Here is a 144179-nt window from a genome sequence, read left to right on the forward strand (position 1 = left end):
CATCCCAAATTGCCATGAACCTCTAACCTTTGACACCCTTCCTAGCAAACCGTTGCTTGGCTATATTACCGCTTTTGCTCAGCCCTCTTATAGCGTTGCTAGTTGCAGGTGAAGTTAAAGATTGCTCCATGGTGGACAGGATTATGTTTGGGATATCACAATATCTCTTATTTAATTAATGCATCTATATACTTGGTAAAGGGTGGAAGACTCGGCCTTATGCCTGGTGTTTTGTTCCACTCTTGCCGCCCTAGTTTTCGTCATACCGGTGTTATGTTCCCGGATTTTGCGTTCCTTACGCGGTTGGGTGATTTATGGGACCCCCTTGACAGTTCGCTTTGAATAAAACTCCTCCAGCAAGGCCCAACCTTGGTTTTATCATTTGCCTCACCACCACCTATACCCTTCCCTTGGGTCGGCAAACCCAAGGGTCATCTTTATTTTAGCCCCCCCCGGGCCAGTGCTTCTCTAAGTGTTGGTCTGAACTGAGCTTCCTGTAGGGCCACCTCAGGGCAACTTGAGGGTTGGTTTTACTTGTAGCTAGTCTCATCCGGTGTTGCCCTGAGAATGAGATATGTGCAGCTCCTATCGGGATTTGTCGATGCATCGGGCGGCTTTGCTGGTCTTGTTTTACCATTGTCGAAATGTCTTGTAAACCGGGATTCCGAGTCTGATCGGGTCATCCTGGGAGAAGGTATATCCTTCGTTGATCGCGAGAGGTTATCATGGGCTAAGTTGGGACACCCCTGCAGGGTATTAATCTTTCGAAAGCCACGCCCGCGGTTATGCGGCAGATGGGAATTTGTTAATGTCCGGTTGTAGATAACTTGACACCAGATCCGAATTAAAACGCATCAACCGCGTGTGTAGCCGTGATGGTCTCTTTTCGGTGGAGTCCGGGAAGTGAACATGGTTTTGGGTTATGTTTGACGTAAGTAGGAGTTCAGGATCACTTCTTGATCATTGCTAGCTTCACGACCGTTCCATTTGCTCTCTTCTCGATCTTATTTGCGTATGTTAGCCACCATATATGCTTAGTCACTGCTGCAACCTCACCACTTTACCCTTTCCTTTCCCATTAAGCTTTGCTAGTCTTGATACCCATGGTAATGAGATTGCTGAGTCCTCGTGGCTCACAGATTACTACAACAACAGTTGCAGGTACAGGTTGTGCGATGATCATGATGCGAGAGCGATGCTTGCTTGCGTTGAGTTCTTCTTTTGCTTCTTCTTTGATCAGGGGATAGGTTCCAGGTCGGCATCCTGGGCTAGCAGGGTGGATGTCGTTTGAGTTTCAGTTTGTGTTTCATCCGTAGTCGGATGTTGCTCTTATGTATTGTGATGTTGTATTGGGTGGCTTTGTATGCCTTCTGTATGTATCCCCATCTATTATGTAATGTTGATGTAATGATATCCACCTTGCAAAAGCGTTTCAATATGCGGTTCTATCCTTGGTGGGACCTTCGAGTCTCCTTAGGATAGTATCGCATATTGGGCGTGACACCGAGGCACCCACAGATAATATTCAAATAAGTAGCAAGCAACTAAGCTTGGGGATGCCCCCGAGTGGCATCCCCGCTTTCTTCTAACAACCATCGGTATTTTACTTGAAACTATATTTTTATTCGTCACATAACATGAGTTTTGCTTGGAGCATCTTGTATGACATGAGTCTTTGCATGTTTTTCTTTGTTTTTTAAGTGTAGAATCCTTGCTGGACACACCCTTTTGAGAGAGCCAAAAATTATGTTATGCTTTCTCCTATGCTTCACTTAAATTTTTAGAGCCATGGATTTGCTCTAGTGCTTCACTTATATCTTTTTGAGCATGGTGTGTTTTACTATTTTTGAAGAAATGCTCTCATGTTCACTCAGATTTATTTTGGAGTTAGTAAAATTTTCAGAAATTCTCTCTCGCTTCACTTAGATTATTTTGAGAGAAAGAAAAAAAAATTATGCTCATGTTCTTCACTTATATTTGTTTGAGCTTATCAAAAGCAACATATGAAAATAGTCCCAAAGTGATAGATATGCAAGGAGGATATAATAAAAACTTTCATGAAGATCATTGGACAAAATAAACTTGATTCTTAGTAATGGTTTTTAGATATGACGATATGATATGTGAGTCATGTTGATGAGTAATTGTGCTTTAGTAAGAATATTGATGTTAAGGTTTGTGATTCCTTATGCAAGCACGAAAGTCAATAGTTATGTAATGAAATTTATATCCTAGTTACGGTGCATTATTCGGTGTTACTTATGCTTAATGCTTGGGTACAAGATTTTTTGCTTTTTGGTTGGTCGCTTCCCAATCTTTTTGCTAGCCTTCATTTTGCACTAAGTATGATCACTACTTGTGCATCCAAAACCCTTTAAACCAGTTTTGCCTTATGAGTCCACTGTACCTACCTATATGCGGTATTTCCATGCCATTCTAAGCAAACTTGCATGTGCCATCTCTAATTTTCAAAATAAATTTCTCTTTTGTGTGTTCTACCGCTTGCGAGGCAGTGAAGGGTGACCAATATTTTCCATGCTAGATGTGTTATTCTCACGATGATTTTTTATTCACTTGTCATTGCACAAGAGTACGACAAAGGTATTAGGGATGCCCAGTCCCAAAATGGAAAATGAATTTACTTTATGTTGTCAAATAATAAATTCCTTGGAAAGTGTTGGTATGGAGGGCAACCGTGGATTCGGCTAGTCATGGAAAGTGAAAGTAATGGTGGAAAAAGGAATAAACTTTATTTTCTTTTTGGGAACCGCCTATGATGTATCTAGCATGGAAAGTATTGAGATCTCTAAGTCGTTTTCATTGGTGGGAAGTATGCCTCTCAAAAATATTTTTATCTCTCAATTTAAGCTTTGAGCGCTGGCACCTCTACAAATCCCTACTTCCCTCTGCGAAGGGCCTTTCTTTTACTGATGAAAATTTTATTTTGAACTTGAGTCTCCATCTTCTCTTATAAAGCACCAACTCAGGGGCACTATGATCATATTTGAGCATTGGGTATAGCTAATATTCGAGTGTGTTTCATGAATGGATCAATGATTGAGCATAATGGGCTAGGGTTAACTTGCTTTAGTGTTGATATTTTGAAAGACATGGTAGCTTGTTGGTATGCTAGAGTATTAAAGTCTTCATGTCAAAACTAGACTATTGCTTTCAATCATATAAAAGTCCATATGTCCATGCTACAAAGAAAATAAATGTGATGAACATGTTAGGAAGCATTCCACATCAAAAATTCTGTTTTTTATCATTTACCTACTTGAGGACGAGCAGGAATTAAGCTTGGGGATGCTGATATGTCTCCAACGTACCTATAATTTTTTATTGTTCCATGTTGTTATATTATCATTCTTGGATGTTTTACAATTATTTTATAGTCATTTTATATCATTTTTTGGTATTAACCTATTGAGATAGTGCCCAGTGCCAGTTGTTGTTTTCTGCATGTTTTTAAATCACAGGAAATCAATATCAAACGGAGTCCAAACGCAGCAAAACTTCTTGAGGATTTTTATGGGCCAGAAGACATCAAGTGGGCGAAGGCTGCACCTAGGGGTACCTCGAGGAGGGCAGCACCTAGGGGTACCTCGAGGAGGGCGCGCCCAGGTGGGTTGTGCCCACCTCGGGTGCCCCCTGAACCGTCTCTTTACTCTATAAATACCCCAATATTCCTGAAACCATAGGGGAGTCGACGAAAATCAATTCCAGCCGCCACAGAGTCCAAAACCACCATATCCAATCTAGAAACCATCACGAAGGGGTTTACCACTTCCATAGGTGCCTCTCCGAGGATGTGTGAGTAGTTCTTTGTAGACCTACGAGTTTGTAGTTAGTAGCTAGATCTCTCTTTTGATTATCAATACAATGGTCTCTTGGAGATCCATATGATGTAAGCCTTTTGCGGTGTGTTTGTTGGGATCCGATGAACTTTGAGTTTATGATCAGATCTATGTTTTTATCCATGAAAGTTATTTGAGTCTTCTTTGATCTCTTATATGCATGGTTTCTTATAGCCTCGTATTTCTTCTTCGATATTTGGGTTTTGTTTGGCCAACTTAATCTATTTATCTTGCAATAGGAAGAGGTGCTTTGTAGTGGGTTCCATCCTACGGTGCTTGATGCCAGTGACAGAAGGGGAACCGACACGTATGTATCATTGCTACTAAGGATAAAACAATGGGGTCTATCTCTACATAGATAGATCTTGTCTACACCATGTCATCATTCTTATTGCATTACTCCGTTTCTCCATGAACTTAATACACTAGATGCATGCTGGATAGTAGTAGATGCAGGCATAAGTCGGTCTACTAATCTTGGGCGTGATGCCTATATAATGATCATTGCCTGGATATCATCATGATTATTTGAAGTTCTATCAATTGCCCAACAGTAATTGTTTTCCCACCGTTTGCTATTTTTCTCGACAGAAGCCACTAGTGAAACCTACACCCCCCGGGTCTCTTTTCATCATATTTGCCTTTGTGATCTACTTTCGTTTGCATTTATTTTCAGATATATTAAACCAAAAATACAAAAATACCTTATATTTATTTGTTCTGCGATCTATTTATCCTATCTACCACTTTGACCTCACATTATTTGCCTATCTTGAGGCGCCGTACCCGAAAGGGATGACAACCCCTTTAACATGCCGGGTTGTGAGTATTTTTTATTTGTGTGCAGGTGTTGTTTACATGATGTGAGGATGTTCTCCTACTGATTTGATAACCTTGGTCTCATCACTGAGGGAAATACCAACCATCGATATACTACATCATCCCTTCCTCTTTGGGGAAATACCAACGTAGTTCTAGCACACATCAATAAATCATACGTGAAATGTTTTTTCCATGTTGAATAACCTTTGTGTTGTTTGTTCATGTAATCAATCAAACCATTTGTTTTTGGAGATCATGTAATAATTGTTTTTTTGTTTTTTGGTTTGTATTTTTTTAGCACGAGTCTGTATTAATTGAGAAGACTCTGAGACATTTCATTTTGATTGTTGTGCCAGACCTACATATATGCCAATCGGGCTGAATGTGCATTCAGAAATAATAGTAGTATAGATGGTCCTTAAGGGGCACGCATCTGAAAGGGCCAAGATGATGTACTAGCTTCGCTAAAAAAATGATGCTCTTCTAGCAAAAAAAGTACAGCAGCCTGGCTTATGTATGTTAGTTGATATTATTGATCCATATACTCTATAAGTGTTTATATGTCTGTTAGTTTTGTACATTATTGGTTGATTGACACGATATTTTGAATCTTGAGACATCGCTTGTGTACATATCTAAATGGGAGTACACATTATGCTTCATGGGACACTTGAGTTGGACATAAAGTGGTTTCAAATATTTGAATTCATCTTAAACTGGATTCTAGCTTCTGAATACGAGTATCGGCATTTGTAAATCATATTCATATATCAAAGTGCAATACATCTTTGTTGTGCTTTTGAAGATATATAAGAACACATAGAATGATTTATAAGGATTCGTATAATAATACAAAATGGATTCAAAATTAGTTGCCAGGGTAAACATGGATGCTTATTATCCCAAAATTCGAAAGAGGCGGCAAATAATCCACTCCCACATCGGCTGCCCGGAGCTAGTGTCTGTGAGATGGAAATTACTGTCTACCCCTTACACGGACAATCCATCAGCCTGATTTCTACTGCTCTCAATAGGGGTAGGCTAGTAACTTCAATTAAACGTGACACGGCCGCCTCTGAGCCCATTCAGACACGGTGCGCGCCAAACGTGGGTGGCAAAACAAATTTGATTCAAGCTCGTCCGAAAGACCTCTATCTCTCCCTCCATTTACCCATTCATACACGGTGGGCGGTAAAACAAGCTCGACTCGGCCGAAATCGATGAAGGCAAATATTTTCAATAGGGGCACGTTTGTAACTTCACTCAGACGTGACACAACCTCCCTACCTGTCAGCCCCGTTCATACACCATGGGAGCCAACCGTGGGCGCCAAAACACCCTCTCCTCGCCCGAAATCGCTCTGGGAAAATATTGGGGAGATGCGAGATTACGGTCCTATCCCAACTAACGAGATGTCCAAATTTTAGATGGGGGCTAAGTTCATAACTTTGCCATATTTTAGACAGGCGCGTCCCAAAAACTTGATTCCCCATACCATCTCCCTCCATTTTCCCATTCATACACCGTCCGTGCTAGAACACCAGCCTCCTCCGTCCGCCACCCCATCCATCGCCGCCGTCCTGTACCCCATCCATCGTCGCCGTCCTCCACCATGTCGGAGCACCTACCAAGACCACGTTGTCCACTACTAGAGATTGACATTTCTCATCCATGGCGACAGACCAGGAGCCTTGCATCACGTCCTCTCGCTTCATCGGCGCTGTCGTCCTCCTTGCCAGGGCAGTTCCCATGACCTTCTCATCCACCACAACAGGACTTATCCCCCGATGCACCCATCTACCATCGCAGATCTGCTTCAATGCCACCGACAGCCCTCGCACCCCCGATGCCTACACGGTGCCGCAAGAGAGGTGGTACTTCATATCTGCTCAACTTTTTTATCTCAACCAGAAAATAGATCGTAACCTGGTTACTGTACTTTCTTTTCAGCTCTTAGAATTTAGTTCTTAGTTCGAAGCAAACGATGGTTGCCAAAGAGCATTTCTGCGGTTTGCAGCATCAAATCTGCCATGGCATAGTCATAAAAGGGTTTAACTGATCATGCTTAGGGTTTCCCCTCTTTTATGATCACTACACAATCAACATATGTGCTTCGTGTCATAATAGCACTGCAGGGTGCCAAAGGTGGGTCGCGACCCACCCTGGGATTTTGGGTCGAACCAGGCTCCGATTTCCCTCTGTTCTACTGAGCTTCGGATCTCTACTCGCCCCCAGCCGCCTACCTCGCCAGTGACTTGCCATCTCCGGATGGCATGCCTCTAGGAGGAGACGCTGGACTAGCAGGAGTCCAGGAGACGCTTGACCAACAGCGTCACTACTACCAGGGCGCGTCGCCGTGCCTACCTTCCCTGCCCGTTCAGGGCTCAGGCGTGCAGGAGCCACTAAGCCAACCCAATTTATCCTAAGATACATCGTCAACACTCAGTAGCCACTCCTCATCACCCAGTTTCTAATTGACACATTACTCATTAGGCAGGACTGTCATTAGGGTTTGTTGTGTACTAATTCTACCTACACTTAATGGTTCCGATGTATTTCAGTAACCTTGTGTACCTATAGAGTTCACATGTTTTCAAAATTCCGGCCCTAGGAACAGACACTAGTCATTTTGGATTGTTGGTTATAGTGACATTGACGCATATTACTACTGCAAGCCAGTTTTGTTTTACTTGTCTTTCTTACTCATTCAATATGATATCCAATTATTCACGTCGATTAGTTGCAAACAATAAGTGCAAGACCAACTTCTTGATTCAGATTTTGGATTGTCTCGTACTGGAGTTACAATTCTGCATACATGTCCTAGTAAGCTCACAAGTAATGATTGATTCACTACCTCTATGCTTGCCTTGTCATATTTGTTGTCAATATTCTTTTAGGGTAGACCACCCCATTTCAAAATACTGGAACCGCAGATAGGAGTGAATAGTATTTCTCTATGTGATCTCGTCCATCATGTGTGGGCAACGAACACTGCATTGTATAGAAAGAAAGTGGCATATCCAACTTTTACATAGACTAGGATCTTTTACATGGAATACAATCTGCGTACTTGCTTTGTGTCGCACTACCAGCAATCCACCCTTGAAGATAAACATTATGCCACTCATAATTCCTTAGTTTATTTAATCAAAAAGGAATTTGATATGATTCTAATGTTCCTACTTCATTTTTGAAATGTGTGTCTGCCTGTTATAGAGACATAAGAGGTTTTTATTTCTGTGTGTGGTCTGGTCAGCACGGTTGGGCGGTGAACATTGTATACGCTAGGGTTTATAGGGAGACACTCTTCGAGTTGAATCTGCAATGCATTCCATAGATAAACTGACTACTTTTTATGTTTTCATGAATCTCAGATACTGAACAACATCATAATGATTATGAGCTTGCGTGCATGAAAAGAATAAAGCAGAACAATGCCATGGCTGTCAAACTTGGCATTAAGGGACTGAAATCAAGTCTGGATGCAATGCAATGCAAACGCTATCCACCTATAGATTCATGCTCAGAATATGATCCTAACAGTGATTCTAAGCTAGAGGGAGACCTAAGTCAATGTAGCTCCCAAGTGGAGGAGTGAGATGCATATGCCCTATCTTATTCACCCATCCAGGTGCTTGCTCTAACTTTCCAAGGTTATATTGGTCGCACATATGTTGGAACTGATGCTTTGCATTTCTTCTACTTTGTTGCACAGCCATTAGCTTAGTTTACACATCGTGTTTGTGAATACGCCCTGCCTATCCATTTTCAATACATATTCCATCTGTCATCATACCATATTTATCCATTCAAATGTAGTTCTTCTATATCAGACGTTCAAAATGAAGAGGGCGATTGCTAATCGCGGAGGAGCACGAACAAGGTATTTGGAAAAGGTAGTGACACCTGATAAAAATAGCCCATTAGGTGTAGTTGCAATATCACCAGACCCAGAAAACACGACCACAACTCTAGCGGAATCTAGCCCTACTACACTGGCCATCTCTGATACACCAACTCAGCACACCCCAACTGCCGCAAATAGTATGATGATGCTAGTTGACATAGCACCAGCTCTATGATGCAAAACCTCAATTCCAGCAAAGAGTACACCTAATCTAGTTGCCAAATCCCTTTTCGAAAGGGAGAGAGCCCCAATTGCAGCAAATAGGACTCCTGTTCCACTTCTTCCAAGTTTAGAAGACGAATCTTATATTGTTGTCAGGAACTTTGTGCGCATCTTTCCTTCATGAAAAGATTATACCACAGACAAAGAACAATTTCCTGTCTTCTTCTGCTACTTACGCGTAAGTAATGTACTAATGTTATTCATGGTAATTACTGCATATGTTTCTGCTGACAGAAGACACAAGATTTCATTCTTTTTAAATAGGCGAGGACAAAACTGGATTGTCAAGGCGAGCAAGGGTTGGTTGCGCTTTTCAAGGACTCGTTGATGAAGTATCGTTCCTACATAAGGCAAGCACACTTCAATGGCAAGCCTCTAAATGAAATTTCTGTAAAGTCTCCGGTGCTACATTTATCAGACAATGACTGTAATAATCTTGTTACACATTGGTCTTGTCTGCAGCGTAAGGTATTGTCTATGATATCACATCAAAATTTGAACTACATTTCTGCTTATGCCTTAACGTCTCACTTGTATGAAAACTTTTTGCAGAAGAATAGTCATTCTCAAGGGAACATAGAATCTCACTATTACACTGCACACTAATTGCTCTTGTCAGTACCTCTTGCCCTGTATGACCATACTTACTTTCATAGCTGGTTGATTATGTAGCATCACTGCACATGTTAGCCTTGTTATCCACCATTTGGTGGACATTATAAGATCCTTATTGACTCTTACATAGATTTAGAATCAACCCAATGCTTTTGAAGAGGTTTAGCTCTGCAGGCCTCTTGTAAGGATTGAACATCGTCTATCAATGTACTTACATTAACAACTACTCCCTCCGTCCCATAATATAAGAGCATTTTTTACAATACACCAGTATTCAAAACACTCTTATATTATGGGAAGAGGGATTGGTTGATTGTGTAGCATTCTGCATCTTATCTCCCTCGCCCACCAGTTACTAAAAAATATCACATCTATATTTAATCTTACCAAAAAGTTGAATACACAAACAATGCCAGTGCAGAAGTGTAGCCCATTGCTCTTGTCAGTACATTTTGTCATGTAACGCTTGTACATCCAGCGATTGGTAGTTGATTATGTAGCATCAATCTGCATCTTATTTTCATTATCCTCTATCCCTTCTAGTATTATCATGTCTATAATTACTCTCTACAAAATGTAGAGTACAGGCAATGCTTATGAAGAAGATTTTGTGCTGAAATTTTTGAGTTATCCTTCCCTTGATATGGAGAAGGGCATTATAACACCAGTGTTAACTGTTAATGTAAGTCAGTCCTTCTAAAGACTTTATCCTCAACTGTTGTTTAATTTTCTCATACTCCCTATCCTCAACTGCTGTTTAGTTTGTTGTTTCTATCAAAATGCATGTTCGCAACAATTGTAGGTTCCAAGTTTTACTTGTAAAACCAAATTCCTTATTCATACCGTGCACATTACTCAATACTCCCTATATGTATGCTTGTTTTTGTGGATCTATAATCCAGTGTGTGGTGAAGCAACCCATGTTTGCACCTTCTCATCTCCTGTTTTATCTTACTAATGTGGATGATGATAAGAACATCATGCCTTGCACATTAACCAAAATAGATACAATGATTCTCTTTTCCCTTCATCTATGCTTTTTTGTTTACATGGTAATACTTTAGTGTGGTGAAGCTCCTCACAATATGAACAATGCGAAATTATGCTATTGATATTTTGAAGTTACTCTTTATTTTCTAATTTGAAATTGGATGGAATTGACATCACAATTACCATCTTTGTTTATACACGTGCAGAACCTGTCATATCTCTGTTTGTTTCAGGGTGACATGCCTAATGCCATCCACAAGTCTTCTCAAGGCTATGAGACAAACACAACATATATTGCGGCAAAGAAGGCAAAACAACTTGAAGATAGTGAGACAACCCCAAATTCTTGTCTTGATGCAGTGTTCAAGTTATTTGAGACTAGCAGTCAGACAAGCTCACAGAATTCACTGTCTGAATCGCTTTGACTTCTTTAGTCCCAAGTTCTAGCAGAAAGGAATTTTGCAACTCAACTTCGACTTGAAGTCCTATATCTAAGAAAGATTGTGGAGAACACCAATGAGAACCTCATTGCTAAACAGCTACACCTGGAAGCTATGACCGACATGCTAGGCCGGTCTCACAGCCTTGCTGAGCAGCCTGCGCAGCAGTTCCCACGCAAGGCTAACCTTTCTTGAACTGTCTTGGAAGTGGTCTTGGTTCACTATTATTTTGTTACACTGCAATGGCGCCCAGTTTTTGTAATATGCTTCTTCGTTGCGCTTTGTGATCACTGGTGGCGAACTTCGATGCCCAATGGATGTAATATACCATAAATCCTTTATTGTATAGTGTAGGTTTATTCTAAGTTACTATGCAGTAATTGATTTATTGTATACAGTAGGTTAGTTCTTAATTCTTACTAGTTACCGTATATGCCATCATTCGCTATCTGAAAAAATGGCGAAAATCTTATGTAGTCGACCGAGCTGAAACATTCGCCTCTAACGAGCCTGCACTTGAGCGGGCCACAATTGGGCCGGGCTGCAACTTTCTTTGGCATGAATGACCATTGGGGACTTCACACTTTGCGCTAGGCCCACAACTTACACGGGCCTATATTCGGCCCAAAGTTTAGTTGGGCCTTTAATGGACCCAACGCTTAGTTGGGCCCATGTAGCTTCAGGCCATCAACATGCTGAATATTCTGCTGGCCTGTTACGGCCCAGAAGAAACAATGGGCCTTTAGCAGGGCGAAATGCTTGTTGGGCCTCAATTTTCACTAGTCATCGATGGGCCTTCAGCAGGCTGAAATGTAGACCGGGCCATTATTGGCCCAGTTATATGATGAGCCATTACTAGGCCGAAACATATCTCATGCCTTAGTTGGCCCGCTGATATCATGGGCCTTTAAGAGGCCAAAAGCTTAATAGAGCATCAACGGACTGAACTATACGTCATGCCTTTAACAGGCCCAAAGTCACATTGGGCTGAAATGTTGCCACCTTAATCACTACCGTTAGAGGGGTGGATGTCGTGTCGGACCATATATGACCCATGGGAAGCACGGGCCATTCCCAGGCCGAAAGACACACCGGGCTGAAATGGGCCCATGTCTACATCGGGCCTCTAATAGGCTGAAATGTCACTGGGCCGTAATTGGACCCAAATATTCGGCAAATAATAAATGGGCCAGATCTGGCTTCGGGCCATAAATGGGCCATGTTTAAATAGGGAGTTAGTGGGCTGGCCCACTACTACCTGAGGTAATACTACGGGCCTTTGACCGGGTCGACCTTTTTAACCTATATGGGCCTCTGTTGGGCCCTACCATGTGTCGACGTATCATAGGCACGTCTCCGCCATTGGACGGACGACATCTAGCCCACCGAGGAGCCGACATGTGTTTCCTCCAGCCAATAATAATTTTACACATGGAGAATCCCCATTGGTCCGGGCTGTTAACGGGTTATTGGATCCAAACTGCAACCCGATAGCTTAACGGTGACCCGTTATGGTGGATGCCACATGTAGGTTACCCTTGACGAAAGCACTTCCATGATGTGCTATTTATCGTCATGGAAGTGGACACTTCCGTGATGATAATTTTGGTATTGTCATGGAAAACTTCTATGACAACACGGGTATGACTATCTTAGTTCGCTCATAAAATCGTCTTGGATGTACATGCATGACAAAAAAGGGACCTACTATGACAAACACGTATCATCATGGTTTTTTTTGTAGTGCTGAGTCCTCGCGAGGCAGCTCACACATTGTACTAGTTCATCCTCAGCCTCCTCGTGAGGCCAATCCACCACAAATCAGGAGTAGGGTTTTACACCGCAAAGTGGCCCGAACCTGTGTAAACTATTGTGTTCATCTTCTTGCCCATTTGCGCGAGCTCGATGAGGCTAGGTTGTGGGGTGGTGAGCTTGAGACTTGAGCTGGTTGAGGTTTTCATATAGGCCCCAGACTTTGATCCATCTTGGGGTCTATGGAGCCTCGAATCCGACAATTGGCATGCCAGGTAGGGGCGTGTGGAAATTCTCCTTCCACTTTGTCTCTCCTTCGCCACTCCCATGTACGATGCATGCCGAGCGCCGGGCTGCTCGCGTCACCCAGATGATGCCCGTGGGACGCGAGGACCCTTGCCGTTCGGCCTCTCCCGCAGCCAACGCTGCCACTGACATTGCTGCTCATGAGCAGCATGATTCGTCGCTGCACCCCTTCATGCGGCGCGATGGCCGCACCGCCACTCCGTCGCCCACTACTGCCATGGCGTCGTCTTCCCACGTCCGTCGCGGGCTCGCGAACACGTAGGCTGCGCTGCTCATGGCGTGCGAGCTGCTGTGCTACCATCCCGCCAACTACCGCTATGACAACTGGCTTGGCCGCATTGCCGAGCTTGTCAACGCCATTGGCGAGGTCCGTGTGCCGTCCCGCTCGCTCCGTGCCCCGCCATCCTAGGCGGGTGACATAGCCTGTGGTGCAATCCCTCCCCCTCCTCTACGTGGCACCAACCAAGAGCCCAGGCATGATGTGACCCTATGCAACCCGCCACGCGGAGCGCCAGCACGGGATGAGGCAAGCTGCCAGGTGGTGCAGCGGCCACAAGGTGACGCGTGCGCTCCCAGTGCCACCACGCCAGCATCAATACTGCGTGCCACAAGAGGCGCCAGTGCGTGGGCGTGGAGCTAGGGTCTCCCCTGTGCGGGCTGCGCCCGTTTGTGCGGCAAGCTGCCGCGCCTTCACCCTGGAGTTGCGTCGCACCGTCTGGCCCGACAAGTTCAAGCCAGACTTGCCTGTACGCTACGACGCACCCCCAAACCCGCGGAGTTCCTCCAGCTCTACTCGCTAAGCATCAACGCGGCCAACAGTGACGAGAATGTCATGGCGAACTGGTTCCCCATGGCTCTCGAACATAGCGCACGCTCCTAACTCCTGCACCTCCTGGAGGGATCAATCTCCTCTTGGGACGAGCTCTGCAAGCGTTTCATCACCAACTTCCAGGGTACTTGTGATCGCGCCCTTGTGGTGGGCAACCTGCGGCGTGTGAAGCAGGTGTCGGGCGAGACCCTACACAAGTACATACAGCGCTTCACGAATGTTCGCCTCAAGATCCCCAAGGCGTCAGAGGAGGGCATCATCTCGGTGTTCACCGATGGCGTCCGAGATGTCAAGATGAAAGAGGAGCTCGCTATCCACAAGGACTTGTGCTCAGCCTTGGAGATGTTCAACCTGGCGAACAAGTGTGCAAGGGTTGAAGAAGACCACATCTCCCTCCTAGAGCTTCTGGAGGCTGACCCTGAAGACAAGAAGGCCAAGGCTAAGGAGGCAAAGCGCAAGGGACCCGCCATGCTCGCAGCTGAGCCTGGGATGAAGCGTGGCCATGACCATGATGAACCTCCCAGGGGCAACAACCCGTTCTGCATCTTCCACAACGTTCACAGCCATAACACCAACGACTACCAGGAGCTCAGCGCACTCCGTGACGAGCGTCTTGGCTGCCGCCCCCAGCGCGGCGACCTTGACTACGGCCGTGGAGGAGGCCACTGGGACAACCACGACCCTCATCAGGACTGGCGTGATTAGCCTCATGAGAACCGCTAACAGGATTAGCCTCACGACGGCCCTTGGCATGACCTGCCTCATGAGGGCCATTCTTAGGGAGATGCTGGCCTCCCTCCGTTGCCGCCGCCAAGTAGAAATGATGATAATCGGTAGGATGATGTGGCTGGGGGCTTCCAAGAACATCGCCCGATCATTTGCATCCTAGGTGGTGCCCAGGACCCTACCTGACATTGCATCTTCAAAAAAAAATCGTGAGGTGAACACGGCCCTCCCGAAGCTTGAGGCCGCTCATCCTCATAGGTGGTCGCAGTATGCCATCACCTTCTACTCCAAGGACCACCTCAAGTGTTCAGCCACCGCCTGCACGCTCCCCATGCTCTGCACGCCCACCATCGGCAACGTCCTCATCACAAAGACCCTCATCGACGGTGGCACTGGGCTCAATGTTCTTTCTGTCGAGATGTTCGAGACGCTTCAGGTGCCCTATGATCAACTCATGCTAACAAAGTTGTTCTCTCGGGTGACCAACAGCTCCACCATCCCCTGGGGCAGATACGTCTCCCAGTCACCTTCGGCAAGTGAGACAACTACCATGCCGAGCTCATCAACTTCGACGTCACCCACATCAGCCTCCCGTACAGGAAGGCATGCCTAGCGCCTCCCTCAGGACAGGCTCGGAGGCTCCCACCTGGTTAGCCTCTGACCTGACAGGTGCTACGAGGGAGGTCCTCGAGCACCACTTGAAGGCGTGCTTTGACGTGCGCCTGCACAAGCAAGAAGCAAGGCGCGAGGTGTCGGGCGCACGAGAATTCATCACCAAGGCAATTGAGTGCTTCAGGAGGTGTGGGCCATGTGTGGCAGTAGCAATGGAGCGTCGGCTCTGGCATCATGGCGCCTAGTCGGTGTCCTCCTCCTTGACCCAGGCATGTCGGCATGGTGGCTCGTCGTAGTCTTCATCGCTTGAGCTCGTCATGGGGGAAGTGCCGACGCTGCTAGAGGTGCCGCGGGCGTGGCCAAGGGCATGTATACCACCGAGGGCCTCACCGCAGTTGTGGTCGCCCACTGGGCAGCACTCCAGGCGCCCGTCGTCTTCCCTGAAGACCTTGAAGAAGAGAGTTGCTGCACCATCATACTTGAAGTGGAGGGCGTGCCTCCCCTTCGAGTCGCAGATACAGGAAATTGCTCCTGAGGGAGTCCTGGACTAGGGGGTGTCCGAATAGCCGAACTATCATCATCGGCCGGACTCCAAGACTATGAAGATACAAGATTGAAGAATCCGTCCCGTGTCCGGATGGGACTTTCCTTGGCGTGGAAGGCAAGCTTGGCGATACGGATATGTAGATCTCCTACCATTTGTAACCGACTCTGTGTAACCCTAGCCCTCTCCGGTGTCTATATAAACCAGATGGCTTTAGTCCATAGGACGAACAACAATCATACCATAGGCTAGCTTCTAGGGTTTAGCCTCCTTGATCTCGTGGTAGATCTACTCTTGTAACACACATCATCAATATTAATCAAGCAGGACGTAGGGTTTTACCTCCATCAAGAGGGCCCGAACCTGGGTAAAACATCGTGTCCCTTGTCTCCTGTTACCATCCGCCTAGACGCACAGTTCGGGACCCCCTACCCGAGATCCGCCGGTTTTGACACCGACATTGGTGCTTTCATTGAGAGTTCCTCTATGTCGTCACCGATAGGCTCGATGGCTTCTTCGATCATCATCAACGACGCAGCCCAGGGTGAGACCTTTCTCCCCGGACAGACCTTCGTATTCAGCGGCTTTGCACTGCGGGCCAATTCGCTTGGCCATCTGGAGCAGATCGAAAGCTACGCCCCTGGCCGTCAGGTCAGATTTGGAAGTTTGAACACGGCTGACATCCGCGGGGACTTGATCTTCGATGGATTCGAGCCACAGCCAAGCGCGCCGCACTGTCACGATGGGCATGATTTAGCTCTGCAGCTGGACAGTACCCTGGAGGCCGCACTCGAGCTCGCTCTGATCTTCAATTCGGATCCGGCTGCGCAGATCGAGGACGGATGGCTAGACGCCGCCTCGGGGGCTGCAACCTCTACGGCGATAGAGCCGAACACTAACCTTGTCCCTTATGAATCTCGTGACTCCAAGGTGCCGGACTCCTTGCCGGACTCCGAACCTCCCGCGCCCCTCCATTCGAATCCAATTGGGCGCCAGTCATGGAGTTCACCGTAGCGGACATCTTTCAACACTCACCTTTCGGCGACATCTTGAGTTCGCTAAAGTGTCTCTCGTTATCATGAGAGCCCTGGCTGGACTGCGGTCAGGATGGTTGGGATGCGGACGATGAAGAAATTCAAAGCCCACCCACCACCCACTTAGTAGCCACTGTCGATGATCTAACCGACATGCTAGACTACGACTCCGAAGACATCGACGGTATGGACGACGATGCCGGAGACGACCAAGAACCAGCGCCTATCGGGCACTGGAAAGCCACCTCATCATATGACATATACATGGTGGATATCCCAAAGGATGGGAATGGCGAAGGAACAGCGGAGGATGACCCCTCCAAGAAACAGCCCAAGCGCCGGCGTCAGCGGCGCCGCTCTAAATCCCGCCACAGCAAGAATGAAGATTCCGGCACCGGAGATAATAACACACCAGACAGTGCCGAAGACAACCCACTCCAGCAAGATTCAGCGCAGGAGGACGGAGACGCCAGCCCTCATGAGAGAGCGGCAGAAGAAGAGGTAGAGGATTATATGCCTCCCTCCGGAGACGAGGCAAGCCTCGACGATGACGAATTCGTCGTGCCTGAGGATCCCGTCGAACAAGAGCGTTTTAAACGCAGGCTTATGGCCACGGCAAACAGCCTCAAGAAAAAGCAGCAACATCTTAGAGCTGATCAAGATCTGCTAGCCGATAGATGGACTGAAGTCCTCGCGGCCGAAGAGCATGAGCTCGAACGCCCCTCCAAAAGCTACCCTAAACGCAAGCTGCTCCCTCGATTAGAGGAGGAGGCGTATGAACCTGCATCACCAGCAGACAATACGGCTGATCGACCACCCCGTGGTCGCGACAAAGAGGACCCTAGGCCCTTCACTAGAACCGTACCCCGGCATCGCTCGAAAAGCACAAGGCCACAGGGGAATGCTCCGGACTTGCGAGATATATTGGAGGATAAGGTAATACAATCAAGATTGATCTATAGATTGCGTGGGCGCCCCATGATACGTGACGATAACCGTCGCGCCGGACACAGTAAGTCTGGTCGGGCCAAACAAAATAGACAAAGCTCTTTTGAGCTCCGTCGTGATATCGCCTAGTACAGAGGCGCCGCACACCCACTATGCTTCACAGATGAAGTAATGGATCATCAAATCCCCGAAGGGTTTAAACCCGTGAATATTGAATCTTACGATGGCACAACAGACCCCACGGTTTGGATCGAAGACTATCTCCTTCACATCCACATGGCCCGCGGTGACGATCTTCATGCCATCAAATATCTCCCCCTCAAGCTTAAAGGACCAGCCCGGCATTGGCTTAACAGCTTGCCAGCAGAGTCAATTGAGAGTTGGGAAGACCTGGAAGCCGCATTCCTCGATAACTTCCAAGGCACGTATGTGCGACCACCAGACACCGATGACCTAAGCCACATAATTCAACAGCCAGACGAATCGGCCAGACAATTCTAGACACGGTTCTTAACCAAGAAAAACCAAATCGTCGACTGTCCGGATGCGGATGCCCTCGCGGCCTTCAAGCATAACATCTGCGACGAGTGGCTTGCCCGGCACCTGGGACAGGAAAAGCCGAAATCCATGGCAGCCCTCACATCACTCATGACCCGCTTCTGCGCGGGTGAGGACAGCTGGCTAGCACACAGCAACAACCTCAGCAAAAATTATGGCAGTCCGGATATCAAGGACTGTAATGGCAGGTCGCGTCGCAACAAAAAGAAACGCCGCATTAACGGTGATAATAGTGAAGATACGGCAGTCAATGCCAGATTCAGAGGCTCTAAACCCGGTCAGCGGAAAAAGCCATTCAAAAGAACTACTCCGGGTCCGTCCAATTTGGACCGAATACTCGACCGCTCGTGCCAGATACACGGCACCCCCGAAAAGCCAGCCAACCAGACCAACAGGGACTGTTGGGTATTCAAGCAGGCAGGCAAGTTAATTGCCGAAAACAATGACAAGAGGCTACATAGCGATGACGAGGAAGAGACCCGACCGCCGAACAATAGAGGACAGAAGGGTTTCCCCCCCACAGGTACGGACGGTGAACATGATATACGCAACACACATACCCAAAAGGGAGCGGAAGCGTACACTCAGGGATGTATACGCGATGGAGCCAGTTGCCCCGAAGTTCAATCCATGGTCCTCCTGCCCGATCACTTTTGATCGCAGGGACCACCCCACTAGCATCCGCCACGGCGGATTCGCCGCATTGGTTTTAGACCCAATCATCGATGGATTTCACCTCACAAGATCCTGATGGACAGCGGCAATAGCCTGAATCTACTTTATCAGGATACAGTGCGCAATATGGGCATAGACCCCTCAAGGATTAAACCTACCAAGACGACCTTTAAAGGCGTCATACCAGGTGTAGAAGCCAATTGTACAGGCTCCGTTAAACTGGACGTGGTCTTCGGATCCCTGGATAACTTCCGAAGCGAGGAGTTAATCTTCGACATAGTTTCGTTCCGCAGCGGCTATCATGCGCTGCTCGGACGTACCGCATTCGCAAAGTTCAACGCGGTGCCGCACTACGCATACCTCAAGCTCGAGATGCCAGGCCCTCGAGGAGTCATCACGGTCAACGGAAACACTGAACGCTCTCTCCGAACGGAGGAACACACAGCGGCTCTCGCGGCAGAAGTACAGTGCAGCCTCTTAAGGCAATTCTCGAGTCCGGCCGTTAAGCGACCGGACATGGCTAAACGCGCCCGGAGTAACCTACAACAAGACCACCTGGCACGTTCCGAGCACGCGTAGCAGTGCGGCCCCAACCCCAGCCCCTGTAAAACGTCAAGACAGGTCCTTCACGTACACCATTACGCTCTGAAGATACCATGGGCATGGGGAGAGGGGCACGACCACGATAGGCCCAGAATGCGGCTCAACCACACCAGGGTCTCTCAAGTGTGTCGTTCTTTTTTTTCTTTTTCCTTTTTTTTACCCATAGGACTCCGTTCGTCAAAGGCCCTGTCCGGCAGCAAACCTGCCGAACTCACGATGCAACAACCAGGGAAGGAGAAAGGCTACAACGAATATCCAGGTGGTCTCCATTACGAGCATTAAATCTGTTTCATGCACCATTCCGTAGCCTACCCCTGGAGGGGGACATGTTTAATAGTCCCATCCATTGCTTATCGCACCATTTGTATCGTTCTGCACTTACATCAGTTTTTCTTGAATAAGTAATGCAGCACCTTTTTGCTTCCAATTGCATTTCTTTCTTATACATATGTTCATTTATGACATGTTGCATCCGTACATTTTGGTACGGGCTAAATACACCAGGGGCTTATGTTTCCCGCATCATGGTGTGATAAGTTCGAACACTTTCACAAGTGCGGCACCCCGAACTTATAGCATTATATGCATCGGCTCCGAATCATGTCTTGGGTCAATAGTTGGGTTTGCCCGGCTCCCATGTTTTGGTACCTTACGTTCCGTTGTATCGGCTAAGGTAGCACTGGGAGAACCACTGCGATTGCGCCCTAGTTGAGCTGGGCGAGCGCCTCAGTGGAGAAAGCTAAAACTGACCGTCATGATGAGGCGAGAGATGGTCGCTGTTCGAGAGGTTTTTTGCGAGTCCCTAAAGACTTATGCCACTCAGAGCGAGGAGCCGGCTTTTGTCCGGCCCAGGCGTGGATAGCGCCCCAAATTCGTCCTTCCGAAGACTAGGGGCTTCGCCGAAATTTAAAATTATAGAATTCTATGGCTAAGTGAGAGTGTTCAAGCATTATAAGTCCAGTTGCCTTGTTCGTTGTGTTGAGCGCCTCCCTAGATGGACCCAAAAATGGGAACAAGAGTGCTCAAGTTTATGCCGAACACCCCAGCACTCGTGGCATGGGGGCTGAAGCCGACGACTTGCCATCTCTCAGATTTGATAAACAGCCGCACAGAAGGTAATATTTTAAATTAACAAGCGTTGCTTAGCGCATATGAACTAAGTTTTCAGCGCACAGGATAACAAAATGCGAGTCTACTCAAATATTACATCTTTGGAGCACTCACCCGCAATAGTGCGGGCACCCTTCAGCATAGTCTTACAATACATCTCGGGAGTATGATACTCCTTGCCCTGCGGTGGCGCGTCTGTCACAAGCTTCTGAGCATCCATCTTGCCCTAGTGCACCTTTGCGCGGGCAAGGGCCCGACGGGCACCTTCAATACAGGCGGAGTGCTTGACGACTTCAACCCATGGACACGCGTCCACCAACCGCCGCACTAGGCCGAAGTAGCTCCCAGGCATGGCCTCCTTTGGCCACAGCCGAACAATGAGGCCCTTCATGGCCTGTTCGGCCGCCTTGTGGAGCTCGACCAGCTGCTTCAGCTGGTCGCTAAGGGGCACCGGATGTCCGGCCTCAGCATACTGAGACCAGAAGACCTTCTCCGTCAAGCTCCCCTCCTCGGCCCGGTAGAACGTGGCAGCATCGGACACGCTACAAGGAAGATCTGCGAACGCTCCTGGAGAGCTCCGAATTCGGGTAAGTAACAGGTAATTAACACTCACATGCTTACTTTGCATGAAAAATGCCTTACCCGCCGCTATTTTCTTCAACTCCTTGATTTCTTGGAGGGCTTTGTAGGCTTCGGCCTTAGCGGCATTGGCACTCTCAAGAGCCGATGCAAGCTCAGACTCTTGAGTCTTCGAGTCACGCTCCAGGCTCTCATGTTTTTCACGAGATCCTGGAGCTCTTGCTGTACCTCCGCCACCCGCGCCTCCTGCTTCTCTCGCTCGGTGCGCTCCACGGCCGCATTACGTTCAGCCGCGGCCACCGCCTCCTTCAGGGTCGCCACCTCGTTAGTGGCCCCTGCAATACCCACGTTATCCTTGTCATTCTTCTTGCAACCAAAATCCTTTTCTGTAAGGTACAATTTTAATAAGGTGTTACTCACCTTCCTTGTCCTCGAGCTGCTTCTTGGCACGGCCGAGCTTGTTCTCGGACCGCTCGAGGCTTTGCTTCAAAGCATTAACCTTGCAGTCAATGCGGCAGAGGTCAGCAGCGTAGCCTGCAATCCCATATTGACATATTTTTTATGACTCCTGCGTATATATTTTTAGATCCTCAGTCCGGCTTTTCTTTCCGAACACCGAACCGAGCATCAGGGGCTACTGTCTATGCGGTACTATTTTACATATATCAAAATTCTTACCTCAAAGCCTGTTAGAAGGCTGCTGCAGGCTTCGGTCAGCCCGCTATTGGCGAGCTGAACCTTCTGAATCACCGCACTCATAACGGTGCGGTGTTCCTCTTCGATGGAGGCGCCATTGAGCGCCTCCAGCAAGCTATCCGGCGCCTCTGGTTGGACGGAGGCTGCCGGCATCACGGTCTTGCCCTTCTTACAAAGGGGCCTCCCGCCGGACTCTGGAGCCACTATGGGCTCCGGGGCCGAGTCCGGTGCAAAGTCCGGGAGGTTGTTCTGCGACACCTCCGGGGCCTCCTCCTCCTAGTGGGTCCCTTCTCAGGATCCCACCTCGGCATCGTCTGCGTCACGGGGGGTGGAGGCGGTCGGAAGAGAATCCATATCCGACGCACCTAAGGACCCGCTCGACGAAGCGGGAAGATCATCCTTGGGCGGACTGCAGGGTTGTATGCGGCATTAGAAAGACATTGCATGGCAAAAAAGAAAAACCATGAAGTTATTCGGGAGTCCAGATACTTACGATCTCGCCAGGGGCTTGGCCCTTGGAGGCCAGTCCTTGTCGTCGTCACTGGCATTGGCAGAGCAGTCCGAGGAAAGAGTTTTTCCCTTCTCGGACCCTTCGGCCTCCCTCGTTGGGGAGGCCTTCCTTTTCCTCCCTCCCCCCGCTGGGGGAGAGGCTTTCTTCTTATCCTCCTCACCTTTGTGAGAGGAGTCGGCCTTGGAGTCGTCATCTGATAGCACCTGAAAACGAGAACTCTTCCGAGTGCCCGTGGCCTTCTTCTTGGCCTTCTTCTCTGGCACCACGTGGGGTGCCGGAGCCAGCAGCCCCGTTAGGCGGGCGTCCCCTGGGTCCTCTGGCAATGGGGCCGGACAGATAGTCTGTTCGGCCTTTGTCAGCCAGCCCTGTCAAAGGAAAGGGAGTTTAGATCCCGCATAGAGCCAAACTATGGAAAACAAGCGTCCCGTAAAGGACAAAATCGCTTACCTCGTCAGCCGGACGCTGCGAGCTGAATCCGCGATCTTCGGTAGCGGATGCGGGAGCCTCGGCGCCCTTGAACAGCACCTTCCAGACATCTTCGTACGTAGTGTTGAAGAGCCCGCTCAAAGTCTGGTGCTGCGCCGGATCGAACTCCTACATGTTGAAGCCCCGTCGTTGGCACGGGAGAATCTAGCGAATGAGCATGACCTGGACTATGTTGACGAGCTTGAGCTTCTTGTCCACTAGCTTTTGGATACAGGCTTGGAGTCTGGTCAGCTCCTCCGAATCACCCCAAGTCCGGCCGCTCTCTTTCTAGGAGGTGAGCCGTGTGGGGATGCCAGATCTGAATTCGGGGGCTGCTGCCCATTCAGGGTCACGCGGCTCGGTGATGTAGAACCACCCCGATTGCCACCCCTTGATGGTTTCCACGAAAGTGCCCTCAAGCCAAGTAACGTGGGACATCCTTCCCACCATGGTGCCTCCGCACTCCGCTTGGCTTCCCTTCACAACCTTCGGCTTGACACTGAAGGTCTTGAGCCACAAGCCGAAGTGGGGCTGGATGCAGAGGAAGGCCTCACACATGATGATAAACGCCGAGATGTTGAGGATGAAATTCGGGGCCAGATCATGGAAATCCAGGCCATAGTAGAACATGAGCCCCCGGACAAAGGGATGGAGTGGGAAGCCCAGTCCGCGGAGGAAATGGGGAAGCAATACTACCCTCTCATGGGGCCTGGGGGTGGTGATGAGCTCTCCCTCGTCGGGGAGCCGGTGCGCGATGTTGCTGGACAAATATCTGGCGCTGCGCAACTTCTGGATCTGTCCCTCCGTGACGGAGGAGGCCATCCACTTGCCTCCCACTCCGGACATAGTTGGAGGAGGTTGAGGTGAGATGTGCGGACTTGGGCGCTGGATCTCGAGTTCGCGGAGATGGATAAGCCAAGGAGGAAGAAGGCGCAGGTAAAAGGGTTGGATCTTTATCCCCTTATATGGGCGGACACAAACATGCGTCCCCACCGGCCTAATAAAACTCGCTTATCCCCCAAGCGCCGCAATCAATGGCGCGGTTGGGTTACCCACGTCCGTATTGATGGGAATCCCGGAATAAGGGGAACACGATCTCTGCTTCGACAAGACGTGCCAAGGAAACCGCTTCGCTAAACGCGCTGAGGTGGTACAAGAAAAACAATTCGAATAAAGGCTTGGTAGTGGTGTGACGTCACGCCACGAGATACGTCAGCAGATTGAACTTATGTAAATGTTATTATCTCTACGGTGGTATGTGGAATTTATTTTGCAGAGCCGGACACTATCCTGGTGTTCACAATTTTCTATAAATTATTTGGAGGAGGAACCCGCCTTGCAATGCCGAAGACTGTATGCGCGCCAGACTCGTCGTCATTGAAGCCTGGTTCAGGGGCTACTAAGGGAGTCCTGGACTAGGGGGTGTCCGGATAGCCGAACTATCATCATCGGCCGGACTCCAAGACTATGAAGATACAAGATTGAAGACTTCGTCCCGTGTCCGGATGGGACTTTCCTTGGCGTGGAAGGCAAGCTTGGCGATACGGATATGTAGATCTCCTACCATTGTAACCGACTTTGTGTAACCCTAGCCCTCTCCGGTGTCTATATAAACCGGATGGCTTTAGTCTGTAGGACGAACAACAATCATACCATAGGCTAGCTTCTAGGGTTTAGCCTCCTTGATCTCGTGGTAGATCTACTCTTGTAACACACATCATCAATATTAATCAAGCAGGACATAGGGTTTTACCTCCATCAAGAGGGCCCGAACCTGGGTAAAACATCGTGTCCCTTGTCTCCTATTACCATCCGCCTAGACGCACAGTTCGGGACCCCCTACCCGAGATCCGCCGGTTTTGACACGGACAGCTCCCCTTCCCCAGGTCATGAAGACATTGCCGGAGAAGGTGAGCTCGATATCCGCCTGTGAGGACTGGCCACAGCAGCCATTATGCTGCAGCCACAATTTGATGGGCCTCATCGTACTGCAGGAGTTGGATCCAGGTGTGCGGTGGCATCACCACACACACCACAAACTCGCGGGCTATGCCGTCAGCATGGGCTCGCGGATGAGGTGGTCGGATGGCCGCCACCTACCTCTCTCCACAGCCTTGTTCTTCGCAGCTTCGACGGCCGCCCCCACGGGAAGGAACCCTGTGCGCGAACGCTTGAGACGACATGGATTCCTGGCGGGGCGTGCTCGCATTGGAGAGGGACCGCCGCGGACATTGCGGTGATCTTGCGGGGGCGGTCGCGCCCTCTCTTCGGCGAGGGCAACTCTGAATCCCCCCGAGGAGCTTTCCTCTTCTCGGCAACCTTCTCACCGACGAAATGGATGCTACTGCAAGAATGCGGTGTGGGGGAGAAAGATGAAGATGGCCTAGGGGCTCCATCTCCCTCGCCTTCTTATAGGCAGTCGGTGGCCAACTAGAGTCCCTTCACATCCGGGCAATGATGGCTCTGTGGTGTGCGCCAGCCTTTTGTCAGCCTGGGCACTTGCCGAGGCGATGTGGCAGAGTGGACGCGTGCGTGTCTCATCGAGTGCCACGCATCAAGACTGGCCCGCAGGTGACTGGGGCTCACTGCGCTTATGCCTTCCCTCTTTGGCTTCACCTCAAAGCCGTCTCGAGCGTGCCTTGGGCCCGGGGGCTACTGTTGGCATTCTGGGATCAAGGGTACCCAGATCTATCTATCCTATGGCCCACTGTGTGGCTCCCTCGATGGCTTGGTATGGCCCAGCAGCGAGGCCTCTAAGTCAAGACCCTTGCGAGGGCCCTGGCCTCACGAGGAGAACGACATCAAGACCTCCTGAGGGCAGCCTCCTGAGGCTTCCTCCCGAGGAGTGGAGATTTCTATGCTGGTACCCAACCTCACGAGGTTGTGATGACGTTAGCCATGATGACCAATACCAGGCGGGCGCCAGCGGGCGTATAGGAGGCAGTTTCCCTTTCAGTGCTAAGGGAGCAAGGACAGGCATGGGTTCCCAAGGAATCCCCCAAGGCTTTCCATTCTGGTGCAACAAGACCAAGACTATAGGCACAATAGGACGAAGCTCATCATCGAGCCCACAGTTGCGTCACAACCAAAAGCTTTGCAGGCGAAGACCACCTTTCATCAGGATTAGATGTATTTCTTGTCCCCTTTTGAGTTGGCCTTTGTGGGATCCCTTCCCACGTAAGTTTTGAGGGAAGAGGACCAAGGCCACTATAAATATAGGTTAGCCACCACCGTAGAGAGAGAGTTTGACCCACATTGCCAAAGCCCTCGCCAGGCAGCTCATACACTGTATGAGTTCATCCTTAGCCTCCTCATGAGGGCAATCCACCACAAAGTAGGAGTAGGGTTTTACACTGCAATGTGGCTCGAACCTGGGTAAACTGGTGTGTTCATCTTCTTCCCTGTTTGTGTGAGATCGATGAGGCTAGGATGTGGGGTGGGAAGCTTGAGACTTGAGCTAGTTGAGGTTTTCGCACACGCCCCAGAGTTCGAACCTTCTTCGGTCTGCGGAGCCCTGAATCCTACAAGGGGCGGTAGCTGCACTAGTGGGACGTGCGGGGTGGCACTCACTTTGCAGGGCTTGTGCTTCCTGAAGTTCCTCGATCGCCTTGGTGATGAGCTCTCGTGCTCCTAGCGCCTCACGCCGTGTTCCTTGCTTGTGGGGGCACATCTCGTGGCACACCAAGTGGTACCCAAGCACCTCCCTCATCGCACTTGTCAGGTCAGAGGCTCTCCATATGGAAGCCCCCGAGCCTGCCCTGAGGGAGACGCTAGGCGCGGCTTCCTATGTGGGAGGAAGAGGCAGCTAGGCGGCGGGCGCGACGCCTAAGGCATCTCCAACAGGTGCTTTCTGAGCCTCTGGATGGCTTTTCGGCAGGAGCCGCTTCTTCTTTCCAGGGCTGCCTTGGCCGCTGCAGCACGGTAGGCATGCTCAAGGGAGTAGACCGCATCATTCTCATCACAAGCGACAGTGATGATGCCGCTGCACCCTGGCATCTTGAGGATGTTGTAGCCATGATGAGCGATCACCATGAATTTTGCGAGGGCAGGGTACCCAAGGATGGCATTGTACGGGAGGCCGATGTGGGCCACGTCGAGGTCGATCAGCTCGGTGTGGTAGTTGTAGTGCTTGCCGAAGGTGATAGGGAGGCGCACTTGTCCTAGTGGAATGGTGGAGCCGTCGGTCACCCCAGAGAACGGCCTGGTGGGCATGAGCTAATCATAGGGCACTTGAAGTGTCTCAAAGGTCTCGACAGAGAGCAAATTAAGGACGGCACCGCCATCGATGAGGGTCTTGGTGACTGAGACATTGCTGATAGAGGGCATGCACAACATGGGGAGCGCGCTGGCGGTGGCTGAGCACCTGAGGTGGTCCTTGGAGTAAAAAGTGATGGCGTACTGCGACCACCTGAGGGGACACACATCCTCAAGCCTCGGGAGGGCTGTGTTCACCTCACAATAAAATTGCTTGAAGATGCGGTTGGATGCCGGGGTCTAAGCCCCGCCGAGGATGCAGGCAATCGCGCGAGAATCCTAATAGCCCTCAGCCCCCTCGTCTTGATGGTTGTCGTCATTCCTTCTGGGCGGTGGCAGCGGAGGGAGGCCAGCGTTGCCCTGAGGACGGGCCTCGAGAGGCTGATCACGCCAGGCGCCATCACGAGGCTGATCGCGCTAGCCACCCTCGCGAGGCTAGTCGCGCCAGCCTTGACGGGGGTTGCGATTGTCCCAGTGGCCTCCTACACAACCTCCACCGCGGCCAAAGCCATAGTCACTATGCTCAGGGTGGCGGCCTAGGTGCTCGTTCTGGAGTGCCCTGAGCTCCTGACAGACGTCGGTGTTGTGAGTGTGCACATTTTGGAAGACAAAAAATGGGCGACCATCCTTGCCGGGCTCGTCGCGGTCACGGGCGCGCTTTAGCTTAGGCTTCGCCGCCAGCACGGCGGGGCCCTTGCACTTCACTTCCTTAGTCTTTGCCTTCTTGTCTTTGGGATAGTCGTTGAAAGTGCAAGTAATCCCTGGGTGGTTTTGGTAATTCTTAACAACATATAGCTCATTGAACTAAGGCTCTTTCAAGATGACCATTTTAGAAAGTTCAATGATTGGCATGGCATGGACTAGAGATGTGGACCCCTCAAAATGCTAAGGAAACATATTGGCAACAAGCTCAAGACTCTACATTTTCTTTCTAGTGATCCAAGATCACATTGAGTACATAGGAAAGCCAATACTATCAAAAGAGGATGGGGTGTTGCTTAATGGCTTAATTGCTCAAAATGCTTAGTGATATGCTCCAATACCCTCAACCACTTTCTCATTTCCACATATGTCCTAAACCTAAAAGTCAAACTCGGCCCCACTATTTGATCTATCCGGCGCCACTGAGTTCATCTAACATAGCCACTGCCACAAACCCTAATCAATTCGGTTTCACCGATAGGGATCTCGGTCCCACCGATATAGGATTGCAAACTCCCTGTTTCCCTTCGTAACATTTCGGTCTCACTGAAATGAGCGATCGGTCCCACCGAGTTCTTAATGCAGACTCCCTGTTTCCTTTTCATAACGTTTTGGTCTTACCAAAATGAGCGAATCGGTCCCGCCGAGTTTGCCTGACCAACTCCCTATGTGCCTATTACTAAAATTTGTCCCATCGAGTTCATGTGATCGGTCTCACCGAGATTAAGTTATGCCCTAACCCTAGCGCATCGGTCCCACCGAGTAGATCATATTGCTCCCACCGAAAAGCCTAACGTTCATATTTTGACCTAAATCAGTCTGACCGAGTTTCACCATTCGGTCTCACTGAGTTTGGGAATCTGTGTGTAACGGTTAGATTTTGTGTGGAGGCTAAATATACACTTCCACCCATTCTTCATTCATGGTGAGAGCTATTAGAACGTGCCTACACTTCCGCTACTCATTTTCTAAGAGAGAACCACCTACTCATGTGTTGAGACCAAGATATTCCATTCCAACCGCAAGAATCCTGATCTCTAGCCTTCCCCAAGTTTCTTTCCACTCAAATCATCTTTCCACCATAGCCAAATCTATGAGAGAGAGTTGAGTGTTGGGGGGACTATCATTTGAAGCACAAGAGCAAGTAGTTCATCATCAACACACCATCTATTACGTTTTGGAGAGTGGTGTCTCCTAGATTGGTTATGTGTCACATGCGAGCCTCCGTCAAGATTGTGGAGTTGAGCCAAGGAGTTTGTAAGGGCAAGGAGATCGCCTAATTCATGAAGATGTACCCAAGTGAGGCAAGTCCTTCGTGGTCGATGGCCATGGTGAGATAGACAAGGTTGCTTCTTCGTGGACCCTTCATGGGTGGAGCCCTCCGTGGACCCGCGCAGTCGTTACCCTCCGTGAGTTGAAGTCTCCATCAATGTGGATGCACGATAGCACCACCTATCGGAACCATGCCAAAAATATCTGTGTCAACATTGTGGTTGCTCCCTCCAAACTCCTCTCCATTACCTTCATATGCAATAATTTACATTCCACTGCTATACTCTTAGAATTGCATGTGTAGGTTGATTGCTTGACTAGTGCTAAGTTGCTAACATCTGCCAAGAATTAAAATTGGGAAAAGGCTAGGTTTTTTGGGGTCAAGTAGTCTAATCACCCCCCCCTCTAGACAAACTTTCGATCCTACAAGTGATATCAGAGCTTTGGTCTCCATTTGCCTTGATTTCCATAGCTTTGGTGATCATAGCCTTGGTTTCACAACCTAGGAGAGTATGGTGTCCAGCGAGGGAAATTACCACCGTAGAGGTCCTTACTTTGATGGTACTAATTTTTCTAGTTGGAAACATAAGATGAAAATGCATATTCTTGAACATAACCCCGCCGTTTGGGCTATTATGTGTATTGGTTTGCAAGGTGAATTCTTCGATGGGAGAGAACCGAATCATTAAGCTACCGCGGAAGAATTGAGGATGTTGCAATACAATGCTCAAGCTTGCGATATCCTCTTCAACGGATTGTGCCCCGAAGAATTCAATAAAATCAGACATCTTGAGAATGCAAAGGAAATTTGGGGTACTTTGATTGATATGCATGAAGGTACCGACTCTGTCAAGGAATCCAAGTTGGATGTGCTTTAAAGTCACCTTGACAAGTTCAAAATGAAGGATGGTGAAGGTGTCGTTGAAATGTACTCTAGACTTGCTCTCATCACAAATGAGATTGCTGGCTTAGGAAGTGAAGAGATGACCGAAAATATGATATCATGTGCACTTTGATCCAAATGATTCCAAACTACAAAGATCTCAAGCCAACCGAAGTCATTGGAAGAATTCTTGCTCATGAGATGCCACTCAAGGATAAAGAAGAGCTTCACAACGAGTCTAGTGGTGCTTACAAAGCCTCATGTGATGCTCCTACATCATCAAATGGGAAACAAGCCTTCAATGAAGAATTGATCTTAATGGTGAAGAACTTCAACAAATTCTACAATAGTAGAAGCAAGGAAAGAAGTTCCAAGTCAAGGTCCTACAATGACAAAAGATCTTCTAGTCGCGAGCAAAATTGCTACACTTGTGGAAGATCCAGACACTACTCTAATGAGTGTATGGCTCCCTACAAAAGAAGAGAAGACTCACCTAAAAGGAGAAGCAAAAGGGAAGAATCACCTCCAAGAGATAGAAGGAGTAGATATGATCGCTATGAACGAAGAACCTCTCGAAGAAGCAAGGATTCGGAAAGGAAGGACAAGTCATCAAGGAGCTACACAAAACGAAGACATCAAGCTCATATTGGTAAATGGGTATCTAGCTCCGACTCCGACCACCACTCCGAGAGAAGTCATCACTCCGACTCCGAATATACTCAAGATGAAGGTGTTGCCGGTCTAGCACTTGTATCAACCAACTCCTATGACATATTTGATTCACCAAATGAAGGAATTGTAAGATGCTTCATGGCTAAAGGCCCCAAGGTATCACACCCCGAGTATGTTTATTTCAATAGTGATGAAGATGATTTGCTAGGTGATGATTATTTACTTGTTGAAAACTCTAGTGATGAATACTATGATGAAAATGCTATTAATCATGCTAATCTAGATGAAACGAATGATAATGATAAGAAGGAGATTGAGCGTCTAACTAAAGAACTAAACACTCTTAAGTTAGCTCATTAAACTACTTTAGAAGATCATCGAGAAATTTTAAAAACTCATGAGAAGCTACACTTCGAGAAGCTCAATCTTGAGCAAGAACATGGGTTCTTAAAAGCCGTCAATGATGATCTTCAGAAGAAAAGTTCTCCTTACATCGCCAAGCATTTACTCTTTTCTACTTACATGCCACAAGTAAAATCTAGCAACAAGAGTAAGAAAGATTCTTCTTCTAGTAGTAACAATAATCATGCTAAATCCAATATTATTGCTTCTAGTAGTTCTCTTGATTCCACTAATGATTCTCTTAGCCAAGTTACACTTGAGCAATAAAATAGCTTATTGAAGGGAATTATAGAGAAAGGTGTTTACAAGAGCCTTACCGGAAGTAAACAATTTGAAGAAATTGTACTCAAGCAAGGAAGGCACCAAAAGAATGAAGGAGTTGGTTTTGAACGAAAGTTCAACACCAATGGAGTTGAGTGGGAATAAGATTAATACCCCAGGACGAAGTTTGTTCCTCAACAAGAGAAGTATGATCCTACTTCCTTCAAAGAACAAAAGCTCAAGATGATCTTCCACCACAAGGCCATAAGATAAAAAGCAAGGACAAGCTTCAAGAGGAGATTGATGCATTTGAAGATGCTCCAAAGGCCTTGGTCAAGTGGGTTCCCAAGACTACATCAAGTTCTACTTCATCAAGTACAGCTACAACCCCAAGGATTCCCATCAAGATGACATGGATCCCGAAGAAGAAGAACTAGGGAGTTTCTAAGGGTGACTCCACCAACATTCTTCACTCATATTCATTTTGGCAAAGGACAAGTGCAAACAACTTCCACATCTTGCACTAGTTCAAGGAGTCACAAACCCTCTTGTTGGTAAGACAAGGGACAATGTAATCTAATGCTTTCATGGACATCATCATGTGTGTGCTTCACTCTATGTCTATGGATATCATTGTTTGTTCCTTGTGGGACTAACCCATGTAGGTATTAAAAGTGCAACTCACTACAATGGATTGCTCCAAATGATCTACATCAACAATGAGCGTCCACATCTTCAACACCTACATGAAGTCATCATTGACAAAACCCAAGGTTAGTTCATCCATCTTAGAGGGGATATCACATCTAGGGGGAGCTTTACTCTAAGAATTGGGCTAAAGAAACTCTAATGGTGTGAACACAACAATGCTTTATGTAAAAGTGGTAACCCCACTTGTGCTTAAACAATGAGTATGACCTGTGATCAAATGTTCTCATTTGACTCCTAAGTCAATATACTCATATATATATGACATAGTCATCGCCAATTGCTTGATAGATGCTAGAGTGATTGTGCATGCTTTGCCACATATTTCATTTGCCATTTTATTGTGTGAGCATGTTGAATGCATACTTTTCTCATTCAAGGATATCCATTTGTTGTTTTGATTGTCTGGCTCTTATTCTTTTGCCAAATGGATGGAAAAGAATGCCTAAGAACTTCCTCAAGCTATCTATGATTTTCTCATCTCAAACTCTGTTCATGCTACATCACAAAATTTGAACAAGTCAAATTCAAACCCTCTGGGTGAGGAGCACTCGGAGTCACCAATTCGTCATAGACTTAAACTTCCAAAACCTCTTTGTGCATTTCGGTCTGACCGATTCATCCTTTTCGGACATAACGAGTTCACTGAGTTGATCTAGTCTTTCAATCTCGGTGCAACAAATTAGAACCTTTCATTCACATCGAGTTGCAGTAACCACTTGCGGTTCTGCATCTCGGTGCCACCGAGTTGTTCCACTCGGTCACACCGACAGGGTCGGGATATATATACCGACGGGTAAAATTTTGGAAATTTCTCCGAAACCTTTTCACCCGCGCGTGTCCTGCTCTACCGACTCGGGTCTCCAGATAATCCTCTCATCGCCAGCGACCTCCCACCGCTGGTCTCCGTCACCGTCTACGGAAATCTTCACCTCCGTTGTCGCCTTAGCAAGCTCATCGCCAAGTTAGGGTATGAGTTCTACTCTTTGTGCAATTCTTTACTTCTGATTCTTAGCACAAAGACAATGCCATGTTTCTTTCCAAGTATAAGATCAATCTATCCAGAGAAGACTTCCTTTAGATTAGTTTTAACTCAAAATTTAGGGTTAGGTTTCTGCCGAACTCATCTCAGACTGACCGAGTTGTAGAAATCGGTCTCACCGATTTGGCTTAGGCTATTGCACTTGTAATTGCCGGTCTGGCCGAAACTTGCAAATCGGTGTGACCGAGTTCAGGACTTCGTGAAACCCTAGCAATCTCGGAGTCACGAAACTGTGTCTCGGTCTAACTGATTCCACTAGTTTAGACTCCAAAGTTGCTTCGGTGTCACCGAGTTTAACAAATCGGTAGCTCAGAAATGCTTTCTGTGGAAAAGTAAAACTAAGTTTTTGACTCATTTGCTTTGAAAAACTCTGCACTTTGTTATGCTCATCCACTCTATCTCATCAATAACTATTCACAGGGTCAACTCACAGTTTGCGGTGGCAGTATGTCTGATCAAAGTGACAGCCAGAACAATTCTGAGGAGTAGATGAATATGAGTGAGAGCACTAGTCCCTCTGGCAGCTATGATGAGGGGAGCAGGAGCACTCCCAGTAACCTTCCTAAGGCAACAACTAGGCAGATAAAGAAGAAAACCTCAGATTCAGAGGATGAGGATTTTGAAGTTGAGGAAGTGCCTTCAAAGAAGAAGGTGCTCAAGAAAGAATATGGTGTTGCTGCTACCACCAAGCCAGGTCAGCACAAGAAAGCACCTGCCAAGAGAGTGCCCATGTCTAAGGCTAGAGCATCAACACAAGAGACAATGGAATTTACTCTTGAGCTAGAGAAGATGCTAATGGAAGGAAAAGAAAAGAAAGGCTCAGGAAAACTATTGCAAGAGTGATTGGAAATCCTCAATGAGGAGAGATTCTGCAGGAGAGGAAAAAGAAAAGGATGTTGTAAGTGCATCTAGTGCCACCCCTAGTTGGTTTTGGAGGATTGACGACAAACCTGGTTGAGGGACTAATGTGTTTGTGAGAATTGCAGGATAACACAGGTAGTAGTCCCTCATTGATTCGGTTTACCTATCGGAGATGACCCCTAAAAATGTGTGAAGACATTGAAGACAATGGTGGTCTGTGAAGCTATTCACCTTGAAGACTATGACATGAGAAGACATTGCATGAAGACTATGGAGCGCGAAGACTTAGTTATTTCGTTGTTTCCTTTTCTTCTTTGTTGAGTCATAGGAACCACCACACTGTTAAGTGGGGTCGAAGTGAACAAAGCCAGAGTGACTGAAGTGATGCTCAACCTAAACTTATGTCTTCGAGCGAAGACAATGAGAGTAAATCTTATCCAGAGTCAGATGAGTCAGCTTTACTTGTAGCCCAAGTCAAGTTGCCGCGTGTTTTTGAAATCTGACCGTTGGGACACGTGTCAGTTCCTTAGTGACCTAGGGTCATTTTGGACATATCAAGTCGGGTTGCCCAGTTGCTATAAATAGCCCACCCCCTACACCATAAATTGGTGGCTGCTCCGAGTTAGTGCACGGCTTTTGTCGTTTGAGAGCAACCCACGTCTGAAGCATTTGAGAGAGAATCCTTGCGAGGACAAAGCCCAAACCACCCTGATCCCAAAGAGTGTGTGGCATCACTGAAGTCTTTCTGTCCACGTGATCTGAAGACTTGTTACACTTGAGGACTGTGAATCCTCCAGCCAGTTAAGCGCCGCGTTTTGAGCATCCAAGAGTCATTGTGGATTGCCGGTGAACGAAGTCTGTGAAGGTTTGGAAGTCTACCTTGAAGACTTACCAGAGTGATTCGGCGGGGACTAGGTGTCCTTAGCTCAAGGGTAATAAGGTGAAGACGCGGTCTTCTGAGTTGAATCTCAGCCTCCCTAACCAGACGTACAGTTGTCTCAGCAACTGGAAGTGGTCGAACAAATCTCTGTCCTCCCGAAGCTACTGGTTCTATCTCTCACTTCTCTTTACTTACAGTTTGTCTTCATGAAGTCATCGCCTGCTAGCATTATCTGTTTGACTTCACTGTGTGACTACATGTCCTGATTGGCTTCATACTATCTTCCATCTTGATCCTTACTATCTATATGCTGATAGTCTTCATGCTTTCACTTCATTGAATACTTGACTATGGCCTGTCTAGTGTAGTCTACCTTCCGCTGCATACGAATAGTGTCATTTCTATTGTTTGTCTTCGAAACTCCCATATTTTGAAGACTTTTATAAAAACCGCCTATTCACCTCCCTCTAGTCAATAACTAGCTCTTTCAATTGGTATCAGAGAAAGGTACTCCCTTGTTCTGTGTGATTCGGTTTAACCACCTGGAGTTTTAGCTATGTCGACTACAGGGATAATCAAAGTCTCCGCTGCGTGCCCCATCTTCGATGGCACTGAGTATCCCTACTGGAAGAATAAGATGCGCATGCATCTTGAAGCCATTGATGTCGATCTGTGGTATGTCGTCAAGAATGGCGTTCCCAAGACTGGTGAAGGTGTCACCCCTGCTGATGTCAAGAAGTTCATTCAACTGGACTCTACTGCCAAGAACATCATCTATGGTTATCTGACCAAAGGACAGTATGGCCGTGTGAGTGCTCTGGAAACATTGAAGCTAGTCTGGGACTGGCTCTCCAAGGTCAATGAAGGCATCTCAACTTAGCAAGATCAAAGGATCAGTGTTCTCGCAACCTCTTCAACCGCTTCAAGAGACACGACAACGAGAACGTCCAACTCACATTTGATCGCCTCACTGATATCACAAATGAGGTCCAAGTACTCGGCGCCACTGACATCACAAAGCATGAAATAGTCAAGACACTACTGAGATCACTTGATAGCTCATTTGACATCTTAGCCCTGATGATTCAAGAACGCCCTGACTTCAAGACTCTCGATCCGTCTGACATACTTGAGAGGCTCAACACACATGAGTTTTAGCTATCTGAGAAACGAGATATCTATGGCCCCAACTATGGCCGAACTCGCGCTTTGAAGGCAAAGGCTGTTTCCTCATCTGAAGAAGAATCTAACTGCAGTTCTGGTGATCCTTAAGACATTGGAAAGGAGCTTGCTATGCTTGTGAAGAAGTTCCAGAAATTCACCAAGAAGAAAGGCTTCAGAAAATCTTCACGATCCACCTCAAGAAATGATGAAGCTTCCACACATGACCACAAGAAGAGAACCTGCCACAAGTGCAAGAAACCTGGTCACTACATCTCTGAGTGTCCACAGTGGGACAATGAGAAGAAGAAGAAGAAGAGCAAAGAATATGATTCTGATGACAAGGAGAAGAAGAAATCCTCAAAGTCTCCTTCCAAGTCTTCTTCCAAGTCTTCATCACACAAGAAGAGCTCATCTGGCAAGGCTCGTGCTTTTGTTGGCAAGGAGATGGATTCAGAGGAGGAGTCTGCTTCTGAGGAGGCGGAGGTGGAGTCTGAGGAGGAGTCCGACTCTGGTGTTGCGAGTCTGGCTCTAGCTACAGCCTACGTTGCCAAGTCCATATTCAACACTAAATACAATGGCTCCGTCACCAATGCTGATGATAATGATAAGGACGACTCGGCTCCCACCTACTGCTTCATGGCACGTGATGCCACTACTAGGAAAACCCTTATTAGTAGTGCTGGTTATTTGGCTATTAGTAGCATGGGTGGGCGCGCTACTGCTACAACGCGGGAGGGAGGGCTCTAATGGAGGGGTGGTGGTGGGGGAGCATTGAAAGGAACAAGCAAGGTGCAAGGAAAGGGGGAGAAAGGAAGGGGGAAGAAGAGAGGGGAGGAAGAAGGGGAAAGGTGGTAGGTGGCTGGCGGGCATAGCAGTAGCGCGGGTCACCAACAGGCGCTACTGCTATGGCAGCTTGCAAAATATCTACAGCTAGGGTTGCACTACTTATAGCGCTGGCCAGAAACACACGCTACTGGTAAAATGTTATACATAGAAAAATTACCAGTAGCATGCTTAGTAGAACAGGCGCTATAGATACTACACTAGCAGTAGCGCTGGTCGGAGGACAGGCGCTGCTGCTATTTTTGGACCAGGGGGTGTGGTGTGTTACACTTAGTAGTAGCGTGGGCCCAGGTAACAAGCGCTGCTGCTAACATATACCAATAGCGCTGTTTGCAGCCAGCGCTACTACTAACTACTAGTAGCGTTGGGTTGCAAACAAACGCTACTGGTAAACTTCTATCTATAGGCATTTTCCTAGTAGTGTGCCTAGGTAAAATCACGCGATGCCTACTTTGAAACATCAAGTGAAGATGACTCTGATGGTGAATCCAAACCTAGTTACAAAACACTTGCTAAAATTGCAACTAAACAACAGAAAGCTATGGAACATATTCAAAAACTGTTATACAAAAGCGATGACCTGTTGGACGCGGAAATGACCCGTTCTCAGTCCTTAATTGAAGACATAAAAAATCTTCATGTTAAGTACGAAGAACTTGAAAGTCATCATGAAATGCTCACAACAACTCATGAAAAGCTTTCCTACGATTATCATCAAAGGAAGCAAGATCTTGAGAAATTGAGAGCGATTTGTGAAGATCTTCAAAAAGAGAACGAGTCGCTTCGCGCTCAACAGATCAGTTCCGCTCAGGAAGGATTTGAACCACCATGTCTAAAATGCATTGAGCATGATAACGTTGCCTCTATTGCTGAATGTTCTACTGCTACTCCTGTTGCAATATCTTCAACTGCCAATGTGGTAACTAACCCCTCTGCTGAGGATACCACTACTATTGCTGATGAGAATGCTAGGTTGAAGACACTGCTTGAGACAGGGATGTACAAAAGTCTCAAAGGGCATCAGACATTATGTGATGTCCTCAAAAAGCAGATTCTAAACCGAAACCCTAGGAAAGAGGGTGTTGGGTTCGAGAGGAAAATGAATGTTGATGGGTCGTACTCGAAGCCTGAGCAGTACCCCAAAACCACATGGGTTGCTGCAAAGGAACCTTCAGTAGATCCATCCACCTTATTTGGTTTCACTTGCAAACTATAAACTGTTTAAGAATCAGAATGGCGAAGTGTTTGCCAGGTATATTGGTACTAACTGCAGTAATGGGCCACCTATGAAGAAGATATGGGTACCCAAAAGTTGTCTTGAGAATCTTCCAGTGGAAGTCATCATGACACCACCTGTGAAGAAGACAAACCCCATAGCAAAGGCTTCATATGTTCCAAAAGCTTCATACAGACCGAGGACTCATCTGAGTCACCCTAACGTCAATGTTTTGCAGGGAAATCATACTCAGACACATGAATATGAGCGTGTTTCTTCAGACTGCTATGTTCATTGAACTAAGAACTTCTCTGCTTATTCCTATGAGTATTATTCACCTCCTGCAAGGCTATTTACTAGGGCTCCAAAGCCGAAGTTCTCAGATGCTGCACTTAGACTCATTGCTTCTAAGCCACCCCTGAAAATGTGGGTGGTTAAGAAAACTTAACTCTCTTTTGCAGGGAAAGGTCTCCAGCCGGAAATCAAAGGCGTCCAATGCTAATCTGGGGACCTTAAACATCTTGTGGGGCGCAAGATAAAATGCCTAAATGGTCTTACTATGTATTTCATTCTGGGATTCCTTGACACTCATCCTATCTATCCTAACCAAGATCTGAATTTCCATGTTCCACTTGTACGTCAAATGTTTATGCTTCACAACTCGCTTGGTGAAGCCTATCCCCCAAACTGCACTGTAGGCTATGACACCTCATACTTCAAAATGGATTATGGACAGTGGATGCACTAACCACATGACTGGTGATCGAAGTCTTCTGATGGATTCAATGCTACGTCCATTAGAGAAGAGTCACATCACATTTGCTGACACTGGTAAAAGCAAGGTATTGGGTCTAGGTAGAGTTGCAATATCAAGGGATCAGCACATGGATAAAGTGATGCTTGTTGAATCCCTTGGTTTCAACTTAATGTCTGTCTCAATGCTTTGTGACTTAAACATGATTGTGCTATTTGGAAAGTATCGTTGCCTTGTACTAATGGAATCTGGCAAGTCTCTAGTCTTTGAAGGGTATCAGAAAGATGATCTGTACATGGTAGATTTCTCAGCAGGACCACAGATGGCCGTATGTCTTCTAGCAAAAGCTTCCGAGTGCTGGCTTTGGCATCGAAGGCTAGGGCATGTTGGCATGAGGAACTTGCACGCTCTTGCAAAGAAGAAGCATGTCGTGGGCATCGAAGGCGTAAAGTTCAGGAAGGATCATCTATGTGGTGCCTACGAAGCTAGAAAGATGACTAGGGCCAAGCATCCCTCGAAGACAATCATGACTACATCTCAACCCTTCGAGCTGCTACACATGGACTTATTTGGCCCTACTCACTACTCTACTCTCACTACCACTGCCTGCCTCTATAGCTTTGTCATTGTTGATGATTACTCTAGATATACTTGGGTGCATATAATCCTCTACAAGAATGAAGTACAGGATGTCTTCAGACGCTTTGCCAATCGTGCCATGACGAACTATGGCGTCAAGATCAAGCATATCAGAAGTGACAACGACACTCAGTTCAAGAACACAGGCCTCGACCTTCATCTGGATACTATGGGCATCACTCATGAGTTCTCTGCTCCGTACACACCACAGCAGAATGGCATCGTGGAGCGCAAGAACAGAACCCTTATTGAGATGGCCTAAACGATGCTCGATGAGTACAAGACTCCACGGAAGTTCTGGCCTGAAGCCATTGATACTGCATGCCACATTATCAACCGTGTTTATCTTCACGAGCTTCTGAAGAAAACATCCTATGAACTCCTAACTGGTAAGAAGCCAAATGTAAGCTATTTAAGAGTATTTGGTGCTAGGTGTTGTATCAAGGATCCACATCACACTTCAAAATTTGCACCGAAAGCACATGAAGGTTTTATGCTTAGTTATGGAAAGGATTCACACTCATACAGAGTCTTCAACCTCTTTCACTATAAAGTGGTTGAGACTGTGGATGTGCGGTTCGATGAGACTAACAGCTCGCAAAGAGAGCACCTGCCAAATGTGCTAGATGAAGTACCTCCAAGTGAATCAATCAAGTAGATGGGAATTGGAGAGATCATACCGTCTAAGGCTCAGACTGAAGAGGAACTTATCATTTCTGCACCTAATCAACCTAAAGATAATGCTCAGCCTGAAGACAATCCCCCAAATGATGACATTGATCAGCAAGAGCAAAATCTTCGTCCTGTTCATCCTCGTGTTGCAAATGAAGTACAGATTGAGAAGATAATTGACAACATCAATGCACCTGGTCCACTCACTCATTCAAGAGCTACTCAAAGAGCAACATAGCTAACCAATTTTTGTGGGCATTTTGCATTCGTCTCAATCTCAGAACCCAAGAAAGTTGCTAAAGCCTTCATGAAACCCGATTGGATTCAAGCCATGCAAGAGGAGCTTCAATAGTTCGAGCTAAACAATGTGTGGGAATTGGTCAAGTGTCCCGATCCTCGTAAGCACAATATCATTGGCACCAAATGGATATATCGCAACAAGCAAGATGAGCATGGTCAAGTTGTCAGAAACAAGGCTCATCTCGTTTCTCAAGGATACACTCAAGTGGAAGGGATTGACTTCGATGAAACATTTGCTCCGGTGGCTAGGCTTGAAGCTATTTGCATACTTCTAGCGTATGCAAATCATCACAACATCCTTCTGTATCAAATGGATGTGAAGAGTGCCTTTCTAAATGGAAAGATTGAAGAAGAAGTATATGTTGCACAACCTCCTGGCTTTGAAGATACAGAACATCCTGATATGGTATACAAGCTCAACAAGGCATTGTATGGCCTCAAACAAGCCCCTCGTGCTTGGTATGACACACTCAAAGACTTCCTGAAGAGCAAAGGCTTCAAACCTGGTTCACTAGATCCTACACTCTTCACAAAGACATATGATGGTGAACTGTTCGTGTGCCAAATCTATGTGGATGACATTATCTTCGGCTGCACTAACAAGAAATACAGTGATGAGTTTGGTCACATGATGAAAGAGAAATATCAGATGTCCATGATGGGTGAGCTAAAGTTCTTTCTGGGTCTCCAAATCCGATAGCAACGCAACGACATCTTCATATCTCAAGAAAAATACCTCAAAGATTGCCTGAAGAAGTTTGGAATGCAAGACTGCAAACGATACACGACGCCAATGCCAACCAAAAGTCATCTGAGTCCCGATGCCGATGGTAAAGAGTTCGATCAAAAGGTATACCGCTCCATGATTGGTTCTTTACTTTATTTATGTGCATCTAGGCCAGATATAATGCTTAGTGTTTGCATGTGTGCCCGATTCCAAGCGGCACCAAAGGAATCGCATCACTTAGCTGTGAAGCGAATTCTTCGATATTTGGCTTACACCCCAACACTAGGATTATGGTATCCAAAGGGCTCGGAGTTTGATCTAGTTGGATTCTCAGATGCTGATTATGCTGGTGACAAGGTTGATCGCAAGTCCACATCAGGTACATGTCACTTTCTGGGACGATCTATTGTCTGTTGGTCTTCAAAGAAGCAGAACTGTGTATCTCTCTCCATTGCTCAATCCGAATACATTGCTGCTGGATCATGTTGTGCTCAGCTTCTCTGGATGAAGCAAACTCTCAAGGACTATGGTATGCACCTGAAGAATGTGCCACTCTAATGTGACAATGAGAGCGCCATCAAGATTGCCAACAACCCAGTTCAGCACTCGAAGACAAAGCACATTGAAATTCGTCATCACTTTCTCAGAGATCATGTCATGAAGGAAGATATTGATATCATTCACGTCAAAACTGAAGAGCAATTGGCTGATATCTTCACAAAGCCCTTGGATGAGAAAAGGTTTTGCAAGTTGTGGTGTGAGCTAAATATCTTGGAATCCTCAAATGTCATGTGATTGGACACACATCCTAACACTTATGCATTTTGATGACTTAGATGTGCAACACACGAAGTAATGTATATCTTCAATCAATGAAGACGTACACTCTAAGTGTGAATACATTAATGTGGAATTTGACTTAGGAGCGCCACGATAATTGTGCACCGTGTCTGGGTCTAATACTTCCAATATGGTGGGTAACACCACCACCAAACTTTTGTTTGAAGTGTTTCCCTTGGTGTTATGATTGCAAAGTCTTTGCATGTCATTTGTCTTCATCCTTGACTTCGTTCAAGTTTATCTTCATCTTGTTGATTTGGTCTTATACTTGTTATATACATATTTATGTTCTGTCCTATACAACATTCACTTATAGCTATGACTTCTTGCTAAATCTTTTGATCAAAGTGAATGTGATCGGACCCTAACCTATCTATGCTTCTACCTCAACTCTATCTGTCCAAATCATATGCATTCTATTGAAAACTGTCGATTGTCTTCACTGAGACCTTGTCAGCTGAAGTCAATCTGACAAACATTTATATCTGTTTTTAATGCTATATCCTTATTGCCTGAAAGCCGAAGAATTCAGAACGACCACCCCGACAATCCAGGCATGTGTGGGAACATGGAACAACTTCCAAGGTGTTGCATGCTTGCCACGTGCCCTTCATATGTGAACCGCCAGGGGTACCTGCGTAATTGCGCTGTGCCGTCCCTTTCCTTATAAATACCCATCACATTGTAGTCAAAATCCTTCTTCCACCTCGCCACCTCTCACAAACCCTAGCGCCACCGCTAGCTCTTGATGACGCCGGCGACGAAGCGCTTAGCTGCCACGACCTCACCGACGTCGTCCTCACGCCGGCCGTGGACCTCGTCTTCTCCGCCGCCGCCGTAGGTGTCTTCCATCACCAAGTTAGGGCACGAGAGAATGAACTGCTCGGCGTCCAACTTCGCTCTGTCTAGTAGTTCATCGTGTGGTAATTAAAATTTACTTTTTACCATCTTTTTGATCTGAAAGATTCATCCTTCTTTACCAAAAGTTGTTTCTATTCTTCCAAAATTGAATCTATCCCGTTCTGCATCTCATATTATGCCTAGTCTGTTCACTTATGCTTCTCTACAAGTTAGATTCCTCACTTGTACTTATACTTGGACTCGTACAAATCTAGAACCAACTCACAACAAATAAGTGAATGTCTTCGCATTATGAGGTCAATGTCTTCAAACTGATTTATCTTCAAAATCTTCTGAGAATGCATATGACCTCTTCCCCTTCCCTCGCACCTCTAATGCTGTCACAGGTACATGTCTGTGGGAGAATCCCTTGGTTCTCATAGTCTGCATTCATTTGCAGAATTCTTACAGAGTCACATAAATTCTCCTGAAGCCAATTCTTGTTTGACCAGCAGTCGGAAGCCTTTGCTAGTTCTGAAGCCTTTGATGTTAAGCTTCATGGCTATTGAGAAGTCAGCCAGAAAGGGTGGCAGACAGTGCCGAGGAAATACATCCAAAGATTTGCCACCAGATCTGCACGAACTGTACAAGACAGACCCCGAAGAAACCTATGGTGAACGTGAGAATCGAATCCAATGGATTCGAAGATATTGGGTAGAGGAATGGTTCAAATACAGATTTGTCACTGCTATGTATGCCGAGAAGAATGCCATCAAGCAGCCCTGGGGAGATATCCTATAAAAAAATCTCCCTCCCAGGTCCAAGACTGAAGCTATTGATCAAGGCTTCTATCCGTGCATGGTTCGCGGACTACAGCCAGAGAATGCTAACCCTTCTTCTCTGCTGTGGTGTAGCGAAGACAATCTGTTCAAGCGCAACTTCAAGTTCGCCAAAGACTCTGCTGTGAAGAACAAGAAGGCGTTTGGACTTGACTTCAACCCAGGTCCATTTGCTCCTTGGGAAGATGGCACCCGTGAAGCCAATGAAAACAAAATCGGCCCCTTCTACAACCTCGAAGGCCTCATCACTCACATTGTCGTCCAAGGTGCAAATGTGGATCACTCTACTGATGATACTGATTCTGATGATGTGACAGCTGCTCCTCCTAAGGCGCAAAAGCAGAAGAAAACTAAGGTTTCAAAATCTTCTGCTGCTTCAAAAGCTTCACGAGTGAAGCCATTGGCAACTGCCCCTCCTGCTCCAAGTTTCAATTCTGAAGATCTCTCTCGCATCTCCAAGAAGAAAGAGAAGCCCCAGAGAAAGATGTCCAAAGTTCTGGTCAAGCCCTGACACCTGCTACCATTCTGAGGTACGAAACTGAAGCCATTGATCTGTCATCGGATGATGAGTGTGCTGATGATGCTCTTGAGAAGCTGATAAAGAGCAAGCAAGAGGCAGAGATCTTCAATGATCTTCCCCTCTTCGATGTGAGCATTCTGGAAAACTTCATTGATGAGTGGTTTGACAATCCCAATCTCAGCTTTGATGATCTACAACTCACAATTGGCATCATCATTGCCTTTCAAGGCGCCATTGGTCCTGAGCTGGCTCTGGCTCAGCGGATAGTTGAACTGAAGAACAAAATTGACTTTGAGAAAGACCAGTTCAAGAAGCATGTGGCCAAGCTCAGTGTGGTTGATGTTCCAAACTTCAAGCTGATGCTACATGACCTCAAGGAGGCATTTCACAAGAAGCGCGAAGAAGCCAAAGGTTCACGCGAGTGAATGAAGAATCTAGCTGCTAAGTGTGTTCAAGCTTACAATGATGCTGAGAAGTGCAAGGCACTTGGGCATCCTGGCATAGACCCTAAGCTGGCTGCCAAGAAGAAGAAGCCTGCTGTGGCCCAAACTAAAGTACCAAGGTGGGAAGAACCTCGCATTGTCTTCCCTGCCAGTATAACAGGCTCGAAGCCTAAGGTCCCCACAGTGGCTTCAGAAAAGAAGAAAACCAGGGCAGCTGAAGCCGATGGCAGAAAGCGCAAACTCAAGAACACCACTGACGATGCCCCACCCACCAAGAAAAGAAAGACCAAGAAGAAAGATCGCGCTAATCCCACAGAGCCCCTCGTTATCGAGCCCATCGCTTTCGCTCGTCCTGCATCCGAACACCAAGAGCGTCAGTTGATAGTTCATGAGCCTGCTTCCATAGAGGCTCCTGAAGCTAAAGAAGTTCCAGCCGTTGACCCCATCACGGCTGGAGACATTGGTCCCCAAGACAATGTAGTTGATGATGAAGTCCTTCCTCAGATCGAGCGCCCAACGGTATCATCGCCTGTTCTCACGAACAGTGAACTCATCAGTATTGGTTGTCCTTTGACACCAATATCTCAGGATGCCTCATGGGCTGATCGCCCCCAACCAGCTACACCAAGTCAAGACTCGCCGCGAACTCCCCCACCTCAAGTCACCAATCCGGTGCTTGATGATAATGACGACTATGTGGTCCATCCCACTCTTACTCCAAAGGCACCGCCGGCATTTCGCAGGCTTCGCAAAGGACCAAGGCCACAAGTCGCTCCATCGAGCATTCCAGAAGGAGAAGTGCAACTCAACATGGCAGCACAGCTAGAGTTTCCTGAAGCCACTCCTACTGCGAATGTCTGTGTGTCTGAAGCGAATGCTGCTAAAGACATACCGACTGCATCAGCAGATGAAAATCAAGAACCCCGTCAAGAAGAAGAACGTGTTGCCACACCTCCTACCAACCAAGAAGATGTTCTTGAGGAGAACGTGTTTGTGCCCGACCCTCCAGCTACTCAATTGGAGGTTGAAAATCCTGAGGCGGCCACCAACAACACTACTGACACCAATGACGTTGCCATGGCTGAAGATAATGTGGCACCTACAATGAACACCATGCATGAAGCCAATGATGCACCTGCAACAAATGTGTAGCCTGACGCCCTTGCTAATGCCACTGCTCCTGTTCCACCACCAAGGCCACACACTATTGAGCAAACATTTTATCAAGGCGAGCTTGTTACTGTTAGATGGCCAATTCTGGTTCCTCCGCCTGCTCCCGGGCCTCAGTTTGATTATTATGTGGAGCACAGGCCACAGCTTCATAAGCCAAAACTGAGGCTGCCAAGGTTTCCAGGTACTGCATCTGCACCAGGATCATTCAATGTCAATGGCTTCATTGCACACAACACTTTCTTTGATAGAGCCAAGAACCCATATTCCAAGCCAATAATATCATCTGATCGGTTCCGGAGTTATCAACAGCGTAGCTATTACTCTTGTGTTCTATACAACCGAGGGCGCATATTTCCACATATGCGTCTGGACTGCGAAGCCATTGCTGGCCTGCCCTGCTTAGAAGAAGCCCTCGACTGTTTTAGAGATGCCAGCCTTCTCCTGTTTGTCACTGATAAGGAGAATTGGAGTGAAGAGCTTCTGCTGCAATTCTGTGCAACTCTCCACATTCACGGCTACAACAGGGATCCAAAGACATGGGTCCTTGAGTGGATGACAGGCAACATACACCATGAAGCCAAAGCTCTTGATCTCATTGAGCTTACTGGCTTGTCCACTCCAGGTGAACTATATGAGCCTGGTTGTCAGCATCACTGCAATGCATTGGAAAGCATCTTCCAGAAGCTTGAGCCCAATATGAGCCAAATGCTGAGTATGATGAAGCCACTGCCGCAGGATGCTGAATATCCCAAGGAATTCTTTGTTGAAGACCTAGAGTATCTGCCTGCACCATCTATCACATTATCAGGTGAACTCTATGGCCCATCAAAGGACATTCTTCCTCAGCAAAGCTTGAAGGCACAATGAAGACATTGGTTTTCTATATTGTCAATGGCATCAGCTTCAATGCTTAGGATCTCTTCATTCGCCAATTTGCTGCATCTGGCTCCAACATATTTGGTCTGAAATTCTATGCTCCATGGGTTATGCGTCTGATCAAGCTTCATTCTACTGTTGACTATCAGCCCTCTGCTCGCAACCATCTCATATTATTGCCAGAGGTTGATATGTCCGTCGAAGCCATATACCCAGAGCCTACCAAGGAGGCAATTTATCTTCACAATGTCGATCGTCAGAGTTTCTGTCAGCATGTTGAAGGAGTTCAGGCTGCTTCTTGTGTTTATCCGCTGGCTGGCAATACTCGCCGTGCATGTATTGAAGCCACTGAAAGCACTATTGCTCCAAGACCTCGGAAGCGATCTCGTGTGCTCAATGACCGAGAGCTTCTCGTGTCCTTGCACCAGAAACACAACAAGCATCATTACTGGCTCAAGCGTCAGATGCAAAGCCTCTTGGTGGATATTAATCGCATTCGCAACCTTGCCACCAAGAACGCCTTTGTCACTCACGAAACCTATTGGCGGTCTTGGAAGAGTTTGACATTGCTCAGTGCTGAAGCTGATCTTCAAGACGATGGCTTCACAAAGAGATTCAAGTTCGACACCACTCCTCCCAGGAATGCTGTCTTGCGTCAGACTCCATCACTCGAAGATTCTGAGTACTCCTCCTCTGCGACAACTGTTAATGCCAGAGTTCTTTATGCCGTTGATGATGCTACTTCAGCACCTCCAACTTTAGCGCGCATTGACACTGCACCAAGTTTGTCTGCACCACCAAACCTCAACAATGACCCTGCTTCCTCACCTACTCCTCATGGGAATGACTAGAGACTATGTCTTCAAACCTTTTTGGTCCTTACTGACAAAAGGGGGAGAAGCATATGTTGATAGTCTTCAAGCGGGTCCATGTGGGTGGTTGCTATACTTTTGCCTAGTGTTTACAACTCTCGCTTTTGATACATTTGGTTCTTTGAGTTGTAACACTTAAACTTAATGGTCGTCTGCTTAAACTGGATGGTCATCTGCTACTTCTTCTGTCATTTTGTGATGTGACGATAAATTCCGCATGAGCGATGATAAATCTCGCATGAAGTCATTCTGCAGACATCCATTTTCCATTATGCATGTCATTATTATTGTTATATCTATTCATGCATGATGTATTGTCATCGTAAGGTGAAGAGGGTCTCCACAAGTACAACCTGCCATGTGCATTTGCATTCCAACGCAAAACAGTTATATGCACATCTTCAACGGGAGCCTTTTTGCCACCTATGAAGACAATATCTTAATCCTTTACAATTTCACATACTTTTATCCCTGTGGAAAACTTCAACCAGTTTGTCATCAATCACCAAAAAGGGGGAGATTGTAAGTGCATCTAGTGCCACCCCTAGTTGGTTTTGGAGTATTAACGACAAACCTAGTTGAGAGACTAATGTGTTTGTGAGAATTGCAGGATAACACAGGTAGTAGTCCCTCATTGATTCGGTTTACCTACTGGAGATGACCCCAAAAAATGTGTGAAGACATTGAAGACAATGGTGGTCTTTGAAGCTATTCACGTTGAAGACTATGACATGAGAAGACATTGCATGAAGACTATGGAGCGCGAAGACTTAGTTGTTTCGTTGTTTCCCTTTCTTCTTTGTTGAGTCATACGAACCACCGCACTGTTAAGTGGGGTCCAAGTGAACAAAGTCAGAGTGACTGAAGTGATGCTCAACATAATCCTATGTCTTCGAGCGAAGACAATGAGAGCAAATCTTATCCAGAGTCGGATGAGTCAGCTTTACTTGTAGCCCAAGTCAAGCTGCCGCGTGTGTTTGAAATCTAACCGTTGGGACACGTGTCAGTTCCTTAGTGACTCAGGGTCATTTCGGACATATCAGGTCGGGTTGCCCAGTGGCTATAAATAGCCCACCCCCTACACTATAAATTGGTGGCTTCTCCGAGTTAGTGCACGACTTTTGTCGTCTGAGAGCAACCCACCTCTGAAGCATTTGAGAGAGAATCCTTGCGAGGACAAAGCCCAAACCACCCTGAGCCGAAAGAGTGTTTGGCATCACTGAAGTCTTTCTGTCCGCGTGATCTGAAGACTTGTTACACTTGAGGACTGTGAATCCTCCAGCCGGTTAGGCATCACGTTCTGAGCATCCAAGAGTCATTGTGGATTGCCGGTGAACGAAGTCTGTGAAGGTTTGGAAGTCTACCTTGAAGACTTACCAGAGTGATTGGGCGGGGACTAGGTGTCCTTAGCTCAAGTGGAATAAGGTGAAGACGCGGTCTTCCAAGTTGAATCTCAGCCTCCCTAACCAGACGTATAGTTGTCTCAGCAACTGGAACTGGTCGAACAAATCTCTGTCCTCCCGAAGCTACTCGTTCTATCTCGCACTTCTCTTTACTTACAGTTTGTCTCCGTGAAGTCATTGCCTGCTAGCATTATCTGTTTGACTTCACTGTGTGACTACTTGTCCTGATTGGCTTCATACTATCTTCCATCTTGATCCTTACTACCTAGCTGCTCATAGTCTTCGTCCTTTCACTTCATTGAATACTTGACTATGGCATGTCTAGTGTAGTCTACCTTCCGCTGCGTACGAATAGTGTCATTTCTATTGTTTGTCTTCGAAACTCCCATGTTTTGAAGACTTTCAGAAAAATCTCCTATTCATCCCCTCTAGTCGATAACTAGCTCTTTCAGATGCTGCACCAACACCCAAGTCACAAAAGCTAATGGTAGTCTGGGGCTGCACCTTGAAAGCCTAAGACTTCCCCCAAAGCTCCAGCTCAAGCTTCCAAGCCCAAAGAGAAGAACAAGTAACATTCCTGCCGCAGAGAAGAACAAGGCCCCAGTGCCTGAGGTTGAAGAAGAAAAAGGAGCACAACTCCATGGCCAACATGTACAAGGAGATACCTGACAAAGCCTTGGAGACACACAAGCTAGGCTCAATGTACTACTTGATGTCAGGATTGGCCACCCTGAACACCATTCTGAGGCACACCTTGTTGCCCAAATCAGGAGATCACAGGATGACCATAGGCCACTCCATCAACTTGCTTTAGCTCTTTGATTTGCCCCAGAAGTTCAAAGTCACAAGTTTGATTGTTGAGAGCATCAAGAGAACCGCTGCTGACCAGAAGAGGTCATGTGGGTATGCTCCACACATACAGATGTTGATAAATTCCAAGATGAGCAAAGGTGTCTACTTGTTGGACAAATAGCACCTTCCCTTGAGGCCTGAATTTGAGGCTCAAGAGAAGAGGTAGAAAGCAGAAACTGAGAAGGCAGCAAAGATGCCAAGTGCTGAAGAAGCTTCACAGGTTTTCATCAAGTCAAAGGAAGACCAACTTGGATATCTTATTCAAGCTACTTTGAGGATTGAGAAAGGATTGGCCACCCTAACTCAGAATCAAGAGAGCCTGGAGAGGATCATTGAAACAAAGTTCTATGTTCTTAACTTGAAGGTGACACAAATTCAAACAGCAGTTGAGAAGCTCCAAGAAGAACTTGTGGAGAGGAAAGGGAAAGCAACCATTCAGGTGTTTCAGAGAGTGCCTAGGGCACAGAGATCTGCAATAGTGCCAGTGTCAGACACCAGAGCTAGTGCATCAGTTCCCCTCCAGTGGCAACTCCACCAGCTCCATCAACTTCAACAGATGCATTCATCCTTGGAGTCCTCTCAACGCCACCTCCTGAAGATCAAGCTTAGAGAGCCGCATAGCACTATGCATTTTCAAGCTTTTTTAGGCTGAGAGAGAGAGAGAGGGAGAGAGAGAGAGAGCTTTGCTTCTTTTGCTACTTATTTGCTTGCTTGTTTGGTTGATACTTTATGATTGTGTGTGAGATACTTTGTATGCTCATGTGTCTGATAATATCATACTTAATGCTTGTGCTTGGATGATGGTATTCTCTATCTTTTATGTATGATCATTCACTTTGCCTTGGTGATGAGTGCTTGTTCCTATTTCTATCATCTTGAGCGCTCCACCAAGATGTATGTGATATGGAAGAGTAACCCACGATCCTAATTGGTTGTGCATCTGCATTCAAAAGCAAATCTCAAATAATGCACAAATTTAGGGGGAGCTCTTGCTTATCACATACTTCTCAATGCGACGATTTTTTCATTCTTATTATCATTTGTCGAAGCTTTGATCTATATGTTGTCATCAATTATCAAAAAGGGGGAGATTGAAAGTCCAACTAATCCCTGGGTGGTTTTGGTAATTCTTAACAACATATAGCTCATTGAACTAATGCTCTTTCAAGATGATGATTTCAGAAAGTTCAATGATTTGCATGGCATGGACTAGAGGTGTGGACCCCTAAAAATGCTAAGGACACATATTGGCAACAAGCTCAAGACTCTACATTTTCTTCTAGTGATCCAAGATCACATTGAGTCCATATGAAATCCAATACTATTAAAAGGGGATGAGGTGTTTCTTAATGGCTTACTTGCTCAAAATTCTTAGTGATATGCCCCAAAACCCTCAACCACTTTCTCATTTCCACATATGTCCTTAACCTAAAAGTCAAACTTGGCCCCACCGATTTGATCTATCCAGCGCCACCAAGTTCATTTGACATAGCCACTGCCACAAACCCTAATTAGTTCAGTTTCACCGATAGTAATCTCGGTCTCACCGAGATGGGATTGCAAATTCCCTGTTTCCCTTCATAACATTTCGGTCTCACTGAAATGAGCGATCGGTCCCATCGAGTTCGCAATGCAAACTCCCTGTTTTGCTTTTCATAACATTTTGGTCTTACTGAAATGAGCGAATCGGTCCCATCGAGTTTGCCTGACCAACTCCTTGTGTCCCTATTACTGAAATCGGTCCCACCAAGTTCATGTGATCGGTCTCACCGAGATTAAGTTATGCCCTAACCCTAGCGCATCGGTCCCACCGAGTTGATCATATTGGTCCCACCAAAAAGCCTAACATTCATATTTTGACCTGAATTGGTATGACCGAGTTTCACCATTCGGTCTCACCGAGTTTGGAAATCTGTGTGTAACGGTTAGATTTTGTGTGGAGGCTATATATACCCCTCCACCCATTCTTTATTCGTGGAGAGAGATATCAAAACGTGCCTACACTTCCACTACTCATTTCCTGAGAGAGAACCACCTACTCATGTGTTGAGACCAAGACATTCCATTCCAACCACAAGCATCTTGATCTCTAGCCTTCCCCAAGTTTCTTTCCACTCAAATCATGTTTCCACCATAGCCAAATTTGTGAGAGAGAGTTGAGTGTTGGGGAGACTATCATTTGAAGCACAAGAGCAAGTAGTTCATCATCAACACACCATCTATTACCTTTTGGAGAGTGGTGTCTCCTAGATTGGTTATGTGTCACATGGGAGCCTCCGTCTTGATTATGGAGTTGAACCGAGGAGTTTGTAAGGGCAAGGAGATTGCCTACTTCGACAAGATCTACCCAAGTGAGGCAAGTCCTTCGTGGGCGACGGCCATGATGGGATAGACAAGGTTGCTTCTTGGTGGACCCTTCGTGGGTGGAGCACTCCGTGCACTCGCGCAACCACTACCCTTCGTGGGTTGAAGTCTCCATCAATGTGGATGTACGATAACACCACCTATCAAAACCACGCCGAAAATCTCCGTGTCAACATTGCGTTTTCTCCCTCCAAACACCTCCCCGTTATCTTCATATGCAATGATTTTACATTCCGCTGCTATACTCTTAGAACTGCATTTGTAGGTTGTTTGCTTGACTAGTGCTAAGTTGCTAAAATCTGCCAAGAATTAAAATTGGGAAAAGGCTAGGTTTTAATTTGGTCAAGTAGTCTAATCACCCCCCACTCTAGACATACTTTCGATCCTACAGTCGTCCGGGTGCTTGACGAGGGACCGTCGGCCTTCCTCTACCCTGGAGCACTTGTCCGCCAAGTTAAACATCTCCAATGCCGTGCACAGGTCATTGTGGATGGTGAGCTCCTTGCTCATATTAACATCCATGGCGCCCTCGGTGAACATTGAGATGATGGCTTCGTCCGAGGACTTCGTGATCTTGAGGCGGGCCTGGGTGAAGTGCTGAATGTACTTGCGGAGAGTCTCGCCGGGGCGCAGCTTCACGCATCGTAGGTCATTGATGATGAGAGCGCAATCACGGGTGCCTTAGAAGTTGGCGATGAACCGCTCGTGGAGCTCATCCTACGAGGAGATCGACCCCTCTGGGAGGTGCATGAGCTAGGAGCGCGCGTCGTCCTTGAGAGCCATGGGGAATGTATTCGATGTGACCTTGTCGTCGCCATTCGCCGCCTCGATGCTCAAAGCGTATACCACCTAGCACGGCTTGCCGGTGAAAGGACGGTAGCCTACAACACTCATAGGCACGACGCGCACTGGAGGAGCACGGTCTTGGCGCCCACGCATCGCAGCTTACTGAATGGCTCGGTCTTGGTTCTGACGCGGTGGTGCAGGGAGCACACGTGCGTCATGTTGTGTCCACTGCACTACCTGGCAGCTGCCTCATCCTAGGCTGGCGCCGGCACTCCACGTGATGGGTCGCTCAGCCATGCTTCATGCTAGGGCTCGATGTCTTTTCTGGGCAAAGGAAGAGGTGGAGGCACACTGTGTGCCGCGTCGCCCGCTCGAGGAGGCTGGGGACGGAGCGAGTCGGAGAGCGTTGGGGCCTCAGCTGTAGCATTGACGAGCTCGGTGATACGGCCAAGCCAGGCGTCGTAGCCTTCGTTGTCGATGTGATAGCACAGCGGCTCCCGCACCATTAGTAGCACTACCTGCACGTTTGTCGCCCGCGGCAAGCATGGGAAGACGAAGCCATGGCCAGAGTAAGGGAAGCCATGGCGGTGTGGTCGTGGCACTACATGGACAGTGGCAGAGAGGAGCCTGCTGCTCGCGAGCAGCAGGGTCAGTGGCGGTGTTGGCCGTGGTAGAAATAGAGTTGCAGGGGGGCAGCACGGCCCACTGGTGCCGTCACGGTTATGCGAGCCATGGCTTCGTCTTCCCATTATGCAAAAGAGCTTCGGCACACCCCTACCTGGCGCACCAAATGTAGGAACTGGGGCTCCGTGGACCCAAGAAAGGTTTGAACTTTGGGGCGTGCACGAAGAACTCCATTAAGCTATTGCTTGCCGCTCACTACCTCATAGTGATGCTCTGTCGTGCTCATGCAATAAGGAAGAGGAATGAGGCACCGAGATTTAGCCAGGTTCGGGCCACCTTGCGGTGTAAAACCCTACTCCTGGTTTGTGGTGGATTTCCTCGCGAGGAGGATGAAGATGAACTTGTAGGAAGGAAGTATGTCTACCAGAAGGGGGGGGGCGGGTGAATGGGAGTTTTAATTTTTCTTCGGAAATCTTAAGTCTCTCATAACCCAGCAGAGGAATGAAAGAAAAAAAACTATAGTGAACTAACACAGAGTACTGAAAAGAAACTATACCATGCATTGAAGTAAATCATACGAATGAAAATGCATGAAGGTAAACATGAGTGACAGAGATAATCGAAAATGTTCGATGGCGACAAGGTATTTGTATGACTACTTTGTTCTTCTGCATAAGGACTACGTCTGGTTGGAGGGGATGTGACTTAACACGAAAGATAAAGTCTCTTCACCCTATTTTCCTTGACAACCGATTCATCAACCGATGCCAATCACTCGTGGTACATACTTAAAGGAAATCTCCGAACCTTTACAGACATCTTCTTCGATAACCACAATCACTCTTTGTCTCTATAGAAATTGACAATGTCGGGGTACACAATCGGGGGTGTATGTTTCCCCTGACTTGTGCACGGAGGAAAGGCCTCCGCCTCAGCAGCCAAAGCTTGACAAGAAATAGCTACACCAACATACAAAGCAAGGCCAAGCCAGAGAAGCAACTCTTAGTGAGATCAAAGAGCAGATCAAGAAGATCAAGACAAACAAGACACCCAAGCATCACCTTGGGAAGGCCTCCCAAGTCGGGCTGGAGAGCCTGGCTCGGTCAAGGCCATCCGAGGGACAAGTCCAAGATTTCCTCGGCAGGCTTGCCAGGTCAGCCAAGGGCGAATCTTCCCCCCAAGGCACCACCGCTCCACTGCACCACATCACAAATCAGCTATTAGTGTGGCATCGATCCCCCAAGTGATTAAGTGGCGTCCACTGAGCACATGGCAGCCATTCGAAAGACATATTATCATTCATATGACACCCGTCTAGAGGCATGTCAAGCAGATAAGTAGAAGATGATTAAGCGACACGGCAGGCTTGTTGGGCTGCATCCTCAGCGTGACACCTAGCAGTGCATTTAATGCACTTTGTCCTAACTACCAGAGTTAGGTATGATAGATCTGTTAGCTATCTAATCATTAGATAAAGACTGTTTTGTCACTATGGTCACCCCTTGAGCTATAAAAGGAGGTCCAAGGCAACCTAGCAAATGATTCGGACCCTTGCATACTTGTACACGCGTAGATGCTACCCCCGAGGCCACCTTGCCGGGTTTGTGGATTGCACGTTCGTTGGGTTCCTCCATCAAATCCACCAAATCAAGAGTAGGGTTTTACGCCTCACAGCGGCACAAACCTGGCTAAAAATCACCAGTGTCATCGTCGTCGTGGTGCTTCATGGCCTCTGCTCTTTGTGCAACATGACGTTCCCCTTGCCGAACCACAAGGGGCCGATGGCCGCATAGGTGATCGTGTTCCACCATGACATCTTTGCCGCGCCAGGTAAGGGCTGGCGCTTGCGTGAACCCGAGTTTGTGAACAGCGCGTCAAGCTACATCATCAGTTTTATCAACATTCTCTTTGCCAAGGCCTTCAAAGAGGGAGAACATCGTCGCTCCCTAGCCTTTTCCTACCCTGATTTTGCCACTTGTCTCCGCCGCAGCCGCGACGATGATGGGAGTGGAAGACAATGGTGATGAGATGACCACAGGAGGCACGGATGGCATGGCCACCATGCGACCCGCGGCCAAAAAAAGAAGCGAGGCGTGCGGAAACATCGCGCTGATCGCAAGCTCCTATTAAGCATGTCTTATGCCGAAGGGTATCATTTCGACAAACGAGAAAATGGTGCATACCTGACCTCCCTCTTGCTCTTTGCTCTCCAATGGCTCGGTCGCGCCATGGTGGGACTGCCGATGTTGATAAGCCCGCGTGGAACTTAGTCGTGTATTAGCTCGATAAGGGTAAATCCTAACTAGAACGCTGGTGCGAATCCGTGGGCTGGCACCTCTGGCAAAGCGGTCCCCAGCAGGGCTTTTTGCGCCCACACGCCCTTCGCGCCAACTGACGAGATGTCTTCGAAAGTGGAAGATCACAGGGAATGGGCTAGTTTTTCTCCTTTTCACCATACGTCATTAGTTGCGAACATGTTGTTGGTTCCTCCAGCCCTTGTCGGGGCTGGGCGCATGACTAATGGACTGCGTAGGCCCTCCCTTGTGTTCCTTCCCGTTTTTTGTCTTTATAGGACAAAGCGGATACGCGAGCATGATCCCATTAAAGAGACGCAAAACAGGAAAGGCAAATGTGAATAGGAGAGAAGATGTTATGCATGACCAAATGCACACCCCGCCAAGGAGGGGAGCACAAATGAAAGATAAGTTAACTTGATTATTAACTTTTCTTCAAAGCTTGCGCTTGCTTATCCCTCGGACAACAAAGGTTTTCGTATGGCTAGTCTTTCGTGTGATGGCACCTTGATGTATTTGTCAAATCCCCCGCTTTGTTTCAAGCCTGCTCAACGAAGTGGGTGGCAACGTCAAATATTGTTAATGAAAAACCTGACGGTCGCATATCCTCGCCAGCTGAATGCTAAGGACCCACTCCTCATAGCAATCGTGAAGTTCAAGAAGTCTAGTCTCCCTAAGAGGGCTAAACTGTCTAACAACCGATCTATTCCTTCTCATTTTTGACAGAAAAGTAAAGGAGATTTATGTGACGAGTCTTGAAGCTTGAATCGAAGGTCGATGATTTAAAGGAGGAAATTGCTCTCCTCAATTACAATATGAAGAAACTGAGGGCACAATTGTCATCATCATCACCATCACCACCTCCGAAGAAAGAGACATAAACACATGGGTATGGGCACTCCCGTTGGCAACTGCCAGGCTTCGGGGAGGTGCCCCAGTATCGTATCACCATCACACTCCTATCTTTATCATTTTTCTTAGTTCGATCCTTTTGGTAATCTCTTGATCTGTTAGAATTAGTTTAGTATGATTTAGTTTTGAGTTTTGCTTTATGATCCTTCTATGTAATCGAGTCCATGAGCTATATATATAATAAAGATTAGTGTTGAGTCAAGGGCTTGATTATCCTGTTATGATCTTGAGGGAATTAAAGAAAAAAGAGAGAATAAAAAGAAATAACGAGATCATATTGATCTTATGGAGAGTAATGACTTCACATATAAAGAGTATGGTGAATAAAAGTTGTTGAGAGTTGACAAACATAGTTTTGGTCATCATTGCAAGTAATAGGAAGTAATAAAGAAAGAGAGGTTCTCACATACAAATATACTATCTCGGACATCTTTTATGATTGTGGGCACTCATTAAAATATTACATGCTAAAAAGTTGATGTTGGACAAGGAAGACAACGTAATGGGTTATGTTTTCTTATATGCAAAATAAAGTATATTGTCATGGATCATCCAACATGTTGAGCTTTCCTTTCCCCCTCATGCTAGCCAAATTCTTTGCACCAAGTAGAGACACTACTTGTGCTTCCAAATATCCTTAAACCCATTTTGCCATGAGAGTCCACCATATCTACCCATGGATTGAGTAAGATCCTTCAAGTAAGTTGTCATTGTTACAAGCAATAAAACAATTGCTCTTTAAATATGTATGAATTATTAGTGTGGAGAAAATAAGCTTTATCGATCTTGTGATATGGAAGTAATAAAAGCGACAGACTGCATAATAAAGGTCCATATCACAAGTGGCAATATAAAGTGTCGTTATTTCACATTAAGATTTTGTGCATCCAACCATAAAAGCATATGACAACTTCTGCTTCCCTCTATGAAGGGCCTATCTTTTATTTTTGTCTTATGCCTTATGCAAGAGTCATGGTGATCTTCACGTTTCCTTTTTACATTTTATCCTTTGGCAAGCACATTGTGTTGGAAAGATCATGATATAAATATCCAATTGGATGTAAGTTATCATAAACAATTATTGTTGACATTACCCTTGAGGTAAAATGTTGTGAGGCAACACTATAAGCCCCTATCTTTCTCTGTGTCCGATTAAAACTGCATACCCAAAAGTATTGCATGAGTGTGAGCAATTGTGAAAGACTAAATGATAGTTGAGTATGTGGACTTGCTGAAAAGCTCTTATACTGACTCTTTCCAATGTTATGATAAATTGCAATTGGTTCAATGACCGAGATTATAGTTTGTTAGTTTTTAATGAAGTTTCTGATTCATACTTGATACTGTGAATAGATTGTCACTTTAGCATAAGAAATCATATGACAATATATATTTATATATGTTGCTGTTTCAAGAATGATCATGATGCCCTCATGTCCGTATTTTATTTTATCGACACCTCCATCTCTAAAACATGTGGACATATTTTTGATTTCGGCTTCCGCTTGAGGACAAGCGAGGTCTAAGCTTAGGGGAGTTGATACGTCCATTTTGCATCATGCTTTGATATTGATATTTATTGCATTATGGGCTGTTATTACACATCATGTCACAATAATTATGCCTTTTCTCTCTTATTTTACAAGGTTTACATGAAGATGGAGAATGGCGGCAGCTGGGATTCTAGACTGGAAAAGGAGCAAATATTAGAAACCTATTCTGCACAACTCCAAAAGTCTTGAAACTTTACAGAGGCATGTTTTGGAATTAATAAAAAATACCGGAGAAATAATCAACCAGAGGGGGCCCACACCCTGGCCACGAGGGTGGGAGCGTGCCCTACCCCCCTGGGTGCGCCCCCTGTGTCGTGGACCCCCTGGCAGGCCTCCAGTGCCCATCTTTTGCTATACGAAGTCTTTCTCCCTGGAAAAAAATCATAATGATGCTATCGGGACGAAGTGCCACCGTCTCGAGGCGGAACCTTGGCGGAACTAATCTAGGGCTCCGGCGGAGCTGTTCTGCCGGGGAAATATCCCCCCGGGAGGGGGAAATCAACACCATCGTCATCACCATCAACCCTCTCATCGGGAGGGGGTCAATCTCCATGAACATGTTCACCAGCACCATCTCATCTCAAACTCTAGTTCATCTCTTCTATACGATCTTTGTCTCAAAACCTCAGATTGGTACCTGTGGGTTGCTAGTAGTGTTGATTACACCTTGTAGTTGATGCTAGTTGGTTTATTCGGTGGAAGATTATATGTTCGGATCCTTAATGCATATTAATATCCCTCTGATTATAAACATGAATATGATTTGTGAGTAGTTACGTTTGTTCCTGAGGACATGGGAGAAGTCTTGCTATAAGTAGTCATGTGAATTTGTTATTCGTTTGATATTTTGATAAGATGTATGTGAACATCAACTACATGACACTTTACCATTATTTGGGCCTAGGGGAAGGCATTGGGAAGTAATAAGTAGATGATGGGTTGCTAGAGTGACAGAAGCTTAAACCCTAGTTTATGTGTTGCTTCATAAGGGGCTGATTTGGATCCATATGTTTCATGCTATGGTTAGGTTTACCTTAATTCTTCTTTCGTAGTTGCAGATGCTTGCGAGAGTAGTTAATCATAAGTGGGATGCTTGTCCAAGGAAGCGCAACACCCAAGCACCGGTCCACCCACGTATCAAATTATCAAAGTAACGAACGCGAATCATATGAGCATGATGAAAACTAGCTTGACGATAATTCCCATGTGTCCCCGGGAGCGTGTTCCTTTATATAGGCTTGTCCTTTGCTACAAAAAGGATCGGGCCAGCTTGCTGCACCTTGTTTACTTTTGTTACTTGTTACCCGTTACGAATTACCTTATCAGAAAAATATCTGTTACTGATAATTTCAGTGCTTGCATAGAATACCTTACTGAAAACCGCTTGTCATTTGCTTGTGCTCCTCATTGGGTTCAACACTCTTACTTATCAGAAGGACTACGATAGATCCCCTATACTTGCAGGTCATCAGTCCTCGACCCAATCATTGATACATTCCTTCTTACGCGAGTCCACATGGACGGTGGCAGCAACCTGAACCTATTCTATCAGGATATAGTGCGCAAAATGGGTATTGATCCCTCAAGGATCAAGCCCACAAAAACCACCTTTAATGGAGTCAAACCAGGTGTAGAGGCCCGCTGTACAGGCTCAATCACACTGGAGGTGGTCTTCGGATCCCCGAACAACTTCCAAAGCGAAGAGTTGATCTTCGATATCGTCCCCTTCCACAGTGGCTATCACGCAATGCTCAGACGAACCACATTCGCTCGATTCAATGCGGTGCCACAGTACGCTTATCTCAAGCTCAAGATGCCCGGACCACGCAGTGTCATAACAGTCAATGGAAACACGAAACGCTCCCTCCGTACCAAGGAACACACCGCTGCCCTCGCAACAGAAGCACAGAGTGGCCTTTTCAGGCAGAACCTTAATTCGGCGGCCAAGCTCCCAAACACTATCAAACGAGTCCGGACTAATCTGCAGCAGGACAGTCTAGCTCGTCAAAAGCTTGACTAGCAATTCGGCCTCCGTCCTAGTCCCGACAAAACGGCGGCATTCGTATCGCACGTACATAACTACGCACCCAAAATACCATGGGCATAGACGGAGGCACAACTAGATTGTGGTCCATAATACGACTCAACCTCCCCTTGACCCACATACTTTCACTTTTTCTTTTTCTTTTCAGGTTTCTTTTTTCCCAGGCCTTTCGTGGTGGCCTGATTGTCGGACCTATCAAGGGATGGATACACCAAGACGGCAAGAACCATTGGCGTACAAGGGAATTTCCAGGTGGTGTTTTTAAACGACCATTATGCCTGTTTAAGGGACCCGCACGCAGCTCTCCCTTGGTCGTGGCATGTTAAATAGCCATGTTGCTTATTGCACTACGTGTACAAATACGCTTTGATGTATTAATCAAGCTACAATGGAAAATAGTTTGCGGCCCAATTTCTGCGGCATTAGCCTATTACTTCATTTTTTTATATTATTATCAATTGCACCCATACACTCTGGTACGCCTTAATTCGCCAGGGGATTCATTACGCCCCATAATACGGCAACAAAGTCTGAACACTTTTTTACAGTATAGTTCGGCACCCTGAACTTTAGCATTATATGCATCGGCTCCGAATCATGTCTTTGGTCAATAGTTGGGTTGCCCGGCTCTTGTGCTTACTACCTTATGTTTCGCTATATCGCGTAGGGTAGTAAAGAGAGAACTATTGCGATTGTGTCCTGGTTTATCCGGATTAGCACCTCAGTAGAGAAAGCTGAAAACTGACTGTCATGATGTGGCGTGAGCCGGTCAGCTGTTCGACAGGTTACAAATCTTTCGCGATTTTTTCCGCATTATGCGATGAATCAGCCTTTACCCGATCAGGTCTCTACAACACCCTATTCCGGATTAAATACTAACTAGGGGTTGCGCCTACATTTCTATTTGTCAAACTCCTATGGCTAAGTGAGGGTGATAAAGCCACATAGTCTGATTGCCTGGTTCGTTGCGCTAAACACCTCCTGTAATGACCAAACTTTGGGATAAAGAGTGTTTAGATTCATCCTAAACACGCCCATACTACCTATGTGGGGGCTGAAGCCGACGACTGGCCAACTCTCAGATTTTACAAAACGGCCGCACAGGAGGTAAAATTTTAAATAGCATGCATTATATTACATAACGGCTCTGTTTTATAATATAGGAAGGGACAATATGAATGACTTCATTCAAAGATAATGTCTTTTGAACACTTCCCCTCTACAATGCGGGATCCCTTCAGGACATCTTCAAAATACCACTCGGGCGTGCGGTGCTCCTTGCCCGCGGGCGATCCCTCGGTCGCAAGCTTCACGGCGTCCATCTTCGTCCACTGTATCTTGACTCGGGTGAAGGCCATTCGCGTGCCTTCGATGCAGACCGACCACTTGATGGCATCAAGCCAAGGGTAGGCATTGACCAGCCGCTTCACGAGCCCGAAGTAGCTGTTGGGTATGGCTTCGGCAAGCCATAGCCAGATTATTAAATCCTTCATGGCTAGTTAGGCCACCCTATGCAGTTCGTCCAGTTGTTTTAGGTGATCGCTAAAGGGCACCGGATGTTCTGGTGCAAGGTATTGAGACCAAAATAGCTTCTCCGTGGAGTTCCCCTCTTTGGCTCGGAAGAACTCGGTAGTGTCTGAAATGCTGCGCGGCAGATCCGCAAACTCTCCTGGAGAAATCCAAATCCGGGTCAGTAAGAGGAACCTTTTCTTCACATATTTGGTCTGCATAATAAAGGCCTTACCCGCTGCAATTTTTCTGGCCTCCTAGACTTCTTGGAGGGCGCCCTGGGCTTCAACCCGAGCATCATGTGCACTTTGGCGGGCCTTGGCAAGTTCGGACTCTTGATCCGCAATGTTGCGCTCCAAGGACTTGCATTTCTTCACGACGTCCTGGAGCTCCTGCTGGACCTCACCGACCTTGGCCTCATGCTTTTCACGGGCGGCTTGTTCCTTGGCCGCTCTCTCCTCGGCCTCGGCCAATGCCTTCTTGAGGGTCTCCACCCCGGTCGCCGCTCCTAATAAATATGATGGCACTTTAGTCAGCACAAATCATTCATCCTTCCTGAATTTAGACAAGGTTATTGCATACCTTGATTGTCTTCCAGCTGTTTCTTCACACGGCCGAGCTCTTCCTCGGTCCGCTCTAGACTCTACTGCAGTCTGGAGACCTGAGCAGCATGAGAGGTCACAGCCAGCAATGACGCCTGCTTATTCATATAGACATGTCAGGTTAGTCTCCTATGAATTTGATCCTCTGTTCGGCTTTTCTTTCTGAACACCGGACAAAGTCTCAAAGGCTACTGTCTATACTATGACATTCTTTTTATATAATTGTGTTGCTCATGTCAAAACCTGTTAGAAGGCTGGTACAGGCGTCGGTCAGTCTGCTCTTAACGGACCACACCCTCTCAACCACCATACCCATAAGGATATAGTGTTCCTCAACAATGGAAGCACCCTGCAGCGCTTCCAGCAAATTATCCGGTGCCTCTGGATGGACAGAGGTCACCGGTGGAATAGGCGCACCTCCTTCTTTCAGAAGAGGCTGCTTGCATGATTCCGGAGCCGTATAGGTCTTTGGAATTGTATTTGGCTAGGGGCCGAATTCGATATGGCCCCCATCGCGAGTATCCATCGGGATTTGCTCCTCCATGTGTCCGACGACCAAGGTTTCACCCTCTTGCGCTGCCTTGATGGCCTCCTGTGTCTGTCCCTGGCCTGGGGTCCTTCGAGACAACACCTCAGTGTCATCCATGGCCTTGGGAGAGGAGGCCGTCGGAAGGGACCCACTGTCCATCACCTTCGGATCCAGCGAATTCCCCATTCATGAGGATAGCTGGAGGACGGAACAGGCCGGGCTGCAGCACATGATTTGACATGTAAAAACCATGAAGGAAAAGGGCCGGATATATGAGTGCATCTTCGAGTACTTACGATTCGGCCAGGGGCTTATCCCTTGGGCGCCATTCCGAGCTGTTGTTGGTGTCCGCTGTGGAGTTGTCCGGGAGGGAAGACTTTCCCTTCTTGGACGCTTCGGCCTCCAAACACGTGGAGGTCGTCCTTTTCTTTCTCCCCCGCCTTACGGGGGAATGGTTTTCTTCTTCTTCCTCCTCTTCTTCGTCGTCCTCGGTGGCGGAGGAATGAGTCTCGGCGTCTCCGGACGTCACGCCCGAAGTGCCCTTATGACGGAGGCCACCTCTGGTCCCCTTGGCCTTCTTCTTGTCCTTCTTCTCCGGCACTTGATAGGGCACCGAAACCAGCATCTTCGTCAAAAGTGGAATTACTGGGTCTTCGGGCAGCGGAGCCGGATAGTGAATCCGCTCTGCCTTCTTTGTCCAGCCCTGAGAGAATCAGTAGGGAGGCTTAGGCATCTTCCTCGATTATGCAAGTAAAGGATACACCTTGAAAACATGAAAAAACTTACCGGATCATACTGCAGCAAGGTCTGGTGCTTGGCCGGATTGTACTCCCACAAATGGCAAGTCAGCCTTTAGGACAGAAGGATCCGGCGAACAAGCATCACCTGGATCAATTGACAAGCTTGATATTCTTGTCTATCATGCTCCTGATGCGCGTCTGAAGCGCTATCAGCTCGTTCGACGAAGACCGGTCCAGGCCCTTCTCTATCCAAGAGGTGAGCCGCATCGGGGCTCCAGACTGGAATTCGGGAGCCGTGGCTGAGGGAGTCCTGGATTAGGGGGTATCCGGATAGCCGGACTATATACATCGTCCGGACTATTGGAGCGTGAAGATACAAGACTCAAGACTCCGGCCCGTGTCCGGATGGTACTCTCCTTTGCGTGGAAGGCAAGCTTGGCGATCCGGATATTGTATTTCCTTCCTTGTAAGTGACTCCATGTAAACCCTAGCCCTCTCCGGTGTCTATATAAATCGGAGAGGTTGGTCCTTAGAAGGCCGATCACAATTACAATCATAATCATCATAGGCTAGCTTCTAGGGTTTAGCCTCTACGATCTCGTGGTAGATGTACTCTTGTACTACTCATATCGTCAATATTAATCAAGCAGGAAGTAGGGTTTTACCTCCATCGAGAGGGCCCGAACCTGGGTAAACATTGTGTCCCTTGCTTCCTGTTACCATCAGCCTAAGATGCACAGATCGGGACCCCCTACCCGACATCCGCCGGTTTTGACACCGACATTGGTGCTTTCATTGAGAGTTCCTCTGTGTCGTCGCTGGCAGGCTTGATGGCGCCTCCAATCTTCAACAACACAGTCCAGGGCGAGACTTTTCTCCCCGGACAGATCTTCGTGTTTGGCGGCTTCGCACTGCGGGTTCAATTCGCTTGGCCATCTGGAGCAGATCGACAGCTATGCCCCTGGCCACCAGGTCAGGTTCGGAAACTTGAACTACACGGCGGATATTTGCGGAGATTTGATCTTCGACGGATTCGGGCCTGTGCCAGGAGCACCGGACAGTCACGATGAGCACGGCCTAGACCTGTTGTCGGACAATGTTCGGGACATCACCCCTGCAGTAGCCCCGGACCTAAATCCGGAGCAGGCTGCGTCACCTAAGGACGGAGGGATGGGCCCCGCCCTGCAGGCTGCACACTCATCGGCGGTAGAGCCGAACACAGGCCACACTTCTAAGGAAGCCTATAACTCCGGACCCCCGGACTCGTATCCGGTTGTTGGTTCCAGTCCGCGCACTCTCGAGCCAGCCGAGCCAGGTTGGGCTCCGGTAATGGAGTTTACCGTGCGGACATCTTCCCTCACTCGCCCTTTGGCGACATGCTGAACTCATTAAAGTCTCTCTCTTCGTCAGGAGGCTCTTGGCCGAACTATGTCCGGCTTGAGTTGGAAGCAGGCGACGAAGGAATTCATTGCCCACCCACCACCCACTTCATTGCCACGGTCGATGACTTAACCGACATGCTTGACTTTGACTCCGAAGCCATCGACGGTATGGACGACGATGCAGGAGAAGAACAGGAACCACCGCTCACTAGGCGGTGGACAACCACCTCCTCCTACATATATGGTGGATACTCCAAAGGAAACCAATGGCGATGAGGCAACGGAGGATAACCCCTCAGGGAAAAAAGCAAAGCATCGGCGTCGTCAACGCCGCTCCAAGCCCCGCCACAGCAATACCGACACAGGAGACGAAAACAATCCGGAGGGCGCCAAAGATGGATACAACCCTGATCATCCTGCCTTTAAGCAGGCCGGGCTAGCCACGGTGGGATACTTGGAAAGGGACAACTATACGCCCCCCTCTGAGGACGAGGTAAGCCTCGGCAATGACGAATTCAGCGTGCCTGAAAACCCAGTGGAACAAGTTCGGTTCAAGTGACGGCTCATGGCCACGGCAAGGAGGCTGCAAAGGAAGCAACAACAGCTTAAAGCTGACCAAGATTTGCTCACGGACAGGTGAACCAAGGTCCTGGCCACCGAAAAATACGGACTCGATCGCCCCGACAAAGGGCAGACACGACACAACTAGCTACCTCAACCTAAGCAGGAGAACCCAAGGCACATACCCCAACGTCAACACATCACTACGGTCCAAGACAATACGAAGGACACACGAAGAGGCATCCTCAAGCCTCGGCGCAATGGTCATAAACGTCAAGTAATGGAAGCTAGTGCCAAGTCCAATAACTCCCAGTCTGGTCAGCGGACAAAGAATAGCTCAAGCCTATCCGGCCCGAGCCACACACTCGATCAACCATGTGAAATTCTGGTACTCCTAGAAGGACCGCAAAGCATACCAATAGAGAATGCCAGATCCTCAAAACAAAGCGGCTGGTCGTGTGCTGGGAACAATGAGGGGAGGCGTCTAGTCCAGAGACCCCCCAGAGCATAAAAGTACGGCCGATCTCCACCGATCATACCAACCACATCAATTCAATTGCAGTACCTCTAGACCTAGTAGTCCGGGGGCTCCATAACACATGAAGCCCCCGCAGGTATGAAACCACAAATAACATCTTCTAAAAGATGACGGGCGCAAAGGCCAAGTTTTATTGGCCCACCACTCTAATGGTTGTCTTTGGAGCACCAAAAAATGCCACGCCAAAGAATAATTCTTCGGCACCTTCCCCTCATACGGTAATTTACCATATGCTAACGGGATGAGCCACGTTGACTACATTCCACGTGGTAAACCATTAGGCCAACACCATGTGATATAATCACACCTACGGGCAAGGCCGAACCCCGCCCTTTGAGCGGAAACCATACGACCACCGGAGCAGCGAGTCGTGCATGCCTATCAACATTTTGATATGACAGTCAACTATCCGGACACCCACTGAGGAGTCCGCGCTACTTCACGGTATAACGGCTGGGTTAACCAGGGTCCGATCAGGAACCCTCGGGTCAGCCACAAGAGGACGTTCAGGTGTCTCCAGGCATCTGCCTTTACAAACTAACTTTGACGCAGAACAAGATTGGCGACGTGGAATCGGCCCAGACACACAAGGGCAGGAACATGCATGTGAACCCCCCCACAAAGAAGGCAGTCCAGATTCACTTCAGATCCACTCAAAGCCCTCGCCAGTCCGGCCATCACAGGTTCCGCCAAAAACACCTCTTTTCATAATCATAAATCGTACTCATATGCATAGACATATCATCCTACCACAATGCGTAGACTTAAATAACACTTGTCGGCCGTCATTTATCGTCAACGCCTCTTTGCCAAAAACGGCAGCCATGCCTCGTGTTACGCCCAATGATGCCGGGGCCTTCACAGTACGGCAATAAAGTCCGACCACCTTTTCAGTCGCTCGGCATCCCAAACTTATAGCACTATATGCATCAGCTCTGAATCATGTCTTGGGTCATTGGTTGGGTTTGCCCGCTCCCATGTTTTGGTACCTTACGTTTCGTTCCATCGGCTAAGGTAGCGCTAGGAGAACTACAGCGATTGTGTCCTGGTTCTGCCGGACGAGCACCTCAGTAGAGAAAGCCGAAAACCGACTGTCATGATACAGCGAGAGCTGGTCAGCTGTTCGAGAGGTTGTAAAATCCTTAAAGATTCATTCCGCATAACGCCATTATAAATGCAGAGTGCGACGGATCGGTCTTCCGATCAGGCGCTAATAGAGCCCCTAGTTCGGCCTTCCAAACACTAGGGGCTGCGCCGACCATACTCGAATTCCTATGGCTAAGTGAGAGTGGTAAAGCCCTATAGTCCGATTGCCTGGTTCGTGGTGAGGAACACCTCCTGGAAAGGACCCAACCATGGGATAAAGAGTGTTCAGGTATGTCCCGAACACCCCCGTATTTCTTTCATGGGGGCAGAAGCCAACGACTGGCCAACTCTCAGGATTTACATGCACTAAACAGCCGCACAGGAAGAACATATGTTCAAACAAAACAGGCAATAAATAATAAAAGTGCCATTATCCCATATTACAAAGAACGGCACGAATGCCCTCAGGGAAATATAATGTCTTTAGTACACTTATCCGCCACAAGGCGGGCTCCCTTCAGTACACCTTCATAGTGCAGCTTGGGCTTGCGGTGCTCCTTACCCTCCGGCGGCCCCTCAGTCATCATCTTCTCCGCGTCAAGCTTCCCCCAATGCACTTTTGCACGGGCAAACGCCATGCGCGCACCCTCTATACAGACTGATCGCTTGATAGCATCAAGCCGATGACAGGCGCCCACAATCCGCTTCACGAGTCTGAAGTAACTGCTTGGAATTGGCTCCGCGGGCCACAGCCGGACAACCAAGTCCTTCATGGCTAGTTCGGCTGCCTGGTGCAGTTCGACCAGTTGCTTCAGCTGATCGATAAAAGGCACCGGATAGTTCGGCACCAAATACTGCGACCAGAAATTCCTCTCCGCAGACTTCTTCTCCTCGGTCCGGTAGAATTGGGCGGCATCTGATATGCTGCGAGGCAGATCCGCAAACGCCCCTGTAAAAACAAGAATTCAGCTTGTTGCTTAGAGTTCTCCCCACTATCATGTAAAAATGGCCATGATACAAAAGGCCTTACCAGCCGCAACTTTCTGGGCCTCCTGAATGTCCCACAAAGCAGCTCGGGCTTCTTCTCGAACATCTTCCGCGGCTTGGAGGGCTTGGGCGAGTTCGGATTCTTTACCTACTAGACTCTTCTCCAAGCCCTCGCTTTTCTTCACAACCTCCTGGAGCTCTCACTCAGTTGTGATGACCCTGGCCTCGTGTTTCTCACGAAGCGCCTGTTTGGCGGCAGCCTTCTCGTTGGCATCAGCCACAGCCTTCTGTAGTGCCTCATATTCGCCACTCGCTCCTAGGGCATACAATACAAATAGTTTTCAATAGGCACAATTATTCATTCGTGCCTACTTCAAGACAATGTTTCAACATACCTTGCTTATCGTCCAATTACTTCTTCACACGGCCATGTTCTTCCTTGGCCCGTTCCAGGCTCTGCTTTAGTCCGGACACTTATGCATTATGAGCGGCCGTCTTATCTGCAGACGCCTTCTTTCACACAAAAGGGTATACATCATTAACAAAGGCTCCCGCAAAAGCAGAGGATTTGATCCCCTGCCCGGCTCTCTCTCTTTCGCCGGACAGTGTATTAGGGGCTACTACTCATATTATGACGATTCCTCAAAGGTTTCTTAGAAAACATACCTCAAAAGCCTTTATAAGGCCAAGGCAGGACTCATTTAGCCCGCTCTCGGCGGACTGAATCTTTTCAACCACCGCACCCATGAGGGTCCGATGCTCATCGACGATAGACGCGCTCTTTAACACTGTCGATAGATCGCCTGGCAGCTCCACTTGGACAGAGGTTGTCGGTGGAGTAGGCAATCCTCCCACCGTCGAAGGCGGCTGCTCGCCCGACCCTGGAGCCTTAGAGGTCTCCAGGACCTTATCCGGCTGTGGTCCAAACCTGAGATCCCCCCATCGTCGACACGCCGCGGGGCCGCCGCCCCCTTGTGTCCGGCTCCAGAGACATGCCTCCCCTAGTCCGGGTCTCTTTGAGACGACACCTCGGTGTCTCGCCTAGACTTCGGGGAAGGAGCCTCCGGAGGCATCTCGCTCGCAAAAGCGTCTGAGCTCAGTGAATCCTCCGACGAGGAGTGTCCGGCACGAGATCTCGCCGCGCTGTACGAAATATGGCGACAATTAAAGCTACTGTACCCAAACGACCCTGGATGCATATGCGTTTGGATTTCGGATACTTATGACTTTTCCAGGGGTTGGGCCCTGGGATCCCACTCCGGGCTGTTATCGGCAGCCGTGTGGATGCCTCTGGGTGGAAACTTTTCCCCCTCTTGGGCGATTCGGCCTCTAGGGACGAGGAAGCCCGCCTTTCTTCCCACCTCTAGAGTGAGGCTCGTCCTCCTCTACTTCCTCCTCTTCGTCTTCAAAAGAAGGAGCGTGGCTAGAATCTTCGGATTTTGCGTCCGAAGCCTCGCGGTGACGAAGGCCACTCGGGGTCTTTTTGACATTCTTGGAGCCCTCTTTCTTTGCCGCCTCGTAAGGTGCAGGGACCAGTATCTTCATCAGAAGAGGTCCGGCCGGTTCCTTCGGCAGCGGGGTCGGACAATGTATCCGCTCCACCTTCTTTATCCATCCCTGGGGTCACGATGAAACACGATAAAATGTCTCCCTCAGGGCGTGCCAACTGAAGCATGGATGGACAGAGCGTGGCTGTAACTTACTGGGCTTGCAGAATGGGATAATTGATACCCACGGTCCTCGGCGGAGCACGACCACGATTTGATGGACTTAAAGAGCACCTCCAGATATCCTTGTGGGAGGAGTCATAGAGCTCCCGAAGGGTTTGGTGCTCGGTTGGGTCGAACTCCCACAGATTGCAGGCTCGGCGCTGGCACAGGAGAACCAGGCGAACTAGCATCACCTCGACTACGTCGACGAGTTTGACGTCCTTGTCGACCACACTCTGAACGCGTGTCTGGAGCAGTGACAACTCATCGGACGAGGACCAGTTCGGGCCCTTCTTGGGCCAGGACGTGAGCCGCTGTGGGGCTCCGGATCTGAACTCAGGAGCTGCGACCCACTTTTGCCGAGTGGTTCGGTGATATAGAACCACTGCAGCTGCCACTCCTTGACGGAGTCGTTGAAGGCACCCTTCGGCCAAATGGCCTTGGGCATCTTGCTCACCATGGCGCCGCCGCACTCGGCGTGCTCACCACTCACCACCTTGGGCTTCACATTGAAAATCTTCAGCCACAGGCCGAAGTGAGGCGAAATCCGGAGAAAAGCCTCGCACACGACGATGAACGTCGAGATATTGAGGAAGGAGTTGGGGGAAAGATCATGAAAATCAATCCCATAATAATACATGAATCCACGGACAAATGGGTGAAGGGGAAACCCGAGCCCACGGACAAAATGGGGAAGGAACACGACTCTCTCGTGAGGCTCTGGAGTAGGGACGACCTGTCCCGCCGGTGGGAGACGGTGGCCGATCTTCTTGGCCAGATACTCGGCTTCTCGGAGCCTCTTGATGTCCTTCTCCTGGACGGTAGAGGCCATCCATTTGCCTCCTGCTCCGGATCCGGACATCTTTGGAAAAACTCTCTTCGATGGATAAGAAGAATGCTCGGGCGTTAGGGCTCAGACAAAGGGGAATGGGCTTGCGGAAGGAGAAGGCGGGTGTAAAGAGGAAGAGACCTTATCTCTTTATAGAGACGGTAAAAGCTTTTTGCGCCTCCGCACTTTCCTGGTGGAACCCGCTCGCTCCCCACTAGCCGCGATTAGCGGTGCGGTTGGATTATCCATGCCCATATTGATGAGAATCCCGCAATAAGGGGACACAATCTCTGCTATGGCAAAACGTGTAGAAGAAACCGCCTCGCGATGTGCACTATGGCTGGTTGTGGGAAAACGGTTCGAATAATGACCGGACCGTGATGACATGTCGCGTGGTCAGCAGATTACGTTTGTGAAATATCACTTTCTCTACGGTTGTATGTGAAGATCATTTTGTAGATCCGGACGCGGTCTATGTGTTCGATGATTACCTTGGAGTATTCGGAGAAGGAATCCACCTTGCAATGCCGAAGACAAGACTGAGCGCCGGACTCATCGTCATTGAAGCCTGGTTCAGGGGCTACTGAGGGAGTCCTGGATTAGGGGGTATCCGGACAGCCGGACTATATACATCGTTCAGACTATTGGAGCGTGAAGATACAAGACTCAAGACTCCGGCCCGTGTCCGGATGGGACTCTCCTTTGCGTGGAAAGCAAGCTTGGCGATCCGATATTGTATTTCCTTCCTTGTAACTGACTCCATGTAAACCCTAGCCCTCTCCGGTGTCTATATAAACCGGAGAGGTTGGTCCTTAGAAGGCCGATCACAATTACAATCATAATCATCATAGGCTAGCTTCTAGGGTTTAGCCTCTACGATCTCGTGGTAGATCTACTCTTTTACTACTCATAGCGTCAATATTAATCAAGCAGGAAGTAGGGTTTTACCTCCATCGAGAGGGCCCAAACCTGGGTAAACATTGTGTCCCTTGCTTCCTGTTACCTTCAGCCTAAGACACACACATCGGGACCCCCTACCCGAGATCCGCTGGTTTTGACACCGACAGCGGCCCAGGTGTTGTCGCGCGGCTTTGTGATGTAGAACCACTACTGCTGCCACCCTTTGATGATCTCCACGAAGGTACCTATTGGCCATGTGATGTCAGGCATTTTGCTAACCATGGCACCTCCGCACTCCGCGTGTTGACTGCCCACGACCTTCGGCTTCACATTGAAGATCTTTAACCATAATCCAAAGTGTGGTGGGATGCGGAGGAAGGCCTCGCACATGACAATGAATGCCGAGATGTTGAGGAAGGAGTTGTGGGCCAGATCATGGAAATCCAGTCCATAGTAGAACATGAGTCCGCGGACGAACGGGTGGAGAGGAAATCCCAACCCGCGGACAAAGTGGGGGATGAATACTACCCTCTCATGGGGCTCCGGGGTGGGGACGATCTGTCCCTTGGCCGAAAGCTGGTGGGCGATTTCCTCGGCCAAATACCCAGCCTCCCGGAGCTTTGCAATGTCCTTCTCCTTAACGGAGGAGACCATCCACTTGCCCTGCGCTCCGGATTCGGACATGGTTGGAGTGCTTTCTTGGGGCGGAAAAGATGATAACTTGGGCGTTGGAGGCGTGGGTGAAAGGGGTGAATCCTTATCTCTTTATAAAGGCAGTGAATATCAAGCGCCTCCCCACTCGCCCTAAAAACTCACCTATTCCCAAGAGCCGTGCAGATGATACGGTGGGATTACCCATGCCTGTATTGATGAGAATCCCGCAATAAGGGCACACGATCTCTTCTTTGACAAGACGTGCCAATGAAACCGCATCTCGAAATATGGAGTGGTAGGCTCAAAACGGTTCGAAATAATGGTCGGGCGGCGACGTGATGTCACGCTACAAAAAGTTGTCAGCAGATTGGACTCGTGAAATATTGTACTCCCTGCGGTTGTGTGCGGAATTTGTTTTGAAGAGCCGGACACGGTTCTTGTGTTCAAAGACTATTTTGGAGTATTCGGAGAAGGAACCCGCCTTGCAATGTCGAAGACAATTCACACGCCGGACAGCTCGTCATTGAAACCTGGTTCAGGTGCTACTGAGGGAGTCCTGGATTAAGGGGTCCTCGGACAACCGAACTATGTGTTGTGGGCAGACTGTTGGGCCGTGAAGATACAAGACAGAAGGCTCTCTCCCGTGTCCGGATGGGACTCTCCTTGGCATGGAAGGCAAGCTTGGTGCCCGGATATGAAGATTACTTTCTCTGTAACCGACTTTTACAAACCTAGTCCCCTCCGGTGTCTATATAAACCGGAGGGCTTAGTCCGTAGAGGCAATCTTAATCATACCGGCTAGACTTTTAGGGTTTTAGCCATTACGATCTCGTGGTAGATCAACTCTTGTAATACTCATATTCATCAAGATCAATTAAGCAGGAAGTAGGGTATTACCTCCATAGAGAGGGCCCGAACCTAGGTAAACATCGTGTCCCCCGCCTCCTGTTGCCATCAACCTTAGCACAATTTGGGACCCCCTACCCGAGATCCGCCGGTTTTGACACTGACACTAACTCCTCCGTCCGAGGTAAATATCTCGCAGCAAAGAAGATCACAGTCTCTTGCTGGCAAGTATTTGCTCGGAGCACAAGGAGATTTCTCTCATAGATTCCATAGCATTTTGGTTTAGCATCAGAGAATCAAAGCTTCGAATGCTACACCCCTCTTAATATTACGGTGGTCCTATGACTCAATGAAAGAAGAAGAAGAACAAAATAAATGCTATGCGTTCATCTCGTCTTCATTCCTCCTCGAGCGCATTGCTTGAACTTCAGCAATTTTTAGGGGTCACTCTTGTTAGCTTTATCTTCGGTGATAACCTTTGCTGCCATGCAGGGAGATTATCTTCGTTGTTTGCATCAAACTCCTCGATACTTCTGGGATCTGCTACTCTATGTGCACTAGCAAACACACAAGTCCCACACAAGTCCTATCATTGCACCAACGATCTCCCCCTTTTTGGACGGTTGTTGAAAAAACAGATAAACATCAAAGGGAAGATAGATAAGTGAAATCTAAATCAAACAAGAGTGACCTTGCGTTACTTGACTCGATGATGAAATATACTCCCTATTGGTGTCAAAACTGGCAGACCTCGGGGTAAGGGGTCCCAAGCTACGGATCTAGGATTGATGGGTAACAAGGGACGAGGAAAACAGTGTTTACCCAAGTTTGGGCCCTCTCGAAGAGGTAAAACCCTAGGTCCTTCTTGTTGTATTGAATGTATAACGTGGTTTACAGAGTAGATCTACTCGCGATCAAAATGAGCTAAACCCTAAGGCTATGAGGTGATGAATGTAGCTCTACCACTAAAGACTAAAAACCCTCGGTTTATATAGACACCAATAGGGTTAGGGTTACCGGAGATAGATTACAACAAGAGGGAAAGAGATTAGGTCCATCCTTAATTTGGAGGGCACACCACAGCTTCATAGATCTCCGGCCAAGATACGGCTCCACCAGCTCGGCCAATGTACAATGGGTCGTCGCCCCGAGGACCCCTTAGTCCGTGAGTCCCTCAGTAGCCCCCGAACTTGCCTCCAATGCTGGGGATCGTCTTCTCAAATCTCCAAATCATCGGATTGCGAGACAAGTTCATTTATTCCGTTTGAAGCCATGTCAATTCCGCCGAACATGATCCGGAACCCGCTCTAATGCACTCGGGTCCGGATAGTCTCAAGATTCTAGGATTTGAAGACATCTCGAGACTGAGGTGGGACCATCAATGTTTAATGTCGTTCCTCGAGGCAAGAGGTTCGCACACATTTCTAGAGGGAGTGTCGCCTAATGCCGTCCTTCCGTGCACCCGTCCTTTCGGCTTCACGATAAGACACTTATTTATAGATCCAGAGGCGCTGAGAATAGTTATCCTCCCCTGCGCCAAGAACGTCACTGAAAAATTCTACAAAGCCATGGCCGACGTCCTAGGTTCTTCCTCACACCCTCACAGCCTGCTCCTAGGCGATTGGTCCAGCTGTTCGATCTCACATATCTAGCTGATTCGCTTGCAGACGCAGCGCTTCCTCCCTTCGGTCGATCTAGTGCCAGTCTATGCTAGTCTCATCTCCATTGATGGTCGTGCCCTTGCCGAGAACTCCCCTGCCCCAACCAAGGAGGAGAGGGAATGCCTCATGCCCTTCCTTCTAAGAGGTTAGGGTTTCCTATTCATCCCTTTCTACGAGGTCTGCTAGAGTTCTATGAATCTAGTTCCACAACCTCACCCCGGGGTCCATATTGCACATTTATGGCTTTGTAGCCTTGTGCGACATATTTTTGAGTTGCGAGCCCACTTTGACTTGTGGAGGAAGTATTTTTGTCTTGTCCCCCGCCTCCAGGAGGGATCAATATTTGAGGTAGGCGGCACTGAAGTAGGGCGAATTGCTAGGACAGCGTACCTAATCGGGACCCCACAGAAAGATCCCGAAGGATGGACTTCAGAGTGGTTTTATATTGAAGACATTCCCCCGATGCAATTCGCCAAGGGCTGCCCGAATATTCAAATGACCCACCTATAAACTGGTACAACTGGCGGCCTAGAGGCCCTTATCAATGGGATGGTGAAGAAGTGCGTGCACTGGCGGCCAAGATCAGACTGCTAACTAGTAGCAACCTAACCATGATCAAAGTTATGTCCATCGCCATTACCCGATGCGTGCAACCTGCCCAACAGAATGGTCAACCTTTATGGTGCTATAAGGGGACCAACGATGTGACACATCACCAGCGGCAAGGGCCAGACAACAAGGCAGCCCTAGCCAAAATTGTCAGGACCCCGACTCGATGTCACATCGATCTAGCATGTAGCACCTCATATCACTTTGCGGCCTCACGCACGGTATCCCCACGGGTGTCGCCTTACCTTTGCCCGGGACCGTTTGCGCCTTTTGGCTCACGTATATGATAGTGTCGCTAGCATCCATATGATAAGGAGCCCGGGCTGACATGACTAGTCGTAAACCCAAAGTGGCACAGACTTACAGGGACAGGCATCCATGACCCAGCATCGAACGTGTCGGTCATCAGCGAGTGAATCCAGGCTGTAGCACTGGGCTAGCAGGCCTCCGGTGAACCGGGCTGTAGCGGGCTAACAGGACTCCGGTATTCATCGCGTGACATTTCCCCGAAGGGACAGACACAGGAACGAAGAAGGACACATGCCGGCCAGCCTAAGTGTTCCGGAGCAGTAGCAAGCTACCATGGCTCAGTGGAAACACTAGGAGACATTTCCCGGTAAGAGAGGCTACTCAAGATAAACAACTAGATGGTCAGATCCCACACATACCAAGCATTTCAATAACATACACACAATATGCTCGATATGTGCAAATACAACATGGCATCACAACATGACTCTACAAATCAAGTATTTATTCATTAGGCTCCGAGGAGCGAGATATTACAAACATAGGTCTCATGACCCAACATTCAGAGTATACAAGTCAAAGCACAAGCGGAAACTATCATGTCTGAGTACAGACATCTATAAATGAAAAAGGCTGAGAAGCCTGACTATCTATCAGATCCTGCCGAGGGCACAAGATCGTAGCTGAGGTATCAAGCTAAACGTCGAAGTCCACGTGGAACTACTAGTGAGACTGAAGTCTCTCTGCAAAAACATAAAATAGGCAAACGTGAGTACAAATGTACCCAGCAAGACTTACATCAGAACTATCTACATATGCATCGTTATCAACAAAGGGGATGGTGGAGTTTAACTGCAGCAAGCCAGCTTTGACTCGGTGGCTATCCTAAACTACGACTGCAAGCGACTCTTTTGAGGTGGCGCACACGAGTCCACATATTCATCATATCAATACACCACTATGGATCCGCTCCCGTCTCCCTACGAGAACGCCATCCATAGCACTCACGCTTATCTTGCGTATTTTAGAGTATCCACTTTCACTTGTCTATGAACTGATATAAGCAACCCAGAAGTCCTTTTCCGCGGACACGGCTATTCGAATAGATCATATTAACCCTGCAGGGGTGTACTTCTTCACACACGCTCTCACCACTTACCGCCGTTTACACGACATGTACTCGGCAACCTTCAAGCGGAAGCCCAACGTGGGTGTCGGCCACGGCCTGCCTAAACACTCAAGTCTCTAGTCCAGGTTTATCGCCTATTCGGGTTCCATCCATGAGGAGATCCGGCCGGAGTTTCGCTCACAGCCCCAAACGATGTGAACAGGGTTCCTGAGACACCAAACGGGCGCCCGGTACACCGTGCCACGTGCCTACCGCATCACAGCCCACCCCTACGGTCAGCGCTGCCCACGGCCTCCAGCATACTACAAACACCAGAAACTACTTGCAACTCCTGGACAGAGGACAAGGGTGATTAAGAAGCTGAGAGGGTCCATTGGTTTCGGGCCCAATGCGTGGTAGTAGCTGAATCATGGATCACAAACACAGAACTCAGTTCCTGAGGACGGCTGCAATGAGACAACCCACCATGTACTCCTACATGGCCTCTCACCGCTACCTTTACCAAATCGTGTTCACACGCTTAGCTCACACACCGTAGGACATGTTCACACACCTCTGATTCATCCCCGATGAATCAGACCCGACTCAACTCTAAGCAGTAGCAGGCATGACAAACAAGCATGAATGAGTAGGCACAACAGGGCTCAAACAACTCCTACTCATGCTAGTGGGTTTCATCTATTTACTGTGGAATGACAGGTCATGCAGAGGATAAAGGGGTTCAGCTACCGCAGCAAGTAACAAAATGTCGTTGTTGTCCTAATGCAGTAAAAGAGAGCAGGAGCGAGAGAGTGGGATTTTATCGAAATGAACAAGGGGGGTTTTGCTTGCCTGGCACTTCTGAAGATAACATTGAGTCTTCATCAGTGTCAACGATCACATCATCGGTATCACGTCTATCGAGAGGGGACAAATACCAGCAACAAAGAAGAAATACAATCAATGCAATGCACAATATGATGCATGCTCATGACATGGCAATATGAATGTGTTTTGAGCTAATGCAACTAGCAACAGATTAAATGAAGTTGGTTTCAATACAAGATTCAAATTCAAACTCCATATGTGATTATTTAAATGTCATTCACTTCATTTGCTCTAAACAGTAGTGATAAGTTGTTCTAACATGCATGAAAATGGTACAGATGGATTCCTTGAATTTTTCTGATAATTTTTCATATATAAATTATTTAATTTGGAGTTACGGTTAATTTTCTATGATTTTTAGAAGTTTTAGGCATTTTCTGGAATTTCCTGAATATAATTAAATCCAGAAAATACTTTATGACATCAGCAGTGCGTCATGCTTGCATCAGCAAGTCAACAGGGCTGCCCCGGGTCAAACCTGACCAGGGGGTCCCATTAGTCAGCGTCACAGGTTAACAGGGGGTTTATTTTAGTTTAATTAAGGATTAGGGCACTAGGGCCCACATGTCAGTGGCTCTGGGGTTAGATTAGGTGGTGATTAGCTTAAGCTAATCACCTGATGGCGGGGGCCCACCTGTCAGTGTCAGCAGAGGGGGTAGTTAAAATAAAATAACTAAACTAATTAACAGGGGGGGCTGGCCCCACCTGTCATTGACCCAGAAAAAGGGGGGGGTCCCGCCGTGGTCAACGTGGTCAGACCCACCGGCGGCTTGACGCCGGCGAGGCCAGACGCGGTGGTGCGCGTCAGAAACCCACTACAGGGGCTCTTTTGGCGCGCAGGGAGCAGCTACGGGGAGAGGGTGGAGTGGCGCATCCAACGGTGGCGGTGGCGGAGGCTGGGGTGGCCGGAGCTGCCGGCGGCGACCTCTTTTGCGGCTGCCGGAGCTTGGGTGTTCGCGGGACCGGCGCTGCGGTGTGCAAACAAGACGGTGGTCGCGCTAGTTTTACTCTACGGGACGCAACGAGTGCAACGGACGCAGGCGTGGGACCAAAAGGTCACCGGAGCTTCACCGGCGACGAGCCCGTGCGGCGGAGCGTCTCGGCTCCGGTAGAGGGGGCGGCTAGAGCTCGAAATCGAGCTTGGGGTTAGGGGGAAACGGAGCAGGGACTCACGGGGATCGTGCAGGGAGGGTCAGCGAGCTCGGGGGCGCGCCGGAGTGGCCGAATTCGACGGAGAAGATCCTCGGCGGCCGGCGAGGGGGAAAACGTCGGGGGCGGCGTTCCGGGGCTCTTCTGGTCGCGTGAGACGACGAGGAGGACGAGGGAGGACTTGCGGAGCTCTGGGAGGCGTCGGGGAGGCGAGAGGGGGATGGTGGCCGCGGCGAACGGCGTCGGTGGCGACGGCTGTGTTCGGGTTCGGGCGAGAGAGAAAGAGCAGAGGGGCGGGGCCTCGAGGAAGAGTGAGAGGGGTCCGAGGGGGCTGCGTGGCGTCGCGGGAGGAAACCAGGGGAGGAGGAGGCAGCCAGGCAGGGAGGAGGTGGCCGGGGCGCGTGGCCGCGCGCGCCGGGCGCGTGCCCGCGTCCTTCTGGCGAGGGAAGAAGACGACAGGGGGGGTAGCGGTGGCGGGCTGGGCCAGCGGGAGGAGCTGGGCCGGGCAGGTAAGCAGGTAAGTGGCCCAGGTGGCCGTCTCCCTTTTTATTTTTGCTCTGTTTTATTTTTTTTAATCATTGTTTTCTATTTGTTTCAATCTGTTTTGATTTAGTTCAAACACTAAATCATTTTTGTTTCTTCCAATAATTTTTGCAGGGACTGAAAGTAATATTCTAGAGCCCCTCACAAAATATCAGAATTATTGAAGCATTAAAAATATATATAACATATATTTGCTCCAACTCAAATACGATATATATTAGTTCAAAGATCCAAAATGACATGGAAAAATGTGCATCATCTCTGGTTACTGTTTCCAGCATTTTTCCAAAGATGATGAACATTTTTGAAAGCCACTTGGATTGACTGCAAATATTTTAGGTGAACCTGGTGAATTCTTAAAATGCTAGGGTTTGGACAATCCCCATTTCAACTTTCTGTAAAAGTAAACATGATGCATCACCAAAGGCTAGTACTAGTGCAATGCCAGAAGCTAGGGATGTGACAACTCACCCCCACTAAACAAGAATCTCGTCTCGAGATTCAAGCGTAGGGTAAGGTGAAGGTGAAACGCAACTAGTATAAGGTTCACGATCCAGGGTGCACTTCAAATGAACGTTGATTTGAACACCATCTTTGTCTTGTCGTCTTGCTCTGAGAAATCCTATCAACATGACAGGGGGGGGGGGGAAGAAGGAGACTCTAGAAGGGTCGATCTCCTCGAAGATCGAACAACTCAAGATTAACTTACGGAATGAGACATAGAACCATCTTTCGGGTTGAGACACGAGATACACATCAATAGGGGTGGAAGAAACGGATGACGAAGGTTCACTAGGTAGACAACAATTTCATACCTAAGAAGGTGGTAAACGATTGTCAACGTAGCGAGGAGTTGAGTTGCCATGATACCATAACAATACACCTTAGGGAAGGTGACTCGTAGAGATATCCCCTTAAGTGGCAAAAAGAATTACTTTTGATTCAGAGATCATTGAAACTCTTTAAACCAGCCTAAGGCAATTCTCGAGCGATCGTTTGGAGGGGGTCGGTAGAATGGCATACTCGGACTTGGATGATGTGGATTACCTTGTTGAAGACAACGTAATGGATGAATTTGCTTATCACCGGAAATGGAAGAGACCCATGGTAGAATGGCACATTGGCGGTGCAAGCTAGGAACAAAATGCAAATGCTAGGAATGATTCTGGTAACTGGGGAAGAACCCAACAATAGGGAGTGAATTCACTGTTTGAAGAGGTCATAGCATTGCCGAGGAAACTGAGAGTAATCCCAGTTAGAGCCGATGATAACACGTAACGCTTGTGCGTGCTCTCAAGAACTTGAGCATTTCCATATTCATCAAGGTTTTACCAACATCCGTGTCAAGGGTCCGGCAACACAACTTGCTACCATGATGAATGATGATGGAGGATGTAGATGCAAAGAAAGATAACACCTTCTCAGATTTCATCTTAGCGAGGCCAAGGAAACAAAATCTGGATGATCGACCGAAAAACATTTAGCACTCCGTTTCTAATGTTCTCCTTGATGTGCTAGTGTAACCCATTCATAGAAATGGTCTGGTATCTAGGACATCAAGTAAAAGGTCGGACTTCGGGATCTCAAAATCCATAGGGGCAACTAGGGAGTAAATCCTACGAAATCCCTATGGGGAGGTGGCCAACTTCCTCAATCAAGATATTATAATAACAGGTCTTCCGGCTGGGTGTGTTGGCCACGACATCCACTTTACCGGTTATCGAGGGACCAATATTATAGTTCTTGGAGAATGTTCCAACCATCATATCCGCCTGAGATTCAGATCTGGTTGGCGTCAGGATATCCCAGACTCATCAAGTCTAGAAAGAAAAATGAAAGTTTGCAACACAAATCGACGAGATGACGTTGCGAGATTCTCGGGAAATGAACTACGATAGTAAGCTCCAAAACATGAGCTGGTTCTGCTACAAACATGTGAACACGTTGTCCCGGACAAGCATGACCACGTGGTAGTCTTACAATAAAACACTACCGAGTTCTGGTTGGGAACCATCACCATGGATAACGAAGTCCTTGCATAAGTCATATGATTAGCTCTTATGAAGGAACTTCTTCCCCTTGAACAAATCAATCAGTGGCTTGGTGTGCTCGGGACACATATGGAATGAAGGTTGCAAGTCTCCAGACCACAGAATACTTCGCACGTGTGCATGACTAATTTGGAATGATTCCAGGGAAACAAAACAATCTTCCTCAAATTCATGGCGGCAACTTGCATCATATGCACATGAATTAGGGAAAATCACTACTTTCATTCAAACATATGCTTCATGAACGAAACACGAAGAAATGCTTACACAAGTTTCCAACACTAGGTTGATGTTCAACATGATTCATGGGGGGAGACAAAATGCTACTGATGGGCTCAACAGCAACTCATCGGAATTTCCATATCACTGGACTTCCACCATCATGTGAACACGGTGATAGCATTGGTCAGACCAAAGATGTAATGGTGTATGCTCGAGGGATCAACCACGAGCAGGACAACATTACGAGCATCGTTGGTACTGATTTGATTTGACGATAGCCCACACTCAAATCAAGGGATTGATAAGACAATAGGTCCAGCAACTGATCACAGGGACCAATCGATGAAGATATTCATCTTTCTTCAACACACACTACACAAGAATATCCCTTTGGAACGAACTAAGTCAGACAAGTTTTTATCTTCCAACTCTCCAAGTTGTTGTCCAGCTTAACCAACTAGCTCAGGGATATCTAACACCGATTCTTGGAAAGAAGGTGGTTCATAAGAAACCAACTTGATCACGGGCTCAACATAACGGTCAGGTGACGACCTGGTAGTACTTCCGAGAAGATCTTCGGAAAATCACGAACCACCGATATGTTACTAAGCTCGAGAACAATCTTGCTTTTCAGGGCAAGATGATATGATCAAATGAGCGAGGACTTGACAAATCCTAACTCATCAATCAAAGAGTGCACCAGGAAATAAGGACTAGGTAGCACGATCAATCTTAGAATGGTGATTCAATAACCAACATACTAAGAATAAAATTATTATCCTTTAACTACCAAGCAACGAGGTTGCTAGGAGTATTGATTTCACACATCACAATTCATTTGTCGGTATTCCGGTTGCATCAACACGGAACCGAGGAATGAAAAAGGATGGCGAGAAGTATCACTATGTCAAGAATTCACAAAAGGTGGTGCAATTCTCATGAAATTCCTGTCATAAAGAAGGTAATACTTCAGGGTAGAGCAGACTAGAAGCTGGATTGTAACTTGATCTGCGGAACACAGCTACTTTGACCCAATCCTAAATATGGATGAGGTACTGGAGTTTGTTTCTCCTAGTCATTCAGGACGGAATGGCTTGACGGGCCACAAGAGTAATAGGCATCGACAAACGAACGCGCGCATACTCTTGACTATCAATTGATAGACGAAGGTCAGTAGACAACTAAAGAGGGACAACTCAAAGGAACATATAACTTTCTGAGTTGTGGATGCATAAATTAGTATGTCGAACCGAGTTCAACATAATTCTTCCGGATAACCCATGCAGAAAGGTAGAACTGGCAGAGTCACGATTTATGAATGGAGAACTCCTCAAGAATAATCCTGTTGTGATATTTCAGTTCAACGAGGAACTTCTGCCATAAGTAGTTCATGGTATTTGGAAGAAGAAGATACCACGGACTTCAAGGACTATCGCAAAGGTTACTAATATCCTGAAGGCACTAACAATTACTATCAACACGAAGTAGGTGGAGTGAATCTCGGGTTCAAGAACCCAGGAACAGAATACCTACTACTAAGTAGCATCACGGGATGCTTCCGAGAATAAAGGCCAGAATCTTCACACTAGGACACAATCATGGCTAGACCACTAGATGATCCCCTGAGACACCTAGGTCATAATAGTAACTCCAACATAATGTCAAGGCAATAGAATACCTCAACTCAACAATTAGTGTGATTGAGCTGGCATAAAGGAACATCGAAACCAGAGGGAAAAGATTTGCAAATGCATCAGACTATTTAGAAACCTGGGATGACTCGGACAGCATAACGGCTGTAAATGCTCAGAAAAGATTTGAGACATTCACAAAAATGGTGGCATAACCACTCAGAAGCACGATATCAAGGTTTCGAGATCAACAATTAACTTACGGAAGTAGTAGAAACTGAACTCAAGCTTAAATCCAACAATCTTATAAGTCTTCGGATTGGTAACACGTGATCCTGATAGAAGGAAGAGATAGCCTAGTTCTTAATCCCCGCAGGAAAGATAAGATGACTTAGATCAGAAGGCATAAGGTATAAGGAGTAAAAAGAGCCTTACGTTCCATCCCACAATCAATTCCCTTATATAACTAAAGAATTTCTAGACTCAACTTCGACCAGTTTGGCTTGGTAATCCTACAGGCAGTCAAGCTCTGATACCAACGCTGTCAGGACCCCGACTCGATGTCACATCGATCTAGCCTGTAGCACCTCATATCACTTTGCGGCCTCACGCACGGTATCCCCACGGGTGTCGCCTTACCTTTGCCCGGGACCGTTTGCGCCTTTTGGCTCACGTATATGATAGTGTCGCTAGCATCCATATGATAAGGAGCCCGGGCTGACATGACTAGTCGTAAACCCAAAGTGGCACAGACTTACAGGGACAGGCATCCATGACCCAGCATCGAACGTGTCGGTCATCAGCGAGTGAATCTAGGCTGTAGCACTGGGCTAGCAGGACTCCGGTGAACCGGGCTGTAGCGGGCTAATAGGACTCCGGTATTCATCGCGTGACATTTCCCCGAAGGGACAGACACAGGAACGAAGAAGGACACATGCCGGCCAGCCTAAGTGTTCCGGAGCAGTAGCAAGCTACCATGGATCAGTGGAAACACTAGGAGACATTTCCCGGTAAGAGAGGCTACTAAAGATAAACAACTAGATGGTCAGATCCCACACATACCAAGCATTTCAATAACATACACACAATATGCTCGATATGTGCAAATACAACATGGCATCACAACATGACTCTACAAATCAAGTATTTATTCATTAGGCTCCGAGGAGCGAGATATTACAAACATAGGTCTCATGACCCAACATTCAGAGTATACAAGTCAAAGCACAAGCGGAAACTATCATGTCTGAGTACAGACCACTATAAATGAAAAAGGCTGAGAAGCCTGACTATCTGCTAGATACTGCCGAGGGCACAAGATCGTAGCTGAGGTAACAAGCTAAACGTCGAAGTCCACGCGAAACTACTAGCGAGACCGAAGTCTCTCTGCAAAAACATAAATAGGCAAACGTGAGTACAAATGTACCCAGCAAGACTTACATCAGAACTATCTACATATGCATCATTATCAACAAAGGGGATGGTGGGGTTTAACTGCAGCAAGCCAGCTTTGACTCGGTGGCTATCCTGAACTACGACTGCGAGTAACTCTTTTGAGGTGGCGCACACGAGTCAACATATTCACCATATCAATACACCACTATGGATCCGCTCCCGTCTCCCTACGAGAACGCCATCCATAGCACTCACGCTTATCTTGCGTATTTTAGAGTATCCACTTTCACTTGTCTATGAACTGATATAAGCAACCCAGAGGTCCTTTTCCGTGGACACGGCTATTCGAATAGATTAGGTTAACCCTGCAGGGGTGTACTTCTTCACACACGCTCTCACCACTTACCGCCGTTTACACGACATGTACTCGGCAACCTTCAAGCGGAAGCCCAACGTGGGTGTCGGCCACGGCCTGCCTAAACACTCAAGTCTCTAGTCCAGGTTTATCGCCTATTCGGGTTCCATCCATGAGGAGATCCGGCCGGAGTTTCGCTCACAGCCCCAAACGATGTGTACAGGGTTCCGTGACACCAAACGGGCGCCCGGTTTACCTGGCCACGTGCCTACCGCATCACAGCCCACCCCTACGGTCAGCGCTGTCCACGGCCTCCAGCATACTACAAACACCAGAAACTACTTGCAACTCCTGGACAGAGGACAAGGGTGATTAAGAAGCCGAGAGGGTCCATTGGTTTCGGGCCCAATGCGTGGTAGTAGCTGAATCATGGATCACAAACACAGAACTCAGTTCCTGAGGACGGCTGCAATGAGACAACCCACCATGTACTCCTACATGGCCTCTCACCGCTACCTTTACCAAATCGTGTTCACACGCTTAGCTCACACACCGTAGGACATGTTCACACACCTCTGATTCATCCCCGATGAATCAGACCCGACTCAACTCTAAGCAGTAGCAGGCATGACAAACAAGCATGAATGAGTAGGCACAACAGGGCTCAAACAACTCCTACTCATGCTAGTGGGTTTCATCTATTTACTGTGGAATGACAGGTCATGCAGAGGATAAAGGGGTTCAGCTACCGCAGCAAGTAACAAAATGTCGTTGTTGTCCTAATGCAGTAAAAGAGAGCAGGAGCGAGAGAGTGGGATTTTATCGAAATGAACAAGGGGGGTTTTGCTTGCCTGGCACTTCTGAAGATAACATTGAGTCTTCATCAGTGTCAACGATCACATCATCGGTATCACGTCTATCGAGAGGGGACAAATACCAGCAACAAAGAAGAAATACAATCAATGCAATGCACAATATGATGCATGCTCATGACATGGCAATATGAATGTGTTTTGAGCTAATGCAACTAGCAACAGATTAAATGAAGTTGGTTTCAATACAAGATTCAAATTCAAACTCCATATGTGATTATTTAAATGTCATTCACTTCATTTGCTCTAAACAGTAGTGATAAGTTGTTCTAACATGCATGAAAATGGTACAGATGGATTCCTTGAATTTTTCTGATAATTTTTCATATATAAATTATTTAATTTGGAGTTACGGTTAATTTTCTATGATTTTTAGAAGTTTTAGGCATTTTCTGGAATTTCCTGAATATAATTAAATCCAGAAAATACTTTATGACATCAGCAGTGCGTCATGCTTGCATCAGCAAGTCAACAGGGCTGCCCCGGGTCAAACCTGACCAGGGGGTCCCATTAGTCAGCGTCACAGGTTAACAGGGGGGTTTATTTTAGTTTAATTAAGGATTAGGGCACTAGGGCCCACATGTCAGTGGCTCTGGGGTTAGATTAGGTGGTGATTAGCTTAAGCTAATCACCTGATGGCGGGGGCCCACCTGTCAGTGTCAGCAGAGGGGGTAGTTAAAATAAAATAACTAAACTAATTAACAGGGGGGGCTGGCCCCACCTGTCATTGACCCAGAAAAGGGGGGGTCCCGCCGTGGTCAACGTGGTCAGACCCACCGGCGGCTTGACGCCGGCGAGGCCAGACGCGGTGGTGCGCGTCGGAAACCCACTACAGGGGCTCTTTTGGCGCGCAGGGAGCAGCTACGGGGAGAGGGTGGAGTGGCGCATCCAACGGTGGCGGTGGCGGAGGCTGGGGTGGCCGGAGCTGCCGGCGGCGACCTCTTTTGCGGCTGCCGGAGCTCGGGTGTTCGCGGGACCGGCGCTGCGGTGTGCAAACAAGACGGTGGTCGCGCTAGTTTTACTCTACGGGACGCAACGAGTGCAACGGACGCAGGCGTGGGACCAAAAGGTCACCGGAGCTTCACCGGCGACGAGCCCGTGCGGCGGAGCGTCTCGGCTCCGGTAGAGGGGGCGGCTAGAGCTCGAAATCGAGCTTGGGGTTAGGGGGAAACGGAGCAGGGACTCACGGGGATCGTGCAGGGAGGGTCAGCGAGCTCGGGGGCGCGCCGGAGTGGCCGAATTCGACGGAGAAGATCCTCGGCGGCCGGCGAGGGGGAAAACGTCGGGGGCGGCGTTCCGGGGCTCTTCTGGTCGCGTGAGACGACGAGGAGGACGAGGGAGGACTTGCGGAGCTCTGGGAGGCGTCGGGGAGGCGAGAGGGGGATGGTGGCCGCGGCGAACGGCGTTGGTGGCGACGGCTGTGTTCGGGTTCGGGCGAGAGAGGAAGAGCAGAGGGGCGGGGCCTCGAGGAAGAGTGAGAGGGGTCCGAGGGGGCTGCGTGGCGTCGCGGGAGGGAACCAGGGGAGGAGGAGGCAGCCAGGCAGGGAGGAGGTGGCCGGGGCGCGTGGCCGCGTGCGCCGGGCGCGTGCCCGCGTCCTTCTGGCGAGGGAAGAAGACGACAGGGGGGGTAGCGGTGGCGGGCTGGGCCAGCGGGAGGAGCTGGGCCGGGCAGGTAAGCAGGTAAGTGGCCCAGGTGGCCGTCTCCCTTTTTATTTTTGCTCTGTTTTATTTTTTTAATCATTGTTTTCTATTTGTTTCAATCTGTTTTGATTTAGTTCAAACACTAAATCATTTTTGTTTCTTCCAATAATTTTTGCAGGGACTGAAAGTAATATTCTAGAGCCCCTCACAAAATATCAGAATTATTGAAGCATTAAAAATATATATAACATATATTTGCTCCAACTCAAATACGATATATATTAGTTCAAAGATCCAAAATGACATGGAAAAATGTGCATCATCTCTGGTTACTGTTTCCAGCATTTTTCCAAAGATGATGAACATTTTTGAAAGCCACTTGGATTGACTGCAAATATTTTAGGTGAACCTGGTGAATTCTTAAAATGCTAGGGTTTGGACAATCCCCATTTCAACTTTCTGTAAAAGTAAACATGATGCATCACCAAAGGCTAGTACTAGTGCAATGCCAGAAGCTAGGGATGTGACAAAAATACTGGCTGATCTCTTCAAGGGAGACAAAGCAGAGTTCGCTCGCATGAGTATTCGAGAAGGCTACTCCAGATACAATTCAGCGGACTTGGTAAGTCATAATCCATTACTTTGAGCCCGCGTATCAAGCCGAATTCTTACTGATGACCACTTAATACGGGATGGAGGCTGTCAGGACCCCGATCCGATGCCACACCGATCTAGCATGTAACACCTCATATCACTTTGCGGCCTCACGCACGGTATCCCCACGGGTGTCGCCTTACCAGGCCCGGGACCATTTGCGCCTTTTGGCTCACGTATATGATAGTGTCGCTAGCATCCATATGACAAGGAACCCGGGATGACATGGCTAGTCGTAAATCTAAAGTGGCACTAACTTACAGGGACAGGCATACCTGACCCAGCAACGAACGTGTCCGTCATCAGCGAGTGAATTCGGGCTGTAGCAACTGGGCTAGCAGGACTCCGGTAAACCGGGCTGTAGCGGGCTAACATGACTCCGGTAAACACTGCGTGACATTTCCCTGAAGGGACAGACACATGAACGAAGAAGGACACATGCCGGCCAGCCTAAGTGTTCCGGAGCAGTAGCAAGCTACCAAGGCTCAGTGGAAGCACTAGGAGACATTTCCTGGTAAGAGAGGCTACCAAGGATAGACAACTAGATAGTCAGATCCCACACATACCAAGCATTTCAATAACAAACACACAATATGCTCGATATGTGCAAATACAACATGGCATCACAACATGACTCTACAACTCAAGTATTTTATTCAATAGGCTCCGAGGAGCGAGATGTTACAAACATGGGTCTCTCGACCCAGCATTCAGAGCATACAAGTCAAAACACATACGGAAGCTTAACATGTCTGAGTACAGACATCTACAAATGGAAAAGGCTGAGAAGCCTGACTATCTACCAGATCCTACCGAGGGCACAAGATCGTAGCTGAGGTAACAAGCTAAACATCGAAGTCCACGTGAAACTACTAGTGAGACTGAAGTCTCTCTGCAAAAACATAAAATAGGCAAACGTGAGTACAAATGTACCCAGCAAGACTTACATAAAAACTAACTACATATGCATCAATATCAATAAAGGGGGGTGGTGGAGTTTAACTGCAGCAAGCCAGCTTTGACTCGGTGGCTATCCTGAACTACGACTGCAAGTAACTCTTTTGAGGTGGCGCACACGAGTCCACATATTCACCATATCAATACACCACTATGGATCCACTCCCGTCTCCCTACGAGAACTCCATCCATAGCACTCACACTTATCTTGCGCATTTTAGAGTACCCACTTTCACTTGTCTATGAACTGTACATGCAACCCAGAAGTCCTTTACCGCGGACACGGCTATTCGAATAGATAATGTTAACCCTGCAGGGGTGTACTTCTTCACACACGCTCTCGCCACTTACCACCATGTACACCTCATGTATCTCGGCAACCTTCAAGCGGAAGCCTGGCGAGGGAGTCGGCCACGACCTGACTAACCACACAAGTCTCTCGTCCAGGTTTATCGCCTATTCGGGTTCCATCCGCAAGGAGATCCGGCCGGGGTGTCTCTCACGGCCCCAAACGATGTGTGCAGGGTTCCCAAGCCCACCATTCGGGTGCCACTTGGTACACCGGGCCACTGTGCCTAGTCTGTCCCAAGCCCACCTGTACCGGGTGCCACTTGGTAGACTACTAACACTACCTACAAACACCAGAAACTAGTTGCAATTCCTGGACAGAGATCGAGTTGATTAATAAGTCGAGAGGGGTCGAGTTACCAGAACCCAATGTGTGGTAGTAACTGTTCGTGGATCACAAACACAGAACTCAGTTCCTGAGGACGGTTTCAATGAGACAACCCACCATGTACTCCTACATGGCCTCTCACCGCTACCTTTACCAAATCGTGTTCACACACTTAGCTCACACACAGTAGGACATGTTCACACACCTTCGATTCATCCCCGATGAATCAGACCTGACTCACCTCTAAGTAGTAGCAGGCATGATAGACAAGCATGAATGAGTAGGCACATCAGGGCTCAAACAATTCCTACTCATGCTAGTGGGTTTCATCTATTTACTATGGCAATGACAAGTCATGCAGAGGATAAAGGGGTTCAACTACCGCAACATGTAACAGTTGAATAGTTGTTGTCCTAATGTAGTAAAAGAGAGCAGGAGCGAGAGAGTGGGATTGTATCGAAATGAACAAGGGGTTTTGCTTGCCTGGCACTTCTGAAGATAATATAGTTTCTTCATCGGTGTCATTGATCACATTGTCGGTACACGTCTAATGGGAGGGAACAAGCACCGTCAAACAAAGAAGAAACACAATCAATGCAATGGACAATATGATGCATGATCATGACATGGCAAAATGAGTGTGTTGGGCTAATGCAACTACAAACAAATTAAATGAAGTTGGTTTGAATCCAAGATTCAAATTCAAACTCCACATATGGTTATTTAAATGCCATTCATATGATTTGTACTAAACATTAGTCATAATTTGTTCTATCATGCATGAAATTAGTACAGATGGATAGATTGGATTTTTCTGATCATTTTTCATATATAAATTATTTCATTTGGAGTTACGGCTGAATTTCTATGATTTTTAGAAGTTTATACTATTTTCTGGAATTTCCTGGATTATTTTTAATCCAGAAAATGATTAACTGCGTCAGCAATGTGTAAGCATGACGTCAGCGGGTCAAAGGGGCTGGTCCAAGTCAAACCTAACAGTGGGGCCCGGGTCAACGCTGAGGTGGCGGGGTCAAAGCATTAGCTTAATTTAAGCAGGGAAATAACCCTATGGTTAATTATGGGGTGGGGCCCAGCTGTCTGTGATTCTAGGGTTTGATTAGGAGGTGGTTAACGCCTAATTAACATTGCCACATCAGCACGACCGGGGTTAGACCGTCGGCGACCATCCAGCGCGGCGGAGGCACGCCGGAAACGCGCTACGAGCATCGGCTGCACGTGCCGAGGGCACCAGGGCGCAACCCTTTCTTACCCGCATCATGGAGCAGGGGGGGTTGGACGCGGGGGTCACCGGAATCAACGCCGGCGACGAGGTTTGCGGCGGCCGTGGTTCGGACGTGCTCGAGTTCCTCGCTAGGGGTGTTCGGGAGGAGGAGCTGGTGGTGGCTACGGGGGAACGAAGACACGCTGTACACGGTGGTGCGCTCGGTTGCGGCTCTAGGTGACGGTAGCCACGGCGGTGACATGGCTGGGCGGCGGTGAGCTTCGGGCACGGCGGCACTAGCGCTAGGGGACGTGCGAGGCAACGGGGAAAAAGGGCGAACGGAAGAGGAGCTCATAGAGGACTCAGAGAGAAGCCCAGCGGGGTCGGGGAAGCGTCGGAGTTGGCGGATCAACGAGCGGCGTCCGGCGGCCGTGCGTGAAGGAGACAGCTCGACGGCGGCGATGCAGGGCGTCCGAGGTCACTTGACTCGGTGGAGAGGATGAGTGCGAGGTAGCCGAGCTACTAGGCATGCCGAGGGGTCGAGGAGGAGGCTCTGGGTGCGGCAACGGCGAGCGGTGGCGATGAGCTCCGCTCGGGCTGCGTGAGAGAGAGCAGGGGAGGGGGAAGGGTCCAGGGAGAGTGAGAGAGGGGCCAGGGGTGTCGTGGCGTCTCCAGGCGCATCAGAGCAGCGGCGGGAAGCAGGAGGTGGCGCGCGCGTGTGCGCGCATGGCGGCCACATGCCCTCCTGCCTACTGGTAGGAGGTTGAACGCGGTGGCTGCTGCGGTGGGCTGGGCTGGGCCTAGGAGGCCGGCTGTCTACTGGGCCACTAGTGGGCTGCCAGGTATGGCCAGGTGAGTTTTTGTTCTTTTATTGTTTTCTGTTTTCTGTTTTTATTTATTCTTTTGCCATTGTTTTGAATTTAAAACAATTCAAACAATGCCAAAAACTCCTCTGAATATTTTTATTTTGCTAGATGGACTTTTCCAAAAGCTCATAAAATATTTCAGGGGTATTTGAAATTATATTCTAATTATATGAATATAATTCAAATTCAAATAGCTAGTGATTTAAATTCAAAGTCCCAAAATTAAGTCCTTAAAAATGTTCAATAATTTTGGTTGGGACCGGAACCCTTGCCAAAACTATCAAACATTCAAGGAGAGCATTTTGGAAACAATGAATGAGATTTTAGGGGTTTTCCCCTTCTTTTATTTAAGTTTTTGAGGCTTCCAAAATTCCTCAGTTCAACTTTCAGAAATTTAACATGATGCATGAACGCTTTAAAGCAACTAGTTACAAGCAATGCTAGGGCTGTGACAAAGGCGTCAGGTTGGGTCCATTAGTTGGCCTCTTCCTCAACCAGAGAATCATTCTCGTGATGGCGATCTGAGGTATCATGACGACCCAGAGACACCAATCGAATTTGAAGAAGGGGTGTTCTATCAGGAGGGCCTTGACGGTTTCAAGGTGGCTGTAACAACCGATGATCCCGGGGCTCTTCCTTCTTCCTTAGTAAGTGAAAAGAAGACCCTCTCCCGAATAGGGTGCTCGTCTCGCGCTACCCCTCACGTGTAGACTTCTGCTCCCAAGGTTCACCACACTTCGTGTAAGGATGCCTTGGGAGGAGCAGGGACCGCGCCAGCTCCGGCCCTTGATGGGAGATCAAAGTGGAATGCTTCTGCCGAAGCGAAGGCGATCAAAGTGGAATGCTTCTGCCGAAGCGAAGGCACCTCCCTCCTCAGCCTAGAGGTAACGTATTTCATAATCGCATTGAGGGTTGCTGTTGGCACTTTTTTATTAAAGATTGCTCAATTTTGAAGAAGGCTCATGCCTCTACACCAATCCGAAGATTACTCGGATGCGCCGAACCGTGACTCCAGGCCCAAGTCTTCGGCACAAGCCAAAGCATCCTCCGAACATGCGACAACTGGCGTACCCCTGGTGGACTCTAACGATGATTCAGTCACTAATTCTGAAGTCGAGAGTGTAATGAACCATCACCACCAGAGGGAGACTTTCCATCATTCTGCCTTTGCCAAACAAGAATTTAGTGCTTTTAATTTGGTGGACGCGTACCTTGGAGCGTCCTGAACATGTCTTGACGGGGTCGCCGGTCTTTTTGTCACTAAGGTGCACATATATAGCTTGAAAGCAGATCATGTTCCCTAACCAACTAGCCCCCAAGCCTTAATTTGGGCGGGACGGCCGAGTTAAGGGTGTCTCATGATATTATTTTTGTAGGCCGCAAGAGAGTAGAACAAAAAGCTGTTCGAGGACCTTGCAGCGAGTCAGACTCAGTTGGTCAAAGCCAAGGCTGAACTAGATGCGGCTCGAAAAGCCAGCAACGAATTGTCCGGTGAGTAGTAAAGACTGTTTTTGTAGGTATACATTGTATGCCAAGCGTTAACACCGTATTCTCCGTACATTTGCAGGAGCTGTAAGCGAGCTGCAGAGGGAGCTGGAGGCTGGTAAACGAGTACTTATGCCAAGTTAAGAGGAGAAAAATGAGCTCAAGGCAGAAAATCAACGGCAAGCCGAGGAAATTAAGAGTTTGAGAGCTCACCTGGGCCAAACCACGAAGGAAAACCAGAAGCTGAAAGGTGGCATATTCGGTAAGTGTTGATCGTACCATGCAGTTGGCAAGTGTCATTGATGTGTTATTGGTGATGTGCCTGCTTATTAGGTCTCCTGACTAGGCGGCCTGAGGAAGAAGTAAGCGCTTATGATGGGAACCTTCTAAAGGAACTGTCGAAGACCTATGAAAAGGCCCAGAAAGCCATGAAGAGCATGGTGAAGGCGTTATGGCGTCAGATGCGCCACCAGAGAGTATGGCCGAACTAGTGAGTCGCTTTAAAGGGGCTCGGTGAAGGTTTGAGTTATGGAAGATCTCGACCTGCCAAGAAGGAGCGTGCGAGGCATGGGCTATGGTATAGACCCGCTTCACCAAGCTATACCCGGTGCATATGGCCCGGGTTGGTCCCGTGGGCCCTAATGGTCAAGAGATACCACTAAGCTTGGTGTATGATGAAGTAATCCAAGCCGCTCGCTATTCTCAAAAGGATTGTGCTTTAGAACAATTGATAGACAATGTGGAAAATGAGTAGTCTTGTCAATTCTATGTATCTATGTACTTTACGTTGACCGTGCTCAATCTACGTTATTATTATTATTTTTGAAAGAATGTTGTCTTGGCCGGCCATTGGCTTCTGCCTCTCCGACCAGAGACCGGGGAGTGTTCCATACTGTGTGCCATGGGAAACAAGGCAATCATTTGGGAACTAGGCAATCCGGCCCTCTGGTTTAAACAGACGAAACATATGCGGAGAGTGATGTTATATTACTGTTTAACGTAAGAAACATATTCCGATGAAAATAGTTCCTCCAAGAGTTCCTTTCAGCATGGAAAATTATAGTGCAGACACATAAGGTCAACGGACAACAATGGCTTTAAAAAAGAACCCTGGTAGTAAGCTCGAGGCTATATTCACCTCCCTTGGCTGACTTGTTAAATTCTATAAGAACGCTAGCTTTCGGCTTCACCCGTCTGGGGTACGGTCACAGGTGACCTAGTTGTAACAATCACAGAGGTGCTCCCTTTATGCCCCAGCCAAACAATCGGGAACATAGGGGTAAGCTTAGGAGCCAGGCAACCCAGGTAAAGATCTTAAGGCAAACAAATGCATATGTTGGCTTAACAGGTGTGAGAAGTATGCGATCAGTACAAATGTGAATTATACATTTATACGGATCTTCTGAGGTAGCCCCTAGGCGAAGCTCGGTGTTACCTTCAATGATGTATATAATGCGAGATTGGTATGGTTCAGTTTAGCCGGACTAGCACCATGCAAAGAGAAAAAAAGGAAAATTAAAGAAGGGAAAGGTGGAGTTGTATGTCAAACTCAGGCATAAATACGCCGCAGCCTTGCTGCGTTCCACTGGTTTGGCTCTAGGCCATCATTAGACGGGCGACAAAGACAATATGCTCCTCCTATGAGTACTACTTCATCGATGATGTATATTCCCTCCCATTTAGGCGACAGTTTATTCTTCTGTTTCTTGGGGATTCAGAGGACAAGGTCTCCCCCGTTATATGTCATCACCCGGACTTCACGGTTGTGGTGACGCTGCGCTTGCTACTGATAGAACACGGACTGAGCTCGAGCTATGTCCCGTTCTTCTTCTAGAGCGTCTAGATCAACCTATCGATTGAGCTCGGCTTCCTTTTCTTCGTACATGTGCACTCTAGTCTTGTCATGGCCAAGAAGTGCCTGGTTAGGTAGGGCGTCGGCCGCGTCGGATGACGCCGACGGTGATGGCGGCATCGGTGCTACGGGGTACGAGTTTAGGGGAAGAAGAGGGGGAAAGTCTCATCGTGTCTATGGGGTTTCCTAGTGGAGAAATGAGGGGAGGAGGAGGCCTTGCTCATGGTAATTTGAGTGAAGGCTGACGGCTTAGCTCCGATCATGGGGAGGCGATGGAAAAGCTCTGGGAGGAGTGAGTGGTCCGGGAGATAGCTAGGGCGAAGAGAGGCCACGTCCTAGGCGATGCCAGGGGCCAAATAGGTGCTCTGGGTTGTGTCTAGGGTGCTCGTGGGGGTCATCCAGGTCAAGGGGGAGAGAAAGGCAAAGCCGGGCGCTCTCTAGGAGGGCCCCAATCTCATGCGCCCACTGGCCGAGCCGGCGGCGCTCGGGCGTGCTCGGCAGGGCAAGAGGAGAGAGGGGAAGGAAGGGGACAGCGGGGTGACGTGTCTCTGACCCCGAGGCGGCCTCGAAGACACGGGGGGAGGTCCTAGGTCATCGGGGGCGTCAGGCAAGGTGCGGCTACAGTGTGGGAGCGCATTGTAGCACGCTCCACAACGCGTGTGTGACCGGTATGGCCATTGTTTAGGCAATGTGGGTGCGGCCAAGTGTGTCTGGTAGTGCTATGGGGTAGTAAAGTAGTGGGGAGGGGCATTGGATGCTCTGGAGGCACACTGGAAGAGGGTGAGGTAGAAAGGGAGAGGAAATAGTGTTGTCCAGGGGCGAAAAATGAGGTTTTCACCCTCAAATAATTGAGCTGGTGTTGGGTGGAAGCTACTAGAGGTGGAAGGGGTGTAAGGCAGGCTCTGGTAAAAATTTGAACTAAAGTGGAATTCATTTGGGGCTCCAAACAGTGATCACAAAAATGTGGCAGAAGGTGTTTGATGTTGTTTTGGGCAATCAAATGAATTCCACTTGACATGAGAATTAACAGGATCAAATGGAATATAGAGTTAAGGTGGATCACCAAGTTTTAGTCCATTTGGAGAAAGTTGCCAATGTAACTTTGGCAAACCCTAGAAATGGGTCTTCCAAGATTTAGTCATGCAAATATTTCCTCCTTGATGCACCACTTTGTGTAGTCCCACCATTTGAGGATCTTAACATGTCCACAAAAAATGGGATTAAAATGAGGCAGTTGGCAATGTAAAATTGTCAAACTTGGATCTGGTCAAAGAGGGTTTTGGGGCACTTTTGTGTAGCAAAACTATTTGGATGGGAATGAAACTTGGCAAGATCATGACATTAGGCATGTGTGACTTGCTAGAAATTTCCTGGATTTATTTGAAAATATTTCAAATACTTGAAATGAGCAGAAATGGTTTTGGATGGTTTTGTCCAATATTTTCAACATGACCATGTGTTGAAACTCATATATATGAAAAATATATGTCCACTGAGTTTCCCTAAATTTTCTCAAATTTTTTTGAAAATTTAAAATAATTTTTGCCTATTAAAGACCATTTCTAGCCTAAAGAAAAAACCTTTAAATAAAATAACAAAATTACTTTTAAAATAATATTTACATGGTTTTAGGGAGTCCTATATCTAATAGGATTCAAATATAATTTTTGAAAGATTTTTCACATCCCAGATTAAGTACTTGTAGTTCAAGCCTTAACTCAGGGGTTTTTGGAAAACATAATTTAGAAAATACTTTTTGGCCAAATTATTTTTGAAAGAAAATACTATGTTGTCCTATACACATGGCATGATCATTGGGCAAAGTTTTGGATCAATGAGAGGGAGTATAAGAGTTGGAGGATTTATTTGATTTTTAGAGCACTTGCAAACAACATGCACAAAATCAAAAACACTCAAAAGTTTTTGTCAAACCAAATTTTATCATGATTTATTAGCTTAAGTGTTGTGGCATGAAAATCAGGGTGTGACATATATAGGTTGCCTGCAAGCTTTCCTTGGGTGAAGCACGTAGTGTAGCTCTCTAGAGCGTCCTGTCATGATAAGGCAGAATAGCTCATGCAAGGAATAGATGAAACATGACATTGCACATTGGCCTAAGTGAGAGTGAAGAATAGTGCACTCTAGGTCATTGTTGCTTGCATATGTCGTTTTGACTAAACATAATGTAATAAGAAGACGATGTCTCTCAAGTGCACACCTGTGTCATGCAGATACTGGTGAAATTTGGGGTCATTTGAAGCCGCACGGCAAAAATGTGAAACAAAGAGAGTGCATTACATGTTTGTGATATGACCTTCATTCTGGATCGTATGTGGTAATTACTACTTATAAGGGACGCATAAATGTGGCACAACACATGACTAGTTGGGATAGTAGTTTTATATGGTGTTTCATAATTGGTGTTAGTATAGTGAACATTAGTCGGGATCGCGACTTTTCTAGTTCAAATGTGTGGTCCACAAACCATTGATCATTAATGCTATAAGACATGATCCATGTCCCTTACTGTCCATGTGACATGAACAATATGGTCGATCAACCTTTTCGAAAGCATAGGTGAACTAACTATGGAAATAATCTATAGTGTGCTGTCTACATCATGGAGAACAAGTGCATACTAGATGGTAGTCTTTCAGTAGGTGTTTCATAATGATCCTGCATATTAGGTGTTATTTTCGTGAGAATTGGTCAAGATTAGGCTTGTCAAGTTCAAACATGAGGTTCATAATGTTGATATGAGTAATGTTTCAAGACATGATCCATGTCCATTATGATATCCCTCTTCAACCTTTCATACAATTGATTCTGCTTTTGTTCACTCCTCGCTTTTTTCATGGTGACCCTATCTTGTTTGTTGAGTGTGAAAGCCCTTTTGTGTGGGACATTGACACCTATGCCCCTTGCACGGTCGGGGGGCTCTCTTGTTTCCAGAGCATCGGACAGAATGCCATAGGTCCCTATGTTCCTCTAGAACCTTCAAGAGATGTTGGTTGCCTTTAACATCATGCGATATAGTTCTTTGTCATTTGAGTTTTCAAAGTAATAAGTTTCATCATCATGCCTCCTTGCACGTGCTCACAAAGTCCCTAGCACGCTCACCCCTGATTTCACTGAAGCCCAGTTTTCCACCCGCAGCTACTACTTCGTTTTCCTCCTGGTCCCATATCAGTTTCATGTCATAGTATCCTGCCAAACCCATATGGTGAGTGTGTGTATTCCTCTTCTGAAGTTTTGGCACTCTTCTTATTAAACTCTGTAGTTGCCCTCACCCTTGTGATTTTTGCCCAGTCTGCCTTTGTAATTTGGGGGTATGCGGGGATTGGGCCCTTGCCTTCACTCAAGTACTTCTTGTACAACACTTGCTTCCAGTGTCTCCAAGCATCCCTTGCCTTCTTCAATGTAGCATGTTCCACCTACATTCTCCATTGCTATGGAACGTTGAAGTGGTAAATGATGTCCCGGACTATCATGTCCTGTGTTTCTGTGTCAGCCTTCCGAAACCCTAGCAGATTAATGAGGATCCTTGCCATGCCAATAAATCCACACACATTCTTGAACCACGTGTGTGCTATATTTGGTTTAGTTGGATCCCAAGGCTTTAAATTGGTGTTGGTTACTTCATATACATCTTTAGGATGGTGTGTTGGTTTTCTTGGAGCATTCTTCTATGCCCTGACTGGAAGGGTGATTACGGTAGCTCTATCCTGTTCCAGATTACTTGATACCTGGTCGTCTGCTAGAGATCTAGGGTTGTTGGACTAAGATGAAGATACATCTCCTGAAGCATGAGTGTTGTCGCTGCTACTCGACATCTATAGAGAACACATGCAAAATTCAGAAAAGGGGGATAAACATAAAGCTAGTAACTTGGTAGCAAGTTGTCTAAACATGTCATGTAATAATTTTGAAAATGTACGGCTAATTTGTTCATTTTATGTGACTCGGGCTCCCACAACCTCTAAATCGACAGTAACTAATTCAAACAAATAAAACATATATGTACTAGTTAGGAAGATAGATAATGAACATATATACACTCTTCATTATTTTGCAGCCAATTTGGGAACGTACATAACCAAATAGGAAGAAGGATCGTGAGGGAATACGCCTTGCCATGATAGAGAGCAGTAACTGAAAGGTTTTTGATATAGAGCATCCTACAGTAATCCCCATGGACATACCTACGTCTCCCCAAGACATGAGACCGTGCAAGATCTCTCGAAATCGAGGTAACATCACTCCTTTATGATATTCCGTATGACCCGTACGAGACATGGTTACTACCTATGTCCAGAATGCTATGTGTGAAAAGGCATCAAGAAGATCCTCTCGGAGCTGCTTGTGTAGACAAACAAGTTACCAAGTGCACGAATGAAGAAGAAAAGGAACTAGAGAAGTCTCTAGGACCAGGACACCCGGCCCCTGGAGTGTGCAGCCCAGCCGCAGGCCAACAACCAAGGCTACAAGGCTCAGAAATTAGGCCTAGCCTCAGACATCCGGCGCCAGCCTGGAAATCCGGCACGTCCATCACAGAATGCAACTGAGCTGCCCGAAGACCAGCCCTGTACATCTGGTCCCCCACTGAAGGCCCAGACATCGGGCCCGACGCTCGAATATCCGGCCCCCTATGTCTGCGCACAGTCACGAGTCGAAGCCCATGTACACTTTCGCCCCCTAGACTATATATACTCCTTCACCCCCAACATTTTAGGGTTAGCATTGTGTTATCTCATTTTGGAGATAGAGCTTTGCCTATCCACTTGTACCCCTACTCCTTTGGAGATCAAGGCCTCCTAGGAGAATATCCCCCAACTGGATTCAAGACCCCGTCTAGGTAAGATCCATCTCGGATTCAAGACCTCAACTCCTCATAGATTGGAATGAACTAGCTCCTCTTCGTATCCTCCTTTTTTATATTTTGACCTTTGTTACCTATTTGTGTATGTGGATCTAGCACATGTGTGACTGGATCAAGTCAATTCGAGTGTTTTCTCTCTTTTGCACTCTTGTGTTCTTCGTGTGTTCATCATGTTCTTCGGGAATTCCCTCCAAATCGTGAAAGATCAGCCCCACTCCACATCATCTTGGTACCATGAGCCACGTTGATTATAATTTTGGAGTCTCCCACTTCCTTTTCTAGCCTAATTTCGCTTTGTTTTGTCCCAGTTTTAAAAATCCCCACAAAAATAGCCCTCCCAAAAAAACTGTGACTTGTTGGTTAGATGAAGTTTTGTTGAATTTGATCCGTGGATTTGATGTGTTACTCATTGATCTAGCAGCCCTCAACTTTTTACTCAGTTCCATCCAAGAAATTCCATGAACATTGCCCCAAAATTTTCGTATCCCACCTAATTCTTCGAGTTCGTCCTAGATTTGGAGCCCCGGACATCCGGCACGTGGCCCCCGGACATCTGGTCCAGTAGCCCAAACATCCGGCCTCCCACAGCAACACCTCCTCCACCACTTCTTTTTTCGCCTAACTTTCATCAGTTTTGATCGGGTTTGCACCAATACTTCCACATACCACGACCGCTTTCCGCAACCAGGATCGCTTACATGCTACCACCTCCGACAATTTTGACACGTTTTGTTCTTTGAGAATTTGAGTTGCAGTTTTCGTCTCCTAACATGTTTCGGCTACTTGGGGACGGTTCGACACAGACATCATCGCCACTCATCTTCGTCATCGACTATGACCACTTCATCATTTGACACCCAACCATAAGCAAGGATGGTAACCTTGATGACACCATTGTATATTCGCTTGCCATTGCATTGTTAACCCCTAGGCCAATTTGCATCACTTGCCTATCGAGACTAGCCATTGACTACTGTCGACAATGTTACTTGTGCACTTTAGAGATACTCGACCCGGACCTTCCATTGCATACATACCATACTTGGTATCCGCATCTTGGTATCATCATATCATCTCTTGTGCCACAAGTTTGTTCCTGCATATACATAATTGCTAGCTTGGTTTGTGCATTTCGCATAAGTGGACATAAGAAAAGAAAGAGGGAAAAGCTTTTAAGCATAGAGAGACAAAGAGCTTGTAAGCAATAGACATAGCATCATACCACATTGCATATCAAATTTTCATATGATATCATCTTGGATCATCGTGAGAGAATCTACTGGGAACATCATACATACATCTACTAGGAATCTATCTGTGCGTGTGTTTTTGTGTGCCACATTTAGCTATTGGTCTACTTGTTTCACTTGCAAATTTGCGAGTATCTCTTAACATTATTGACTCGTGCTAACAATTGCATAAATTTTGTGCCACCATCCTCACCAAGCTACCCCAAAAAGCTTTACTTGTGTAGGTGTGAGAATTGACAAGATCCGGTACCAATTGTGTTATTTCCATAATACATTATTGAGTGATCATTGATCCATCTTCAACACTGAATAAGGTATATTTGGTCTAGTTCTTTCCTTTCTTCCACTCACATATTTTCTTGAAATGATGGATAGGCCAACTACTTCTTCCAACCCACTCATCATCGAACAAGAAGAGGAATCGACCAACAACATCACCAAGAATCAACTATTCGGCGCACAAAGAGCTTTGCATCAAGAGAATGAAGCTTTGGGCGATCGCACCGATCAACTCGCCACCGACTTGCGTCAATCCAAGCAACGTACAAGAGACTACTTCACCACATCAATGGCAACTCTCAAGGATGACCTATGAGTAATGTTGGCAAATCACTCTTCTACAACTTCATCATCTGCAAGACGATGCCATTCAAGTCGATACTCTTCGGACACGTCTTTGAATGTAAGTCCCCCACGAGCTCGTCCGCATCGTTGCCAAGACCATGAAGATCATCAAGCTCCAGAAAATCCATTTCATGGCAATGGTTTACAAGACCACCTTCAGGAACGTGAATGACTGCGTCGCTAATCTAATGATCCTACAGTCCATGAGCAAGCTCCAATACACTAACATCAAGAAGAAAATCAAGATGGCAATGACCTTCAACAAGAGCGACGACGCCGTGAGGAACAAGGCCTTGAAGCCCAACATGCTCTACGTGAATTAGCACAAGACATCAATGAGTGCAACCGCCAAGTACGTCTACAAGAAGAGGCCCTCCAATGAGAGCGACAAGAAGAAGCCGCATGCCTCGAGGAGCGCCAAGAGACGAGGAATCATGCAAGAATTCCAAACCCTCCCCATCAAGCTAACCCACCGGAGCACAAGGAACAAGTGGTTGAAGACCCTCAACCACGACACGAGCATTATAACAATCGACCGGCACACATTGAAGAGCAACGCTATGGCAAGCTCAAGTTCACCATGCCGAAGTTCTCCAGAAGCAATGATCTCAAAGACTACCTTTCATGGGCATTGAAAGTCGACAAGATCTTTTTCTTACACAACAATGAAGAATAGAAGAAAATTTCCATGGCATTACAAGCAACTTCAAGCCAAGAGCTTCATCATCAATGACTCCAACCAATGAGACCGACAAGACAAGTTCCATCAAGTGTTTTACTTGCCAAGGCCAAGGACACAAGACATACTAACGTCCCACTCGGTGCACCATGATTGCCAATGACGACGACACCTATACTCTATGTGCAAAGAAGAAATGGAAGCCCTTGAGCATGTGGACATGCACCAGCAAGTGAATGAACATGAAGACAATCAAGTCTTTTGTGACAATGATTCGAGCCCCGCTCTTGTTATCTTCAAGGTCTTGATACTTCAACACCAACAAGAGGAAGCCCAACATTGCCACATCTTACACACCAAAGCGGGCACCAATAGTTATTCCGTGAAGGCCAACATTGACAGAGGAAGTTGCCACAACTTGGAAAGTAAAGAGCTATGTTCAAATCTAGAATTGCTCAAGATGAATCATCCTCGCCCCTATGAGGTACAATGGCTTAGCGATTCCGACACCATTCAAGTGCAGCATACCGTCCAAGTCTCCTTCAATATTGGATCATATGAAGACACCTTGGAGTGTGATGTGGTTCCCATGTCTGTTTGCCACCTCCTACTTGGATGACCTTGGAAATTTGACCGCGACATCATCCACAATGGGCGAACCAATCATCATAGTTTCAAGATGAAGCGAAAGGAGTTCGTGCTCCGACCCATGTCGCCAAGTCAAGTGATCACCGACAAGCAAGAAACCACCCATCATGGAGAGAATAGTGAGTGAGTGAGCCACCAAGAAGAGAGTGAGAGCCACAAGACAAAAATGAGTGCCTCCATGATAAGCAACAAGAAAAACATAGCGTTTTTAGCTACCAGAAGACATGCGAGAAGTGTGTGAGAATCCCACAAGTGTTATGCACTGTGTCCTAGTGTGCAAAGATGAAGCGGCAAGAACTAACACCTCTCACCAGCTACCTTTAGTGTTGTCTAATCTATTGCAGGAGTTCGCGGACGTCTTCCATGACGAGCTACCTCCAGGACTACATCCACTATGAGGCATGGAACACCGCATCGACTTCATCCCATGGGCACCCTTACAGAACAAGGTACCCTACCACGTCAACCACGAAGAAACCAAGGAAATACAAAGGCAAGTACAACACCTCACTGACAATGGGCAAGTACGTGAAAGCTTAAGTCCTTGTGTCATTCCGGTTATTCTTGTGTCCAAGAAAGATGGTAGTGTTCGCATGTGTTCCGATTGTCGTCCCATAAATGCTATCACCATTTGATATCGACACCCTATTCCATGACTTGATGATATGCTAGATGAATTGAGCGGAGCCACAATTTTCTCTAAAATTGATCTTAAAATGGCTATTAGCAAATTTGCATTCAAAAAGGGGATGAATGGAAAACCGCTTTCAAAACCAAGTTTGCTTATATGAGTGGTTAGTTATGCATATGCGTTTATCTGAAGCACCTGGTACCTTCAAATGTGTGATGCATTATGTTCTTCGCAAATACATTGGCATATGTGTTGTGGTCTATTTTCATGATATACTTGTGTTTAGCGATCTCTAGAAGGTCATGTCACCCATCTTCAGGACGTTTTGCAAGCTCTTAGAAATGAGCGCCTTTACGCTAATATGGAGAAATGCACATTTGTTGTTGCCAAGATTGTTTTCTTAGGTTTTGTTGTGTCCTCTAAGGGTGTTCATGTAGATGAAGATAAAACTGATGCTAGTAAAACTTTGCCGCAACCAACCAACTTGCAACAAGTGTGTAGCTTCCTTGGCTTAGCCGGATTCTATTATAGATTCATGAAGGACTTTAGCACCATTGCATCACCATTGCACGCATTGAGTAAGAAGAATGCATCATTTGTTTGGGGACCATCCCAAGATACCGCATTTAACGAGCTTAAGAATTTGCTTACACATGCTCCATTACTTGCATTACCCAACTTTGATAAAACTTTTGAAGTAATTTGCGACGCTAGTGGTAATGGCGTAGGAGGTGTGTTAATGCAAGAGAAGCGCCCAATTGCTTACTTTAGCGAGAAACTTTCTGGAGAGAAACTTAATTATCCCATTTATGACAAGGAGCTCAATGGTTTAGTACGAGTATTGCGTGTGTGGGAGTATTATCTTCTCCCTATTGAATTTTTCATCCATACGGATCATGAGATGCTTAAATACCTTAAAGGTCAAACCAAATTGAATAAGTGACATGTCAAATGCAATAAGTTCATTGAGTCATTTCCTTATGTTATCAAGTATGTCAAGGGTAAGGAAAATGTTGCGGCGGACACTCTTTCCCCCAAATGTGTGCTTGTAAATCAACTTGAATTGAATGTCATAGGATTTGAGCACATAAAAGACTTGTATGTGCATGATGCCTCCTTTGCTACACCTTATGCTAAGTGTCAAGAAAAAAACATTTTGGGATCGATACGATCTCAAAGATGGCTACCTCATACGGACTAACAAGCTTTGCATACCAAAGTCTCCTCTTTGATGTTGATTTTGCACGAAGCTCATGGTGGAGAACCTATGGGACATTTTGGCCAAAAAATGATGTATGACATGCTCTCCAACTACTACTCTTGGCCAAAGATGCTTCGTGACGTCTCCCTCTAAACTAACCGATGCTCTACATGTCACAAAGCTAAGTCTACAGCTCAATAACATGGTCTCTATATGCCACTTCCTATTTCGTATCACCCATGGGAAGGTATTACTATGGACTTTGCACATGGTTTGCCAAGAACAAAAAATGGCAAGATTTTGTACTTGTTATTATGGACCATTTCTCCAAGATGGCACATTTTATTCCATGTAGCAAGATAGACGATGCTTCACATGTTGCGAATATCTTTTGAAGGAAATATTGTATCTACATTGAGTGCCCAAGACTATTGCATCGGACCGCGATGTCAAGTTCCTTAACTACTTTGGGAAGACGGTATGCGCCAAGCTCGGAATCAAGCTCTTATTCTCTTCAGCATACCATCCACAAACCGACGGCCAAGCGGTGGTCACGATCGAATTGGATGCTATCTACTCTCATATGTGTGTTGATCAACAAGAATATCAAGGAGTGGGAGGAATGCTTACCCATCACCGAGCACACCTACAATTAAGCAAGACATTTGACTACCGGTAAGTCCCCCTTCGAGGTCGTCTATTGTTTCAACCTGTTATCTCCATTAGACATTCTACTGCTACCTCTACAAGAGCGCATCAACATGGACGCGAGTGCTCGAACGAGCAATCCGAGAAGATGCATGAAGATACAAGGCACATCATCAGCCAAGATCAACACCACAAGCAACCCATGATATTCAACATTAGAGATCTTGTGTGGTTACACCTCTGCAAGGACTGCTTCCCTAACGAACACAAGTCCAAGATACTACCTCGAGCGAACGGACCCTTCAAGGTGCTAGCACGCTACAACAAAAATGCCTACAAGATCAACATTCCAAGCGACAAATACAACATGAGTGATATCTTCAACGTGAAGGATCTCTCTCTATACCATGGTGATGAGGTTTTCAATTTGAGGTCGGATATTTCCCAAGTGGGGAGACGATGTGAAGCATCCTACGGTCATCCCCATGGACCTACCTACATATCCCCAAGTGCCTACTAGACCAATGACATGAGCCTGTGCAAGAGATATGGAAACTGAGGTGACATCTCTCCTTTGTGATATTCCATATCACCCGTATGAGACATGGTTAATACCTAAGTCCGGAATGCTATGTGTCATCAGGCATCAAGAAGACCCTCTCGGAGATGATTGTGTAGACGGACAAGTTCTCAAGGGAACGGACGAAGAGTACCAACTTAAGGAACTGGAGAAGTCTCCAGGACCCGTACATTCGGCCCCTGGAGTAAGAAACCCAGCTGCAGGCCAGCAGTCGAGGCTACAAGGCCCGGACATCCGGCCTGGACCCGTACATCCAACCCGTCTGACCCGGACATCCGGCGCCAGCCCGGAAATACGGCTCGTCCATCACAGAACGCAATCGAGACACTCGAAGACCGGTCCCGGACATCCGGGCCCCATGGCTCGGACATCCCCACAACCCTCGAAGGCCCAGACATCTAGCTCCCTCTGTCTGCGCATAGTAACGGGTTGAAGCCCATGTACCCTTTCGTCCCCCTAGACTATATATACTCCTTCTCCCCCAACGTTCTAGGTTTAGCTTTGTGATAGCTCATTTTGGAGACAGAGCCTTGCTCATCCACTTGTACCCCTACTCCTTTGGAGATCAATGCCTCCTAGGAGAAGATCCCCCAAGTGGATTCAAGACCCCATCTAGGGAAGATCCATCTCAGATTCAAGACCTCAACTCCTCACAGATTGGGATGAACTAGCTCCTCTTCATATCCTACTTTGTTGAACTTGGATCTTTGTTACCTCTTTGTGTGTGTGGATCTAGCACATGTGTGATTGGATCAAGTCAATTCGATTGTTTCCTCTCCTTCCCGTCTTGTGTTCTTCGTGTGTTCATCGTGTTCTTCAGGAATTCCCTCCAAATTGTGAAAGATCGTGACCACTCCTCATTAGTTTTTGTGCAAACTCGGCAAGAGAGGCAAGGTTTATAAGATTGATATACTCGAGGGCGGCTAGCAAGCAAACGAAGACCAAGGCATGGGTAGCCACGTGTTGGGAATGGTAGTGAAGGTAGGGTTGATGCCGAAGAGTGGGTACATGGCTGGGTTGAGCACGTCAGTGCTGGAAAGCGTCCTAGTGTGGATCTAGGGAAGGAGGAGCTGGTGACGGACTTTGGGTAGAATATGCAGATTATTGAGAGAAATGGGACGGGCGGTGGGGGGATCTTGCCGGCTTCGGTGAAAAAAGTGAAAAAAGAGTGTCGGTCGCCGCGCAAAAAGGCCGATGCACACTGATACGTCTCCATCATATCTATAATTTTTGATTGTTCCATGCCAATATTATTCAACTTTCATATACTTTTGGCAACTTTTTATACTATTTTTGGGACTAACATATTGATCCAGTGCCCAGTGCCAGTTCCTATTTGTTGCATGTTTTTTGTTTCGCAGAAACCCAATATCAAACTGAGTCCAAACTGAGTCCAAATGGAATATTTATGATTTTTGGGAAGTAAAATCAACTTTAGACGGTGCCCGAGGGGGCCAAGAGATAGGGGCGCCCCCCAGGGAGGCAGGTGCACCCTGGACACTCCTGGGCCCCCGTAAGGCGGTTGACGCCCTTACTTTGTCGCAAGAAAGCTAATTTGACGAGAAAGATCTGGGCGAAAGATTCACCCCAATCGGAGTTACGAATCTCCAGATATAAAGGAAATGGTGAAGGGGCAGAATCTGGGAACGCAGAAACAGAGAGAAACAGAGAGATAGATCCAATCTCGGAGGGGCTCTCGCCCCTCCCACGCCATGGTAGCCAAGGACCAGAGGGTAAACCCTTCTCCCATCTAGGGAGAAGGTCAAGGAAGAAGAAGAAGAAGGGGGGCTCTCTCTCCCTTGCTTCCGGTGGCGCCGGAACGCCGCCGGGGGCCATCATCATCACCGCGATCTTCACCAATACCTCCATCATCTTCACCAACATCTCCATCACCTTCCCCCATCTATATTCAGCGGTCCACTCTCCCGCAACCTGCTGTACCCTCTACTTGAACATGGTGCTTTATGCTTCATATTATTTTCCAATGATGTGTTGCCATCGTATGATGTCTGAGTAGATTTTCGTTCTCCTATCGGTGATTGATGAATTGCTATGATTGGTTTGAATTGCATGTTTTATTATTGGTGCTGTCCTATTGTGCCCTCCGTGTCGCACAAGCGTGAGGGATTACCGCTGTAGGGTTTGCAATATGTTTATGATTTGCTTATGGTGGGTGGCGTGAGTGACAGAAGCACATGCCCCGAGTAAGTAGGTTGTTTGCTTATGGGATAAATAGGACTTGATACTTTAATGCTATGGTTGGGTTTTACCTTAATGAATCTTTAGTGGTTGCGGATGCTTGCTAGAGTTCCAATCATAAGTGCATATGATCCAAGTAGAGAAAGTATGTTAGCTTATGCCTCTCCCTCAAATAGAATTGCAGTAGTGATTACCGATCTAGTAAGATAGTCAATTGCTTAGGGACAATTCCACAACTCCTACCACCACTTTTCCACACTCGCTTTATTTACTTTATTGCATCTTTATCTAAACATCCCCTAGTTTTTATTTATGCGTTCTTTATTATCTTGCAAACCAATCCTATCACACCTACAAAGTACTTCTAGTTTCATACTTGTTCTAGGTAAAGCGAACGTCAAGCGTGCGTAGAGTCGTATCAGTGGCCGATAGGACTTGAGAGAGTATTTGTTCTACCTTTAGCTCATCATTGGGTTCGACACTCTTACTTATCAAAAGAGGCTACAACTATCACGTGTACTTGCGGGTCATCAAGACCTTTTTCTGTCGCTGTTGCCGGGGAGTCATAGCGTGGGGTGAATATTCTCGTGTGTGCTTGTTTGCTTTATCACTAAGTAATTTTTATTTGCTATTCTTAGTTGTTCTTCATATTTAGTTATGGATATGGAACACGAAATACCAAAAATATTAGGTGTACTTGCTACTCAAGGAGGTGGGGTAACTCCTACCTAAAACCCTCGATTCTCATTATGTTCGAGATATTATGTACTACTTTGATAATCCTGAGAAAACCCCATTCAACTTTATAATGGGAGACACATTGGATCAACGTGAATACTTTAGGGATTATTGCTCGACACAAAAAGGGAAACTATTATGGGATCAATTTATTATGTTGCGTTGGTATGCCCGGGATCTATGCTTGAGATATGATTATAATTGTTGCTCTAGGATGAAGGCTCCGCACCTTCCCTTTTCATGCAAATTTAATGATAATGAAACCTTAGCTTCTTATGATAATGGTAGATATGATTACTATGATGTTGAACAAATAGAAGAATTTGTTGCTTTTAAAGATGCTTATGAAATTGAATATTTGTTTGAAAAGTATGAAGCTTTTGATGATGATGGTGTTTATAGGCCTGCAAATCTTGCTATACTTAGATATTGCTATGAAAATTATGAATACAATTACTATATTAATGCATTTATTGAGAAAGTCTCCGCTGTCCAAGAAGAGACTAATATTTTGCAGGAAGCTATGGAAGAAGAAATTGATGAAACTGTGAGCTCATTAGATGAAAAAGATGGCGAGGGGAGCGAAGAACAAAAGGATGAACAGCGGATTGATCACCCGTGCCCACCTTCTAATGAGAGTAACTCTTCAACTCATACATTGTTTAATTCCCCTTCGGGCTTACCGAAGGATGATTTCTATGATCATGTTGATTCTCTTGAAATATCCCTTTTTGATGATACTTGCTATGCTTGTGGCCAAGATGCCAATATGAATTATGCTTATGGATATGACCTTGCTATAGTTCCTTATGTTAAACATGAAATTTTTGCTATTGCACCCACGCATGATAGTCCTATTATCTTTTTGAACTCTCCAAACTACACTATATCGGAGAAGTTTGCGCTTAGTAAGGATTATATTGATGGGTTGCCTTTTACCGTTGCACATGATGATTTTGATGAATGTAATATGCATGTGCTTGCTGCTCCTACTTGCAATTATTATGAGAGAGGAACTATATCTCCGCCTCTCTATGTTTCCAATACGATAGAATTGCAAGAAACTGCTTATACTATGCAATGGCCTTTACTATGTGTGCATGAATTGTTCTTTTGTGACATGCCTATGCATAGGAAGAGAGTTAGACTTCGTCATTGCTTGATATATGTTGCTTTGTGCTCACTACTAAATTACAAATCATTGTTAATTAAAATTGGCTTTGATATACCTTGGGATCCGGGTGGATCCATTACTTGAGCACTAATTGCCTAGCTTAATGGCTTTAAAGAAAGCGCGGCCAAGGAGACAACCCAGATGTTTTAGAGGGTCATTTATTTCTGTTGAGTGCTTTTATATAGTTTAAAAACACAAAAATAAAGAGGGGAACATAAAAACTTTTCAAAAAGGAAAGTGAAAGTGAGAAAGACAAGCATTGTTGAAGTGGGAGCTAGCCTTGAACTTTGTTCATGCTCACGGAAACTTTGTGAATCTTGATTACAGAAACTTTTCAACAAGAATAATTATCCCGTTGTACAATCCATTGTATTATAAAAATAATGTGCCAAGGTTTGCCTTTAGGATGTTTACAATGCTTGTTGGTTTGTACGGTGCAGGACAGAAACTTTGGCTGTAGTGCGCGATTTTACATTTTTAACTGGAACGTCAAACGGTTCTGATCCTTTTGCACTGTCTTTCTGTACACCATTTTTATTTTTCCTAATTTTGGTAGATTTTTTGGCATACCAGAAGTATGGTGGATGTTCAGATTTCTACAGACTGTTCTATTTTTGACAGATTCTGTTTTTGATGCATAGGCTGCTTGTTTAGATGAAACTATCAATTTATATTAGTGGATTAAGATATGGAAAAGTTATATTACAGTAGACACAATGAAAAAACAAAATATGAATTGGTTTGCAACAGTACTTAGAGTGGTGATTTGCTTTATTATACTAACGGATCTTACCGAGTTTTCTGTTGAAGTTTTGTGTGGAGAAGTGTCTAAACGAGGAGGTCTCGATATGAGAAAAAGGAAGAGAGGCAAGAGCTCAAGCTTGGGGATGCCCGAGGCACCCCAAGTAAAATATTCAAGGAGACTCAAGCGTCTAAGATTGGGGATGCCCCGGAAGGCATCCCCTCTTTCTTCAACAAGTATCGGTATGTTTTCGTATTCGTTTCGTTTATGCATTATGTGCAAGTCTTGGAGCGTCTTTTGCATTTAGTTTTCACTTTTCTTTTATGCACCATGCTGGTATGAGATAGTCCTTGGTTGATTTATAGAATGCTCATTGCACTTCACTTAAATCTTTTGAGTATGGCTTTATAGAATGCTTCATGTGCTTCACTTATATCATTTGAAGTTTGGATTGCCTGTTTCTCTTCACATTGAAAACCGCCATTTGTAGAATGCTCTTTTGCTTCACTTATATTTGTTAGAGTGTGGGCATATCATTTGTAAAAGGGATTAAACTCTCTTGCTTCACTTATACCTATTTAGAGAGATGACATGAATTGGTCATTCACATGGTTAGTCATAAAATCCTACATAAACTTGTAGATCGTTGAATATGATATGTTTGATTCCTTGCAATAGTTTTTCGATATAAAGTGGGTGGTTGTGGATTGTAGAGACACTTGTGTTGAGGTTTGCAAGTCCCGTAGCATGCACGTATGGTAACCGTTGTGTGACAAATTTGAAGCATGGGGTGTTTCTTTGATTGTCTTCCTTATGAGTGGCGGTCGGGGACGAGCGATGGTCTTTTCCTACCAATCTATATCCCTAGGGGCATGCGTAGTAGTACTTTGCTTTGAGGGCTAATAAATTTTTGCAATAAGTATATGAGTTCTTTATGACTAATGTAAGTCCATGGATTATACGCACTTTTACCTTTCCATCATTGCTAGCCTCTTCGGTACCGTGCATTGCCCTTTCTCACCTCGAGAGTTGGTGCAAACTTCGCCGGTGCATCCAAAACCCATGATACGATACACTCTATCACACATAAACCTCCTTATATCTTCCTCAAAACAGCCACCATACCTACCTATTATGGCATTTCCATAGCCATTCCGAGATATATTGCCATGCAACATTCCACCGTTCCGTTCATCATCATGACATACATTACTTTTGTCATATTGCCGTTGCATGATCAAGTAGTTGACATCGTATTTGTGGCAAAGCCACCATGCATAATTTTTCATACATGTCACTCTCGATTCATTGCACCATCCCGGTACACCATCGGAGGCATTCATATAGTCATATCTTGTTCTAGTTTTGAGTTGTAATTCATATGTTGTAATCAATAAAAGTGTGATGATCATCATTATTAGAGCATTATGCCAAAGAAACAAAAAAAGGCCAAAAGAAAAAAAAGAAAGGCCAAAGAAAAAAAAGAAGAAAAAACAAAAAAACAAAAATAAATAAATAAAAAGGGGCAATGTTACTATCTCTTTTTCCACACTTGTGCTTCAAAGTAGCACCATGTTTTTCATATAGTGAGTCTCATAGGTTGTCATTTTCATATACTAGTGGGAATTTTTCATTATAGAACTTGGCTTGTATATTCCTACGATGGGCTTCCCAAATGCCCTAGGTCTTCGTGAGCAAGCAAGTTGGATGCACACCCACTAGTTTTCTTTTGTTGAGCATTCATTTATAGCTCTAGTGCATCCGTTGCATGGCAATCTCTACTCCTCGCATTGACATCAATTGATGGGCATCTCCATAGCCCGTTGATTAGCCGCATCAATGTGAGACTTTCTCCTTTTTTGTCTTCTCCACATAACCTCCATCATTATATTCTATTCCACCTATAGTGCTATATCCATGGCTTGCGCTCATGTATTGCGTGAGGGTTGAAAAAGCTGAAGCGTGTTAAAAAGTATGAACCAATTGCTCGGCTTGTCATCGGGGTCGTGCATGATGGGGGCATTTTGGGTGACGAAAATGAAGCATGGCCAAACTATATGATTTTGTAGGGATAAGCTTGCTTTTGCCTTGTTGTTTGTAAAAGACATGATTGCTTTATTGGTACGCTCGAAGTATTATTGTTTTTATGTCAAATGATAGACTATTGCTTTGAATCACTCGTGTCTTAATATTCATGCCATGATTAGATTACATTGTCAAGATTATGCTAGGTAGCATTCCACATCAAAAATTATCTTTTTTATCATTTACCTACTCGAGGACGAGCAGGAATTAAGCTTGGGGATGCTGATACGTCTCCGTCATATCTATATTTTTTGATTGTTCCATGCCAATATTATTCAACTTTCATATACTTTTGGCAACTTTTTATACTATTTTTAGGACTAACATATTGATCTAGTGCCCAGTGTCAGTTCCTGTTTGTTGCATGTTTTTTGTTTCGCAGAAACCCAATACCAAACGGAGTCCAAACGGGATAAAAACGGACGAAGATTTTTTTTGGAATATTTATGATTTTTGGGAAGTAAAATAAATGCGAGACGGTGCCCGAGGGGGCCGGGAGATAGGGGGCGTGCCCTGGACTCTCCTGGGCCCCCCATGTCGGTGTTAAAACTGGTGGATCTCGGGTAGGGGGTCCTGATATATGCGTCTTAGGCTGATGGTAACAGGAAGCAAGGGACACAATGTTTACCCAGGTTCGGGCCCTCTCTATGGAGGTAAAACCCTAATATGAGTAGTACAAGAGTAGATCTACCACGAGATTGTAGAGGCTAAACCCTAGAAACTAGCCTATGATGATTATGATTATAATTGTGATCGTCCTTCTAAGGACCAACCTCTCTGGTTTATATAGACACCGGAGAGGGCTAGGGTTTACATGGAGTCGGTTACAAGGAAGGGAATACAATATCTGTATCGCCAAGCTTGTCTTCCATGCAAAGGAGAGTCCCATCCAGACACGGGATTAAGTCTTGAGTCTTGTATCTTCACGCTCCAATAGTCCGGACGATGTATATAGTCCGGCTGTCCGGACACCCCCTAATCCAGGACTCCCTCAGTAGCCCCTGAACCAGGCTTCAATAACGATGAGTCCGGCGCGCAGTCTTGTCTTCGGCATTGCAAGGCGGGTTCCTTCTTCGAATACTCCAAGGTAACCATCGAACATGTAAACCGTGTCCGGATCCGCAAAATGATCTTCACATACCATCATAGAGAAAATGATATTTCACAAACGTAATCCGCTGACCACGTGACATGTCATTACGGTCGGGTCATTATTCGAACCGTTTTCGCACAACCAGCCATAGCGCATATCGCGAGGTGGTTTCTTCTGCACGTTTTGCCATAGCAGAGATTGTGTCCCCTTATTGTGGGATTCTCATCAACACGGGTATGGATAATCCAACTGCACCGCCAATCGCGGTGAGTGGGGAGCGAGCGGGTTCCACTAGGCAAGTGGGGAGGCGCAAAAAGCTTTTACCGTCTCTATAAAGAAACAAGGTCTCTTCCTCTTTACCCACGCCTTCTCCTTCCGCTAGCCCATTCCCCTCTGTTCGAGCCCTAACGCCCAGGCATCCTTCTTTTCCATCAAAGAGTGTCTTTCCAAAGATGTCCGGATCCAGAGCAGGAGGCAGATTGATGGCCTCTACCGTCCAGGAGAAGGATATCAAGAGGCTCCGGGAGGCCGGGTTTGTGGCCAAGAAGATCGGCCACCGCCTCCCACCGGCGGGACAAGTCGTCCCTAATCCGGAGCCTCACGAGAGAGTTGTGTTCCTTCCCCATTTTGTCCGCGGGCTCGGGTTTCCCCTTCACCCATTTGTTCATGGAGTCATGTATTACTATGGGATTGATTTTCATGATCTTTCGCCCAACTACTTCCTCAATATCTCGACGTTCATCATCGTGTGCGAGGCTTTTCTCCGGGTTTCGCCTCACTTCGGCCTGTGGCTGAAGATTTTCAATGTGAAGCCCAAGGTGGTGAGTGGAGAGCACGCCGAGTGCGGTGGTGCCATGGTGAGCAAGATGCCCAAGGTCGTTTGGCCGACGGGTGCCTTCAACGACTTCGTCAAGGAGTGGCTGCAGCAGTGGTTCTATATCACCGAACCACGCGGAAAAAAGTGGGTTGTAGCTCCTGAGTTCATATCCGGAGCCCCACTTCGGCTCACGTCCTGGCCCAAGAAGGGCCCGAACTGGTCCTCGTCCGATGAGCTGTCACTGCTCTAGACGCGCGTTCAGAGTGTGGTCGACAAGGACGTCAAGCTTGTCAACGTAGTCCAGGTGATGCTAGTTCGTCTGATTCTCCCTTGCCAGTGCCGAGCCTGCAATTTGTGGGAGTACGACCCAACCGAGCACCGAACCCTTCGGGAGCTTTATGATTCCTCCCACAAGGATATCTGGAAGGTGCTCTTTAAGTCCGGCAAATCATGGCCGGGCTCCGCCGAGGACCGTGGGTATCAATTATCCCATTCTGCAAGCCCGGTAAGTTAAAGCCACGCTCCGTCCATCCATGATTCAATTGGCATGTCTTGATGGAGACATTTTTATCGTGTTTCATCGTGACCCCAGGGATGGATAAAGAAGGTGGCGCGGATACATAGTCCGGCCCCGCTGCCGGAGGAACCGGCTGGACCCCTTCTGACGAAGATGCTGGTCCCCGTGCCTTACGCGGCACCAAAGAAAGAGGCCTCCAAGAAGGTCAAAAAGACCCGGAGTGGCCTCCGTCGCCGTGAGGCTTTGGATGCAAAATCCGAAAACTCCAGCGATGCTCCTTCTTCCGAAGACAAAGAGGAGGAGGCAGAGGAGGACGAGCCTCACTCTGGAGGTGGGAAGAAAAGGGCGGCTTCCTCGTCCCTAGAGGCCGAATCGCCCAAGAGGGGGAGAGGTTCCCACCCAGAGGCATCTACCATGGCTGCCGATAACAGCCCAAAGTGGGATCCCAGGGCCCGGCCCTTGGAAAAGTCGTAAGTGTCCGAAATCCAAACGCGCATATACATATAGGGTCGTTTGGGTACAGTAGTTTTAACTGTCGCCATATTTCGTACAGCCCGGCGAGGTCTCGCGTCGGACAATCCTCATCAGAGGATTCACTGAGCTCAGACGCTTTGGCGAGTGAGATGCCTCTGGAGGCTCCTTCCCCGAAGTCCAGGCGCGACACCGAGGTGTCGTCTCAAAGAGACCCGGACCAGGGGAGGCATGTCTCTGGGGCCGGACACACGGGGGCAGCGGCCCCCCGGCGTGTCGACAATGGGGCGATCTCGGATTCGGACCATAGCCGGATAAGGTCCTGGAGACCTCTAAGGCTTCAGGCTCGGGCGAGCAGCCACCTTCGACGGTGGGAGGCTTGCCTACTCCGCCGGCAACCTCTATCCAAGCAGAGCCGCCAGGCGGTCTATCGACAGCGTTAAAGAGCGCATCTATCGTCGATGAACATCGGACCCTCATGGGTGCGGTGGTTGAAAAGATTCAGTCTGCCGAGAGCGGGCTGAATGAGTCCTGCCTTGGCCTTATAAAGTCTTTTGAGGTATGTTTTCTAAGAAACCTATGAGGAATCGTCATAGTATGAGTAGTAGCCCCTGATACACTGTCCGACGAAAGAGAGAGAGCCTGGCAGGGGATCAAATCCTCTGTTTTTGCAGGAGCCTTTGTTAATGATGTATACCCCTTTGTTTGAAAACAGGCGTCTGCAGAGAGGACGGCCGCTCATAATGCGGAAGTGTCCGGACTGAAGCAGAGCCTGGAACGGGCCAAGGAGGAGCTTGGCAGTGTGTAGAAGCAATTGGAGGACAAGCAAGGTATGTTGAAACATTGTCTTGAATTTGGCACGAATGAGTAATTTATGCTCCAGGAGCGAGTGCCGAATATGAGGCACTAAAGAAGGCTCTGGCTGATGCCAACGAGAAGGCTGCCGCCGAACAGGCGCTTCGTGAGAAACACGAGGCCAGGGTCATCACAGCTGAGAGAGAGCTCCAGGAGGTTGTGAAGAAAAGTGAGGGCTTGGAGCAGAGTCTAGTAGGGAAAGAATCCGAACTCACCCAAGCTCTCCAAGCTGCGGAAGATGCTCGGGAAGAAGCCCGAGGTCCTGTGCGGGACATTCAAGAGGCCCGGAAAGTTGCGGCTGGTCAGGCCTTTTGTATTCATGGCCATTTTTACATGATAGTGGGAAGAACTCTAAGTGACAAGCTGAATTCTTGTTTTTACAGGGGTGTTTGCGGATCTGCCTCGCAGCATATCAGATGCCGCCCAGTTCTACCGGACCGAGGAGAAGAAGTCTGCGGAGATGAATTTCTATTCGCAGTATTTGGCGCCGAACTATCCGGTGCCCTTTATCGATCAGCTGAAGCAGCTGGTCGAACTGCACCAGGCGGCCGAACTAGCCATGATGGACTTGGTTGTCCGGCTGTGGCCCGCGGAGCCAATTCCAAGTAGTTACTTCGGACTCATGAAACGGATTGTGGGCGCCTGTCCTCGGCTTGATGTTGTTAAGCGATCGGTCTGCATAGAGGGTCTGCGCATGGCGTTTGCCCGTGCAAAAGTGCATTGGGGGAAGCTTGACGCGGAGAAGCTGATGACGGAGGGGCCACCAGAGGGTAAGGAGCACCGCAAGCCCGAGCTGTTCTATGAAGGTGTACTGAAGGGAGCCCGCCTTGTGGCGGATAAGTGTACCAAATACATTATATTTCCCTGAGATCATTCCTGCCGTTCTTTGTAATATGGGATAATGGCACTTTTATTATTTATTGCCTGTTTTGTATGAACATTTGTTCTTCCTGTGCGGCTGTTTAGTGTATGTAAATACTGAGAGTTGGCCAGTCGTCGGCTTCTGCCCCCACGAAAAAAATACGGGGGTGTTTGGGGCATACCTGAACACTCTTTATCCCATGGCTGGGTCCTTTTAAGGAGGTGTTCTTCACCACGAACCAGGCAATCATACTATAGGGCTTTACCACTCTCACTTAGCCATAGGAATTCGAGTATGGTCGGCGTAGCCCCTAGTGTTCGGAAGGCCGAACTAGGGGCTCTATTGGCGCCTGATCGGAAGGCTAATCCGTCGCACTCTGCATTTATAATGGCGTTATGCGAAATAAATCTTTAAGGATTTTACAACCTCTCGAACAGCTGACCAGCTCTCGCTGTATCATGACAGTCAGTTTTCGGTTTTCTACTGAGGTGCTCGTCCGGCAGAACCGGGACACAATCGCAGTAGTTCTCCCAGCGCTACCTTAGCCGACGGGGCGGAACGTAAGGTACCAAAACATGGGAGCCGGGCAAACCCAACCATTGACCCAAGACATGATTCGGAGCTGATGCATATAGTGCTATAAGTTCGGGGTGCCGAGCGACCGAAAAGGTTGTCGGACTTTATTGCCGTACTGTGAAGCCCCTGGTATAATCGGGCGTAACACGAGGCATGGCTGCCGTCTTTTAGAAAGAGGCGTCGACGAGAAACGACGGCTGGTAAGTGTTATTTAAGTATACGCATTGTAGTAGAATGATATGCCTATGCATACGAGTACGATTTATGATTATGAAAAGAGGTGTTTTTGGCGGAACCTGTGATGGCCGGACTGGAGGGGGCTGTGAGTGGATCCGAAGTGAACCCGGACTACCTTCTTGGGGGGGGGAGGGGGTCACATGCATGTTCCTGCCCTTGTATATCCGGGCCGATTCCACGTCGCCAATCCTATTCTGCGTCAAAGTTTGTTTGTAAAGGCAAATACTTGCAGGCAGCTGAACGTCCTCTTGTGGTTGGTCCAAGGGTTCCTGATCGGACCCTGGTTAGCCCAGCCGTTATACCGTGAAGTAGCGCGGACTCCTCAGTTGGTGTCCGGATAGTTGGCTGTCATATCAAAATTTTGATAGGCATGCACGACTCACTACGGCAGCTGTATGATTTCCGCTCCAAGGGCGGGGTTCGGCCTTGCCCATAGGTGTGATTATATCACACGGTGTTGGCCTAATGGTTTACCATGTGGAATCGAGTCAATGTAGTTCATCCTGTTAGCATATGGTAAATTACCGTATGAGGGGAAGGTGCCAAAGAATTTATTCTTTGGCGTGGCATTTTTTGGTGATCGGAAGACAACCGTTAGAGTGGTGGGCCAATAAAACTTGGCCTTTGCACCTGGCATCTTTTAGAAGATGTTATTTGTGGTTTTACACCCACGGGGCTTTATGTGAGATGGAGCCCCCGGACTACTAGCTTTCGAGGTACTGCAATTGACTTGCTGTGGTTGATGTTGTCCGGACGGTTGATATAATCGGGGGAGATCGGCCGTACTTTTATAATCTGGAGGATCTTTTGACTTTGCCGTTTGTTAGGCCCCTCATTGTTTCCGGCACATAACCGGCCGCTTTGTTTTGAGGATCCGGCATTCTCTATTGGTGTGCTTGGCCGTCCTTCTAGGAGTACCATGAATTTCACATGGTTGGTCGAGTACGTTGCTCGGGCCGTATAGGCTTGAGCTGTTCTTTGTCCGCTGAACAAACTGGGAGTTGCTGGATTTGGCACCAACTTCCCTGACTTGACGCTTATGACAATTGCGCCAAGGCTTGAGGATGCCTCTTCGTGTATCCTTCGTATTGTCTTGGATCGTTTTGGTGTGTTGACGTCGGGGTATGTGCCTTGGGTTCTCCTGCTGAGGTTGGGGTAGTGGATTATGCCGTGTGTGTCCTTCGTCAGGGCGGTCGAGTTTTCATTTTTCGGTGGCCAGGACCTTGGTCCATCTATCCATGAGCAAATCTTGGTCAGCTTTGAGCTGCTGTTGTTTCCTTTGCAGGCTCCTTGCCGTGGCCATGAGTCGTCGCTTGAAGCGAACTTGCTCCACTGGATCTTCAGGCACGCCGCCTTCGGAATTGCCGAGACTAATCTCATCTTCGGAGGGGGCATGTGGTTGTCCTCCTCCGGATATCCGTATGTCGCATGTTCGGCCTGCTCGAAGGCAGGCTGGTCGGGGTTGTATTCCTCTTCGGCAGCATCCGGATTGTTTTCGTCTCCTGGGCCAGCATTGCTGTGGCGGGGCTTGGAGCGGCACCGACAATGCCCATGCTTTGTTTTTCTCCCTGAGGGCTTATCCTCCGTTGCCTTATCGCCATTTGTTTGCTTTCGAGTGTCCAACATATATATTTCGTATGAGGAGGTGGCTGCCCACCGCCCTGTGAGCGGTGGTTCCTGTACTTCTCCTGCATCGTCGTCCATACCATCGATGTCTTCGGAGTCGAAGTCAAGCACGTCGGTTAGATCATCAACCGTGGCAATGAAGTGGGTGGTGGGTGGGCAACGAGTTCCTTTGTCGCCTACTTCCCACTCGAGCCGGACATAGTTCGGCCAAGAGCCTCCTGACAAAGAGAGAGACTTTAATGATTTCAGCATGTCGCCAAAGGGCGAGTGCTGAAAGATATCCGCAGCAGTAAACTCCATTACTGGAGCCTGGCTTGGCTGGCTCGAGAGTGGGCGGACTGGAACCAACAACCAGATATGAGTCCGGGGGTCCGGAGTCACAGGCCTCCACAGAGGAGAGACCTGTGTTCGGCTCCACCACTGATGAGTGTGCGGCCTGCGGGGCGGGGTCCATCCCTCCGTCCTTAGGCGACGCAGCCTGCTCCGGATTTAGGTCCGGGGCTAAAGCCGGGGTGATATCCCGGGCATTGTCCGACAGCAGGTCTAACCCGTGCTCATCGTGTCTGTCCGGTGCTCCTGGCACAGGCCCGAATCCGTCGAAGATCAAGTCTCCGCAAATGTCCGCCATGTAGTTCAGGTTTCTGAATCTGACCTGGTGGCTAGGGGTGTAGCTATCGATCTGCTCCAGATGGCCAAGCGAATTAGCCCGCAGTGCGAAGCCGCCGAACACAAAGATCTGTCCGGGAAGAGAAGTCTCGCACTGGGACGTGTTGTCGATGATTGAAGGCGCCAACAAGCCTTGGAGCGACGACACAGAGGAACTCTCAATGAAAGCACCAATGTCGGTGTCAAAACCGGCGGATCTCGGGTAGGGGGTCCCGATCTGTGCGTCTTAGGCTGATGGTAACAGGAAGCAAGGGACACAATGTTTACCCAGGTTCGGGCCCTCTCTATGGAGGTAAAACCCTACTTCCTGCTTGATTAATATTGACGATATGAGTAGTACAAGAGTAGATCTACCACGAGATCATAGAGGCTAAACCCTAGAAGCTAGCCTATGATGATTATGATTGTAATTGTGATCGGCCTTTTAAGGACCAACCTCTCCGGTTTATATAGACACAAAGAGGGCTAGGGTTTACACGGAATCTATTACAAGGAAGGAAATACAATATCCGGATCGCCAAGCTTGTCTTCCACGCAAAGGAGAGTCCCATCCGGACACGGGACGGAGTCTTGAGTCTTGTATCTTCACGCTCCAATAGTCTGGATGAAGTATATAGTCCAGCTGTCCGGACACACCCTAATCCAGGACACCCTCACCCCGTAAGGCGGTTGATGCTCTTCTTTTGCCGCAAGAAAGCTAATTTTACGAGAAAGATCTGGGCGAAAGATTCACCCCAATCGGAGTTACGTATCTCCAGATATAAAGGAAACAGTGAAGGGGCAGAATCTGGGAACGCAGAAATAGAGAGAAACGGAGAGACATATCCAATCTCGGAGGGGCTCTCGCCCTTCCCACGCCATGGGAGCCAAAGACCAGAGGAGAAACCCTTCTCCCATCTAGGGAGAAGGTCAAGGAATAATAAGAAGGGGGGGCTCTCTCCCCCTTGCTTCCGGTGGCGCCGGAATGCCGCCGGGGGCCATCATCATCACCGCGATCTTCACCAACACCTCCATCATCTTCACCAACATCTCCATCACCTTCCCCCATCTATATTCAGCGGTCCACTCTCCCGCAACCCGCTGTACCCTCTACTTGAACATGGTGCTTTATGCTTCATATTATTTTCCAATGATGTGTTGCCATCCTATGATGTCTGAGTAGATTTTCGTTGTCCTATCGGTGATTGATGAATTGCTATGATTGGTTTGAATTGCATGTTTTATTATTGGTGCTGTCCTATTATGCCCTCTGTGTCGCGCAAGCATGAGGGATTCCCGCTATAGGGTTTGCAATATGTTTATGATTTGCTTATGGTGGGTGGCGTGAGTGAGAGAAGCACATACCTGAGTAAGTAGGTTGTTTGCGTATGGGATAAAGGGGACTTGATACTTTAATGCTATGATTGGGTTTTACCTTAATGAATCTTTAGTAGTTGCGGATGCTTGCTAGCATTCCAATCATAAGTGCATATGATCCAAGTAGAGAAAGTATGTTAGCTTATGCCTCTTCCTCAAATAGAATTGCAGTAGTGATTACCGATCTAGTAACATAGTCAATTGCTTAGGGACAATTCCACAACTCCTACCACCACTTTTCCACACACACTATATTTACTTTATTGCATCTTTATTTAAACAGCCCCTACTTTTTATTTACGTGTTCTTTATTATCTTGCAAACCTATTCCAACAACACCTACAAAGTACCTCTAGTTTCATACTTGTTCTAGGTAAAGCGAACGTCAAGCGTGCGTAGAGTCATATCAGTGGCCGATAGGACTTGAGAGAGTATTTGTTCTACCTTTAGCTCCTCATTGGGTTCGACACTCTTACTTATCGAAAGAGGCTACAACTACCCCGTGTACTTGCGGGTCATCACACACGGTTTGCGTCTACGAACCCGTGTGCATAAATAGCACAATTCCATTTGAAATGGAGACGTGCAATTTGGAAACAAAGATATAGCCTCATTGTTTCGCCTCAATGTTTTTCCATGGTACATAATCACCATTATACCCTAGGTTTAATTTGTTGGCGCATTTCAGGTCGTGTTTGCTATATTTAAGCCATATTTTTGCATTTACCATGCATTTAGTGTATATAAAGCAAAACCTTACAGCAACTACATGTGGGTGTGAGAAAAGAAGGTGTAAAAATCATTTCTGTGTCACTTTGCGAATTTTCATTCATTGTCCGAGAAAGAGGGAGAATTTTCCAACAGTTCTGCCGCGATATGTGGCTACTGACATAGATCTTGTAGTAATTTAATTTAAGGAAATGCGGATGGACTTCGAAAATCACGAAAATCAGAATTTCACTTTGCCGTCATCTCAAGACCCAGTGATTTTTTTTGTATAGTTTGGCACAGATTACAATGATAGCTCCTTGGATACGGAAGCATCTAAGAAGAAGGATCATAGTTTCCAAAAGGAGATGTGGCAATTGGGACTCCAATCTTGGTGACTTCATCATTTAACCTCAAATTGTTTCCACGACACACAATCACCATGACAACTCAATATTGGTTTTCTGGCGCATTTTGGGGCTCATTTGCTATTTAAGCTATTTTTGCATTTACCGGGCATTTGGTACATACAAATCAAATCCAGACTCCAACTGCATGTACGGATGAAATGGATGATGATTTTTTTCGATCTGGGTGCATCCAGTGGTGTAGACGTATGATATATGGGGTTCGGGTTCTGGCCAATCACACAGCATGATTCACATATCGTGCAAGCTAGGGGTCATTTGCGACTGTTTGGTATGCACACAGCTTTCATGAATGAACTGTGTGCTATTGGAAAACATTTGCATCAAGTAACAACATAATTTTGTTTGAAATGAAGACGTGGGTCCATCGTTTTGCCTTAAAAAATTCCACGCTACGCAATCACCATTATACCTAAGGTTTGATTTTTTGGCACATTTCATGTCTTGTTTACTATATTTTTAAGCCATTTTTTGCATTTACCATGATTTTAGTGCATATAAATCAAAACCCTGCTGCAACTACATGTGGGTGTTAGCAAAGAATGTGTAAAAATCATTTGTGTGTCGCTTTGCGAGTTCTCATTCATTGTCCGAGAAATAGGAAGAATTTTCAAACATTTTGTCTGTGAGATGTTGCCACCAGCGTAGGTCTTGTTGGCATTTTAATTACAAGAAATACAGGTGGACTTCAAAAGTCATGAAAGTCCGTGTGTCACTATGGCGCGATCTCAAGATCTAGTGGAATTTTTTTCGTAAAGTTTGGCCCAGGTTACGAAGATCGCTCCTTGGAAATCGGAGCATCTCATAAGAACGATCATAGTTTCCAAAATGAGACATGGCAATTCGGACTCCAATCATCATTGTCTTCATTGTTTCGCCTCAAAAATAATTCCATAGTATCCAATCACCATTACGCCCTAGTATTGGTTTTCTGGTGTATTTCGGGGCGCATTTACCATATTTAAGCAATTTTTTGCATTTATCATGCATTTTGTGCATATAAATCAAATCCCACCGGTAACTACATGTGCGTGTTGCCAAGAAGTTCTAAAAAATCATTTGTGTTTTGCTTTGCATGTTTTTATTTGCTTCTTGTGAGATGCAACCACCGGCATAGGTATTGTTGGTATTTTAATTACTGGAAATGCAGATGGAGTCTAAAAATCATGAAAATCAGTGTGTCACTGTGGCGTGCTCTCAAGACCCATGGAAAAAATTGCTAAAGTTTGGCACAAGTTTTGATGATTGCTCCATGGAAATCGGAGCATCTCACAAGAGGGATCATAGTTTCCAAATGGAGGCATGGTAATTCGAACTCTAGTCGCCAGTAAAACGATTGTTTCGCCTCGAAATTTTTCCCACGGTATGCAATCACTATTATATCGTAGGTTTGATTTTTTGGTAGATTTCAAGGCTTTTTTGTTGTATTTAAGCCATTTTTGCATTTACCGAGAAATAGTGCATATAAATCAAATCACAACTACAACTGCATGTGCTGATGAAAAGGGTGAGGATTGCCATTCGATCTGGGTGCATCGAACAATGCAGACATACGATCCGTGGGGTTTGGCTTCTAGCCAATCAGAACACATGACTCACATACGTGCAAGGTAGAGGTCCTCAGCGATGGTTTGTAGGCACACGGCTTTCCTGAATAAACCATGCTATTGGAAAACATTTGCATCAAGCAACACCATAATTTCATTAGACATGAAGACGTGGTAATTTTGAAATGAAGACGTGAGTTCATTGTTTTGCCTCGAATGTTTTTCCATGGTACGCAATCACCACTATACCCTAGGTTTTATTTTTTGGCGCATTTCAGGTTTTGTTTGCTATTTTTAGGACGTTTAATGCATTTACCACACTTTTAGTGCATATAAATCAAAACCCTGCTGCAACTTCATGTGGGTGTTAGAAAAGAAGGTGTAAGAATCATTTGTGTATTTCTTTATGAGTTTTCATTCATTGTGCGAGAAACGGGAAGAATTTCCAAACATTTCTTCTGCGAGATGCGGCCACCGGCGTAGGTGTTGCTGGTATATTAATTATAGGAAATGTGGATGGAGTCTGAAAATCTCAAAAATTGGTGTGCCACCTGGTGTACTCCCAATATCCATTGGAGAAACTTTTGGTAAAGTTTGGAACAAGTTACAATGACCGCTCCTTGGAAACCAGAGCATCTCACAAGATGGATCATTGTTTTCAAAAGGAGGCGTGGCAATTCTGAATCCAATGTCGATGAATTCATCATTTTTCCTCAAAAAAATTCCATGGTACGCAATCGCCATTACACCCCAATACTGATTTTCTAGCACACCTTAGGGCTAGTTTGCTATATAAGTCATTTTTCCATTTACCGTGCATTTTGTGCATATAAATCAAATCCCAACCGCAACTACATGTGGGTGTAGATAAAGGTCTAAAAAAATTATTTGTGTGTCGCTTTGCGTGTCTTAATTCATTGTCCAAGGAATGGAAAGAATTTTCAAACATTTCAGCTGCCAGATGCAGCCACCGGCATGGTTCTTGTTGGTATTTTAATTTCAGGAAATGCATATGTTGTCTGGAAATCACAAAAATCGGTGTGTCACAATGGCGTCCTCTCAAGACACCATGGAAAAAATTGAGAAATTTGGCACAAGTTTCTATGATTGCTCCTCGGAAACCGGAGCATCTCAGAAGAAGGATCGTAGTTTCCAAATCGAGAAGTGGCAATTCGAACTCCAGTCGCTGATGATATCATCGTTTTGACTCGATTTTTTCCACAGTACGCAATCACTATTATACCCTAGGTTTTATTTTCTGTCGCATTTCGGGGCTCGTTTGCTATACTTAAGCCATTTTTTACATTTACCGAGCATTTAGTGCATATAAATCAAATACCAGCCGCAACTACATGTGCTGATGAAAGGGACAAGGATTGTTGTTCGATCTGGGTTCATCTAGCGATGCAGATGTACGATCCATGGGGTTTGAGTTCTGGCCAATCAGAATGCATGACTCACATCGTCTGCAAGGTAGGTGTCGTCGGTGATGATTTGGTGGGCACATGACTTTCATGAATGAACCGTGTGCTACTGGAAAACATTTGCACCAAGCAACAACATAATTTTGTTTGAAATAAAGACGTGGTACTTTTGAAATGAAACATGAGTTCATCATTTTGCCTCGAAATGTTTTCCACGGTACATAATCACCACTATACACTAGGTTTGATTTTCTAGCGCATTTCAGGTCTCGTTTACTATATTTAAGACATTTTTTCATTTACAGTGGTTTTAGTGCATATAAATGAAAACCATGCTTCAACTACATGTGTGTGTTAGCAAAGAAGGTGTAAAAATCATTTGTGTGTCGCTTTGTGAGTTTTCATTCATTGTCCGAGAAACAAGAAGAATTTTAAATATTTCGTCCCCAAGATGCGGCCACTAGCGTAGGTGTTGTTGGTATTTTAATTACAGGAAATGCTGATGGACTCCGAAAATCTTGAAAATCGATGTATCGCCGTGGCGTGCTCTCAATATCCATTCACTACTGCAGGATGGTCCAAACACGACACTATAATTAGAGACCCTTCGATGAAACTATGTGTGATGCGTTAATCACAAATGGTGATGTAAAAAACCATCAAAAATGATGTGAAACGTTTGCGATGGAGGAGGCATCAAACACGATTCAGATTATAGTTGCGCGTGTGATGTGTGGCATACTGTTCAGTCCAATTAACTATTTGCGATGAGGCAGACCAACAGAAACGGGCAGCCAGATGAAGGTGTGTGTGATATACGGCATACAGTTCACCCAGATGAACTGTTTGTGATTAGGCAACACAATGGAAACAGTCACCCAAATCTAGGTGCGTGCGATAGAAGGCATATAGTTCACTCAGATGAACTATTTGCTTTCAGCCAAGAGAACAGTAACATTTTGTGTAAACAAGATGTGTGTGATACATGACAAACAGGTCCATACTCAGAAATGTGTGTGAAGACCGATAATAACACAGACGAATGTTGCTAATAAGCCGTGTGTGTTGTGGGCAAAAGCTTCCTGGTATACAATTATCAGTGATTGATGAATTCATCACCGACGGTTTCCCTAGTATGGTCTCTATGTGATGTGAGTGCATACAGAACAACAACATATACTTATAAGGACTTGATTGCATAACCAAATTAAACATCCAATTACATAGGTGTATAGTACACACATCACATTTGCACACACCAAAGTAAACTATTACATGCATAATTAACTAGGATAACAATCATCTGATCATCATCCACTTCTTGTTGTGACGCTTGCCGCAACTACTCTACTAGTGGCTCAATTTGGCGTCGTCGATTACAAGAAGGAGGCACTCCATCATGTCAACGATCTACCTATGCATCTCATAGCATGTGTACACATTCTTGGCCGCGAACTTGAGGTGAGCTTCATCCAGTTTCCCCATCCAGGCCCCGTACCAGGATACGGGATGTATTCTCTTGGCATCCTGCTTCATCTTTTCATAGTAGAGGTCGATGATGGCCGAGGCAACTTCAAGACGGAGTCCTTCTTTGTGCTGCCCCAGACCTTGTAGTGGCCACGGATTTCGACAAGGTTCTGGCAGGCAAGGCCCTAACCTTGAGCACTTTTACAGCGTCAATGGTTTCCCTGTAGCGAAGTTGTAGTCAGTGCTGTTGACAAATCTAGCGAAACGGTCGCCAGGCTCTGTGGCCATGCAGTAGTGTGGTAGATGAGGACATGATGGTGCATGCACAACTGGGTGATGGCAACCTTCTGACCTATCCCGGGATGAGCGTCGGTGTACTGGAGGTCGATGCTCACTACTTTGTACTTCTCTCGAGCAAGCAACTGCTCCATTGTGTTGATGTAGTCCTCCACCACAGCCGGGTCAATGGTGTACACCACCAAGAGATCCATATCCCTCGCGTGAGTCTCCGCTTTATACACACCAAACTCCATTGGGGCACCGCCAGATATCCTCTCTGTAAGTGTCGTCATGGGTGTGCTTGTTGTGCTGTGGGGCGCGATTGAAAGGTTGAAGAGACTAAGGTTATAATAGTCACAAGAATTAATGGGGAAGCCGGACGGCCTGAAATATCAGCATGCACAGATGGCGGTTTTTGTAGCACGTAACTCCATCGTGCCGCATGTGACTGCATTGTGGCAACGCGCATGGCGCAACCGCATGCATATGGGGCCCCCAACGTGATCATGCACCAGCCCCAACCGCTGGCAGAGCATTGCGAAGGGACGCGAGACCAGAGTGCACGGAGGGATGCAAGCAAAGCGCTCCACGGCTGCCTCAACGGCGAACAACCATATACATATAGCAGTTGAAGACATAGGGAAAAACCGTCCACAAGCCGAGCGCGTGGAGGTATGCGAGCAGAACGCCCCACCGCGCCTAACAGTGAGCAGAGCGAGCCGAGAGGCACGAGCAGAGGTCGGCACGGTGATACGTGGAAAATAAGACAAACTCTGCGTGGGATGGCGGAGACATCAAGCACGATTCAGATTAGAGTTGCGTGTGCGATACGTGGCATACAGTTGATCCATACGAGTTGTTTGTGATGAAATAAGCCATGTGTGTTGTGGGAAAACGCTTGTCGGTATACAATTGTCTGCAATTGATGAAATCATCACCGACGGGTTCCCTAGTATAGCCCGTGTGCGATGTGATATGCTCTGTGTGCACAACATCTATTCTCTGTCTACAGAAGAACAACATATATACTTAGAACAAGACATGATTCCTAACCAAATTAAAAATCTAATTATGTTATATAACAAATACCATAAATATTGCAAGGTTCAAATTCCAGCATTACAAGGACCAAATTCAAAGATTACAAGGTCCAAACTATTGTAACAAATCAAATTCATCTTATTTATGGACTCTAGGCGACTCCTAGGCAATCTTGCACCGGTGTCCACTCCCGCCCCGGCAGCCACCCTCCTCCTCCTCCTGCTGGTGGCCACTGCGGCCACAGTAGCCACCTTTTGTCCTCCAAGACGACACCCTTTGCCCTCAAGTTTGACCGTGGCAAGAAGTTTCAAGTAGATATGAGGTCCAAGTTTGGGCACCCGGTGGTCTTCTCTCCAGGTTTTTGCCAACGGGAATTCACCTTGGTGGTCTCTTTCTGCAGATCCACGTACAAGCTCGATGTTCATATGGTTAGTGTAACTCTCCAAGTCATATTTGGTGGATATGCTCAAGATTTTAGGGTACATTTTTTGAAGGATAGATATTTCAAGTTCTCGGTTGCCTCTAAGTCTGTGGGTTTTGAAATTTACAATGCGGGCCGAGTTCTTGAAAAAGAGTTTGAGGTGGTTTTCAGTCTTTGGAATCTTGGCGGTACGAATTGGTGTAAGGAAGAAAGTGCTTACTATGCTGAGCAAGATAAGGATTGGACGTTGATAGGCAGGAATGGAAAAGCCGTTGTTCCTTAATCTAGTGATCACCGGAGCTACAACACCATGGTCCGATCTGGATGATCAGTTTTCAAATGGTTATCGGGTCACATTCATGGATAGTTTGAATACCTCTAATGCTATTACTGATTTTAATAGGCCACGAAATGAGCCTCGGGTTTCACTCACTAAATGTGCCAACACGTACGTGGTAACTTATGCATGTGGTGACCAAGGTCATTACGCACATAAATGCCCGGTTCCCAACTTGCCTAGGCTTTGGCCTTTTATTCACTTTTACTCGTTGCCAAGCCCACCAGAGCAGGCGTGGGCCGTGGGCGTGGTGGGCTCCTGGTTTCTCTGCGTTGTGCTAGTGATGCCTATTAGGCAGATCTCGTAATTTAAGGAGCTGTTCAAGGATTTTTTTTCCCAAACTTCCACTCGAGACCAACTCTGCTCCCACCTCGGCAAGGTCGCCACCACCCTCATCGCCGGCGTTTCGGTCCACAAATTGCCAACATATCCATAGACCTGCTACCTTTTTTCCCTCACGGATTCCAAATACATCAAATCGAATGAGAAATGGGGTTTCTAGAATGATCCTGCCGCACCGTCCTCAAAGGCATGAAGATTGGGTGATTGTGAACATACACCCACATCCAAATGAGGTATTGTTTCCCCAACGTCCATGAAGTTTTGGAAGAGTTTCTACAAGGAGTTGAGAAAGTAGGATTCAGAGAGATTCAGCCATGTCCTTTTGGTGAAGCTTACATTGAGTTCATGCATGTCCGTGATAGAGATAGGCTAATCAGGCAGAGCCACATCCTTTTGGAGATGTGTTTATTTCTTTCACCAAACATAATGAAGGCATAGGCTGCATTTCAATAGAACTTGTTGGTTGTTTTCCGTGGAGGTACCGTTTGATTACTGCAACATAGAGGAGGTTGTTGCTGCATTTCTAAATACGAAAGAATTATCAGTTGGTAAAGTGAAGATGCGCTACATGGTAAGATTCTGATCAAAGCAAGATTCACAGAGCTCATAGACATCCCAAAAAGCATTATATGGTCTGAGGGGAAAGCTTCCAGGAGGAATCATGGACTAGTTCAGTGGAAGTACTATGGGAGGAGCTGCTTGGAGGGGGTCCTGCTGATGAGGATCCCATACCACCACCTAGGGTGGACCCATATCCTGTGCCACAACATGCAAACGATTTCCTACATTTTCAACCAGTGCCAGCACCCAATGTGCAAGCAGAGAATGATGATTGGGATGAGTGGGATGAACAAGAGGAACAGGATCACTGGGCCTTTTCTCAGCCAAATCCTCAAGAGCCTGCGGAACCTCAAATGGAAATTCCTATGTTGCCAGAAGATGGAGCCCCAAACAACAGCATCACCACAACAGTCTCACTGTCTAATGGCACTTTTTCACTTGCAAATTCTGCCAGTGAAGAGGTGAACCAAGGTGTTCAAGCTTTAAGTGTGGTTCTGGGGCTTCATAATGTTTCCTTGGTGTATCCTGCTGATACTGAGGAGGAAGTACATGAAAATTTAGGCCAATAGGAGGGGGAAGGTCAGCCACATGTTATCATGGAAGCAACCAATATGGACCTGCTTTACAATCAGAATGATCTTTAGGTTGTAGTACAACACAAGAATGAGGTCACTGACAAGGCAGGTTGCTCATTACAAGCCAGCCTTAAAGAAGATGCAGATGATAGTGGAAAAGTTATGATAGAACATGATGCAGCCATTGCTACTGAAGATATTGTCATTGCCAATGAAGATGCAGTTAGAACAACAATCAAAGGAAAAGAAGTTCTGACAATAGTGCCAATTCCTTAGGTTGACAAATCCAGATGATATGAAGATGATGCTAGAGTAGGAAGTCAGGCTAATCATAACACTACCAACAATAACAAAGGTATTGAAGGCACACACTCTTTCTCAAGTGATACTCACTCATTTGATTTAGCTAGTCTCACCGAATTGCATGATCTTTCTATTATTGATGGTTCTCACTTAATCTCTAAAGACGGACTGGACCTTTGGATTCAACATTTTGCACCAGCCACTCAGAGTGTTGCCAGTACTTTAAAGATTGATATCCCAGTAAGTTGGTTTAACTTCATAATACATCTCTTGTTGAATCATGATAAATTTGGATACACTATGCATTTGTTGAAATCTGAATTGTGGAAAATGCTGACTACAAATTGTGCTTCAAAAGAAACCATATTGTTTCATATCCCTGATAGTTGCTCTACATCACAGGCTCCCTGCTGCAAGGAAATAATATAAGGCCATGACAAAGAAAGTGATCATATTATCCATGCTTCTCATTCCTCAAGTGGTGCTGGAAGTCCACTAAAGCAGGTGTCTCCTAATAAAGTGATCCTGCTGCCTCTGGGAGAAGTAGTCTCAAAGAAAGAAGGGGCCCAACCAACCTTTGAGGAGGGCATAGGATACCTAGGTGCACCAAGGGGTGCCCGGCGCGCCCTGGTGGGTTGTGGTCCCTGTGGGCTCCTGATAACCCGCAAGTATACGGGATAGTTGTAGCCTCTTTCGATAAGTAAGAGTGTCGAACCCAATGAGGAGCTAAAGGTAGAACAAATACTCTATCAGGTCCTATCGGCCACTGATACGACTCTACGCACGCTTGACGTTCGCTTTACCTAGAACAAGTATGAAACTAGAGGTACTTTGTAGGTGTTGTTGGAATATGTTTGCAAGATAATAAAGAACACGTAAATAAAAAGTAGGGTTTGTTTAAATAAAGATGCAATAAAGTAAATATAGCAAGTGTGGAAAAGTGGTGGTAGGAGTTGTGTAATTGTCCCTAAGCAATTGACTATGTTACTAGACCGGTAATCACTATTGCAATTCTATTTGAGGGAGAGGCATAAGCTAACATACTTTCTTTCTTGGATCATATGCACTTATGATTGGAACTCTAGCAAGCATACACAACTATTAAAGAATCATTAAGGTAAAACCCAACCATAGCATTAAAGTATCAAATCCCCTTTATCCCATACGCAAACAACCAACTTACTCGGGTTTGTGCTTCTGTCACTCACGCCACCCACCATAAGCAAATCATAAACATATTGCAAACCCTACAGCGGGGATCCCTCACGCTTGAGCGACATGGAGGGCACAATAGGACAGCACCAATAATAAAACATGCAACTCAAACCAATCATAGCAATTCATCAATCACTGATAGGACAACGAAAATCTACTCAGACATCATAGGATGGCAACACATCATTGGAAAATAATATGAAGCATAAAGCACCATGTTCAAGTAGAGGGTACAACGGGTTGTGGGAGAGTGGACTGCTGAATAGAGATGGGGGAAGGTGATGGAGATGTTGGTGAAGATCGCGGAGGTTTTGGTGAAGATCGCAGTGATGATGATGGCCCCCGGCAACGCTCCGGTGCCACCGGAAGAAAGGGGGAGAGAGCCCTCCTTATTCTTCTTCTTCCTTGACCTCCTCCCTAGATGGGAGAAAGGTTTCCCCTCTGTTCCTTGGCTCCCATGGTGTGGGAGGGGCGAGAGCCCCTCCGAGATTGGATCTATCTCTCTGTTTATGTGTTCTCAGATTTTGCCCCTTCACCGTTTCTTTTATATCTGGAGATCCGTAACTCCGATTGGGGTGAATCTTTCGCCCAGATTTTTCTCGTAAAATTAGATTTCTTGCGGCAAAAGAAGAGTGTCAACTGCCTTATGGGTGGCCCACGAGAGTCCATGGCGCGCCTGGGGGGGGAGGGCGCTCCCCCTGTCTCGTGGCCACCCTGGACACCGTTTCGCGTTGATTCTTCCTCCGGAAAATCCCAAATATTCCAAAATAATTCTCCGTCCATTTTTATCTCATTTGGATTCAGTTTGATATTGGGTTTCTGCAAAACATAAAACATGCAACAAACAGGAACTGGCACTGGGCACTGGATCAATATGTTAGTCCCAAAAAATTGTATAAAAAGTTGCCAAAAGTATATGAAAGTTGAAGAATATTGGCATGGAACAATCAAAAATTATAGATACAACGGAGACGTATCAGCATCCCCAAGCTTAATTCCTGCTCGTCCTCGATTAGGTAAATGATAAAAAAGATAATTTTTGATGTGGAATGCTACCTAGCATAATCTTGATCATATGTCTAATCATGGCATGAATATTAAGACACAAGTGATTCAAAGCAATAGTCTATCATTTGACATAAAAACAATAATACTTCGAGCGTACCAATAAAGCAATCATGTCTTTTCAAAACAACAAGGCCAAAGCAAGCTTATCCCTACAAAATCTTATAGTTTGTCCATGCTTCATTTTCGTCACACAAAATGCCCCCATCATGCACAACCCCGATGACAAGCCGAGCATTTGGTTCATACTTTTTAACGCGCTTCAGCTTTTTCAACCCTCACGCAATAAATGAGCGCAAGCCATGGATATAGCACTATAGGTGGAATAGAATATAATGATGGAGGTTATGTGGAGAAGACAAAAAAGGAGAAAGTCTCACATCGACGCGGCTAATCAACGGGCTATGGAGATGCCCATCAATTGATGTCAATGCGAGGAGTAGGGATTGCCATGCAACGGATGCACTAGAGCTATAAATGTATGAAAGCTCAACAAAAGAAACTAGTGGGTGTGCATCCAACTTGCTTGCTCATGAAGACCTAGGGCATTTGAGGAAGCCCATCGTCGGAATATACAAACGAAGTTCTATAATGAAAAATTCCCACTAGTATATGAAAGTGACAACATAGGAGACTCTCTATATGAAGAACATGGTGCTACTTTGAAGCACAAGTGTGGAAAAAGGATAGTAACATTTCCCCTTTTCTTTTCTTTTTTCTCTTTTTTTCTTCTTTTTTTCCTTCTTTTTTTTGGGTGGGATTCTTTGGCCCCCTTTTTTATTTAGGCTTCTTTGGCCTTTCCTTTTTTTTCTTTTTTCTCTTTTTCTTTTTTATTTATGATCATCACACTTTTATTTACCTACAACTCGATATTACAACTCAATACTGGAACAAAGATATGACTCTATATGAATGCCTCCGGCGGTGTACCGAGATGTGCAATGATCTAGCATAGCAATGACATCAAAAAATGGACAAGCCATGAAAACATCATGTTAGCTATCTTACGATCATGCAAAGCAATATGACAATGAATGCTCAAGTCATGTATATGATGATGATGAAAGTTGCATGGCAATATATCTCGGAATGGCTATGGAAATGCCATGATAGGTAGGTATGGTGGCTGTTTTGAGAAGATATAATGAGGCTTATGTGTGATAGAGCGTATTGTATCACATGGTTTGGATGCACCGGCGAAGTTTGCACCGGCTCTCGAGGTGAGAAAAGGGCAATGCACGGTACCGAAGAGGCTAGCAATGATGGGAAGGTAAAATTGCATATAATCCATGGACTCACATTAGTCATAAAGAACTCATATACTTATTGCAAAATTTTATTAGCCCTCGAAGCAAAGTACTACTACGCATGCCCCTAGGGGGATAGATTGGTAGGAAAAGACCATCGCTCGTCCCCGACCGCCACTCATAAGGAAGACAATCAAAGAAACACCCCATACTTCAAATTTGTCACACAATGGTTACCATATGTGCATGCTACTGGACTTGCAAACCTCAACACAAGTGTCTCTACAATACACAACCACCCACTAGCATGACTCAAATATCACTGCCTTTATATCGTAAAACTATTGCAAGGAATCAAAATATCATATTCAGCGATCTACAAGTTCATGTAGGATTTTATGACTAACCATGTGAATGACCAATTCCTGTCATCTCTCTAAATAGATATAAGTGAAGCAAGAGAGTTTAATTATTTCTACAAAAGATATGCCCACGCTCTAACAAATATAAGTGAAGCAAAAGAGCATTCTACAAATGGCGGTTTCTAGGTGAAGAGAAACAGGCAATCCAAACTTCAAAGGATATAAGTGAAGCACGTGAATCATTCTATAAAGCCATACCCAAAAGATTTAAGTGAAGTGCAATGAGCATTCTATAAATCAACCAAGGACTATCTCATACCAGCATGGTGCATAAAAGAAAAGTGAAAACTAAATGCAAAAGACGCTCCAAGACTTGCACATAATGCACGAACGAAACGAATTCGAAAACATACCGATACTTGTTGAAGAAAGAGGGGATGCCTTCCGGGGCATCCCCAAGCTTAGACGCTTGAGTCTCCTTGAATATTTACTTGGGGTGCCTCGAGCATCCTCAATCTTGAGCTCTTGCCTCTCTTCCTTTTCCTCATATCGAGACATCCTCGATTAGACACTTCATCCACACAAAACTTCAACGGAAAACTCGGTAAGATCCGTTAGTATAATAAAGCAAATCACCAGTCTAAGTACTGTTGCAAACCAATTCATATCTTGTTTTTGCATTGTGTCTACTGTAATATAGCTTTTCCATGGCTTAATCCACTAATATAAATTGATAGTTTCATCAAAACAAGCAAACTATGCATCAAAAATAGAATCTGTCAAAAACAGAACAATCTGTAGAAATATGAACATCCACCATACTTCTTGTAACCCAAAAATTCTACCAAAATTAGGAAAAATAAAAACGTTGTATAGCAATAATGTGCAAGAGGAATCAGAAGCAATTGACATTCCAGTTAAAAATGTAAAATCGCTCACTACAGCCAAAGTTTCTGTCCTGCACCGTACAAACCAACAAGCATTGTAAACATCCTAAAGGCAAACTTAGCACATTATTTTTATAATACAATGGAAATATACAAGGGGATAATTATTTTTGTTGAAAAGTTTCTGTAATAAAGATTCACAAAGTTTCCGTGAGCATGAACAAAGTTCAAGGCTAGCTCCCACTTCAACAATGCTTGTCTTTCTCACTTTCACTTTCCTTTTTGAAAAGTTTTAGGGTTCCCCTCTTTATTTTTTTGTTTTTAAACTATATGAGCACTCAACAGAAACAAAAGACTCTCTAAAACTTCCGGGTTGTCTCCCTGGCAGCGCTTTCTTTAAAGCCATTAAGCTAGGCATTTAGTGCTCAAGTAATGAATCCACCCGGATCCCAAGGTATATCAAAGCCAATTTTAATTAACAATGATTTGTAATTTAGTAGTGAGCACAAAGTAACATAAATCAAGCAATGACGAAGTCTAACTCTCTTCCTATGCATCGGCATGTCATAAAAGAACAATTCATGCACACCAAGTAAAGGCCAATGCATAGTATAAGCAGTTTCTTGCAATTCTATCGTGTTGGAAACATATATAGAGAGGTGGAGACATAGTTCCTCTCTCATAATAATTGCAAGTAGGAGCAGAAAGCACATGCATATCACATTCATCAAAATCATCATGTGCAATGGTAAAAGGCAACCCATCAATATAATCCTTACTAAGCGCAAATTTTTCCAATATAGTGTAGTCGGGAGAATTCAAAAAGATAACAGGACTATCATGCGTGGGTGCAATAGCAATAATTTCATGTTTAACATAAGGAACTATAGAAAGTTCATCTCCATAAGCATAATTCATATTGGCATCTTGGCCACAAGCATAGTAAGCATCATCAAAAAGGGATATTTCAAACAAATTCAAGGGATCATAGCAATCATCATAGCAATCACCCTTCGGTAAGCACGAAGGGGAATTAAATAATGTATGAGTTGGAGGGTTAATCTCATTAGAAGGTGGGAACGGGTAGCTAATCCGCTCTTCCTCCTTTTGTTCTTCGCTCTCCTCATCATCTTTTCCATCCAATGAGCTCATTGTTTCATCAATTTCTTCTTCCATAGCTTCCTGCAAAATATTAGTCGCTTCTTGGACAGCGGAGAAGTCCTCAATATATGGTTTAACATAGGCATTAGAAGCATAATTATCATAACAATATTGAAATATGGCAAGATTTTCAGATTTGTAAAGAGTAGCATCATACTTTTCAATCAAAGAGGCAATCTCATAAGCACCTTTAAAAGCAACAAATTCTTCAATTTTTTGAACATCATAGTAATTGTAAACACCCTTAGCATACGAAGATACGATTCCATTATCACTAAACAAGCATTGATAGGGTAGGTGTTTCTTAGGGTCTTCAGAACAATAAGTAAAATCATATATTTCACATAAATTCCAAGCATAGCACTGCAAACGTAGAATTTGATCCCATAATAGTTTCCCTTTTTCAGATATACGGTGTCTCACAAAACAAGCATGCTCATCTAAAGATTTGCCCTCAACTAAAATAGTGAGGGTTTCAGCACGAGCAGAAAGGGATCAAAGATGATCCAACTAGAAAGCTTCAGGAGTGTGATAGATTTTGAGTGGTTCTTCAACCACTGGTTCAGTGGGTACAACTAATTTTTTTGGTATTTTGCGTTTCCTACCAATAACTAAAGATAGAAAACAACTAAGAACAACAAATAAAAGTTACTTAGTGATAAAGCAAACAAGCACACACGAGAATATTCACCCCACGCTATGACTCCCCGGCAACGGCGCCAGAAAAAGGAATTGATAACCCGCAAGTATATGGGATAGTTGTAGCCTCTTTCGATAAGTAAGAGTGTCGAACCCAACGAGGAGCTAAAGGTAGAACAAATACTCTCTCAAGTCCTATCGGCCACTGATACGACTCTACGCACGCTTGACGTTCGCTTTACCTAGAACAAGTATGAAACTAGAGGTACTTTGTAGGTGTTGTTGGAATAGGTTTGCAAGATAATAAAGAACACGTAAATAAAAAGTAGGGGCTGTTTAAATAAAGATGCAATAAAGTAAATATAGAGAGTGTGGAAAAGTGGTGGTAGGAGTTCTGGAATTGTCCCTAAGCAATTGACTATGTTACTAGACCGGTAATCACTATTGCAATTCTATTTGAGGGAGAGGCATAAGCTAACATACTTTCTTTCTTGGATCATATGCACTTATGATTGGAACTCTAGCAAGCATCCGCAACTACTAAAGATTAATTAAGGTGAAACCAAACCATAGCATTAAAGTATCAAGTCCCCTTTACCCCATACGCAAACAACCTACTTACTTGGGTTTGTGCTTCTGTCACTCACGCCACCCACCATAAGCAAATCATAAACATATTGCAAACCCTACAGCGGGGATCCCTCACGCTTGCATGACATGGAGGGCACAATAGGACAGCACCAATAATAAAACATGCAACTCAAACCAATCATAGCAATTCATCAATCACCGATAGGACAACGAAAATCTACTCAGACATCATAGGATGGTGCTACCTCTTGAGCACTGCGTTGGATTTCACCGAAGAGGAGAGGATGATGCAGCAAAGTAGCATAAGTATTTCCCTCGGTTTTTGAGAACCAAGGTATCAATCCAGTAGGAGACCACGCACAAGTCCCTCGTACCTACACAAAATGATAGCTCCTCGCAACCAACGCGAATAGGGGTTGTTAATCCCTTCACGGTCACTTACGAGAGTGAGATCTGATAGAGATGATAAATAATATTTTTGGTATTTTTGGTATAAAGATGCAAAGTGAAAAGTAAAAGGCAAAGTAAAAACAAAGCAAGTAAATAAGTAATGGAGATTGATATGATGAGAATAGACCCGGGGGCCATAGGTTTCACTAGTGGCTTCTCTCAAGAGCATATATATTCTACGGTGGGTGAACAAATTACTGTTGAAGAATTGACAGAATTGAGCATAGTTATGAGTATATCTAGGTATGATCATGTATATAGGCATCACACCCGAGACAAGTAGATCGAAACAATTCTGCATCTACTACTATTACTCCACTCATCGACCGCTATCTAGCATGCATCTAGAGTATTAAGTTAAAAATAGAGTAATACCTTAAGCAAGATGACATGATGTAGAGGGATAAATTCATGCAATATGATAAAAAGCCCATCTTGTTATCCTCGATGGCAACAATACAATATGTGCCTTGCTGCCCCTTCTGTCACTTGGAAAGGACACCGCAAGATTGAACCCAAAGCTAAGCACTTCTCCCATTGCAAGAACTACCAATCTAGTTGGCCAAACCAAAAAGGATAATTTGAAGAGACTTGCAAAGATAACTCAATCATACATAAAAGAATTCAGAGAAGATTCAAATATTATTCATAGATAAGTTGGATCATAAACCCACAATTCATCGGTCTCAACAAACACACCGCAAAAAGAAGATTACATCGAATAGATCTCCATGAGAGAGGGGGAGAACATTGTATTGAGATCCAAAAAGAGATAAAAAGCCATCTAGCTACTAGCTATGGACCCGAAGGTCTGAAGTAAACTACTCACACTTCATTGGAGGGGCTATGGTGTTGATGTAGAAGCCCTCCGTGGTGGATACCCCCTCCGGTGGAGATCCGGAACAGGCCCCAAGATGGGATCTCATGGATACAGAAGGTTGCGGCGGTGGAATTAGGTTTTTGGCTCCTGTTCTGATCGTTTGGGGATACGTAGGTATATATAGTAGGAAGGAGTACGCCGGTGGAGCAATAGGGGGGCCACGAGGCAGGGGGCGTGCCCTAGGGGGGGCACCCCCCACCCTCGTGACCGCCTCTGTTACATCTTGGAGTATGGTACAAGTCTCCTGGATCACGTTCGGTGAGAAAATCACGTTCCCGAAGGTTTCATTCCGTTTGGACTCCGTTTGATATTCCGTTTCTTCGAAACACTAAAATAGGCAAAAAACAGCAATTCTGAACTGGGCCTCCGGTTAATAGGTTAGTCCCAAAAATAATATATAAGTGGAAAATAAAGCCCAATATAGTCCAAAACAGTAGATAAAGTAGCATGGAGCAATAAAAAATTATAGATACGTTGGACACGTATCAGATGGCAACACATCATTGGAAAATAATATGAAGCATAAAGAACCATGTTCAAGTAGAGGGTACAGCGGGTTGCGGGAGAGTGGACCGCTGAATAGAGATGGGGGAAGGTGATGGAGATGTTGGTGAAGATGGCGGAGGTGTCGGTGAAGATCGCGGTGATGATGATGGCCCCCGGCAGCGCTCCGGCACCACCGGAAACAAGGGGGAGAGAGCCCCCCTTCTTCTTCTTCTTCTTCCTTGACCTCCTCCCTAGATGGGAGAAAGGTTTCCCCTCTGGTCCTTGGCTCCCATGGCGTGGGAGGGGCGAGAGCCCCTCCGAGATTGGATCTATCTGTCTGTTTCTGCGTTCTCAGATTCTGCCCCTTCACCGTTTCTTTTATATCTGGAGATCCGTAACTCCGATTGGGGTGAATCTTTCGCCCAGATTTTTCTCGTAAAATTAGCTTTCTTGCGGCAAAAGGAGAGCGTCAACCGCCTTATGGGTGGCCCACGAGAGTCCAGGGCGCGCCCAAAGGGGAGGGCACGCCCCCCTGTCTCGTGGCCACCCCGGACACCGTTTCGCGTTGATTCTTCCTCTAGAAAATCCCAAGTATTCCAAAATAATTCTCCATCTGTTTTTATCTTGTTTGGATTCCATTTGATATTGGGTTTATGCGAAACATAAAACATGCAACAAACAGGAACTGGCACTGGGCACTGGATCAATATGTTAGTCCCAAAAAATAGTATAAAAAGTTGCCAAAAGTATATGAAAGTTGAAGAATATTGGCATGGAACAATAAAAAATTATAGATACGATGGAGACGTATCAGCTCCCATTTGCGTTGATTCCACCTCCCAAAAATCATAAATATTTCAAAATAATTCTTCGTAAATTTTTATCGCGTTTGGACTTCGTTCGATATGGATTTTCTGCGAAACAAAAAAACATGCAACAAACAGGAACTGGCACTGGGCACTGGAACAATAGGTTAGTCCAACAAATCATATAAAAAGTTGCAAAAATATGCAAAAGTTGTATAATATTGGCATAGAACAATCAAAAATTGTAGATACGACGGAGATGTATCGCACTGTCGCTAATGGTGAGCTTGCCCTTGACGACGGCCATGCCGCCTCCAGCAGCGGCGACTCTTCTTCTGGGGAGAGTATGAGCAACAGTAACTATGACGAGCCGCCACGCTGCTGGGCTTGGACGAGGTAAGGCGACGAGCTGTCCCACCGTCATGCTCCGGTGAAGCAGGAGGAGGACTCCGACTGAGCGCTGTCGTTGCTGGAGCCGGGTCTCAGGAGCCGCAGTAGTCGCGCGGTCGCTTTTGTTCCTTTCTTTCTCCTGCATGCAAAAAGTAGAAGGCCCCGTCTAGGCGTGTAATGAACCATGGCACTTGCATATCGTTTTTATATTGTCTCATGATATCCATGCCGTTGTTGATTGTCATTAGGATGACTTAGCTTAATGTTCTTGCGGTAGACTCGCGTGCTGCAAGGGCGCGCCTCTCTAGGTCTTTGATTTCCTATGCGCGCCTTGTTCCAGGGGCATTCTCTAAGGCTTCCTTCTTGGAAACTCAAAAGTGGTCGAGTCTCAGGAGGCGTCATGTGGATGCCGGGTTAGGAGATCTCATGAGGCGACACACCTCGCATGAGCCCCCAAGTGCGGGCTGTTCGCCGCTAGTACGTCATGTCGCAATTCCCGGAGATATGGACTCAAGAGGACACGCGTGCCCGTGAGCTCTTTTGAGAGTGTTGCGTGAGGATTAAGACACCAAAGGCTAGGGCAGCAAGGCTTTGGCGAGATGTGTTCGTGGGCGAGCCCAGGCGCACACACCGTGCCCAACCCCCACACGCATGACGCGCGAGGAAGAGGGACAGGCAGCTGTCACTCTCCCTAAGACACGATTTAAAAGAGTGAAAGCTGTGAGGAGAAAAAATTCCCAACACTTGCAAATAAAACATGTGAAAGCTCCAAATTTCATTTCAAGAAGTTGCAAACCAGCTACAGAAAGCAAGCAAAAGAACAGCCGTGTCCGGAACCTACACTAGTCTTCTTGTCTTCCCAACAATGCGGAGCATGGGGCCTCCACTAGGACGTGGGTGGGAGCCCCCGTGAGGCCTAAGGGCGGCACTCAGGAGACTCTGGGGCGTGTACAGCCCCAACTCATTATTACGTGAGAGTGTCATGAGCGGAGATCTTCAGGGGCGCATGGCCTTGGCATAGGTAGAATTTCCCGAGGTGCTGTATGTTCTAGGTGTTGTGGGAATGATTCCGACAATAATAAAGGATTGGGCAAAGGAGCATGGTCTATCGAGATGCATATGGGACAAACGGTGGTTTTAGCGAGTTCAGGCCTCTCACGGTGCAGATAACAGCCCTACGTCCCGTGCTTCGTAGAGGCTTTGTTTTATCTGAGTATGTATACGGAGATTACAATGAGAGAGAGAGGAGAACGGATCCCCATGCCAGAGCTAGACACATGATGTAACCTATGCCAACATAATAGCACAGGAACGCCGGGGAAGCCGGTGGTATGTGCCGGCATCCAGGGCGACTGGGTGCGGTATTGTAGCGGTGTCACGGGGAGGAGCGCCCATAGTCAGGCCCCGGGGATCTATCCATATCGGTGAACCTCGTTAACAAATCTCGGTGTCGTACTCGTGTGTTTGCTTGGTCCTCGGATGATCGACAGTATGCCTCGGATTTCTTCTAACAAGTGGTATCAGAGCAAGGTTCGAAGAAGCCGTTGAAGTTGATCTAGAGGAAGAAGAAGCATTGACGTAAATCTGCAGGAAGTGATACGGGATGAAAACGTCGGCGAGTTGCGATCCAGGTAGGATTGGTCGTGGTATGATCTTCGAGCAGTAATCGGATCGTGATGCAGATACGTGGCGGCAATAGTTTATAGGTGACTCGGTGAGACCGGAATGATCCAGATTGGGCGAGCAGCAGCGGCGTATTGCGGCACGTGCGTGTGGGTAGGCATACGCTGGCGCTAGGCGGCCGGCAGGCCCGAGCGAAGGCCACAAAGTCCAGGCTTGGCGCAGTTGCAGGGTCTGTGAGCTGGAGGCGAACGTGCTGTAGCGATGCAGCAGATCGCCGCTTGAGTTGTGCCATGGTGTACACATGAGATTTGTTTTGGACCAAAATAAAAGGGCCGAGTCCGTGCAGTATTCGTGCAATATCAAGGCAACATATAGAGGCAAGAAAATCCATCAGGAGGACAAAGCAAGCTAGCATCCAGATTGAGCCAGGACCTACACCACGTGAAATTGCTATTAGTACTGGGATGCAAGGACGTATGTTTGCTTTGTGTACTTTGGCATCGTGGAAAGAAGCTTGGTTATTTTTTCACACGTCAAT

Source organism: Triticum dicoccoides, chromosome 4B (genome assembly GCF_002162155.2).
Source record: "Triticum dicoccoides isolate Atlit2015 ecotype Zavitan chromosome 4B, WEW_v2.0, whole genome shotgun sequence".
NCBI classification, from domain to species: domain Eukaryota; kingdom Viridiplantae; phylum Streptophyta; class Magnoliopsida; order Poales; family Poaceae; genus Triticum; species Triticum dicoccoides.